The 144,179-nt window shown below is 37.0% G+C and overlaps 2 protein-coding genes across 2 annotated transcripts; one reads left to right on the forward strand and one right to left on the reverse strand.

Annotated features, from left to right (window-relative positions):
- Positions 1-35,928: 35,928 nt before the first annotated feature.
- Positions 35,929-61,080, forward strand: LOC131874215 (uncharacterized). The gene is made up of 3 exons (XM_059217482.1): positions 35,929-36,008; positions 47,526-47,785; positions 61,007-61,080. Exons 1-3 carry the CDS (start codon positions 35,929-35,931, stop codon positions 61,078-61,080), a joined length of 414 nt encoding a protein of 137 aa, XP_059073465.1.
- Positions 61,081-71,260: 10,180 nt separating this feature from the next.
- LOC131047889 (photosystem II reaction center Psb28 protein) lies at positions 71,261-116,800 on the reverse strand. The gene is made up of 2 exons (XM_057981702.2): positions 116,497-116,800; positions 71,261-72,170 (listed from the first exon to the last, which is right to left on the reverse strand). The coding sequence occupies exons 1-2, from the start codon at positions 116,591-116,593 to the stop codon at positions 71,695-71,697; spliced, it is 573 nt and encodes a 190-aa protein (XP_057837685.1). The 5' UTR covers positions 116,594-116,800; the 3' UTR covers positions 71,261-71,694.
- Between the last annotated feature and the right edge of the window lie 27,379 nt (positions 116,801-144,179).

A 144,179-nucleotide genomic window follows, 5' to 3' on the forward strand; every position in this document is an offset into this window, starting at 1 on the left:
GTTTCTTTAGGCATGCTTCTCTCAATGTCTTACCATATATAGGGACATCCTTTATTGCTTGAAACAATGGAATTTTAACACAAATGTGCTTCAGTTGATCAAGAATATCAAAGCTTAGTTGTTGTTCAGTGGGAACTTCTTTGTCTTGCAACCTATGGGGAAATGGTGGTAATATTTGATTATGAGGTATTGTATCTTTCGGATCAGAGATTGGCTGCTCTTCCTGTAACTCAGTAATAACTAGATGAGAGAGATTAGTTAGAGTTGTCCCAAATCGGAGATGAATATCATCTAGTGATAAAGAATAGGATGGGTATTGATTAGCATCAGCTGAATAAGCTTGTTGTTGTTGCTGAGATTTGATATTTGGATTAGGCACCGGTTGAGTAGGCAACTACGTTGGCTTAGGCGGTGCAGCTGTAGCTGCAGGAGGAGGCATTAAATCAAGAGGTTGTGGTTGCTAAACACGAGGCTGATATCTAGCAGATTGGGCTGGCCATGATTGGTTCCCCCTCCATTGAGAGGTAGGTTGCCAATTCCCTTGAAACTAGTTCCCTTGACCTTGAGATGGATACCAATTCCCCTGTGGCTGCTGCCACTGTGGAGCTTGATTAATAAATTGTTGCCCTTGGCCTTGTGACCCATACCAATGTGGATAGTTACCAAAATTTTGAGAATATTGTGGTTGCCATTGGTTGTTTGGTGCATAAGAATTACCACTATAACCAGAAAAAGAAAGTGGATCGGGTGGCATACCTTGTCTTTGAAAATTTGGTCTTCTTTGAGCAACATAGAAGACTTGCTCATCCTCACCTTGAACTGGTTTGAAGTCAGGTACTTCCACATTTGCAACCATCAACTTCCTCATGCTTCTTCTTAGTTGCCAATGTATCCAACTAGGTAGCCATATTGTTTATAATGTCCTCTTTGAAATCTTTTGACAGATGACTAAGTTCCAATCTAGAAACTCCAGTTCCAGATGCGGATAATGGTGCCCCTAGCTTAAATCTCTTGTTCTTTTTAGATGTAGATCTGGAATACTTTTTGCAAGTTTGCCCTATTTCAGCCCAAGTAGATTGTGTAATGTCACCTCCTCCCATAAGATCTAAGGAATCAGTGCATTCATCACTGATACCCCTCAAAAATATCAATTTGAGGGAATCTTCATTCAGAGTACTATGCTTGGACTTCTTGACACTAAAGAAAAACCTTTCCAGATAATCCTCAAGAGTCTCATCTTCAGTTTGTGTCATTCTAAAGATATCATCCCCATGACGATCAGTGCCTCTACAATAGTCTTTGTATTTTGCAAGAAACGACCATTTCATCTCATCCCATGTATTGATTGTGGTACTACCCAAGCTCATAAACCATCTCAAAGATGACTCCTTCAAAGTGGCAGGAAATTTTTTGAGTCTATGGGCATCTGTAGTATAGTCAAAACTTCTACAGAGAACATCAAACTCAAACAGAAATGTATCCGGATCCTCTGTCACCAACCCATAGAATTTAGGAAGTGAAGATGTTGGAATGTTCTTGAGGTTAGCATTATCATGTTGATCAGAGATGGGAAACTCAAACGTTGGACCTAAAGGTGGTGGTGGATTATTCCCAACAGGAGGAGGATTCCCTTGCATTGGACTTGTGGGGGTTGTTACTATAGGAAATTCTTCTTCTTGTGGGCCAAAAAGGAACTAAGACTACCTTCTGGAAATTCAAATTCAGGGTGGTTCAAATTCTATGGGGCTTGATAAAGTTCAGCAAAAGGGTTTATATCTGGGAAATTATCTTCTGCATGATTAGGATGAGTGGGCAAAAATCTACCTTTGGAATCTCTTCTTTTGCTATGCATGCAGATTCATGAAATTTCAAACAATTAACTCGAAACTATAATAACCATAAAAGGTTCTCAGTTTGACACCATCCCCGGCAACGGTGCCAAAAATGTCCACCCCAACTATAATGATAATAATTACTCTAATTGAAATCTCAATCAGAAGTTTGGACATTCATATGGTAGAGTTTACTATTTTCATGGTTGGTGTTCATTTAGTTATCAATCCAGGAACATAAAACTTGAAATGGGTCTGCAATATATATGCACTAAGCTCCTTAAATGGTTATTCTGTATTGTTGCAGTAACTAACATTACGCAGAAAGGAAAGGCAAGAATGGAAATCATAAAAGGCTACATGAAAGCTTTATAAAACAATGCTGGAGTGATCTAATGTAAATAACAGAAATCACACTGTTCTGTCTTGGTTGTAGGAATAGTCAGTGGATCTATTTCCAGTGGTTGCAGGAACAATCCAGTCATGAACTTCTACTGCAACTAGATAAAAACAAACTTCAATGAACATAAACACAGGATCACTCACCAAGTGGGCCCCCTTAGATGAGTGATATCAAACTTCCAGCAAAATACTTTTAACAGATCATAACAACATATCTTTGCTTTATTTCATTTTGAAATCGATTACATGTTCTAAAAGAAAACTCTCGAATGCTTTCAAAAATTCTTTGCTCAATTCCTTTCTATCTTGTCTAACATCTAAGAAAAAGGAAGATCTTATTATAAAGAAAAGATAAACTACAATGGACAACTCAAATCACGCCCAGAAGAAGAGGTAGATGAATGTCAGATGAAGGAGATAACTAGAGCTTGGCTGCAGGAACAGTCAGTGGATCTAAACCGAACCATAATCTTTCCGCGCCATAGTGATATTTTTCAAATTCAATATGCACTAGAGTTAAACTCCCATAGTGAAGTATGACTGCTCTGATTATGCCATACGTTGTGCTTGCTCAGATCCCCTTCAATTTGATCTCCAGTTATCTGTACGTGATTCTTCAGTCTTTAGGCGCGAAAGGAAATCATCCACCGCAACGTCATTTATTATCTGCACTAAAACAAAAACAACATACAAGGACATGCATATGTATCTTACTCAATTAATACATTCATTAATTCACATATGACATTATCCTAAATAATCTGCATATCAACAGGGACAAATCACTTGGCTGCAGGAATAAATTGGTATGGCTAAAGGAACTAACCGGCAAAGTTCAAACATGATTTCATAAATTCAGGTTTAACACATGGATTACATATAGTCAATTCAAAATACTTTATTATCACAATGCAACCCAAAAGATGCCAATAAACTAAGAGTTTTGATTAAAAAACATGTCAAAGTATCAACTTATCAAGACTAACGGTTGTCAACCCGAATCAAACAAAGTGACCGATTGATATCCCCCATAGGCAACATCCCTTACTCATGCCGATAAAAGGAACTTGTCACATTGAACAGATTATTTAAAATTCAAAATTTATTGAGTGTTAGGTGTTGAAGGTAACATTAATGCTACATAGTCGGAGTTCTCTGAGAAGAATAATCATAGACATCTCAGCGAGGGATCGTGACAGAGCATTCAGGCAATAACAAGTAAGCAATTGAGGCCTTTTTATTGACTGTGAATTTCATTTTCGAATTGTGCTATCTCATTCATAAAATGGAGTCCTGCAACATCAAAGGGAAAAATAAGAAAAGGGGAAACTAGTAAAACTAAAGGAAAAAAGTAGAAGACACAAAAGGAGAAACCTCTGAAGCAACCAGAGGTAGTTGAATTGAAAGAAAAGGTCGAAGAGAGGAAGTCAAATCAAGACCTAATTGATGAATTACCTGGTTCAGGGGATAGGGATAGGAGAGTTGTTCAATTGAACCCTAGTATTAACAAATTTGAAGACAAGTATAACAACGTAGGAGATATATGGACTGATATCTGGGGGTTCAAATTGTTCCTCTTCCTTTACTGCAGAAGAACCAGGCATGAACCCATTTGCAATCCATGGAGGATGAATCTAGGAAAGATAGTTGTCCCAAATGTATTTGTAAATGTGGACTTGGTCAGGCTTTTGGCCGAACACTACAATTCAGACCTCAGGGACATTTGTGATCTGTAGGGAAAACCATTTGTGCTCTTGTCCAAAAAAGCAATTGAGGAGGTTTTTGATTTTTTGGACGTGTGTAACCATCAAATTGTTTATAAGGATTTGAAGAATGAATATTGGATATTGGACACCACCTACAAGGCCCGAAGACTGCCATTATAGAGACCAGGAGTGGATGGGAATATAGTACCATTGACAGATGATGACAGGCCACCATTCAGTGTGGACCTATTTGAAAATTATTTCAAATAAACATATTATACCGTGGAGCAGGTGTTAGGGATTTAAGTCCCTAAGCTCATGAAAATTGAGTCTATGGTGATAGTTGTTGATGTCCAGAGTCACAACCCTAGGAACTTTGACTATGCAACATTATTTTATAGATTGATTGACCTAGCCCTTACATCAGCAAAGTGTTGGTCCCAACTAGTGCTGAGAAGGGAGGGGTGAATCAACAATTTACCGGTTTTACTGAATTAAAACCTTTTTAATTAAGTCTGCACTAACTTAATATTCATCAATACAAACAGTTATTGTAGGAGAACATGCAATCATGAAAAGATACACAATAGCACCAAGATTTATATCATGGAATTCCAAATGGGAGAAAACTACGGTGTGAGTAGAAACTAACAAATTTGCACTCTTCTAGAGTACGCCCGATGAGAAGCCATCCCTATTAGGAGATTACAAAGACACTATTAGGTGCCACCCGGTTAAGGGATTTTATTTAAGGCCTCTTAGTGCCTTTTCCTTGTTAGATCTAGCCTTGTTAAAGGACTTAGGATCATCAATTAAGATGTCACCTGGTTAAGGGATTTTACAAAGGGACCTGTTAAAGTCCACCCGGTTAAGCGATTTTGAGTTGCAATGGTTAGAAAGAAACATTAAGTTGATCTGTTGGAATAGTTACCGATAGCTTGATTAGATCACAATGAAACTCATAATCTATCTGCATCGGCTGTGTCTTCTCTGCACTACACCGGTTCTCTGCTCATACCCTCAGCTTTGCACTCTGTCAGTCCTCTTCTCATACCCTCGGCTCTGCACTCGGTCGGTCTACTTCACACACACTATGCTCTGCTAAATCACTTAGCACTTCCTCACTCTTCACTCTGCACTTTGGATCGCCTCTCACAGGATTTACACTTTGCAAATTTTTCGATCAAAATATTTTGCATAAACTCAAAACACTTTATACTCCCTCTGTCGTCACCTTCAGGTGTTTCCTTAATCAATGCGATCACAAATCTCGGTAGATTTCAAATTCAAATCTTCCCACTCTTTCTTTGCACACCCTACAACAATTCCACCAATTACTCATCCAAATCTGTCATCGCATCCCCCCAAAATAGCGACTTTTGGGTTGAGTCAGTCTTTTAAATGCGAACCAGAAAATCCGCAAGAAATCATGGCTTGACTACATGATGACTGAGGTTGACTTCACTAACCTTTAGTTTGGTGTTATCACAAACTAACCAACTCACCTTTTTCCATCACAACTTTGTAACTGATCACCGCTCCTAGATTTAAGGTGACCACCTATCTTCCTTTTGCTTCACCGGCCTACTGGTATACCACTGCGCTCTTCACTACCGGTTCATCCCTTGCTACCGGTTTGCAGTGCTTCCATCAAGCCTATTTTCCTATTTTCCAATGAGGTTCCGATTTGCATATGACCTCAAGCCTTCTTGCCTAAGTCACCTTTTGTGACTACATCATCATCAGAATAGCCAACTTGAATATCTGACCTTAACACCGATCTTCTTGAATGACATACTGGTTAGCTTAGTCTATCTTCCCTTGAGCTGATTGAACCTTGATCATCTATCTTTGATGCTTCTTCCATGTTGTTTGCAAGCCATCACCTTTGCTACTGAGATACACCACTCCACCGGTCAGTGTTAGTCATCAATGACAAATCTCAGCTAATATATCGGTCCACTGGATTAATTGGTTTACTCAATATCAATCATACCAACAATCTCCCCCTTTGGCATTGATGGCAACACTTCATAATCTGTCTTATTAGTTGCTCCTGCATGTACTTTCTTCATTTCTTCATTTCTTTATTTATTTATGTACCGGTCATTACTTTTGCTCTGAGTAATGAGTATCTCCCCCTAACACTGGCAATACTTTGTTTTCATCAAACCACTCTAACCATTTCTAACAACCCTCTGCTTCAGCAATACTCAAACACTACAATAATTCAAACACTATAATAATCTCCCCCTTTGATAGCAATGCCAAAGATGTATTTCAATACACTGACAAGACTGCTCCCCCTAACCAGAGTAGTCCACACTTATCAATCTAGTCTTAGAGATTCTTCATATAGAAAGCATACCAGATTGATGTAGAGCCCTTCTTTTCTTACTTTAATGTAGGTAGGGGTAGCACCCCTAGCTTACCTCTGAGGTATTCAAAGGTGTCCTTCTGTAGTGGCTTGGTGAAGATATCAACCACCTATTCTTTTGTTGGTATATACTCCAACCTCACTTCCTTGTCTTGAACCTGTTCCCTGAGGTAGTGGTATTTGATAGCTATATGATTTGTCTTGGAATGCATCACCGAATTATTGGATATGTTGATAGCATTGGTGTTGTCACAGTGAATCACCATAGGTTCAGTCACCTTTCCTTGGATACCTTCCAATATCTACTTGATCCATACTACCTATGTACAGTTGATTGCAACAACCACATACTCTGCCTCAACTGTGGATTGAGAGATGCAATTTTGTTTCTTGCTTGTCCATGACACAATCCTATCTCCAAGAAAGAATGCACCTCCACTAGTGCTCTTTATGTCATCAATGTTCCCTACCCAATCTGCATCGGTGAAGACACTTAAGTTGAAATCTCCCTTATGTGGATACCAGAGACCATACTCATCAGTCCCCTTAAGGTATCTAAATATTCTCCTAACCACCACCATATGAGTCTCTTTTGGATTTGTAGAAAATCTAGCAACCAAGACAATTGCTTGTGATATATCCGGTTTCCTGTGTACTGCATACTGCAACTTACCGATCATGGATCGGTAAAGTGTCTCATTCACTTCATTAACCTCATCATTTTTGGAGAGCTTGCAACCTGTAACCATTGAAGTTCCAACAGGTTTGGAATCTTCCATTCCAAAAGTCTTCAATATCTCCCTTATGTACTTGGTCTGGCTAATGAATATACCATTCTTTAGCTAAGATACTTGCAAACCGATAAAGAATTTTATTTCACCAATCATGGACATTTCAAATTCTCACTTCATTTCATCTGCAAAACCTTCGCTCATCTCATCATCTCCCCCAAAGATGATGTCATCTACAAAAATCTCTGCAATCAGATGTTTTTCTTTTTTTCCGATTTTCAAATACAGGTTGTTGTTGTCACTGGTTCTTATGAAACCTATGCTCATCACATATGAGTGCAACCTCTCATACCAAGCTCTTGGTGCTTGTTTTAGTCCATACAGAGCCTTCTTTAGTTTACACACCATATATTTTCCATCTTCTGAAGATAACCCTTTCGGTTTCTCTATATACACTTCTTCTTCTAGAACACCATTCAAGAATGTCGATTTGACATCCATTTGGTAAACTTTCAACTTCTTGTAAGTAGCATAAGCAAGCATAATTCTGACCCCTTCCAATCTAGCCACCAATGCAAAGGTCTCTCCATAAACCAAACCTTCTTCGTATGCATACCTTTTTCAAGCTAACCTTGCTTTGTTTCTTACTACTTGACCGGTTTCATCCATTTTGTTTCTAAACACCCATTTGGTGCCTATCACATTTTTGTTCTTCGGTCTGGGCACAAGAGTCCAAGTTTCATTTTTCTCAATCTGCTCCAGTTACTTCTCCATGGCTTTGATCCAGTCTTCATCTTTTAGAGCATCCTTTGTTGTTTTGGGCTCAATTTTGGAGAGAAAAAAGGTATTATCTCTTGCTCTTCTTCTAGTCAAAACTCCATCATCTTTGTCACCAATGATATTGTCAACAAAGTGATTGTTTCTGACATACCTTGCTAGCACTGGTTCATTTCCTGGAGCTTCTTCTACCGATTGTATAGGTTCTACTTCACATGCTTCCTCATTTGCCGCTATAACAGGATTCTCTTCAGCAAGTTCGACCAATACAGTGTACTCGAATCCTTGATAATCCTCTAGTTCACTCTTGCTATCCTGTTCATTTTTCTTAGAGAACTCATCTACTCAGACATTGGCACTCTCCACAATCTTACCATCTTATCGGTCATTTTGTTCAAACACCGATATGCTTTATTCTTTGTGGAGTAACCTAAGAAGGTTCCTTCATCACTCTTGGGATCAAACTTTCCAGAGTACTCATCCCTCTTGATATAGCACCTACTTCCAAATACTTTGAAATAGCTCACATTGGGTGAGTATCCACACCCTAATTCATAGGGAGTTTTATTTGTCCCTTTCTTCACCTGTATTCAATTCAAGGTATACACAACAATGCTTACTGCTTCTCTCCAAAAGATATGTGGAATATCCTTTTGTATCATCAGAGTCCTTGCACAATCAATCAGAGTTTCGTTCCTTCTTTCAGCAACCCCATTCTGCTGAAGTGTTCTAGGTGCAGACATCTGTCTCATAATCCCTCGTTCTTCACAATAATTCATGAACTCTTGAGAGGTGAACTCTCCTCATTTATCTAATCTCAGACATTTCAAATTCTTACCGGTTCCTCTCTCTAATTGAGCCTTGAAGACCTTAAACATGTGAAAGGCTTCAATTTTTTCTTTCAAGAACACAACCCACATCATTCTTGAGAAATCATCTACAAACAATATGAAGTACCGGTCCCCATAGAAACTCTTAGTTCTCATAGGAACACACAAATTTGTATGCACTAAGTCTAGCACATTCTCAGATGAATAAGATTTGTTGTTGAAGCTAGATCCGGTCAACTTTCCTAGTTGACATTCTTTACACATAGCATTCTCTAGTTTCATAATGTCAGGCATACCTCTGACAGACTTAATTTTACTAACCTTTGCTATACTATCAAAATTTACATGACATAATCTTTTGTGCCACAACCAACTATATTCTACCTTTGCCACTAGGCAACTTCCTACAGTGGAGTCTAAGCAGAATAGATTTCCTCTAGTTTGTTTACTGATAGCAATCAGACTTCTTGATTGGTCATTGATTTTGCATATTCCTTCATTAAATTCTAACTGGTAACCCTTATTGTTAACTTGTGAAACACTTAATAGACTATATTTTAGCCCTTCTACCCAATAAACATCTTTACAATTTTTTTTATCATTTAGAGCTATAGATCCCTTACCTTTTACTACACAAGGAGCATCATTTTGAATCTCACTATTCCTCCATTACAGTCCTCCATGCTGAGGAATTTGTTTCTATCACCAGTCATGTGGTGAGTGCAACCATTGTCAATTACCCAGTCTCCACACCGATTTGAACTAGAGATCAGTGTCATATCACTTTCCTCTGTGTTATCTTCCTTTACTACTACAAATGAAATTCCATCTCCATCAGATCCTTTTAATTCTTCATTGGTAACTCCTTCTTCTGCAAGATAACACTCCTTCTTGATCTTGTCTTTGTAGCTTCTAAAATTATCCTTCCTATCATTATCAGGACATCTGGATGAAATATGACCTATTCTATTTTAAGAGAAACACTTCAAGGGAAGTTTACCTTTATACTTTCCTTTTCGTCTTTGCAGCCTTCTTGCTAATAGAGCTTCAATCTCATCTTGTTCTTGTTCTTCAGATAGCAAGTTGTCACATTCATGAGAATGATCGGTTCTTGTAGTAGAATTGTTTCCAGTTTCTTTTCTTCTCCTTGTTGGTGCAGGTATCATGGAAGCTTTGAAGGCAACATCAATCTTTGGTACACTATTATCATAGTTGCTCAGTTCAAAGACAGTCAACTTATCGATCAGTGAGTCAAGTGAAACACTAACTGTTCCCAAGGATCTGAGTTCCTAAATTGCAGAAACCCTTATGGCATATTGTGGTAGCAAGGTTCTCAAGATTTTTCTAACCACATCATCTTCTTCAACCTTTCCTCCAACACTTATGATGGAATTTACCACATCCTTTATTCTTTTGCTATATTGTTCTATATTTTCTCCTTCTTGCATCCTCATCTCATCAAATTTGCCTCTTAAGTTTTCCACCTTAGCCTTTTGTACATGAGGATCTCCTTCATAAACGGTCTTCAGCTTATTTCACATCTCATAGGTTGTTTTTTAGATCTTGAACCTCAACATACTCATTATCGAATAGAGTGCTAGCAATCATATCCATAGTTGTAATGTTGTCTTTCCTTTCTTTGATCTAATCTATAGTGAGAACCCCTATAGGTTCGTTGTACTCTATGCTTACATGATTCCAGTATTGATCTCCTAGGGGTTTTAGGTAGAGTTTTATTCTACCACACCATAATGTATAATTCTCCTTAGAGAACTTGGGGCCTTCCTTTCGCATCATCTTGGATCTTTCCTTAAGTTGTTAAGCTCTTCTGAATCTAAAGACCAGGGCTCTGATACCAATTGTTGGTCCCAATTGGTGCTGAGAGGGGAGGGGTGAATCAACACTTTACCGGTTTTACTGAATTAAAAACTTTTTAATCAAGTCTACACTAACTTAATATTGATTAATACAAATAGTTATTGTAGGAGAACATGCATTCATGAAAAGATAGACAATAACACCAAGATTTATCTCGTGGAAACCCAAATGGGAGAAAACCACGGTGTGAGTAGAAACTCACACATTTGCACTCTTTTGGAGTACGCTTGCTGAGGAGCCATCCCTATTAGGAGATTACAAAGACACTGTTAGATGCCACCCAGTTAAGGGATTTTATTTAAGGCCTATTAGTGCCTTTACCCTGTTAGAGGTAGCCTTGTTAAAGGACTTAGGATCATCAATTAAGATGTCACCTGGTTAAGGGATTTTACAAAGGGACCCGTTAAAGTCCACCTGGTTAAGGGATTTTGAGTTGCAATGGTTAGAAAGCAATAGGAAGTTGATCTACTGAAATAGCTATGGATAACTTGATCAGATCACAATGAAACTCATGCTCTGTGTGCATCGGTTGTGTCTGCTCTGCACTACATCGGTTCTTTGCTCATACCCTCGGCTTTGCACTCTACCGGTCCTCTGCTCATACCCTCGGCTCTGCACTCTGCTGGTCTACTTCACACACACTTTGTTATGCTAAATCACTTAGCATTTCCTCACTCTTCACTCTGTACTTTGGATCACCTCTCACAGGATTTGTACTTTGCAAATTTTTCAATCAAAATATTTTGCATGAACTCAAAACACTTTATACTCCCTCTCTCGTCACCTTCGGGTGTTTCCTTAATCAATGCAATCACAGATCTTGATAGATTTAAAATTTAAATCTTCTCACTCGTTCTTTGTGCACCCTGCAATAATTCCACCAACTACTCATCCAAATCTGTCACCGCATCCCCCCAAAATAGCAACTTTTGGGTCGAGTCAGTCTTTTAAATGTGAACCAGAAAATCCGCAAGAAATCATGGCTTAACTGCATGATGATTGAGGTTGACTTCACTAGCCTGTAGTTTAGCGTTATCACAAACTAACCAACTCACCTTTTGCCATCGCAACTTTGTAACTGATCATCGCTCCTAGATTTACGGTGACCACCTATCTTCCTTCTGCTTCATCGGCCTACTAGTATACCACTGCGCTCTTCACTACTAGTTCATTCTTTGCTAATGGTTTGCAGTACTTCCATCAAGCCTTTTTTCCTGTTTTCCAATGAGGTTCTGGTTTGCATAGAACCTCAAGCCTTCTTACCTAAGTCACCTTTTGTGACTACATCATCATCAGAATAACCAACTTGAAGATCTGACCTTAACACCGATCTTCTTGAATGATAGAGCAGTTAGCTTAGTCTACCTTCCCTTGAGCCAATTGAACCTTGATCATCTATCCCTGATGCTTCTTCCATGTTGTTTGCAATCCATCACCTTTTCTACTGAGATACACCACTCCACCGGTCAGTGTTAGTCATCAATGACAAATCTCAGCTAATATACCGGTTCACTGGATTAACCGGTTTACTCAATATCAGTGATGCCAACACAAAGAAGAACCCTTCTCAGATATGCCTAACTCATTACTCTGTTCTAATGCATATGGTCTTGTATTTTGGGTATGAAAGGGGTATGTGGCCAGAGGAGTTAAAAATACAATAGCTTGATCAAGAGGGCAAACCATTACCAGTTCAATTATGGACATCTATTTGGGACAACAGGTTCGCTAGGTCCAATTATGCTTATTTTGAAGAATATTTTGTAAAAAACATTTTCAAGATGTTCAACCACCCATGTGATCACTCCTTATCAAATGAGATCAAGAGGTTCTTGAGGCCAAAGGACTGTGGTGGCCCAAAGACCGTGAAGCACAATTGGGGCGATTATGCTACTATAATAAGGGTTTATGGTTTCGAGGATACACGATTTATATTGCCAAGAATTGTACCAGACATAATATCTTACTTGGAAATAGTGAGGCTATTAGACTATTTCGATGTCATGAACTTAAGGTGTTATGATAAACAGTCTTTCATGCCAACAACTTTACGCTTTAGTGATTTCATTGTGCTTGCCAAAGAAGGATACGATTAGATATTAGGCAGACTAACACATTATAACATGAACAAGGCTACACCAAGGAAGGATTTTGACCCAGAAGGATTCATTGATAATGCCAAGAGAGCGTAGAAGCTAAGTGGGTACACCCACAAACCTTGCTTGGAAGAAGATGTAATAAGAAACTTGGATGAGGAAAATGCCATTAGGGCTATTGAGAATTATAATATGGACGTGGAAGCTAGGATAAGAGAAATGCAAAGTGTGCAACTCCTTTCCTCCGCCAGTGAGGAGTCATCTAATGAGGAGGGTCCACCTCCATAGCCTAATATGATTTTAGTCTCTAGGATTGAATCATATCAACCAATGAATGGAGAATCAGAGGTTAAAAAAATAGTGGAGGAGGATTCTAGACTATTGGCTTGCGATCTTTTTATCTCTGATGACCAGTTCATCAAGTCACGGGAATTTAAATATTTTTTGTATAACTTGAAAGGAAAAGCAGTAAGAGAAACAGTTGATGATATCACTGACAACAATGAAGGACATCTTCCGGTGACTTTAAGGATGGACATAGAGCGAGAAATGGATACAATGACTCCTGAAAAAGGGAGAAAACTCTTGGAAGATGCAGGAGTCTTGATATTTCCGAGATGGGATTTGAAATCTACCCTGGTATTTGATAGTTTCTTGCATAATAGTGGTGCAAAGCATAAGCTGAGTCCTGCACGAGTGACTCAAATCTTTGTTGGATCAGGATATAATATAGATGAACATTCACTCCAAATTTGGGCATTATATCCACCACATAAGAAACCCATGGTTGTAGACACTGAGAAAACCTTTGGGCATGTAATGACTTTTACAGTGGGAGAAGCAGACCCTGTAGTCACTACAAATTTTGGCATCAACATAGCCACATTAAATAAAGCTCAAATCCAATTGGTCATGAAGGAAAAGGATGCTTATAGGCTCAGGAATGAAAGATTAGATAAATAAATTGAACTCTTAAAAGACATGATAAACACAACAAGGCGGACACCTATGCTTACACAAGGAGAAAGCTCTCAACCAAAAGACAAATATAGTAAGCTTAAAGAAGAGAACCAGCAATTGCAAAACCAATTGGCCAATAATCAGTTTGATATCATGTCAGTCTTCATTCAGAAAAGGTTTAAACCATGATGATATGGATGGATAAGTGTTGGACCACATGTTCAAAGAATAATCTTGCCATCTTAGAACATAAGAGGTTAGGAAATCAGTTGGAAGAGAAGTTGGATGAGGTCCAAAAGAGGAGTAACCCTGACCCAACTGTGATCAAGGAAATTGAACATTTGATTAAGGCCCACAACAAATATGTAGGACAGCTAATGGAGGAGTCAGGATACTTTGCTTTTAATGAAGGAAAAGGGATACCTCCTTTGATGACTCTGGATGGAGAACTGAAAGAACAAATCACATGGGTCCAGGAATGTCAAAAGTACCTGCGTGGTGCCATAAGAGCAGCCCAAAAGGGAAATCCAGATACAGTCAGCAATCATAGGGAAGAAATGTTCGCGCAGAGAGCATAGTTAGAGGGGTCATTGAAGACTGTGACACTTATCTGAGGCAAAGATATGCAGATCACTTGACCAAAGTACATATGTGCTTAACTGGATATTAAGGCATTTAGTTATCATGTAATTAATTTAATTTCAAAATACTTTTTGAAGGGGCCTGACCCCTCATCCTATTACAAATATGTGATGTAATCGTTCTGAAGAACAATCAATAGAAGACAATCTTGTTACTCTACAAATTTTATTTTTTCCAGTGTGATTTAAGTGTTTTCAATTCAAATGTGCAAGGGGAAATTTTTTATTCTAGATATCAGTTCTCTTGTGGTTATTACTTCAAGGAAGTAGTTGTTGTCTTAAATTTCCTTACAAAAAACTATTCATTGTTGTAGCGGTTAGAAAAATAAGAATTATTTGAGACTTTCTTATCCTTATAATTCATGTCTTGCTGGTATTTTCTAGTAAAATTTAAACTCAGTTAGACTAATTGTTCAGACAAGAAAATAGTGGAGTAGTATTGGAAGTTGGAATAGTTGACAGATCCATTCCAGCAATAGATTCAAAAATTGTCTCACAAGAGTTATACGTGAGATTTTAGGAATTAGTGACTCTTCAGCCCAAGAGGAGGAAGGCACTAATCAATCATTAAGTTATATTTAATCAATTCAAATATTTACATTTTCAGTTTTAGTTGAAGTGGGTAGGTGCGACGACGATGGATAGATAAGGTGCTTACTTTGTTGCTTATACTGGTAGTGCTCATGTATAAGCTACTACTGGAAGTATCCGGGTTTTCTTATGCCTAAACTACTTCTACCTATGGTGCCTATGGTGAGTGGATAACCCATAACCACCAATGGCAGAGGTAGCGTAGACATAGGCATATACCAGAGGACATAAGAAGGAAACAAAAATAGGAAGTAGGGATAAATAGAAGAAGCTAAATAATTTTATCTCAGAGAAGAGATATCATTTTGAGATAAACAATCAAAATCAAAATATAGTAGAGAGGCACAATCTGCTATTAAAAATATCATCTTGAAGAATTAGTTGGTGAAGAGGTATACCTGCCTAGGTCCTGCAGAACCTAAAGTGTAGGGAGTGAATAATCCTAAAGGAACACTCTATAAGTTGGCAAAATCAGTTGGAGGGTTTGAAGATAGGATTTGGTATAACCTTGTAACTTTCCAATTTGTTGATTTGGGAACCAATAGGATCCATGAAAATTAAAATAAATTATCGAAATGGACAAATATAATAATATATATCCTCTTAATCCCCAAAAAATTCACTTGAATCACTGAAAAAGCAACTGATTTTCACATTTTCCAAGAAAGAGCCCAAAAAAGATAAGATTGAGATCTGAGTGCCTAATAAAAATATTGCATAAAAAGACTTGAGATCTAAATAGGAGACATTAAGAGGTTTTTGACTTTCAGCAATGAGGGTTTCAAATTACCTCTGAATTTGTTGCAGAGGGCCTCGCTGACTTCAAATTCGTTGCAGCAAACTACAAATTCCTTGCCCACCTTTTCAAAAGTCTCCAAGTCCTATCCAAACAAGCTTTATCGCCCATGCAAGTGCTTCAATACCTGTCCATGAGAATAACAAATGTAACTAGTGATATTCAATGATGACACATTCAAGGCACATTCAAGTAACTAGTGGTATTCAATGATGACACACTCAAGGCACATTCAAGTAACTAGTGGTATTCAATGATGACACATTCAAGGCACATTAGTAACTAGTGATATTCAATGATGACACATTAAAGGCACTCTTTGATCAAAGAACAGTAGTAAGACTTGGGATAAGATAGTGTGTTATCTACAACAAACTATGATACGGTCAAATCCAAAAATTATGGACAATAATAAGCCAAAATAAATGACAGAGAACAATAATAAGCCAAGAATCTTAGCTTAATAAATGCAACAACCAATATATAGTAATAGATTCAATCTTTTAGTACCAAAGCACACTACAAGTTAATAACTCAAAAACTGCAGAAGCCAAACAATATAATGAAGAATATGTGTCCTTAATCAAAATGACACTATCATATGTTTCCAATATACTTTGATATGATAGTCAAATAATAGTTAATTTATACTATATATTTTAAATAAGAGTTATTTGATTATATAGAAAAGATAAATGGAAATTAGGTCCAATTGACATGAAGATAAACGATAGTCATTGCTAAAATCAGTTTAAAGTGTATTCATTTAGGGACCTTTCATAAAATATTCTCAACTTTCACATCATAAAAGATATTAAAATATTCATTGTTTATAATGATAAGAATTTGGTTGTTCTATACACCTTCCTTTACTATTTTAAAAATCTCATCAACCAAAATATTGTGCAGCAATAGTATAGAGTGCATTTCATCTATTTTATGCCCAAAGATTTCATCATACCATTTTCCTTTCAAAGGCACCCAAAATTTGATGTGTAGTTACTTCCAAAATCTCTAAAATAACCATACTTCTTGGTGATGGCATCAGTTCTAAGATTTTATAAGAAGGGTTTCTATATTTTAAATGTTTGTATTAAAATATCCATTACACCCCCAACATTTAATTATTGTGCTAGTATATAAGATATTAAGAAATATATGCTTATCAAACCTTGTTCCAAAAATCTTTATTTTTTGAAATCATGGAAATATTACATAATTTAAATGAAGGCAACCAAAAGAATGCAGAGAGATAAAAAAAACTCTATAGAGCAACTATTTTGCATACCTCAAATACAAAATCGTAGGGTGGAATAATAAAAAAAATGGCAAATCAAGGAAAGAATGAAAGATCCACACCAAATTCTTATACAATGCAGTCCAGTTAAAGGATTTTCATTCAACACAAAATAGTGAAGGGGTCGTTATGATAATTTGTTTGAAGGTTCATAAGTTAAAGCTAGTCACTACCATATAAAGAGTGAATAAATTGAAGAGCCCGATGAATTGCCAGCGTAGCATGAGGATGTATGATGTTAACAATAGCAAAATGATATTATGATGGTGGTGAAACTACAAAAAGCTTTGATCATATTTTTATTGAGCACGAAAGCAACCAACTTGAGCCCATGAATGATAGGCATCGTGTTGCAGAGTATCAACCCTTGTTGAACAAGGGTGTCACATTTTTTGAGGCTCAATCAGTGCAAGGAGCCATCCTCTTTGCTTTGTAAGCAGGTGAAGAAATATGAATGCACGAAGTTGGTAATGGTGGCTACAGTGATATATTTCAGTTGAAAATTTTTCATTCAGCACAAGATAGTGAAGGGGTTGTTATTGAGAGTAATATACGTGCAATTTTGATTTCATCTTTGTATAAAACATGACATGAGTTGAAAAGTTTGAAAATTAAATATGAAGTGGTTTCGATTCACCATTTTGTGTATAAGCAGAGAGGAGAGGTCGATGTCTTTGTTTATTTGCCTACAAAACAATGATGAAATGGGTCGTGGTTATTATTACAACCATAAGTTGAATACATGAGATCTTCCTTGACTCAAATGAATGATAGAGTGTACTGATTTCTTCAAAACCTGCTACTTTCTTCCCTAGCTATCTTTCCTCTCAGTTACATAATACTGCTTTTACTTGTAAAACTATTGATCTAGATTGGTTGAGTTCTTGTTTCCTGTTGGGACTCATTAAAATTGAGTCAAGTTTAGAGGCCCAATTCAAATTTTTGCTTTGCATTTCCAAATGAGTCAGTTTGAATGGCCTAGTTAGAGAGAGGGTGAAATGAAGCCAGTTGATTTTCAGGGGGTAAGGCTCGAGATTCATGTCCTACACCTTTCATTTGGCCTATGCAGTGATGTGCAACTTTCAGAATTCAGTTTGGATAAGCTTATGAGGTACCCATTTTGAGGGGGGAGCTGAAAGTGCATTTTAGGCACAAATGCAAATTTTATTGAGTAGCCTACTTTGAGCGATTACATCTTTTACCCTGTTGATCGTCATCAAGAATTTCAAAATGGATTCAATTCTATGCATAAATGTGAGTCAGCTTGCAAAATTTCAAGTCCTAACGAATCCATTTGCTTAGTTTTCATTGCCAAATCCGTTTGCAGTTTGCATGTTTTGACAAGTCCATGTTTCGATAGCTAGTCGGAGCCCTGTTTCGCACAATTGAAAAAGTTGCCTCAATAAGTGTAATGACATAATGTTTGTTTCGAGCTAATGTTGGTATGAATGATGAGCTACGTTTCAAATTTAAAGCCTCTGTCAATCTGTTTGATTGGTTTTCAAAAGGGTTCATTGAGCCATCATTTTTGGTCTTCTGCACTTTCAATGTTATATCAATTAATGTAGCCATTTTCATGAGCGCACCATTTGCATCCAATCAGGCTTTTGGTCGAACTGAGAATTCAAAGTTTTAATATGTACTTTAAGCTACTTGTGTTTCAAATTTGAGGGTCTACGGAGGTCATTTGGTATTTTTTAGAAAGGCATCATGTGTTGCCAGAACATTGACTTCATCAGGTCCGCAGTGTCAACAAAGCCAGTTGGCCATTTTCGTCGATTAATATCTCTTCGCTCGGGACTTGTCTTGGGAAACCGTTTGGTAGATTTCATTCTTGTATATCAGAGTACACACCTGTCAGATGGCGAGCTCCAGAAAGGTGTTTTGACTGGTTTGAAAAATACGTCTTCGCGATTAAATGCGAAAATGTGGCATAATCGCCTGAAGGCTGTAAAATTCAGTCTGATGATCCAAAAATGATGTCGATTGTTTCCAGAGGTGTGTTTGAGGTCCGTGAGTCACTTCAGAGGTCAGTTGTATGAAAACGATTTTTTTTTTAGTCGGACCCACTTTGGGGCCCGACCTGGCTCAACTGCAATTCGCCAATGGGATGTTGTTTGTGATGACAAGTTCTGGAAAAGAGCAGTATGTGTTAGGGTTTCAAGCAGATCCGAAGCAAATATGAACTAACAATTATATGCAGATTTAAATACAAAAGATAAAGAAATAAAATAGGACACAGATAACACAGAGATTTAACGTGGTTCACCCAGAATGGGTTACGTCCACCATACACAGCCGTCCAATCTTTCTTATTATCCAGCAAAAATAGTACATCAACCCTCACAATGCCTTAAGCATCCCAGCCACTTATAACAGCGTTTTTAGGGCAACAAACAAAGTCGGCCTTTTTAGGGTTTTATTACAGTACTTTGCTGATCAGTCGCCACATTTCAACAATCTCCCACTTGGAGACTGATCAGGCTCCACACCAAACAATCTCCCACTTGGAGACTGATACTACACGACACCACTGTACATGCAACATCCGCTGGATAAAACACTAGGACTTGACTGGTATAAATTCCACAATTATTAATCAAGAAGACCAATAGAAACTGATGAAGAAATCAGCTTCTCTTGTGGAACTGCCTTTGTGAACATATCGGCAGGATTCTCACTTGTGTGAATCTTCTCAAGCCGTAACTGACCCTCCTCCAAAATAGTCCGGATGAAGTGGTACCTGAGCTGAATGTGCTTTGTCCTTGAATGAAAAGCAGAGTTCTTCGCAAGATGAATGGCACTCTGGCTATCAGTATACAATGGGCTATCCTCTTGTGTCTAACCCAATTCCTTCAGAAAACATTGCAACCAAATCATCTCTTTGCTGGCTTCTGTAGTAGCAACATACTCAGCTTCAGTGGTTGAAAGTGCAACAACCTTTTGCAGCCTAGAAATCCAACTGACTGCAGTTCCCCCTATAGTAAAAACATACCCTGTAGTACTCCTCCGTGAATCAATATCACCTGCCAGATCAGAGTCAACAAATTCACTTAGAGCAGCATTAGATCCTTTGAAACATAATGCCTTCGTAGTAGTTCCTTTCAAATACCGAAGAATCCATTTCACAGCATTCCAATGTTCCATACCCGGATTACTCATAAACCTGCTCACAACTCCCACTGCATGTGCAATATCTGGCCTTGTGCATACCATTGCATACATCAGACTACCAACAGCTGATGAATACGGGATGTTAGACATTTTATTAACCTCTTCCTGTGCCTTTGGACACATCTCCTTAGTCAATTTGAAATGACTAGCCAAAGGTGTACTAACTGCTTTTGCATCCTGCATGTTAAATCTTTTCAACACCTTCTTTATATACTCACTTTGGGACAAATTCAAGGTTCTATTTTTCCTGTCCCGTGTAATCCTCATACCGAGAATTTGCTTAGCTGCACCCAAATCCTTCATAGCAAATGACCTGGCTAATTTTTGTTTAAGATCATTTATATGTTGCATGTTAGACCCAGCAACAAGCATGTCATCAACATAAAGCAACAGGATAATATAACTGCCATTATCAAATCTCTTAAAATATACACAATGATCAGAATGACATCTATGATAACCGTGTTCAGCCATGAAACTATCAAATTTTAAATACCATTGTCGGGGTGCTTGCTTTAGGCCATACAGACTTTTCTTCAACCTGCACACCAAGTTCTCCTTACCTTTGACCTCATATCCCTGTGGTTGCAACATGTAAATTTCCTCCTCCAAATCTCCATGGAGAAAAGCTGTTTTGACATCTAATTGTTCAAGATGTAAATCATCTGCAGCCACAAGACTAAGTACAGTTCTAATTGAAGTCATTTTTACAACTGGAGAAAATATTTCATCATAATCTATACCCTTTTTCTGTGCAAAACCTTTTACCACAAGTCTGGCCTTATATCTTTTCTGACCTCCTTCCTCCTCCTTCAGCCGATAAACCCATTTGTTAGGCAAGGCTCTTTTTTCTGCAGGTAAAGGGACTAAGTCCCAAGTCTTATTTTTCATCAAGGAGTCCATCTCCTCTTTCATGCCTAGTTGCCACTGTTGTTTGGCATCCCCCTGCATTGCTTCTTCATATTCTTCTGGTTCACCAGAATCTGTTAATAAAATAGAATACAAAGAAGGAGAAAATCTTTCAGGGGGTCTACTTGTCCTCGTAGAACGTCTAACACTTGCAGGAGTTTGTGGGACAATCTGTTGTTGCTGAGCATCAGGTACCTATGGCATTTCATTTTCAGGAATCTCATCCAACACCACATATTCTTGTTTGTCCTGTTCATGCTTCTTTTCCTGCATCTGTTCTTTATACATAACCTTCTCATTGAATATAACATCTCTACTTCTAATTATTTTCTTATTTTCAAAATCCCATAACCGATAGCCATATTCATCTATCCCATATCCAATGAAGGTACATTTCTGAGATTTAGCATCAAGCTTGGTTCTGTTTTCTTTATCAACATGGACAAAAGCTTCGCAACCAAAAGTTTTTAGAAAAGAATAATTTACCTTTTTACCAGTCCATGCCTCCTCTGGAATACCACCATCCAAAGGGGTTGAAGGTCCTCTATTTATCAAATAGACAGCAGTATGTACAGCATCTGCCCAAAAATGTAAGGGCAATCCAGCATGCAATCTCATGCTCCTCGCACGTTCCATGATGGTCCTATTCATTCTCTCTGACACACCATTTTCCTGTGGAGTTCCTGGAACTGTCTTCTGCTTTCGAATCCCATTTAAGGAACAGTAATCTTCAAATGCTTTGCTGCAATACTCACCTCCATTATCCGATCTGAGACACTTCAACTTTTTTCCTGTCTCATTCTCAACCAGAGCTTTCCATTTCTTAAAAGTTTCAAAAATATTTGATTTTTGTTTTAGGAAATATACCCATGTTTTTCTAGTTGAGTCATCAATAAAAATAACATAATAACAAGAGCCACCAAGAGATGATACCTGAGCCGGTCCCCATACATCTGAATGTACAAGCTCTAACTTCTCACTCTTCTTCTCTTTCCCAACCTTGAGAAATCTGACTCTTTTCTGTTTACCATAAACACAGTTTTCACAGAACTCTAAATCAATCTTCTTTAGTCCTGGCAATAGATTTTTGGAGTGAAGGATTTTCATCCCTTTCTCACTCATGTGCCCAAGCCTATGGTGCCACATTATCGAATCTGTTCTTGCAACATTTATTGTTGTTGTCCCTGCAGTAACTTTATCTGTAGCAGCTAAGGTAGAGTAAGTGTTACCAGTACACAGATATAATGTGCCTACCTTCGCACCTTTAGCTACTACTAACGATCCTTTAGTGACCTTCCACATACTGTCTGAGAAGGTAACTATGCAACCTTCACTACCTAGTTGCCCTGCAGAAATTAAATTTCTTCTTAAATTAGGAACATGTCTTACCTCCTGCAGAAACCAGTCATTACCATTCTGCAACTTGATCTTTATCTTTCCTTTTCCAACAATTTGACAGGGCTCATCATCACCCAAATATACCTGTCCAAAATCACCTTGAACATAATCTAGAAAATATTTTTTATGGGGTGTAGCATGAAATGAAGCCCCAGAATCTATTACCCAGGAATCATTAACATTATCCAAACATAAGATTAAAGCATCTTGTAGAGTATTACTTGCAATATTAGCTTCCTTACTGTCATTTTCATTTTTGTCTCCTTCTTTGTTTTTCCGAGACCAACAGTCTTTCTTTAGATGACCAGGCTTTCCGCAGTACCAGCAATCTTTCTTTCCTCTAGATTGAGAGCGTCCTTTCTTTGACTTCCCTCGTGACTTCTCATTCCCAGGGCCTTTTCCTCTTTCCTTTGATCTTCCTCTGTTCTCCACATTCAAAACACTACCCGATGATGTTGGAGTCTCACCTGTGCTTTTCCTTCGCATTTCCTCGCTTAGGATAACACCAACAATATCATCAAATACCAAAGTATTTTTACCAGAGACAGAGTTACTTACAGCCATAACCAAGCTATTCCAGCTTTCTGGCAAAGAACATAAAATCAAGAGAGCCCTAACCTCTTCTGCAAAGGTAATTTTTACCGAAGACAATTGACTGGTAATTGTATTAAATTCATTTAAGTGCTCCGCTACAGATCCTCCCTCACTCATTTTCAAATTAAACAAACGCTTCATAAGAAATACCTTATTCGAAGCCGAGGGTTTCTCATACAGCTTAGCCAATGTTGCCATCAAATCTACAGTCGTTTTTGCTTCTGTTATATTGAATGCTACAGACGCCGCAAGGCACAATCGAATGGATCCCAGTGCCTTTCTATCTAAAATGTCCCACTCTTCATCTGATATTGTGGTCGGTTTCTTTGCTTTTCCTTCCAATGGCCGCCACAAATCCTTTTGATACAGGTAATCCTCCATCTGCATTTTCCATAACTGATAATTCTGGCCGTTAAACTTTTCGACCTTGAATTTGGAATCCTCCATTGCTCCCACTCAAATCTGAAAGTCCTGCCAATTTACAGAAAACCTCGCTCTGATACCAATTGTTAGGGTTTCAAGCAGATCCGAAGCAAATATGAACTAACAATTATATGCAGATTTAAATACAAAAGATAAAGAAATAAAATAGGACACAGATAACACAGAGATTTAACGTGGTTCACCCAGAATGGGTTACGTCCACCATACACAGCCGTCCAATCTTTCTTATTATCCAGCAAAAATAGTACATCAACCCTCACAATGCCTTAAGCATCCCAGCCACTTATAACAGCGTTTTTAGGGCAACAAACAAAGTCGGCCTTTTTAGGGTTTTATTACAGTACTTTGCTGATCAGTCGCCACATTTCAACAGTATGAGGTTTCCAAAGAAGTGTAAAATTGACAACAGGTAATATCCAAAGATTGTGTTGCATATAAAGTAAGTGATGTAAAAGCAAATGATACAAATATTTCGCCACTTGTGCCACATACTTCTCACCATCCATATAAGAAAAACGGTACTGGACATCATAATCATGTGCAAGAGGAGAATGCATATTAGTTACATGTGCAGGATGTTGAAATTACTGATGCAGTCCATAGCAATGGAGGGATTGGAGGAAACAAGCTGAGTATTGTGATCCTTCTCCTTTGATCACGTGGTGGATGGCAAAGCAAGTGCAATGATGGTTGCAAATGCATTTTGGGAGGCATTAAAGTTGCAGCAAATGCAATTGGCTAGTATAAAGTCGTAACCCCCCTTGCTACCATGATAAAACAAGTAAACTGCAGTAGCCATCACCATTCGAGCTCTCCAGCTTGGTGTCTAGAGAAAGTGTTGGAATAGGTTCTTAGAAAACTGTGATGAATGCACATTGCTAGGTATAAAGTTCTGCGTGGTTTATGAAGAACAACAAAAACTATAGCAAATGCCAAGGTTTGAAATTGTTTCCTCCCTGTGAGTGGCGTTATGGTTTGTGAAGAGGCCATTGGAATTCCTCAGCAAATGCATGTGAGGCGATGAAGTTAGCAACAACAAAAGATAACTAGCAAAGGGTACATTCCTCACGTGGTTGCAGAGGTTTGGAAAACCATCAAGTAAATGCAAACTTGTTCCTCTTCCCTTGTGGTCACGTGGGGGATTTTCAGATTGTATAGAAGGCATTGGCAACATCAGCAAATAGATACCAATGAGGGTAGCGTAGCATGGTGTTATGTAAATGAAACTTTCAAGTTTATGTGATGTGGCAAGTGCCAGCATCCTATCCTCCTCCCTCTACGTGATTCTTCAGCTTTTTGAAATACCTCAAGCAAATGCAATGCACCAGGGCTTTAAATCCTTTGGAGTGTGGCGTGGGGAGGGCCAGCAATGGTTTTTTTCCCTTAGCAAATGGCAACGATGAAACATTTACCAAATGCATTTTGCTAGGCATAACAGCAGCTCCAACGTAACCCATCCTCCCTCTGCGTAGTGTGTGGAGCAAGCATGAGGCTCTTAGCAAAATGCCATGGACAAGGCTAAAAGCCAAAACCCCTCTGCGCAAGATGTAATCAGCTGTTGTGGAAGGAGGTTTAAAGGGGCGTGAGAGGCATAGAACATCTTTGAAGTTAATCAAATGCAAACATGTAAACAACAACGCATCCTCCCTTGCGTGGCTGATGAAAGAGGGGTTTTCAATTAAAATTTCAGCAATTGCAATCAGCAGGTGTAGTGCTTAATGCCACAACCTTGTAGTTCTCCTCCTTTGCGTGATTGTAGCATTGAAACCCCCAGGAAAATCGCCATTAAAACTCAAGAAAAGCTCCAAAATTTGTAGTCTCAAGCATGAAGCATTATCCCACATTGGCTGGGCGATGAGGTTCTTTGATATTTAAATGCAAATCTCCACCAATACATAATGTCAAAGCCTTTGGGCATTTTGACGGACGGTGTTGTTGGGCACCCAAGGCAGACCCCACATGCGTGGGTGCGGATCCCAAGGCAATCAAAGGAGGTGACTGAGCGGCGACCAAGTGGACCCCACACATGCACGCTTCTCGAGGCAAACAAGCGAATTTTGCAGAGAATGGTCGGCTTAACCAGTGAGCAGGTTCGAGATGATCCGACGAAGCGCGTTGATTCGCAGGCCGAAGATGCACGAACGTTAGAGGCCACGAAATGGTGAAATGGTTTGGCAAAAATGCAGCAGTGGTAAAGATCGAGCAAGTTTGGGTTGATCCGACGGTCTGTGCGATTTCGGAGCTTGAAGATGCTCACCCGTTAGAGGCCGCAAAATGGCGAAAGGCGAAATGCAAAATGGCGAAGTCCAGGTGGCGATGACATGGCAGGTACAGTCAGATGTCCAGCAGGTAGGTCTCGTCCCGGTGGCGATGATGTGGCGCAGAGATGGTGCCTAAGTGGCGATGACATGGCGCTAAGGTGGCGTACATGTGGCGATCAAATGGAAGGGACAAAGCGGATGACTGGCGGTGATGAGGTGTCATCCCAGGTGGCATCCAGTCAACCCCATCAGCCAATCAGGTCCCGCCACGTGGCAAAGCGTCAGGGCCAAAGGGAAGGCAAAAATTAAAATTAAAATCATGTTAATGATATAGTTTCAACTATAGAGAAAATTCAAAAATTTAAATGATTGTGCACATTGGAAGGATTAATTCGCCCAGGGCTATATTTTTGGCCAAAATATGAAGTATTGTATGTTTCCGGAAAGATCTCAGAGTGAGGAATCCAATTATGTAGTCAATTTTGACAAAGATCAAATATTTTGGGAGCAGTTTCAATGGGAATGAAATTCAGTTAGAGAGGAGACACTTGGCAATTTCAGTTGCAGATTTGATTTTCTTCCCTCTCCTTCTTATTCCCAATTCTTCTCATTTTGGAAGGGTTCCAAAAATTTGGAGAATGGCTCCATATTTTCATGGCTTCCAATTCTGAGTTTTCTTCAAGATTGTACAGGGCAAGGCTTTTCTTTCAGTAATAGAGTATCTTCTTGCTGTAGATGTTTTGTTGCAGGTCATGTATGTGTAAGGCATATACACAATTTATTGGATTGTCTCTAAGCATTCTCTATTTTCAATAAATCCAGTCTTCAAGGGAGTTTGGGTTTGTCCTCTCAAAGTGGGAGTGTAAGGGTTGTTTTCAGGTACTCTTCAAGGAAGAGTTTAAATTCTATGAGCAATCATTTTGGATTCAAGATAATGTCTAGATATGTATGATCCTCTGTCTGAAATTAGAATGTATTAATGACAGGCGTTAGTACAGGGATATCTTTCTTAGTAAATTGGATTTGCAATAGAGGTGTTCATTTTCAGTTTGATGTATGACTCTGTTGCCCTTAGATAAGGCACTGATCTTGCAAATAATTGGGGTTTTCTCAGAGACTTAAAATAAAAAATCAGAATATCCTTAGTTTATGTTATGTTTTGAAATGTTTCATCTATCTCATGCTCAAGCATAGTTGAGTTTTATGTGTAGATCTAGCCCATCTGCAATAAACTACTTGTTTTAGAGCCTTGGTGAGATATATCTGTTTATGTTGATGCTGTCATAGGTGTGTAATAGGTATAATTCTAAGCATCAAAGGTATACCCGCCTAGGTTTTGCAGAGCCTGAAGAGTAGAAGGATTCATATCCTTGTCATGTTGTCCAAGCCCTGAGGTTCTTCGTAGATTGAATTGGCTACTTCATAGATCAATTGCAGGTGTTCTTGGGTTATCACTTTTGGTGAACAACATTTCCTTTGTACGAACGAACATTCCAAAAGGAGCTACCTATGCTTATTAAGGCCCCAGTAGTTTGAGGTCAGAAGATACCAGGGGTTCTAACCACTTTGGGGTGAATATGGATATAGAGTTTAACATGAAGAGTATGGTAGGCTAAGGATCCTTCCAAGGTCAAGAGTTAGAGATGCTACAAGAGAGTGTGATGTTTGAATCAAACACAATGAAAAAAAGCATCAAAATGATAGTGATATGTTAGAAAAGGGTATTCTTGCAGTCAGGAGGCTTTGTCTCAATTTCCACAATCAAGTGACAAAGAGCTTTTAAAAATTCTTTCAATGATAATAACAGAACATAGTCTTTCGAACAGTCACAACTTTTAGAAGAGAACATGCCATATTCTCGCAATCAAGAGTCACTGCCAGAAGACATTAATGCTTGCATGAAATATTGTAGCAGCATTCAAGACAAACCATTGCAACCCTAGCATGGATAGGAATGAATGAATGAAGGTTTGTTAGAAAATCCATCAAAAGGGCAAAGATATTCAATCATGAGGCCTATCAAAGCATGCATTGCAGTAGATACTATGATTGAATAAAAAAAACACAATACATAAAATCCTAAAAAGGTTATAAAGCCACAAAAGATAGTTGTGAAGACAAAGATGCAGTCACTTGAAGGGTATAATAACCTTGCATAGTGACAGTGGTTAGTCTAAGGGCATAATAATGAAGATCAAAACCCTCAAGGCTAGACAAAGACAATCCAATCATGAAAGTATAGTGAAGAAGGACAAGTAAATGACCTAGAACAATAATAGAGAAGCACTATCAAAGTAAAATCCCTTTCAAAAAGTTATGACAGTCATGGGCAATGGGTGCAGACCTCAAAAGATGAGAGCAATTTTGGACACTTAAAAGCATATTTGACCTGAAAAAATATACTTTATAGATATGCCTATATATTAGCAGCAGTTTGCATCACAAAACTTTCATTTATGGAACATTTGGGAGTCTCTATTGGCATGAAATAATTTATATCCGACATTTGAGCTCTTGGAATCTAATCAATCATTTTTCATGCAAAATCAGTTGACTATATATGAATGCATCTCTATATTTATCAATAGGCACACTACCTTTACTGCGACTATTGCTTCAAAAGTAAAGAAGGCAAAACCAGGAGCAAATAGTACATTTAATGTTAGAGGCAAGATGAATACATACCCGCAGGCCTTGTAGCAACCGGAGACAAAGGTAGACACAAAATGAAAGCAGATATTCTCTAAATAAGCTACCGCCTGCAGATGAAAAACTTGGCACCATTCATTTGTCGCTTGATATGTTAAATGTTTTTTAAGACAAAAATCCAGTTGCCGCCATTCATTTGCCCTTAATTAGTAGCTCAATATGCTAAAATGCAAGTTTTTCTATCTTTATTTTTTATTAAGGCAATCAAAATACTTTTAATTTTTAATTTAAACTAATTAAATAATAATTTAAATGTTTAAGAAAATAATTATTTTGTCTTTAAAAATTGTCTTAAACCTCCTTTTTATGTAGTAGTGGTGAAATGTTTTTGATTTAGGAAAAACAAGTTTTTAAGGGACCAGAAACCCTATACAAGACAAGTTTTAAAAGGACCTGCAACCTGAACCGAAAGATAAACTTGAAAGTCCACTTAAAGAAACAGAACACAAAAGAGACCCGACACAGCCAATCAAAAGAAGGGGAACAACATAAGAAAGACCCCCGCCAAAAACCAGCGGGCTACAAAAAACCAGTAGCCCCAACCTGACAAGGAAGGATCAAGAATTTTTCCTACCCTTGTGGGATCGAAGGGTCATATCAAAAGAGGACTGGGACAATTTAATTTTTTTACTTTTAACAGTAATTCATTCCTCCTCAACCCTAGCAGTAGCCTTTTGCCAAGAGGATGGGTCTAGAATAGAGGACCTCCCATCATCAGGAGGAACAAAGCCAACATCCAAAGAGGTAGGGACAACAGAAATCAGAGAATCAGACAAAGATCCAGCAACAATCTGGGATGTAGGAGGGTCATCCATCGAGGAAGAAGATCCAATATTTTTCAAACGATCAGTCGAGATGCCACCGCAAGCATCCACACACTCCTGAGGTAAGGCAACACCAAAAACAGAGGCAGCAACCAGAGGCACAATACCATCAGCCTGAGGAACCTGTGCCACCACCTTGGAGAAGCTTTTCTTTTTAACAAAATATTGTTTAGAGGAGGCACCCTTCCACCAAGAAGCAGATCTATTTTTCTTTTTATCTGTTTCACATCGTGCAGCAACATGTCCAGTCTGGAAGAACTTTCGACATCTAAAGGGGATACCCTCAAAGTCAAGCGGTTGGACCCAAGATCCCAAGGAAGATTCAATCTCTAACTCAGCTGGAAGCCCTTTAGAAACATCAATGTTAAACAAAATTTGAGCATAAGTGGAATGATAAATTTGGAAAGAATCCTTATCAATCATTAGGAATTCGCCTAAAGCCTCCCCCACTTCCTCTAGCAGAGAGTCTGTCCATAGATGAAGGGGAAGATTAGGGAGCCTAACCCAAATAGGAATCTCATTAAATGAATCAGTAGATGGGTTAAAACTCGAGAACCAGAGTTCAACCATCAAAACAAATTTGTCCTCCCAGTTGAAAGGATTAATACCTAAGATTTTTGATCTATCCTCTGCAAATTCAAATTTAGCAATGAAAAAACCCTTGCCTGAAGGAAAAATGTTAACTAAACCTTTTAAGATCGGTTCCCAGCTTTGAGAAATCCAAGTGTGCAGCTGAGGAAGGCTTGGCCAAAAGCCTCGAAACCTGCAAATCAGACCATGAGATTCAAACATAGAGGAATTGTGGATGATCTCCATATCAGTATTAGCAGTCGCCCTGAAAGCCAAGGGTTTGCACATGGTAACAGCCACATGCCCCAAGCCATGGTCAACCCGATCAGTAGCAGAGGACGCTAGATGCACCATATCACCATCCAATGTATTAGCGAAAGAAACCCCCGCAGAGCCCCCATTCGCAACACCAAGTAGAGAAGCCTCACCAGGGGATCAGACAGGGGGCTGGACAACAGCACTAGCGGACGACCTTAGGGCATCAGCAATGGCAGATGGCCTTAGGGCAACAACAATGACAGACGCAGACGACATCGCAGCAGCACACATAATTCTTATTTAAATTTATGTTATTACTTTTATTCTTATTATATTTTTAATGGAAATAAAAATAAAATATAATATAATACATATGCTAATATAATTATTTATTATTTATAAATAAAATTAATATTTAAAATAATTAATAATTTACAAACAAAGATATTACAATCGATCATTTTTTTAAATATATATATTCTAAATAAAAAGTTATGTATAAATGTGCATAGAATATAAAGTACCTAGTTTGAAAGCAATGTTGTTTCATTTTCAATTAAAAGCTAAATAGGGGAAAGTACCTAGTAGTTGAGCGCGTTCCAATTCTTGTGATAGAAATTGTTGATTTAATGCCCCATACTTGCTGATTTGTATAACATGTTATCAAATGAGGGATACCTCATGACTAATAGTATAGAAGAGTAGTAGTCATTTATTTAGTCATTTTTATTTATGTGAGTAATCATTTAGTTGTGTTTCTTACCTAATGACCAAATTAGTCATTTATAGTTGTGTTTTCTTACCCTATGCCCAAATTAGTCATTTATTTAGTCATTTATACTTGTGTTGCAAAAAATGACTAAAATTTGACCATTTTCACTTATCGTGACTAAATTTTTTAGTCACCTGGTTATTTATTGGCCATATTTCTACTAGTGCTAGAAAGAGGTGGGTGTTGATAAATAGGTTTTTTAAAAATAAAAAATCTATTTTAGTGTGCAACTTGCATTGTAGGTGTATGCAGGAAAAGCGGGTCAATGAAACTTAAAATGCGAAAAGTAAAGCCCAAAGAGACTTGTCCACACACCCACAGGACTTCTTGGTGCAAGTTATGGAGTCATGAAGGATGACTCAAATTCCCAAGGTTGGTTCCATGGTTCTCTATCTCACAAGGTCCCTCAAACTAATACCTTTGCTCTCAGATCACTGAGCAAAGTGGTTTAGGGATGACAAATGCAAGAACGAGGGATGCTTTTGATTGATTTTAACATGAAAATGCATCCTATATATGCATGATTCTATAAATGCAATAAACTAGATTATAAGATGACAAGATTAGTAGTAATACTATCCTAACATGATATACTAGTTATATGATTTAAGCTAATGATAAAGGAAGTAGTCTAAAATGTTTATTAGATTAATTCCTATTGCAAAGAGAGACTAGATGTGCTAAAATTGAGCATAAGTGTGATTCCAAGAGCTTGCATATATCATTTAGGAGAAAAGAGAGCTTTATTTATAGAAAAAATAAGGCAATGGATGGCCAGGATTGAAAGAGTTGATCAAGGGTCAAGTTTAAAAGTTGATTAATCTATGTTCACAATTTTCACCAATGAAATGGTGACAATTGTCAACATAAGGTTAGTTGAGAGGAGATGTAAGAAGCATTAAATGCTTGAGAAGACCTCATGGTTACCTTAGGAGGTAAGAGTTAAGGTTAGGTTAAGGTTATCCATTGGATAAAGCTTTTACCCAAGGGGTAAACTCTTGTGCAAAGGATAAAGGAATAACTATGGTCAAAGCAATAAATGCTTGATGAGACCCTGGGGTTAGATGGAGGTTAAGTTAGTCAAAAAGTCTCTAGCCTTGCCACTAAGGGTTAGTTAACCATTAATGGTTTAAAGACTTTGGAGACAAACTTGTAAGAGTCCTTCCAAGTTTGGGGGGATTCAACAAGTTGGCTTGTTGAATGGATAAAGGCTTTAATGCCTTTTGGAGACTTTACTCCAAATTTGAGAAGTGACCTTCTCAAATTTAGGGAAAAGGGATAATACATGGGTTTAGAGTTAATTGATTAGGATTAGATGAATTCTAGAAGAAATTAGGAATAGGGTTTAGTATGCAAGTGGGAGATGTAGGATTTTGCAAGTGGATGAGGAAAATAGAATTTAATTAAAATAAAGTTAATTTATTTTAATTTGGTTGCAAATTGGGAAATTGAATAAATTAGATTTATTCAATTTGGGGTAAACTATTTAATTAAATATGAATTTAATTAAAAGTGGAGAGAAGGGATTTAATTGAATAAAATGATTTATCCCATTAAATGATAAAAAAGGGGTTCTAGTGAATTTAACTAAATAAATTCAATAATTTATTTAATAAAATAGAGGAATGTGGGTGATTTAATTAAATTGGATTTAATTAAATAGAGGAATGAACATAAAATATTCATTTAGAAATATAGTCATTTTTATATGTCTACATTTTGCCCCTCTTTGAAGTGACATGTGCACATGTTGATTCAAAGAAAATGATGTGTCATCGTGATATGATCATTTTTTATGTTGTTTTGAGATATGTCACGCCCCAGTTTTGATAATCGATGCCCTAGATTTGATAAAATGATGTTGATAATGCCCCCTCAGGAGATGAATCAAAAATTTTGAAAATTTGATTTGATTTGGATAATAGCATTTTAAATTTTGGTCTATGTTGAATGCGTTAATTTGATTCATCTCCCGATAATGATGTTGGATAGGTTGGTATGAGACACCACAAGCGATTTTCACGTTCCTCTACGGAACCCTAATTTCGATTTACCCTATAAAAGGGAAAAAGTAATTCCTTTTTGTCTCATTTGTGCTTGTTGACTTTGGAGATAGTGACATTTGGAGAGAAGTCAACATGTCGATTCCGTATTCTACTCATCGATTCAAGCGTGTGCGGAGGTATCGGAGGCCCGCTGCATATGGACCACCGGTAAGTCAAACTTTTTGACCCCTTTTTGATTTTTGATTTTGTCGTTTTTGGTAATTTTTTGAAATTTTTATGCGGATTTTTACGTTTTAGTGCGTCAGGTTGAAAGGGAAGCGCATATGAAAAATTTCGTAACGCATAGGGTTTGTCGAATAGGGTAGCGTCCGAAAATTTTAGGCTAGCGGATCGTTAGGTTAGGGTAGCGCGTCGGATTAGGTTAGCGCACTGGGTGCATAGCGTAGCGTATAGGGTAAAACGGGTAGCGCATAGAGTAAACCTAGCGCATAGGGCTTCTAGGGGGTCAAATGGGTAGGTCAAGATAGCACGTAGATGTGACCTAGCGCATAGGGATAAATGCGTAGCGCGTGGAGGGGATAGAATAGCGCATAGGGTTTTTTAGCGCGTAGGGCAGTTTAGAGGGCGTATTCAAAGAAAAGGGTAGCACATAGGGTTGATCGGATGGCGCGTAGAGAAAATAGGTTAGCGCATGAGAACCAGTTTAGCGCTTAGACAAGATGTTTTAGCACATATAGGAAAATTTTTGGTAAAGTGGGATTTGTGAATGAGAAAAGTTTGTAGGTTGATGTCAGGCTTGCTGGGATAAGTGTATTTTTGCTAGTCGTCGTGTCTGCTGTCATTGATGTGATAAGTGTGTCCAATATGAGTTCTGAGATAACTTGATTTGATTTGCGATGTTTCAAGTTGATATAGATTGGATGTGATTTTGATATGATGTGGAACTTGATTTAAATTTGTTCAAAGTTTTCAAGTTTTGGATATGAATGTGTTTGATATGAATTGTGGAGCTTGAGTTGTGTTACAAGTTGCATTGATTGTGGAACTTGAGTTGTGTTACAAGTTGATATGGAACTTGAGTTGTTTTACAAATTGATATGTTTGTGGAACTTGAGTTGTGTTACAAGTTGATATGATTTGAAACTTGAGTTGTATTACAAGTTGATATGATTTGATGGATTGATGTGATGTGAAACTTGATTTAGATTTGTTCAAAGTTTTCAAGTTTTTTAGATGATTTTGATTTTGATATCCATGTATTGATGAGGGAACTGATATTGGACTTGCGTTGTTTTTGACAAGAGCATCTTGGAGTAGTACAGTCGCGTGAGCGATTTCCGAGACCATGGTCATTGATACCACGATTGACATAGGGAGACAGAGACATTATTGATAAATGTGGTCTGACCTCTTTGTTAGAGATGTCTCGGTTTATCGTAAATCGGGGTTTATTGACAATATTGGCAGAGAGGTGGCATAGTGATATGAACACCTTTCATTTGGCGACAGGCGAGATTACAGTGACGCCTGAGGATTGTTACCAGATTCTGCAGATTCCTATAGTAGGTGCACTGCTACCCTATGAGCAGACTAAAAAGGGTGGAACTGAGGCTCTTCGCCGGATCTTTCGGGATGACACTATTTGCAGGTATGAGATCCCTTGACAGGAGTTTTTGGATTTGGATTATGCTCCTCTGCCATCAATTCTAGCAAGTTTTATAGGTGGATTCTTATGTCCCAACCGGAGGTCGAATGGATTGTCAGTGGGATGGGGATTGGTGTTGGAGGACATGGTGACGCAGGGTCGTTGATTTGTATGGGGGTCGGCTATGCTGGCCCATTTATACAGGGATTTGCATGAGGTAGTGTACTTGGGTTATGACAGTTTATTAGCTGGTTTGACATTGCTACAGGTATGCGCATGGGAGCATATCCCCGTGGCTAGGCCACTGGCAGATAGAGACAGGCCTGTTGGAGGCGCGTACGCGTATGGGTACAGAGGGAGAGTTGTCCAACGTAAGTTGGGCAAACTAGAGCATTGGAGGAGAGTGCTGGATGACATTGATACGGTCGTTTGGCGACCATATATAGGTTGCGAGGTATGGGCTGAGGATGGGATGGAGATGCCTCACGTTTTCAGTTCCAGGTATCTGATAGGGCGGACGCTCTTTGTGATAGAGAGGTTTTTGCATAGCCAAGTGTTGTTGCAGTATGGTCGACAACAGGGGATACCATAGGGAGCATGCTTATATGCTCGACGGAGACAGGATATCCCAAATTGGGGGCCTATGATTGACAGGACAACGACAGTAGAGGAGTTCTTTCACTTAGCTGGCCAGATTTAGGATTATGCCCCTGAGATCATGGATGCAGGGATGACTTACGAGTTTGCAGTACTCTTCGTAGCACATGCAGTGGCTAGGATATCTAATCCAGCTGAGATGATTCCCGAGTTTGATGACAATGAGGAGGGAGATGAGGGAGGCAGTGATGGAGGAGGAGGGGATGGCGGGGATGGTAGAGGAGGTGGTAGAGGTCGACAAGGAGTTAGAGGGAGATTGGATTTGAGGAGGAGAGGAGATAGGGGTGGAGATAGGGGAATACTGAGAGAGAGAGTTGTACGACGGGTGGTATTGGATAGAGGGAGAGGGGGTTTGGCAATCAGAGCGGGAGAGGAGGAGCAGGTTGGGGAGGTGATAGCGGCGGTGGGAGGGTATGAGGATGTGCGACGACCAGCCCAGAGGAGGAGGTCAGATGTGTTACCTCCACCAGCAAAAAGGACAGGTAGGGGGATAGGGGGTACCCCTTCAAAAGTACCCCTACAAATGGGGATTCCTACGCATGTGGAGGATGCACAGATTAGATCGATGCAGTCGTTAGTGCAGCATTTGCAGACACAGATGTTGGCGCATCAACGTCAGATTACACAGCTGACCACAGAGCGAGATACTGCTTTGGAGCGGTTGGGTCAAGCCGAGGCTTGAGTAGAGGTTTTGGAGAGAGTGGCAGTAGGTGGCCCGATGAGAGACACCTTGAGAGAGCTGGCTTTGAGAGCCAAGGAGGCAGAGTATTATAGGAGACATTACGAGGATGCGATGCCCAGGGAGCACCGAGTTTCACTCACTCAAGATCCAGTCGATCCCGAGAGACAGGGTCGAGGACAGCGAGCAGAGGCGTGACAGGGCTTCATAGTTAGGATCCACCAGATCCAGGTGCTGGGACATTTGCAGTGAGACCATCGCCTTCAGGAGATAGTCATACCTGAGAGACGTTGTCTCCATTGTTTTTTTTATCATTGTATTGTACTTGGCATAGACATGACATATTTTGTATATTGATCATTTGTCGAGATATATGTGACATCATTTTCTTTGATCTTTATGTGATGTGTTATGGATGATGTGTTCTATATACTTTTATTGATTCTATGATGATGCAATGCTTAGATAGATGTATGTGATGCGATATTTAATGAATATGATGTAATAATGCATGATGTTGTGAGATATATCTTGAAAATGAGATGTATGATATGATATGTTATGAGATGTATCTTGAAAATGAGATGTATGATATGATATGTTGTGAGATGTATCTTGAAAATGAGATGTATGATATGATATGTTGTGAGACGTATCTTGAAAATGAGATGTATGATATGATATGCAACTAATGTATCTTGAAAATGAGATGTATGATATAATATGCTGTGAGATGTATCTTGAAAATGCGATGTATGATACGATATGAAACTAATTGTAAAATGATATGCAATCTATTGTAAAATGATATGCAACTAATTGTTTTTGAGCATCCTCATTTTGCATTTGTCATCCCGGTATAGCCACATGTTATTTGCTTTCTATATATGTATCATCATTGAGCACTAATTTGTTTTGGATATGTTGAAAATTTATACAAGCATAATGGTATAATTGAACCATAATGACCCGAGAAAAATTTACATGATGTTTGATTTTGCAAGATAGCACAAGCGTCAAGGTATAATTGAACCAGGACGACCTGAGTGCAGATTGCGTATAAACAGACAAGATTAAACCATTTGTATGCATAAAGTGGAATCATGTCTTCAGTGATGTGAATCACGTCTCAAGACAAGTATTTACACAGTACAAATGATCACCTCACAGACAGAAAACTAAGAAAATATTGGAGTTTCCCGATGTTCTCTAGCTTTGAAGCATTGTGGAGAAAAATTCAAAAAATCCAATAATTCAAAAAGTTCAAGTGCAAAATAGTCAAAAATTTATGCAAGATGTAACATTTGATACTTTAGAAAATCATCCATCGTATTTTGTGAATCCTGTTAAGCGATCAATGTTTTACTTCATGATTGTGTAAGTTTTGGTTGCTAGATATGATGTTCTCAGTTTGCTTCTAGTTTTGACAGCTTGAACGTGCTGCAAGTTTTGACGAATATTGCCCCTAGATAAGTGTACCTCTCGATGTGGATATTTACAGTGATTACCAAGCCATGGTGAGATATGGTGAAGGAATATGCGGATAAACCAGGATAGTGGCTACGCTAAGTATGTCCTGAATGGATATTTGTGATAAAAATATTGGGCGATGGCCGATAGTGTTGTACTTTGGATATAATGATATGGATATAGATAGAGGAGTTGTCCTCTCGCGATAGCGCCTATTGCCAGGTTTTCACCAGTTGCTTTTATTGTACCCTTTTATTTGCTTTTTCTTGATTTTTTTTGTTTTTTTTAAATTGACTGTTTCGTGCATTAGACTTCTCAAGTGTAGTATTTCTTTAGATGGATGTTGTTAGTTGGTTCGTCTAGCACATCTCCTTCTGAAGTTGTTAGCTGATAAGCGCCTGATCCATAGGCTGATATAATGACATAGGAACCTAACTAGTTAGGTTCAAATTTCCCTTTCTTTTCCCGATCTTGCTGATTTCTAGGATTTTCCTTGAGTACTAGGTCACCAATTTTAAAAACTAGAGGAATGACCTTGTGGTTGTAGCTTTTGCACATGTGTTGCTAATATGCTTTGAGATGAGTGTAAGCACGCTAGCGTCTTTCATCTAATAGTTCAAGTTCTTGCAATCGGTTAACTTGGTACTCTTCATTTGGGATTAAGCCTTTCAGAGAGACTCTGAGAGATGGAATTTCTACCTCCAAGGGTAAAATAGCTTCCGATCCATATACCAATGAATATGGTGTAGCTCCTGTAGGTGTGCGGATGCTAGTTCTATATGCCCAAAGTGCTAGATTGAGTTGTACATGCCAATCTTTGCTTGCATCATTCACTATTTTCTTTAGGATTTTCAATATTGTCTTGTTGGATGCTTCTGCTTGACCATTCCCCTGTGGGTAGTACGGTGTAGAGAAACGATGTTGTATTTTGAATTTTTCACATAGTTCTCGTACATCTTGGTTTTTGAAAGGTCGTCCATTATCTGTGATGATGGAACTCGGAATACCATATCTGCATATCAGATAATTAAGGATAAAAGAGGCAATTTGTTTCCCAGTCACCGTGGTCATGGGGACTGCTTCTATCCACTCGGTAAAGTATTTTGTTGTAGTTATAATGAACCTGTGTCCATTTGAAGATAAAGGATGAATTTTGCCGACCAAGTCCAGTCCCCATTGACAAAAGGGTCAGGATGTCATGAATGGTTGCAGTTCCTGTGCTAGTGCATGTATAAGATTGCCATGGATCTGGCATTTAGGACACTTCTTTGCAAAGTGATAAGAGTCTTTTTCCATTGTCGGCCAATAATATCCCATTCTCAGAAGCTTTTTAGCAAGAGTAGTACCACTTGAATGTGTGCCACAGATACCTTCATGAAGCTCGTGTAAAGCGGAGTCGGATTCATTACGATTAAGGCAACGAAGAAGAGTACCATCTAGACCTCGATAGTACAAAGTATCAACAGTAAGGGTATAATGGGCAGCTTGCTGGATAAAGTTACGTTTTTGGTTTCGGGATAGGTCAATGGGTAGGATGTTGTTCTTAAGATAGTCGTATATCAATCCATATAAAGGAGAATCCGAACCGGTCAAGGCATAGATAACATGGGATTCAGAGTGGTCATAGGCTAGGGAGAACAATTGCTCTACCAAAAACTTGTAACGACTCTGTTGCTCTAAAATTTGCAGTAGTGAAGCGATAGTAGCCATTGCATCGGCTGCTTTGTTGTCCAACCTTGGTATTTGCTCGAAGGTGATGTGTACAAAATATTGCTTGAAGTCATCCACCATTTGCTTGTAAGGTATCAGCTTGTCGTCCTTTGTCTGATAGTCATTGTTGATTTGATTGACGACTAGTTGTGAGTCTCTGTAAACCTTTAACTCTGTGATTCTCCATTCTACGGCCATTTTGATGCCTATAACCAATGCCTCATATTCAGCCACATTATTTGTGCATGGAAACATAAGCCTATATGATCTTGGTATAGTGTGTCCTTCAGGAGTGATGAACAAAATGCCAGCACCCGAGCCATGTTGCATGTAGGATCCATCAAAATATAGGGTCCATTGTTTGGTAGAAATAGCAAGAACGTCCCTATCCAGAAATTCGATCTCCATAGTTTGTTTTCCAGGTAGTGGTGCTTCAGCCAGCTGATCTGCAATTGCTTGTCCTTTGATAGCTCTTCGTTATGTGTAGTGGATATCAAATTCACTGAGAATCATGACCCATTTAGCCAATCGGCCTGTAAGAGTTGCCTTGCTAAGTAGATATTTGAGAGGATCAATTTTTGCAACTAGCTTAATTGTGTGTGCTAGCATATAATTTCGGAACTTTTGAGAGGCGAATACTACTGTTAGACAAGCCTTCTCAATGAATGTATAGTTTAATTCATATCCGTTCAATGTCCTGCTGATGTAGTATATAGCTCTTTCCTTGCCTTGTTGATCTTCTTGTGCCAATAATGCCCCCAGTGATATATCTGTCATTGAAATGTATAGAATGAGTGGCTTTCCTGCTATTGGTGGGACTAGAACTAGTGGGTTCATTAGATACTGTTTGATTTGATAGAAAGATTCTGCACATTTGGTTTCCCATCTGAATGGTACATTTTTATGTAGCAAATGATTAAATGAGAGACTTTATCTGCTAGTTGGGCGATGAATCGTCTGATTAATTGGAGTCGTCCTTGTAGAGATCTGAGCTGACTGATATTATTTGGTGGTGGCATCTTCATAATGGCTTGTACCTTTGTTGGATCCACTTCAATACCCTTATCTGAAACTATGTACCCTAGTAACTTGCCTGATGTAACCCCGAAGACACACTTCTTAGGGTTGAGCCTGACTTGGAATTTCTCCAATCGATCAAAAATCTTTTTTAAGATGCTTAGGTGTTCTGCTCTGGTGAAGGATTTAGCTAGTAAATCTTCCACATAGTCTTCCATGAAAGTATGCATCATGTCATGAAAGATCGTCATCATTGCGGGTTGATAAGTAGCTCCTGCATTCTTTAAGCCAAAAGGCATAACATTCCAACAATACACTCCCCAAGGATAGGTAAACGTTGTTCTATCTTGATCTTCCGGGGCTATCTTGATTTGATTATAGCCTGAAAAACCATCCATTAGGGATAGCATTGCATGTCCTGCTATGAGGTCTACAATTATATCGATATTGGGCAAAGGAAAGTTGTCCTTTGGACGGGCTTTGTTGGCATTTCTAAAATCAGTGCATATTCTGATACTACCATCTGGTTTTGATATTGGCACGATGTTGGAAATCCATTTAGCATAGTCGATAGGTCAAATGAATCCGACATCTAGTAGTTTCTTTAGTTCAGCTTTGACCATGAGTGCCACATGTGGATTCATCTTTCGCAGTTTTTGCTTAACTGGCTTAGCTCCTGGAGTAATGGACAAGTTGTGCATGATTAATTGTGGATCAATCTCGGGCATATCTGCATATGACCAAGCAAAGTTGATTTTTTTTTCTTTAAATTTTTTTATAAATTCTAATCTTTCTTCCTCTGTCAGAGATTCTACCAGGTGTATATTTTTGGTTGCTTTTGTAGTACCAATGTTGATTGATTGAGTGGGCTAGATCAATATGGGTGATCGCTCATGATAATGCTCCGGAAGAGTGTCAAGTCTCCCATCTTTAGGTGCCTTAAAAAGGTTTTCACCTTCAGATGCGTCCTTTATTTTTACTTTTTTGTGATCCATAGCTGCCATTAACTGGTTTTCAACAATAGATTCTTTATTTGGTTCATTTTTGTGACAGAGAGACTTGGCACTCCCTGGATTGTAGACGTCGTTACTTTGTTTGTTGGTAGAGTTTGTTTCCGGGTTAATGGTACATAAGTAATAGATAATGGATTCATCATTTGGGAAAATTGGTATAGCATGTATTTCAGGTTTTTCCCAGTCTATGAGGTCAGGAAAGACAAGTGGTAAGGAGTCGTTTGGTGGATCAAGTTCTGCTGTTGTAAGTGTCAGGATGGAGGTATCTTCGTGATTGGTCTGGGTGTTAAAGAAGTTGAGGATTTCGTCGAGGTCTTCAATGGTATTATCTTCCATATAGACTTGTTCATAATAACGCTGCTCATTTTCCTTGGCGTCATAGATATTTTGTGGACCAAATTCAAGTGGTCTATATTCTGTGTTGCGTGCTTCTTGAGAAATGGGTGTATGACTGCTATTTTCAACAACATCTTCAGTAATATTAGAACAGCTGCCCCATTCATATTCATTGGAATCAGTCTCAAAGGTAGTATCCTAGATTTTATCAATGTTGTGGACTGGTATGTTATAGGGTGAGAACAGGGCTTTGATGATTGATACAAGTCTGATAGTTTTCTCTGATTCTGTGTCAGATCTTGCTTCTACCTTTTGTATTTGTTCATATACTGTCCCTCCTTGGGGAGGAATAATGTTATCAGGAGGTGATTTTGTTTTGTTGGATATTGGTTATGGAATATGATCTACTTCTCTAGATGTTGTCTTCTTTTGAATGATGGGCTCCTCTTGATGTTGCTTCCTTTCTTGATGTTCATGTTCCTTACAGATTGTCTCTGCTGACTCAAATAGTGCTTCTTATCAGGATTCTTCTTTGTACTTCTTTTTTGCTTTCCACTGAGGTTTTTGATATTTGCATGGTGTCCTTCTTGGTAGTAGAGTGAGTTCAAATCCCAATCATGTTTTGTCTCTACTGAACTGTGAATGAAGCTCTATTGGTTTTGTGACGCCTTCTTTACGCTTTCCGATAGGTTCTTTGCCATTATATCCCATTTGTTGCATGATTAAGTAGCCCTTTCCATATAGGTGTGTTGGTATAACTACTTCCATAGCATCTGCTATGTTATCTTCTTCTTCATCCTTGTATAACCAGCTAAGGATGTCCTTTTCCTCTAATTCATGTGCTAGAGTGCCGAGTTGGATGAATGTACCATCAAACTTGGTGATGGGCTGAGTTGCTTGATGTGTTGATGCGGTAGGTAATCCATGAGATCTAGGTGATGTTGGTAAGTTAGCTTGCTTGATGTGTTGATGAGGTAGGTAATCCATGAGATCTAGGTGATGTTGGTAAGTTAGCCAAACACATGGGTTCCAAAGAGTATTCCCCCATGCCTTGTTCTTTGATTTTCATTTTCTGCTTGAAATCTCTAGGTAATGATTTAGACTTTTCTTGTGGAATATTTGGTGCTGAGGAATTCTGTTTTTCTCTATTATGTGGAACCAAGCTGTCCTAGGCTGCCCCCATTGCATTACAATGTTGAAATGGATTGTGATCAGCTGATATAGAAACCTCCTGCCCATTATAGGGGAATTTGACACACTGGTGATACGTAGAAGGCACTGCTTGCATTTCATGTATCCAGGGTCGACCTAATAAGATATTGTATGTGAGGTCTATGTCTAAGACCCGACACATAGTATCTCTTTGTATTGGTCCGACCTGAATCGACAACACCACTGTTCCTTTAGAGGATCTTTCTTCATCATCATATGCCTTTATAGTAATCTTTTTGCGTGGATCAATAGACTCCTCCGAGAAGCCTAATGCACGAATAAGTTTTAAGGTACATATATTAAGTCCAGCTCCTCCATCTATTAATACTCGTTTTACTCGGTGTTTATAGACTATGACTTCAATATGGAGAGGAGTATTATGTGGATGACTCAATGAGATATTATCATGCTCAGAAAAAGTGAGATTATGAGGCCCTATCATACGAGCGACCATGGCTTGGAATTTGTCAACATCTAGATCTTGAGGTACATTTGTTTCTAATAGTGCTTGTTCCAATATGTCTTTGTGTTTTGGCGAAAGTTTCAGCAACTCCAGTATAGATATTTGAGCAGGAGTTTTGCGCAGTTGGCTGACTAGATCATATTGAACTTTGGGTACAATGTTTGTTGTTGACGTATGTCCCTTCAAGACATATTTTTGAGCTCTAGTTATTACGTTGACAAATTTATGATCATGTTGATCTCGGATTGTGATGACGTTTACTTGATTGTCTACAACAGATATATGATTGATGGTGTTATTGTAGATGTGATTGATACGAGCCCCACGTGTATCATTTGAGGTTGAAGCTCCATCTTTGTTGTAGTTTGGAAGAGGATTCTTAAAGGCTCCATGGTCACCATTTGTCTTGAGACCATCCACCGTTAAATCACCTCTATCAACCATGTCCTGGACAATGTTTTTCAGTCTCATGCAATCATTTGTTTGATGACCTTTGTTGCGATGAAAATAACAAAAGTGTGAGTCATTCCACCAAGGTGGTTTGATTTGTGGTTCATAGTTGCTGATTGCTGGTAAAGAGATAATTTTGTTTTCCAGGAGTTCTCTGAATGCTGACTCCAGTGATTGTCCCAATGGTGTGTAGACATGTTTTTGAAAATTGTTGGTGTTACCTCGTGAATTGTTATTAGGCCCTCGATTTGTGTGATTGTTTTGAGCATTGTTGGTGTTGTTGGTGTTGGATTGACCTTGATTGGTATTCGGTGCGTAAGTGTTAGTGTCTAGGTTAGCACCTTTGGGATTCTTTATAGCTTGAGGATTTCCTGATAATGAGAGCACGAGCTGCTTAGATTTTGGATCATGTGATTAATTGCCTCCTTCGATTCCATTGTTTTTGTTTCTAGTCCAGAATCTGGATTTGTCCAAGTTATTGTTGTTTTGGTTATTGTAATTTGATGAACTTGTTCCTTCTTTGAATAATTTTAGCGTTCCTTTCTTGACACATGCTTCTTCTACTTGATGTCATTTTCAATCAATTTAGCGAAAGATGGTATGTGTATACACATAAAAATGGTCTGAAGATAGTTAATTAAATACGCAGTTATTTGATTAATTCCCCTTCCCAATTAATTGAATTCACAAGCAATTTAATTAATTTCTTTATTCATCTACTAGTAAATAAATCTAAATGATTTATTTATATAGTTTATCTCACATTCCCCATTGATTAATTAATTCTCAATTAATTAATGTCTCCCCATACTAATCAATTCTTCTAATCCCTAATTAAGATTAACAAACTCAAGTTTGTTGAGATTAATTACCCATTTTCCAATTATTTGAATTTCTAAATTCAAATGAGCACATGGCTCCTAACTTTAACCACCTAACCTAACCATCCCCTAACCTAACCCATTCAATCTAATCTTGGGTCTAACTAACCCTATCCTATCTTGCACATTCTAACCTCCTCATCCTAACCTCTCATGGTGTGGATATTCTCTCATTGAGACACATGGCACTTTTGCCACATGTCTCCTCCCTTGGACACTTGCCCTCTCATGAGCAAGGCTCCTTGACACTTGTCACCATAGAGATGACAAGTGTCCCTTCCTCCAACCTCTTCTCCAACTTTCTCAATCTTGGCCCTTGATATCTTCAGATCAAATCTAGACCGTCGATTCCTGCCACCTCAGCTTTGGCCTTGGAATTCCTATAAATACCCCTCATTTTGGACCAATAGGCAGATCCCATCTCATATCAATTTATGCATTGTTACTATAGGCAGATCCGATCTCATTTCATCTTATGCATTGTTACTATAGGCACATCCCATCTCATATCAATTTAGGCATCATTACTATAGGCAATTTGCATTTCAATTATCTAGTAATTAGCTTTGGATTTATCATAGCATGTTCATCTAGGTTCTTAAATAATGCATTACATATCATCTCCATAGTCAATCATGATCAATTAGCTACTCAACTCTTGAGTTGTCACTTTGGAGGTCATTGCTCCGCTGAGAGCCCATCAATCCAAAACCTTCAAGGTCCTCAAGAATAGAGGAAAATGGGACATTTCAAGGAAGGCTTATGGTTTGCATCTTTGATTTAGTTCTCAATTAAGCTTTCAATTATGTTTTTATTGTCTCATTATATGTGTATGCCTCTTATACTAACCACATTTTTAGCATCACATTAATTGGCGCCCACCGTGGGGCCTAGCCCCTTTGATCTTTAACAAGTTTGTGTGCAGGAAATTTCATTGACAGGTTGATTAGCTCTTTCGAAGTGCAGATTAGCTCTTTTGGGCTCCCGAATCGCGTTCTTGGCATCTTTTGTGGTGTTCTGGCACCTCAAATGGCGTTTTTGGGAGATTCCTCAACTCTATTTTTATGCTTTTCTGTACTTTAGAGCTTTCAGTCTGTACTTTAGCATTTTTGGTATGTATGGTGGCATTTTTGGTACATTTGGCAACGTTTTCAGTCTGTTTGACAGCGCTTTTGGTTTGCAGAACAACGTTTCTGGTTTGCAGAACATCTTTTCTGGTGTGCAGAGCAGCATTCTTGGCACATATGATGGCGTTCTTGGTCAATTTGGTGGCGTTTTCAGTTTTTTATTAATTTTGCAAATATTGTATGTTGCATTCCTCATTTCTGCTTTTGGACTGTCATTTTCCCGAACCTAATTTGCAGATTGTTGGTTTTGCAGGTACTTATTTCACTATGAAAGACCGGAGTCATAAACTATTTCACCGCCAAAGAATGCAAGATAAACTACTAACTTTGTTTGCAGCCATGGGATTTTGCACTTATATTTGTTAAATTAGGCACATAGACTAATTACAATGGAAATGAACAAACATGTCTTACGTGTCTTGATGATAGGCGAGTATGCTCTCACCTTTCTTAGGTGATCAGAAAGCTAGACTCATCCTTTGCTTTCAATTGCATATCTTTAGAGGGCCTGTCATAGTGGGAAAAAGTAATCACCCTGTGAGAACAACCCAAGTGAGTACAGTTGGACCTGAGCATTCCAACTCACTATAATAAATAGGTCTCTGATGATTAAAGTCTCAGAGAATGGGATTATTTGAGTTTTCTCTTTGAGATCTCTCATATCGGGCATTTTGTAGGGCCTCATGGTCTCAATCACGTTTACGTGACTACAGCTTGTTTCGGTACCTTGTCGGGCTATAGACCTCAATCATGCTTGCGTGACTTCAAGGGGTAATTTCAAACGGAATTCCTGACTAAGAAGTTTAAAAATAGAAGCTACCTGATTCACCTCCGAAAGGGTGATAATCTTTGTGCAAGAGAGATAGTAACTCTCCCAAGACACTTGTCATATCGTGCCCCCATTAGCATTTGGAGTCGGATAATACGGCGTTGAGAATCCATTGCGTGATGCTCAGCGGTCGTATTTTAATTAGCTATTGAGTGTGTACCTAAGTCAACAAGCAAAGGTTTTCATTCTCAGCCAATCTCCTTAGGGTAGACTGATTGATGTGTTTTTAATTGTTCAAAACCTTTGGGACAAAAATACAATCTGATTTCTATGTTTCTAAGTCAAGTTAAGATCTCATCCATTGAAATACAATAAAAATTGCAAACTCAAACCTCAAATTGTCAAATTTACAAGTTTCACAGCAGATTAGCTCTTTCAGTCCAAATGGTCGCACATACGGTCCAAACAGTCGCACATACGGTCCAAACAGTCACACCTACAGATTAGCTCTTTTGGTTCAAACAGTCGCACATACGGTCCAAACGGTCGCACATACGGTTCAAACAGTCACACCTATGGTCCAAATAGTCACACTTATAGATTAGCTCTTTCGGTCCAAACGGTCGCACATACAGTCCAAACGGTCGCACATACGGTTCAAACAGTCGCACCTACGGTCTAAATAGTCGCACCTACAAATTAGCTCTTTTGGTTCAAACAGTCGCACATACGGTCCAAACGGTCGCACATACGGTCCAAACAGTTGCACATACGGTCCAAACGGTCGCACATACGGTCCAAACAGTTGCACATACGGTCCAAACGGTCGCACATACGGTCCAAACAGTCCCACCTACGGTCTAAACAGTCACACCTATAGTCCAAACAGTCGCACCTACGGTCCAAACAGTCGCATTTTCAGTCCAACCATCATCTCTCTTGGTGTGAATGTTAACGTTCTCATTTTTCCACATAAACTCTCCAAGGTTGAGCACAATTAGATTTTTTGGTCTAAACAACAGAGTTCTTAGTCTAAACAATAGCTCTCTTGGTCTAAAGGTCAGCTCCTTTGGTCTAATCAACAACTCTTATGAGTTGCATATCAAATTGTTCATATTGTAACATTAAATCTCCTAATTTGTACTTGTTAGGTCTTAATACCCATTGTCTAAGTCTGAAAATCACAAAGTTGGATCAAAATTGCAATCTCCTAAGTTCAAATACTCAATTTGTTAAACCTACATATCATTATTTGAACTTTAGAGTCACTGTATTGCAGAACAGAGTTCCTGGTCTGTATGTTAGCATTTCTGATAAGTATAGTAGCGTTTTTGGTAAGTCTGTCAGAGTTTCTGGTCCAAACAACAACGTTTCTGGTCCAAACATCAGCGTTTTTGGTCCAAACATTAGCGTTTCTAGTACAAACAGCAGCGTTTCTGGTCCAAACAACAACATTTCTGGTCCAAACAACAGCGTTTCTGGTTATTATAGCAGCATTTCTGGTTTATCTACCAGCGTTTCTGGTCAGTATAGTAGCGTTTCTGGTAAGTTTGTCAGCGTTTCTGGTCAGTATAGCAGAGTTCCTGGTCATTTTGTCAGCATTTCCAGTAAACTGCATCAAAATTAGAAAACAAAAACAAGCCATTTCTCAAATAGTCAAACATAGAGCGTAGGTCATATTGTTGGGTCATTCAATCAGGTTATCTTCACACAAGACTCAAGAACAAGACACACAAAGGTCTCAAGTATTCACCTCAAACAAGTTAAAGATCAAACACCTTAAAGTGCAACATCACATTGTCTTTGATAAACTGATCGTTCAAACATAGTTTCTCATCAGGATCTATCATCCTTCAATCACGAAACTACAACACTTGATTAGAATAACCTCGTTCTTTATCATAGGATATATCATTCCTATTTGAACTTGGTCATATCAAAAATTTACAAAATTTGTACTCCAAAACTAAGATCGAAAAACTTGCAAACAAGCAAATACTTGAAAAAAAAATCATTTCCTCAACAATTGATCACTTATTGCGGCACATTAAGCAAGATTTAATCACAAAAACATTCAAAACACAATGCCCATTTTAATTAAAGCGCAAAGACATAAGATCGCTGAAATATTGGAAATACCTGAAGATCATAAAAACATGGCATACCAAAGCAAAAGACAAGAACACATAACAAGCCAACATATTAGAGAAATCAAACAAGTTCAGAACCAAAATCCAACCATGTCAAAACTTAACAGGGATTCAAATACATATCAAAAGAAAGGTGGCTCTTTTATGCAACTATTAAAAGGATCCTTAAAAGATTTGGATGAGAAAGATCAAAATCACGCACCTATATCTAGCAATGGTTCATCCCCCCATAAGCAAATTGACTCTCCAAAGGCATCTATTCTGACACTTCTTAAAAAAGTGCAAAAACCTTCCATAGCATCCTTACCAAACAATACACCCAAATATGATGTTCCCTGAGGGATATCCATAATGGCCATCAAACCTATTTCAGAGGATCCTATTCAAAGCCCATCTACTTCATATCCAAGTATTGATTCCTTACAACATCCCCATAGCGCTTCCTTGCAAATTGAAGTCCCCATTCATAAAACGCTAGTTAAACGTGTCCTAATAGATGGGGAAGCTAACTTAAACATTTGCTCATTGAGTCTTTTCCGTGCTCTAGGTTATTCAGAAGATGCAGTTGATCCCCTGAAAAAGATCAAAATCAAAGCACATAATGAAGAAGAGAAAGGAGTTGTGGTATTACCCATCAAAGTGGGACCTTTGCAGAAAGATACATCATGCCAAGTTCTAGACATGGAATTACCATACAACATACTCTTGGGAAAACCAAGGATACATGATATGCAAGCTATTCCATCAGCATGCCATCAGTACCTAAAGTTTCCCTACAATGGGGAGGAAATTACTATCTCAGTAGACTCAAATCCATTGCAGTGTTGGAGCAATCTGAAATCGGCTCAAGAGATCATTGTTTCACATAACAGAGAGAAAGCATATTCAAGGACACAATTCAAGGAACAATCATTTGCATCAATTCTATCAAGCATGGAAAAACAAATACAGCTAAAAGATCAAGGGAACAAAGAATATTCATTATCATGGAACAACAAACAAGAGCAACTTGAAATTGAAAGGGAAGAAGCAGATGTAGATGTTGATGTAGTTCACACGTATGCAGAACAAATGTTACGAACTAGCCTACTTGAATCAGAATCACATATGGCTGACATGGACTTAACCGAGGACGATCAGGATTTTCTTGTACAAGGTCATTCTGATGAGAGTATCGTCCTAGACATGGAAATACCTACTGAAAGCTCTGACATCTCTATCATGACTCCCAATATCTCTGAAACATATCAACCTAAAGATCCTTTATCCTTACGCTATCCTGAACCTATGGACTGGGAAAATGAAGGACATACTGACATTGATACCTTACCTAATGACCATGCCATATCCTTATATCTTAATGAAATCAAACCTACAACAACTTTCACCAGGGATTCCGCTAACGTATCTTCAAGTCAAGTGGGTGTCAAATCTCCTAGTCGCAAAAATGAAAATAAAGAAAACAATATCAGTTATAATGCTGAAAACCATTTATTGGCAACATTAGACCATGAAAAAGTAAAAATAAAGGATGCATCTATCGGTGAAAACCTCCTCGAGGCGCTGAAAGATGGGAGATTTGACACCTTACCTGTATACTATCAAGAGAAGTCATCTATCCTAATAGAACCAGCAATTATCATTGACACAATCGATCTACATCCAGCAACAATCTCTTTATTAGAACCAACAAGGAAAAGATATTTAAAATCCTTCAAAAGATGGCAAATCAATTTTACCTGGTCATATGCAGACATTCCAGGGTTCAATCCAGATCTTATAATACATCACCCAAATATCAGTCCAGGAGCAAACATCAATAATGAAACACAGCATGGATCAAGAGCAAACATCACTAATGGAACACAACATGGATCAAGAGCAGACATCAATAGAGGAACACAGCATGGATCAAGAGCAGACATCAATAGAGGAACAAAACATAAATCAGGAGCAGGCATTCTATTTATCAAAATGGCTACAAAATGGAACATTAAACAACTTCAAGTCTTTGGAGACTCTCAGCTTGTCATTAATCAAATCAATGATGACTATCAAACAAAAGATGAAAAGTTGACACCTTACAAAAAGATGGTGGATGACTTCAAGAAATATTTTGTTGAAATCACTTTTGAACAAATTCCAAGAAATGATAACAAAGCAGAAGATGCCATAGCAACACTTGCTTCTTTATTACAAACACAGGAAAATCAAGAGCATTATGAATTCCTGGTTGAAGAGTTGTCATACCCTTCTCATAATTGTCTGGATTCCCAAACCATCTGCCAACTTATTGGACATGATTCGTCCCGCTATGGCCAAAATTACACATACCTGAAAGATAACACCTTACCTCTTGACCTATCAAAGAACCAAAAGAGAAACTCTATTCGCCAATCCTCCCATTATACTCTCATCATGGATACCCTATTTAAACGAGGTCTAGACGGTACTCTCTTAAGATGTCTCGAACAAGAAGAATCTGAGAAGGCCTTAAATGAAGTCCATAACGGCATTTGTGGCACTCATTCAAGTGGTCTTACCCTTTTGAGAAAACTCATACGCTTGGGCTATTATTGGCCAACTATGGAACGAAACTCTTTTCAGATAGCCAGAATATGCAAACAATGTCAGATCCATGGAAACTTGATCCATGCACCAACACAAGAACTTCATGCTTTAGCAACATCTTGGCCTTTCTGCCAATGGGGACTTGACCTAGTACTAAAGGAAAATCCACGAAATCAGTCAGATCGAGAAAATAAAGGAAAATTTGAACCCAACTGGGTTAGGTCCATTTGTGGTCACAGCAGTATTTGGGTCAGGGGCATATCAGCTATCAACACAAGATGGAGATCAGCTCGAGGAACCCATCAATAGCATGCACCTGAAGAAGTTCTATGTCTAAAAAATAAAAATAAAAATAAAAACAATGAAAAAGCAGAAAAATAAAAAAAATAGTGAAAAATCCAAAAAAAATCAAAAACAATGAAAAATCAAAAAAATCCTAAAAAGTGAAAAAGCAGAAAATCCAAAAAAAATCAAATATGAGAAAAAGTGCAATAAAAACATATGGTGAAAACCTGGCAAACAGGCGCTATCTGTCGGCTAGCTCTGTCATCTATTGGTTTGCGCTTTCTTCCGCTTGCATTCATTTTCATCAGCGTTGTTCATATTCATCATAAAGCCTTTTGTATATATGCAGGCATCCTAGGTGATTTCTCGTCATGGTTTGGATCATTGAATATATCATAATAAGGCTTGTTTCTAGGCTGGGGGCAAAATCCTGAACCTGGCCGGGGGCAAAAAGTTTAGATCATTTTGAGCTTAATCAAACAAATAGAACAACAGTCAGACAACACTTGTCAAGTGAAAAACTGAGATACATCTAGCATTACACATAAGACCACATTGTTAACCATTAACTATCACATATCAATCTAAACATGAGAAAACACATATCAATGGATGACATATCTTGACTCATGAATTTAACACTTTGGCAATAATGGTTCAACTATTTTATTTGGATTTTCGCTATCATGATTTCTGAGTAACTCCGGGATGTCTTTGACTAGAGGAACAAGGAAGGAACATGATATTTTTCTTGTCTACTGTCTGTAAATTAATCATTAAAATGTGCAAAGTTGTCTAAGGAAATGATCATCAGAATATCATCGAAGACATTTCGGACTTGCATATAGAAATGGTTAATACTACCTGTTTTACGCAAACAACACTCTGGTCATCTTGGTTCAATTATACCTCGATGCTTGTGCTAACTTGCAATATCAAAACCCAGGAAAGTAGTGCTCGGGTCATCATGGTTCAATTATACCATTGATATTTGCACCCACTTCCCACATTTTAAAGGCTCAATGATGAAACAAAGCAATGACTTCATGACCGGTCCGATCACTGCATTGCATTTCATTTTTTGCATTTGCATTTAGCTTGCATTTCATTCTTGAATGGGATCACAAAAGCTCATCTTATCCAAGGCCAAATCTATCACAAGAATCATCAATGTATCATCATAGGTGTATACACAATCAGAACGAGGGCTCTCATCTCTCCAAATATTGTCGACCCAACGCAAATCTTACGCTACCCCCTCAAATATGAACCAACATCAGCATCTAAATCTTCTTGCAACAGGATATCAACAAAATGTCAGTTCTTTATCTCATCTGATCCATTCTATCATGTCTTATATAGGATGAATCCTTCCTGGAACCAAACATTTTGATCAAGTCTTATACAGGATATATCGTTCTTGAAACCAAACGCTTTGATCATCTTTGTCTTATACATGAGGTGTCATTCTTGAAACCAGACTAAATCTTGATCTTATCAATCTAATCAATCTTATCAATTCAATCAAGCTTTATCAATCATCACATCAAGAACCACATCAATGTGATTAAAGAACTCGCACTTTCATCAACCACAGTTGCAGGAATCATCCATTAGTTTATCGGGAAATCAATTTCGCAAAGATCCAAAAACTCCAAAGGTCAATTATCTCAATTGATCTCCCGAGGGGGCATCATCGTACCGCATGTCTATCAATCAATGTCTGGGGCATCATATCGAAGTTTATCATCTTAAACATCAAATCCACATCATATCAGCATCATATCATCTCAAACATTGAATCCGCATCATATCGAGATTTATCATCTCCAACATCGAATCCGCATCATATCGAGATTTATCATCTCCAACATTGAATCCGCATCATATCGAGATTTATCATCTCCAAATCAAATTAGTATCACATCGAAACTAAATCCGCATCAAATCAATATCGAATCTACATCCTATCAAAATCAATATCAGCAACATCATCAATCAAGCTTTCTTTGAACCAACGCGTCGTCACGCATCGCTTCAAAGAGGGGCAAAATGTATACACCTAAAAATGGTCTGAAGATAGTTAATTAAATACGCAGTTATTTGATTAATTCCCCTTCCCAATTAATTGAATTCACAAGCAATTTAATTAATTTCTTTATTCATCTACTAGTAAATAAATCTAAATGATTTATTTATATAGTTCATCTCACATCCCCCATTGATTAATTAATTCTCAATTAATTAATGTCTCCCCATACTAATCAATTCTTCTAATCCCTAATTAAGATTAACAAACTCAAGTTTGTTGAGATTAATTACCCATTTTCCAATTATTTGAATTTCTAAATTCAAATGAGCACATGGCTCCTAACTTTAACCACCTAACCTAACCATCCCCTAACCTAACCCATTCAATCTAATCTTGGGTCTAACTAACCCTATCCTATCTTGCACATTCTAACCTCCTCATCCTAACCTCTCATGGTGTGGATATTCTCTCATTGAGACACATGGCACTTTTGCCACATGTCTCCTCCCTTGGACACTTGCCCTCTCATGAGCAAGGCTCCTTGACACTTGTCACCATAGAGATGACAAGTGTCCCTTCCTCCAACCTCTTCTCCAACTTCCTCAATCTTGGCCCTTGATATCTTCAGATCAAATCTAGACCGTCGATTCCTGCCACCTCAGCTTTGGCCTTGGAATTCCTACAAATACCCCTCATTTTGGAGCAATAGGCAGATCCCATCTCATATCAATTTATGCATTGTTACTATAGGCAGATCCGATCTCATTTCATCTTATGCATTGTTACTATAGGCACATCCCATCTCATATCAATTTAGGCATCATTACTATAGGCAATTTGCATTTCAATTATCTAGTAATTAGCTTTGGATTTATCATAGCATGTTCATCTAGGTTCTTAAATCATGCATTTCATATCATCTCCATAGTCAATCATGATCAATTAGCTACTCAACTCTTGAGTTGTCACTTTGGAGGTCATTGCTCCGCTGAGAGCCCATCAATCCAACACCTTCAAGGTCCTCAAGAATAGAGGAAAATGGGACATTTCAAGGAAGGCTTATGGTTTGCATCTTTGATTTAGTTTTCAATTAAGCTTTCAATTATGTTTTTATTGTCTCATTATATGTGTATGCCTCTTATACTAACCACATTTTTAGCATCACAGTATGCATTGGAGTTTGAGCCTGTAACTCATCTCACCATTTAAGTTGTCGATGAAAATTTTCATTTTCTCCTTTTCAGAGATATCTCGGGGATATCTTGAAACTATACGTCGCCAACGTTGAAGGAATACCATGAATGTTTCATTGTTTTTCTGTTTGGTGTTACAGACGTCTAGCATGGTTATAACATGTTGAATGTTATAGGAATATTGAGTTATGAATTTGTTGACTGGTTCATCAAATGATCGGACAGGAGGTGTGATTTTGGATAACCATTCCATTGTTTGTCCCCTCAAGTTTCTTGGGAATAACCTTATCAAATAGGTGTCATCATGAGAAAATTCAAGACTCACTGTGCAGAATTATTGAACATGATCACGGGGATCGCTTTTCCCATCGTACTTGTCAAATTTGGGAACGTCTGAGTTTCGAGGAAAAGGCACCATGTTCAATCTTCGGTCAAACGGATAAGGACAAATTTCATTTAATGAATACCGTACTGTTGTCCCTTGTTGCATGTCTTGCATTTGTTGAGTAAGCGCAATCAAAGGCTCATTATTTTGTCAAGGGAAGCATTCTTCTCTTGCATTAATTCTAGGTTGAAATGGTGTATGGAATGGTATGTTTTGCTCGAGGATGTTTTGCTCTGGGATGTTTTGCTCTAGAATATCTTGCTCAGGGTCACGTGCGTCTTCCTCTCTTTGTCGTTCTTGATATTCGTAATGTTGTGATCTTGTTCAAAAAATGTATGTATCAAAGTCCTCCGGAATTTTAACTCCTTTGCTTGTGAGCATGAGCAGGTATTTTTCTTTGTCATTTTCCCTGATCCTTTCCACAAGTTTTTGAAATGAAGCACTTTCTTGACATTCTTGAAGAAGTTCTTCAGAAATTTCGGTATCCTCTAGATGCGGACCTTCGAAAGGATTAGATAACCTTCGATTCATACTAGATTCAGTTTGTGCTTCGCTTTGTTTGTTTTGTTGAGAGCGAGTGACAATTGGCATTTTAGAAATATTCGAGGGTTAGTGGTGGTAACCTTGGGAAGTTATAGGTGATGCACTTGTCAGGAAAGAATGTTGGATTGATCTTTCCTCCATGATTTATGAGTTGACTGAACGCGGATTTTTGACAGAATGCTCTAGTCTTCAAAGGTTCCTTGTCAAATTCATTTGATTTGTTCTGAATATAGAGTCGTACATGATGAAGGAATGTTCGATGAGATTTGAAGAGTTGACGATTGATGTATAAAAATTTATTTCTTTTGGCAAATTTCGAAGAACTTGGTTGTTGTTTCTTCAACTTAGTATTACGATAAATATTCTTTCTTCTCAGAATATGAAGATTAGTCATGCACAAGCGATCAATGGTTTCCTTTGAGTTGTCTTGGATTCAATTTATCTTATTTTGGAAACTCAAGTTTTACTTTATCAAAGTGAAGGTTTAGATGCCCCCTCACGACAAAGTGTGTCAAATGATATGGATAAAGTCTCCCGATATAGAAACTTGATTTGACAACTTAGAGTTTTAAACAAGTGTGTTTTGGGATAAAATTCGTGAGATAAACAAGACTTATTTGCCACTTGTGATGATGTTTCCTGATTTTGATAGGATAGATATGTTTATCGTGCGACCAGTTTTAGATGTTTGGACAACTTTTGTTTGATAAGAAACTTGCTTTAGAAATAGCTTTTGATACTCTATTTTTGGTATTTTGATTTAACGAGGTTTAGGCTGATGAAAGGAAGTTTCTGAAAATGTTTTCAAATTTTCTAATTTGACCACTGTTTTGCCTCCTGTTTTTCTGGTTTTGACCATGCGCTGAGACAGAGACCCTATGCGCTACAAAATGTTCTTAAAGCGCTAAGAAAAAGACCACACGCACTATGCTGCCCCGTTCTATACGCTAACTGTTACTAATAGTTAATTTGTTTCAACTTTGGCTTCAAAAGATCATGCGCTAATATGAGTCGCTGACGCGCTACTGTTTATACTCTACGCACTAAAGGTTGACTTCCACGCGCTAAGTTGATGCTTCTACACGCTAAACTGTTTTCAGGACGCACTAGCTGCTTACTGTTGATTTTAAATTTCGGTGAAGTGCTACTGTTAAGACTTCACGCGCTAAGGATAAGGCTTGATGTGCTAAAGTATGATTGCCACGCGCTAAGATGTTGTTCTTACGCGCTAAACTGCCCTGACTTGATTGTTTTCTACAATTTTTGGAGTTTTGCCTTGAGTTTTTAATGCTGATAGATGATTTTCTGAAGTAACCAATGAAAGCATGACACCAAAGAGACAACCATTTTGTCTAAACTAAACAATAAGTGTATGTTCTGCGAGGATGTGTTCAAATCCCCAATGTTTCAACAGGTGTAGATACAACATGCATTTCAAACAAACTCTTTATTCAAAGGTCATAAGCAATATCATAGCCCACTAGTCTCGATACTCCGTCATTTTCTGAAGTAACCAATGAAAGCATGGCACCAAAGAGACAACCATTTTGTCTAATCTAAACAATAAGTGTATGTTCTGCGAGGATGTGTTCAAATCCTCAATGTTTCAACAGGTGTAGATACAACATGCATTTCAAACAAACTCTTTATTCAAAGGTCATAAGCAATATCATAGCCCACTAGTCTCGATACTCCGTCAGCTCAAACAGTCGTGTCACCCCCTAGAGGGCGCCCATTTTTTTGCCTTTTGCCAGAAATTAACTCAAAGTGAATTGCTTCACAATTGAGTAGTTATTTTGGGAGATATATGGTGAGTGATCTTGGGGGTGGATTCTTCCCCACCTTTGCACTATGATATTAAAAATGTCTGGTTACTGACTCGGCTCAAAGTTTCTATGCTAAGGTTCGTAATCAAGCTTCATGTTCGATCGTCAGTGATAAACTCCCTCAGGAGGCTTCCCAACCTTTGGAGCAAAGGCTTTACGTATCTCAAGGATACCGGGGGAAGGCTAATCACTGTGTGCAACCATTGAAAAAGACTTTCGTCACTTTCCACTTTTGATTATAGTGGGTTGGAACACTTGGCTTCAAAGTTGTTTCCCACTTAGGTTGTTCTCTTCACACCGACCAAAAATGGCTTTAAGAGTTTTTCAACCCCTCGGGAAGGCAGGCCTGCTAAAGGATTTAAATGTTGTATGACTGAAAGCGTAAGAGTAGTCTGGCTTTTTGATCACCCAGTTAAAGGGAGAGAATATACCTTCTACTTTCGAGACAAGGCAAACATGTTCTTTTTACCTTTCAAGTAAATGATTTTCTAAGATTTATATGGAGATGTTGCTCCAAGAAAACATGGTGTTCCTTTTATTTCCTTCAAAACAATGATTTTCTAATTTAAGAAAAGAACCGGGTCAACAAAGCAAAACTTCGATGTTTGGTCAACAAAAGAAATCGATCCAAATTGTGAACAAAAATTTAAAGTGTGGTTCTTTTTCCTTGCAAAAAATTAAAATTGACCCTTTTATGCACCAAAGGATGGTGAGGTTCTTTTTAGTCCTTGTTTGCAAAAATAAAAGATTGTTTTGTTCCTTTTAAAGCCCAAAGTGAAAATTTTCTCTCCTAGAAAAAGATTGTTTTTGTGGTTCTTTTTATAGCCCAAAATAAGGTGAGTTCAATTTTATCCAACAAGAATTAAAAAGACACTAAATTTTAACTAACTTAACTAACTTAGTAAAAATTTAAACTGCTTGTAATTCTACCAATAAAATTAAGTTCCACCTGCAAGAAATTGTTAAAATCCTGCAAAATATCAATCAAACAGTTAGAAAAAAAAATCTTGGATTTTGTGGACTTCTACAAGTCTAAATTTAAGTTCGGTTACAATTTTATTTTTGTTTTCCTTCTGTGATGCGCTACAGAACAGACTATACGCGCTACAAGATGACTGTGATGCGCTATCGGACAGACCCGATGCGTTAAGCTGTTTTCCAGATGCACTGCTCTGTTTTTCTTCCGCGCCGAGACCTATAGGAAAAAATTAGTGAGGATGATGCACTAAGCTAAGGACTTCACATGCTAGAGTATAAACCCCACGCGCTAAACAATGTACGGGATGCGCTAGAATGTTAACCAGATGCGCCAAGTAATGTTCCCCACGCGCTGATTCCTGTTTCCCGCGTACCTACAAAAGTGTTTATTTTTTAAAACCGATTTAATTGATGGGGTATAGCCCCACGGTGGGCGCCGGAAATGTATGCGGGAAAAGTGGGTCAATGAAACTTAAAATGCGAAAACTAAAGCCCAAAGAGACTTGTCCACACACCCACGAGACTTCTTCGTGCAAGTTATGGAGTCATGAAGGATGACTCAACTTCCCAAGGTTGGTTCCATGGTTCTCTATCTTACAAGTTCCCTCAAACCAATACCTTTGCTCTCGGATCACTGAGCAAAGTGGTTTAGAGATGACAAATGCAAGAACGAGGGATGCTTTTGATTGATTTTGACATGAGATTGCATCCTATCTATGCATGATTCTATAAATGCAATAAAATAGATTATAAGATGACAAGATTAGTAGTAATACTATCCTAACATGATATACTAATTATATGATTTAAGCTAATGATAAAGGAAGTAGTCTAAAATATTTATTAGATTAATTCCTATTGCAAAGAGAGACTAGATGTGCTAAAATTGAGCATACGTGTGATACTAAGAGCTTGCATATATCATTTAGGAGAAAAGAGAGCTCTATTTATAGCAAAAATAGGGCAATGGATGGCCAAGATTGAAAGAGTTGATCAAGGGTCAAGTTTGAAAGTTGATCAATCCATGTTCACAATTTTCACCAATGAAATGGTGACAATTGTCAACATAAGGTTGGTTGAGAGGAGATGTAAGAAGCATTAAATGCCTCAGAAGACCTCATGGTTACCTTAGGAGGTAAGAGTTAAGGTTAGGTTAAGGTTATCCATTGGATAAAGCTTTTACCCAAGGGGTAAACTCTTGTGCAAAGGATAAAGGAATAACTATGGTCAAAGCAATAAATGCTTGATGAGACCCTGGAGTTAGATGGAGGTTAAGTTAGTCAAAAAGTCTCTAACCATACCACTAAGGGTTAGTTAACCATTAATGGTTTTAAGACTTTGGGGACAAACAAGTTGGCTTGTTGATTCAACAAGTTGGCTTGTTGAATGGATAAAAGCTTTAATGCCTTTTGGAGACTTTACTCCAAATTTGAGAAGTGACCTTCTCAAATTTAAGGAAAAGGGATAATACATGGGTTTAGAGTTAATTGATTAGGATTAGATGAATTCTAGAAGAAAGTAGGAACAGGGTTTAGTATGCAAGTGGGAGATGTAGGATTTTGCAAGTGGATGAGGAAAATAGAATTTAATTAAAATAAAGTTAATTTATTTTAATTTGGTTGCAAATTGGGAAATTGAATAAATTAGATTTATTCAATTTGGGGTAAACTATTTAATTAAATGTGAATTTAATTAGAAGTGGAGAGAAAAGATTTAATTGAATAAAATGATTTATCCCATTAAATGATAAAAACGGGTTCTAGTGAATTTAACTAAATAAATTGAATAATTTACTTAATAAAATAGAGGAATGTGGGTGATTTATTTAAATAGAGGAATGAACATAAAGTATTCATTTAGGAATATGGTCATTTTTATATGTCTACAGTAGGAGAATGCAAGTGGATGAAATATTTTTAAATAAATATTGATTTATTTAAAAAGGGGATTTGATTTTTAAATAAATGTTAAATTTATTTAAATAGGAAGAAGGGGATGAATTAAATTTATTTATTTATGCTTAGGATTAGCGGGTGATTCGAGCTCATATGGTGGTGTGTCTTAGATTCTCTGAGGCATTGTGTTGGTAATAATGACTTCTATGGTGTTCGATTTTTTGCATTATCTTGCAGTCATTAGCTCATTATGTGTTGTGGTGTGGGCATTGTGGTTGTTCGACTAGGGTTTGGGTTATGAGTGGGGGTTGGTTGTGCTGGCTTCATCATTTCTTAGTCACTCGATGTCATGTTTGTTCATATTCTTTTGCGAGCTGCTCGTTTCATGATTGGGGGTGATGTGCGAGGGGGATGTGTATCTTCTTCATGATTATGCTTCATCACTGGTTGATTATCATCTGGTGAGCTCCTGCATTTTCTGTTCATTTTCTTGGCTTACTTTTCTTGTGAGCCGCCTTTTCATGATTTGGAGGGCTAATCATGTTTTCGATGTCTCTTCATTGTCTTAGCTTCTTCTATTTATATTTATGGATGCTCGTAGTTCTAGTATTCATTTTTTTCTTTTGCATTTGTTTTTACTAACACAAAATGCTCTGTTTTCTTTGGAGAGTAGTTAAAATTGGTGGTTGGTGGATGTTTTTGAGGAATTGGAAAATGCAGATAGATTGGTGTTTCAGATGGTTTCTCATCCTATTGCTATTTCTTTAGTTGTGGCTTTGGATTACCTTATGACTCGATCTTATTCTGCTTCCTCGGGGTCTTCAACATCCCTCTCTTCTTCTTATCTGGATTGTTATATGTTTGCTCACCACTTTTGTTCTGGCAGGTTCACTTATCATAGGTTCTTTTCTGGTTGTGAGTTTCATTCTAATCAGAGGATTGGAAACATGTGTTGCTTAGACAGGATGGTTTCAGTTTTGGTTGATCTGGGTTAAAGGCACTTGTTCTATTTTGATAAGTTATCTTTTGTATGCTGGTTAAGGCAGCTTCCTTTATATCTAATGTGGATGGCTATGTAACTGGGAGGGTTTTCTTGGGGAGCCTATGGGCTTTTGTAATGGTTAGATAGGCTTATGTTTTCTTGAGCAATACTGAAGGGTTTTCTTACTGGTTCTTTCCCTTCAGTGCTCTTTGAACCAGACACATGTAAAAAACAAAATTATTAATATAATTTCAGTGGCTCATCCACTTTTATCAACAAACAAACAAAAAAAACTGGACTATAGTTAGTAATTAAATAAATTGATTAAATTTATTTAACTTAGAATAGAAGAATAGGCTAAGGTGAATTAATTAAATGTTAATTTAATTAATAATAGAAGAATATTTAGTCATTAAATAAATATTTAATATTCATTTAATTAATAGACAAATTTATGTGTCTACACTTTGTATAGAAATTTCAAATTCAGAACAATGGGTTATGAAACTCACAAACAAGTGCAAGTTTCAAAACACACATGCTCCTAGAAAGCAATGGAAAGAAGAAAGTGATGACAAGATGGATATGTAGATGAAATATTAGAAGAGAAAAAGTTTTTGTTCTCAATTTTTTGTATTATCACACAAGATGTTTTGCAAATGTAATATGTAATAATAGCTATGCAATTAATGAACCATCTAATATAATACAAGTGCATATGCAAGAAAAATAAGAAGATATGCAAGCATAAGATATGTTGGGTTCACCAAAATGAAATGGTGGAAATGAGATTCCTAAATCAATGCAAGCTAGAAAATCCCAATTCCTTCATTACATTAGAACACAAATAGGCATAGCTTCCATTCTTAAGGATGAGCTAAGCATTGAGATTTTGTTCATTTGTTGCAAAAGATTGAGGATGTGAAGTGTGTGAAGTGTGTGTGTATGTGTGTGTGTGTGTGTGTAAGTAAGAACTATGCTAACAATAGCAAAATGACTAATTTTGACATAATGTAGTAGGTACAACATGAAATACAAAAATAGTAACAAAAAACTAAAATGTAGATACAAAGAACTTGGACCTAAAATTTGGAGTTGATTGTTGGAAACAAAAGCATTGGGCATTCATGTTCGAGGGCGATAGGTGCTCAGGAGACTATCGAAAATGGAATTAGGAAGCCCTGCACTCCTGTCTCCTAAAAACTAGGGCAAAATTGGCATGACAACAACATTAAGTGCCCTAGTATTGAGGATTTCATCCATTTGAAGTCTAAAAATGTCTTTTAGTGTCTTCTCTAGTTGTATGTAGCTTCTCGTTATCATATCCGGACTTGCGTAATGGTTGTGTCTTATATGGATTTGCCTAAGTCAAACCTTGTCTTAGTGTTCCCACTTCCACAATGGCAATGACAAGATAGAGTGTGTGCCCTCGCAAGGATAAAGGTTGAACAAATCATAAATGTTGAAAATGATAAAGTTACCTTAGGTATGAAACCCTCCTAGGAATCTCACATAAAGGCTTGATGTGATGTTCATGCAACATGGTAGTACATACTCATAACATAAAATATCATATCATACTTGATCATAAGCTTCTTGTAGCATATTTGAATGTCCAACTGAATTGTTTGATTGCTTGAATCATCAACTTGCTCTTTTGGAATTGTTCGATTGCCTTCTCTTTCTTAGCTTGCTTGAATTGCTAGGCTAGATTACATCAAATTTTGAAATGGGAAAGGGAGTTGTATCTATATACAACTTACACCTTTTAAAAACAACCATTCGAGATAAGCCAAGAAATGAAGTTCAAGATCACACAAATTGCAAAGCCAACTTTCATGTCCCAAAAGTTGAGCACATTTTGTTGGGATAGAGGCGTCAAGCACCCTAGTCCTAGAAAAATATGCTAACAAAAGGTCAAACAATAGAAAAATCAACCTAGTTTGTCAAAGTGGTCCTGAAATCAGGCACATACACACACAATTAGGCACATACACCAAAATGGGTGTTAAACCTACCGTGAAATTGTTAGGATAAAAAATTTACAACGCTAAAGCAGTTATAGGCTTAAATTTTTCCACGAATAAAATGATTTCACATGTAGACCTCAGTGCTACCAAGAAATTTGAAAGAATCTACAACCTGATTTCGGCCACATGTTGGCAAATTTATTTTGCCTAAAGGTAATTTTGCAGATATATAGATTCCCTGTAGGCCAAAATTGCTTCTAAAGATAAACTAGTTTTAATGGTATTACAAGAGAAGTGAGCAGTTTGTAATATGTAGGCAATTTTATATTAAGGACAATATATTAGCTAATTCCACGCATATTCAAGGATATGTGTAGGGTAAGTTTGCAGAAGGGAAACTATCCCCTAATGTTAAGGCAGATTTGAAGTGGATAATTGCACGCTCGATAATTGTTGTTGGAGGGTTTCTTGCATGCTAACCTGGAGGCAAATTGTGATATGGAGGACAACATATATAGTGTATCTCACAAATAATCTGATAGCTTTTGTATTGGATTAATAAAGAATATTAAGAACAGCCTTAATTTCTTGCTAGACTCATATGAATAATTATGAGCATGAGCAACCTCCATTGAGAGTACATATGGATAGTCTGCATACCAAACTTGACTTTTCCTGAAAACAGATTTATTGTGCACCAGAACAACCTTAGTAATACAAATAGATAGCAGGACAGCAATAAAGAGTATATACAAGTTGACCTAGTGCCTACGATCAAATTGTAGTTGTTTAAAATGACTCCAGTTTGACCTGATCTAGCCCATTCAACTATTATTTCAATGCTATATTTAGGTTCCTCTGAATAATTATATCCTTGCATGACAATTCCTTGAGCATGCAATTTGGAATTATATTACTGAAGGGGGATTCAACAATCTAGAGCTTCCAAGGTTGGAGTAAAACTGATCTATAATATGAAAGTACGTGTCACATTAACATTCTAACATGATTCCTCCATAGTTCATTTCGGAGGTAAAAAAACAAAATGATTTTACTGGGAGAAAGTGGCAATAACAATAATCGTATGAGCTGTAACGATCTTAACATAGTTTAACAAATCATCTTCTTCTTATAGAACTCTCATGAATTCTAGTACATTTAATATGGATGCTTTCTCCAAAATATTAAAAATTAAACAGCAATTATAGTTGTTATTTGCAGGAAAAGACGTTCTCCTTCCATCCTTTTGTCAACATAAGCAACTCACTTTACTAATTAGTAGGTGGTGCAACTCTCCAAAAAATAGTATGCTAGTATAATTTTAGCATTTTAGAACATGATTGAATTATACATTACACACTACAACCAGGACATTAAAGTGATTTGATTTTTGACTGGTTGTTGGATAAGTGTTGTATAATTTTCATGTTTAATAGTTGGGATGGTGCTAACTGCTAACAGCTGGAAAGTTGCTTGGGAATGTGTGAATTTTTTTTGGAAAAAAACTGAGTGCTATTGTTAATTATAGTCTCAGTCGTAACACTCAGGAAAATAAATATGTCGCCTTATTTTATCAACGCACAGAAACTAAGTCTGTTATTTGCGATTTAATTGTGATTAAATTTAGTTAGTATTAACTAACAAATTTGCTATGCTATGTATCGTTGAGTTTATGTAAGGAAGTAATCGCCGGTGTAGAAGGATCGTGGCTCCACACAGGGGTCACGACCCTATGTGGAACCACGTGGTTCCACATAGGATCGTGACCCCCTGTGGAGGCACGATCCAATGGAAACAAAAGATATATATGCGCTACCCTCTCTGTTTATAAGATATTCGATAGAAGAAAATAATACAGTGATTGGTAGAAAATATAATCGTTTATTTTCATCTGCAGAGGCAAATCGATAAGACTAATAAAATCGGTTTTACATTCCTTATATCCAACGCTAAAACTTCTAAACTAGTTCTCTCATAATTCTGATTGCTCAGAAATTAATAACAGTCTATTTAAATTTACATGGTATCAGAGCCTAACTACTTAAAGATCCGAATAGACTGAAAGCGAAGTTTACAAAATTGAAGAGTTCTAAAATGGCGAACACAATCAGATTCGAGGACAGACTCGAAGGAGCAGCAAATTTTTTGGCTTGGAAAGTCAGAATTATGATAGTGTTAAAAGAGAACAAAATAATCAAATTCATAAAAGAAGACAAGCCCGAACCTGTAGACGAACCTGAGAAAATTGTATGGAATGAAGGAAATGATAAAGCTGTAAAAATCGTGATAGATGCAGTAAGGGATCACATAATACCACTTATATTAAAATATGACAACGCATATAAAATGTTCAAAACCCTTGAAAGGACGTATGAAATAAACAATCCGAGCAAAACCCTAGCTCTAAAAAGACAGTTGAACCACATAAGTATAAATAAAGGTGAAACAATAAACTCATACTTCATGAGGATAGGTTCACTCAGAGATCAACTGCAAAAACTTGATTATCATGTCGAGAAGCAAGAACTATCAATGATTACCCTAGACGGATTACCTAAATCCTGGGAATCATTCAAACAAGGCATAAATGCAAGGGATAAATTCACAGAATTTGATCGACTAAGGGATGTCTGTCTCCTTGAAGAATCAAGGCAAATGAAAGGGGGAAATCACAAAACTAAAGATGAAGACCTCCACATTCTGAATACCGACTCCCGTAAGAAAGGCAAGAAGAAAAACTTCAAGAAGAGAAAATCCCATCATGGGAAAAGCTTTCATAAGAAAGACATGTCAAAAATCCAATGTCATAGATGTGATTAGTACGGACATATGTCATTTAACTGTCCTGACAAAGTAAAACAGTAGGCATCATTCGCCAAAGTAGAGAGGAACACAGAACTTGAATCTGAGAAGTTTGTATTATATTCAACACTATCAAGTCAAGCTTCAAACAAGTCTAACACTTGGGTGATAGATAGTGGATCGTCAAGACATGTCACCGGATTCAGAGAATTACTAGACTCAATGGAAAAGGGATCAAATGAAGAGATAACAATAGGGGATGACTCCGCACATCCTGTAAAGGGTGTCGGGACATGTACAATCAGACTAAAGTCTAGAATCTCAATCCAACTCACCGGGGTACTATTTGTACCAGGCATCAAAAGGAACTTAGTCTCTATCTCTGCACTTGAGGACGACGGATATAGAGTCTCATTCATAGAAGGAAAGGTAATGGCATGGCCAAAAACAGCCACCTTCAAAAGAGCACAAGTGATTGGTTACAGACAAGGGCACCTATATGAATTGTGTAATCAGCCAAATCAAACCTTACTTCATGAAGTCATAGATCAAGCAGAAATTTGGCATAGAAGACTAGGGCACTTACATTTTCGTGCTCTACCCTCTATGGAAAAATTAGTCACGGGACTACCTAAACTAAAGCCAATTCATTCAGATGTTTGTAAAGGATGTGCACTAGGGAAAAACACTAAAAGCTCTTTTCCTTGCAGTTCTAGAAAAACTAAAGGGGTACTAGAACTAGTTCACTCTAACTTATGTGGGCCTATGTCTGAACCATCACTAGGAAACGCATTATACTATGTAATCTTTGTAGACGATTTTTCTAGGAAAACTTGGATTTATTTCCTTAAAAGTAAAAAATCTGAAGATATTCTTAGGAAATTTAAAGAGTTCAAATCTATTACAGAAAATCACTCTGGTAAGAAAATCAAAACTCTTAGGACTGACAATGGTAGGGAATACACATCAGAAGTGTTTAAAGAGTTTTGTAAAGATGTTGGGATTTAGAGGGAGTTCATTGTACCTTACAATCCTCAACAAAACGAGGTTGCTGAAAGAAAAAATAGAACAATAGTAGAAGCAGCAAGAGCTATGTTGTTAGATCAAAACCTAGAAATTGCACTTTGGGGAGAAGCCACTAATACCACTGTATACATTCAAAACAGATGTCCTCACTCTCATATTGGTGACAAAACTCCTGAAGAAGTCTTTACTGGAATTAAACCTGATATTAGCCATCTCAAAATATTTGGATGTCCTGTTTATATTCATGTACCTAAGGAGAAAAGAACTAAATTAGAACCTACTGGACAGAAAGGGATTTTTGTAGGATATAGTGAAACATCTAAAGCCTACCGAATATTCATCCCTGGTCAAAGACAAATAGAATTAAGTAGAGATGTCATATTTGAGGAAGATATAGCTATTAACAAAACAAGGAGTTCCATCACACCTGAAATCCCAACTAATTCCATTAATTTGGAAGAAGATTCTCTTTCTGAAACTCAGAGGGAGCATCCTGAGGATAACACCTTGGAACTTGAGAACATTACAATAGAGAATCCTAGGAAGAGACCACTATGGGTCACTAAAACAGTACAGGAAGCAGAATCCTTTGCAGCACCTAGAGGAACAGTTAGAGAAAGCAAAAGACCTTCAAAGTTTTCTAGCTATGTTACTCTAATGACAGACCTCATAAATGTTGAACCTTCAAGTGCCAGAAAGGCTCTTAAACAAGAAGTATGGAAGGATGCCATGATAGAGGAATATCAATCTATCTTAAAGAATGATGTGTGGAAAATTGTGCCTAGACCTAAAGGAAAATCAGTTGTATCTTCTAAATGGTTCTTTAAAATTAAGCATGTTGTTGATGGCCGTATAGAAAAACATAAGGCAAGATTTGTTGCTCGAGGTTTCTCACAGAAGGAAGGAATTGACTATGAAGAAACATTTGCACCTATTGCACGATACACTTCTGTCAGAACAATCCTGGCTATAGCAGCATCTAAAGGATGGAAAGTTCATCAAATGGATGTAAAAACTGCATTTTTTAATGGAACAATTGAAGAAGAAATATATCTAGAGCAACCTGAGGGATTTGAGGTAAATAATGCTAAAACACATGTATGCAAGTTAGAGAAAGCACTGTATGGATTAAAACAAGCTCCCAGAGCATGGTACGAAAGAATTGACAGTTACTTATTAGAGATAGGTTTCTCTAAGAACATTGCTGATACAAATTTGTATTTCAAAATAATCAAAGGTGAAATGTTGATACTCATATTATATGTAGATGACTTATTAATTACAGGCGAAGATCATCTCATTGCAAAATGCAAACAAGAACTAGCTTTAGAGTTTGAGATGAAGGATTTAGGTCTACTCCATTATTTCCTTGGATTAGAAGTATGGCAAAAACCAAATGGTATTTATCTAAATCAAGGTAAATACACCATTGACATTCTGAAGAGATTTGGAATGATGAATTGTAAGCCAATGTCATCTCCTATGGAAACAAACCTACATAAACTAAAAGAAACTATAGCAGATTCCAAATTTGCAGATCCAACATTATACAGGCTAATTATTAGATCATTAATGTACCTAGTCAATACCAGACCTGATATATGTTATGCAGTAAATGCACTCAATCAACACATGGTTGAACCCAAAGAAATACATTTGGTTGCAGTAAAGCATATATTGAGATATCTACAAGGTACCTTGGACTATGGACTGCATTATGAACACATTGCATTGAACCTACATGGATACTCTGATTCAGACTGGGCCGGAAGCGTGATAGACAGGAAGAGCACTTCAAGATGCTGTTTCAGCTTAGGATTTGCCATGGTATCTTGGATCTGCAGAAAACAATCATTCGTAGCTCAGAGCTCCACAGAAGCTGAATATATAGCTGCATCCATGGCAGCTAAGGAAGTCGTATGGTTGAGGAAATTGATAGTAGGATTGTTTGGTGAAAGTCTGAAGCCTACTATTATTCATTGTGATAATCAGAGTTGCATTAAACTTTCAGTGAATCCAATTTTTCATGATAGATCCAAGCACATTGAGATCCCATATCACTATGTAAGAGACATGACAGAGAGAAAGGTAGTAAGACTGAAATATGTCAATACAGGAGATTAGACAGCTGACATTCTCACCAAACCCCTAGCAAGAGTGAAAATAGATCACTTTAGGAGGTATCTTGGTATGGTTAAACTGTAATTGATGTCTAAAATTTATGTAAACTTCTTGGTCATATATTTGAGTATATGAAGTATGTAACCTTTCCCTGTGTTCATTCCTAAAGGATGACGATTCTTTAGTTAATGAACACTTGTATTTTAAGATTGTAAGGTGACGATCTTATAAATGTTTGGAAGATCATATAAAGTGAAAATCAGACAATTTGAATATCAGTAATATGATAAGTTATAGTAGACATTATGTAAGCGGATTAATGTCAGTGCACATACTATAACAGGGATATCAAAGTGAGTATATCCTTAGTATCACAGGCTGATACTTAAAACTGGATATCAAAGTGAGTATACCCTGAGTATCACATGATGATACTTCACATCTAGGTGATGTAATTCTCATGAGATTAGTGGTGAGCTCAATTAAGTTTTAGGTCTATACTCCTAAGACTAAGTGGGAGTGTTAATTATAGTCTCCGTCGTAACAATTAGGAAAATAAATCTGTCTCCTTATTTTATCAACACACAGAAACTAAGTCTGTTATTTGCGATTTAATTGTGATTAAATTTAGTTAGTATTAACTAACAAATTTGCTATGCTATGTACCGTTGAGTTTATGTAAGAAAGTAATCGCCGGTGTAGAAGGATCGTGGCTCCACACAGGGGTCACGACCCTATGTGGAACCACGTCAACGCACAGAAACTAAGTTTGTTATTTGCGATTTAATTGTGATTAAATTTAGTTAGTATTAACTAACAAATTTCCTATGCTATGTATCGTTGAGTTTATGTAAGGAAGTAATCGCCGGTGTAGAAGGATCGTGGCTCCACACAGGGGTCACGACCCTATGTGGAACCACGTGGTTCCACATAGGATCGTGACCCCCTGTGGAGGCACGATCCAATGGAAACAAAAGATATATATGCGCTACCCTCTCTGTTTATAAGATATTCGATAGAAGAAAATAATACAGTGATTGGTAGAAAATATAATCGTTTGTTTTCATCTCCAAAGGCAAATCGATAAGACTAATAAAATCGGTTTTACATTCCTTATATCCAACGCTAAAACTTCTAAACTAGTTGTCTCAGAATTATGATTGCTCAGAAATTAATAACAGTCTATTTAAATTTACAGCTATTTTGGACTTTTTCTATTTTGATGCATTTTTTAAAGCACTCATGTTTATCTATTGCATGATCGTGTAAAACCGCTTTTGATGTGCCTATTTATATCTGCACATCTATGTATTGTCTTTGCTTTCTAATTCTATTAGTGTTTCAGATTATATATATATGCTACTTTATTATAGAAGTTTATCAGGCTTTGTTTTTTCTATAATGATAAGACTCAAACCTCAAACACTACAACATACAAAGTCAAGTCTCAAAGCATGTCTTCCACATCTATGTATTATCTTTGCTTTCTAATCCTATTATTGTTTCAGATTATATATATATGCTACTTCTATCATACAAGTTTATCAGGCTTTGTTTTCTCTATAATGATAAGACTCAAACCTCAAACACTGCAACATACAAAGTCATGTCTCAAAGCATGTCTTGGAGGGAATGCATCGGCTGTTGGCAAGATGTCCCTCATGACTATGGAGGCACACAAACTTACCAAGAAGCTTGCCCTTTTAATAGAGGATAAAATTCCAATATGATCATCTCTGAGCCTTGGAGAATGGAAGCCCCTATCATATGGGTGTTGGCACAATGGCAGTTCGGTTCATGGAAGGCCCACTAACTGTCAAGGGGCTCAGTGGTACAAGGGTAACCCTACATTGAATGATAAAAATAGTCCAATCTTTCTGATCCACATAGCTTTCTCAAACCAAAACACTCTTTCTCTGATCTGTCCATTGTTTAATAAAGAATTAGATAAGATAAATCATCCACTACTATTTTGTTTGCATTTAAGGTTTAAGACAGATAAATTCCAATTTTATCTTAAGCTTGCATAAGCTTTGATTTCACACATTTTGATTCAATAAATTGAAATTAAACATGACATCTTGAAAATCATGCTTCTTAACTCTTTACATTTCTGTTCAGTCTTCCTAGTCCCAGCAGCTCGTCTGCTATAAATTATTTAAGTAGGAACTCAAGACACTGCAAAATGGAATGGCCAATAAGGATATTGTTTCACAAAGGTGGAATCTATTCCAGATGATGGCAGAAAGGAGAAAAATATATGGACATTAAATTGCAATGGTCAAATTCTTAAACATTCATGCTTTTTCAGAGACACAATAGTTAAAATGCCCCTGATGAAGATGTGAGGAACACTTTTGCACCGAGGACACAGAATTGTAATTAGGACAAAAAATTTGCTCAGTAGCAATTATATGCAAATTATACCTCTGGATAGTCTGTACGAGCATCTGTAAAGAGGAACCAAGAATCAGAGTAGATGATTGTAGTCCTGAATGAAAAAAATCAAGCCGCCCCAATTAAAACACTTCTCTCAATTACAAGGCCTGATTATTGACATGTATGGAAATGACATTACTCTACAAATTTGATAAAAATAGTTCTACAGGTGCACATAGAAGAATGCTTGTTAATGGAATTTCAAAACCGGAAACTGTAAAATAGCATATGCTCTTATTTCTTGATGAACTGAAGACCATTCTCATTGGAGTAACGCTCCATAAATCGCATGAATCTGTCCCAATCTCGCGAATTCCTCATGATATATCTTGCTTCAATCCTTGCCGGCTTTCCATTAATAAACTTTGCGCTCACATCAACTGACTGAAGCACTCCTTCCTCATCAATCATATAAAGGCCTGTAATATCTCCAATTTCTCCAGATTGATCAAAAACAGATGGTTGATCAAATATAAATGTTGCCACACCATTTGAGCCATCTCTTGACTTGGTCAATTTGACGTCTGGAATTGTTTGTTCATCTGTTCCTCGAATGAACTGAATTGATGGCTTTGACATCATCATCAAAGGTTTCAATTTTCGAGAAACTCGTCTAGAAACCCACAAAAAAGGTTGTAATTGCAAACTTCGGCCACAATATGTAGAAGTCATGCTTGAACACAACGTGGAAACTGAAAATGATGTCAAACCTGCATAGAGCAGAGCATATTCCATAAAGAAATGACTGGAGCTCTGGTATCAATAATATATTTTTTGAGAAGAGACTCCTCATGGAAGGTAACAAAAATCATTATGAAATGTACTTGTTTATGAGTTTGATATTCAATCCTTATAGATAGTAATATCCTGGATTTTTCCAAAAGAAAGAAAACAATGTTCCTGCTGCTAAGCGGCAATTTGTTTAACTTGATTTCATTGAAATTTAAGTTCTTTGTTTACCTGGGCGGAATTGATGCCTTTACTTCACTATCTAACCTGAATGAGTTCATCTTCACATTCATGCTTTGGTTATTACCAAATATTAAAATCAAAGTTGTTTGTGAATCAGCGCAGTCATGAGTAGCATATGAATTACATTATATAGAAAGCTTTTAAACAGTTTCCATTATGTGTACACAGTATGGCAAATAGTTTTCTTGAATATGTTGATAACTTTGGAAAAAAGCGTTCCAAAATGGAGTGCTCTGTCCATCTGTTTCTATAAATCTGCAATATAAATACTCCTCCAAGCTCATACAATATAAATTGTAAAAAAGTTGAAATAATCTATATATTCCCTTCTTTATTTGTAAAGCAAATCATATCCTTTCAACAAGGTTAAAATAAATTTAAAGCTACGAAAAATGTTTCTCAAGATAAAACTTTCAAACCTGTAAGAGATGACGAGACATGGGGACTGCTACTGCCAGTCAGGCAAAAAAGGTATGTTGGACCTATCAAAGCATTTAAACTTGTTTGGAAGACTGTTTCTATGGGTGTCTAGTTTTAAATAAATGAAATGCATGAGTATCAGAAGACTTATGGTGAAGTGTAACGCAATTTTGAAGAGAAATTTGTGCAGGATGCAGGGATCAGAAAGGAGTAAAATGACTGAAATTGGAAGTTTTCTATGTCAGAGTATGAAGCCACCATACGAATTTTGAAACCACTGGGGAGATTTCATCATTGCATGAAACAGTAATTTCACCACATGTCCAAAAGCAGTTCGTAATGCCCAAAAATGCTTCAAATTTCTTTTCTTTCTGACTTTTGCTGACTTCTGAGATTCCTGAGAGGTCTGGCATGCATTTAGTCCATTGTAAAAGCCCAAGATGCAACATAGAAAGAATTAGAAGTGAATTTGAAGAGGATTAAACTGTTCCAAGTGAAAAATACCATATTAGGCAAAATCACAGTTGGAAGAGCATATCTACGAGGGTTGTGCGTGATCTTACGAACTGCGATTAATAGATTCAGGCTCGTTCTGTGCACATGATGCCTAAGATTTCTATTTGCCACTGAAGATAGTAGAGAAGATGGTGTTTTACCTTACTTCTGTTGGATTTTTCTCCCAGCAATTGGATACTCTGGAGTAAAGCTTTTTCTCTCTTTTTGTGATGGTTGTTGCTCCCATTTTTCCTTCCAAGTTCAGTATAGTTGATTGCCAAAGTATACAGGAATTAGTTGCCCTCATTTACATATTGTTGTGGCCTTTTCACACATCGCCCCATTGCTAACGGGGACCCCCTCTTTGCCAGCTTCCTGCGTTGTTAGGTTAGGGTTTTGGCTGCTTAGTGGGCAATTTTGCGTTTCTCGTGCCCGGGTCTCGGAGTTTTGATCATGCCTAGTGCCATCTAGGGTTTTTGAAGTTATAGGATCACGTTGCAAACGTTGATATTTTAATGATCCTAAGTTTTTTGTCTAAGTGTAGACCTATTGAGCATTAACGTGTAGTGATTTTAAAGTGCCAAGGTATTCACAGACCTTTTGGAGTTGTTTTCTCGCTCCTAAGGTATTATTTAAGTTGGTTTTGCACTTTATTCCAATTTTTTTTAGCGTTTCGCTCATATTTTTGGAAAATTAGCCTAAGTCCAGTCAAATTTAAAGTTTCTAAGTGATTTTGAGTGGTTAAAATGATAAAATCCTAAGGGAAATCCTTATTCCAAGGGTTAAAGGGTCAAATTCCATGCTAGAGGTGCTTTTCCCCTCACATTCCAGACTACCCAACCCATTCCCCCACTCAAAATCCACACTACACATGGGTTTCCCCTGAAATCCATACTGGCTGTAAATGTATTGTAATTTCCAATTTTATGGACAGGTTATATGCAAGATGGTGTATTTGAATTTTATATTATGTCAATGATACTAATATTGTAATCTTTCACTTTTACTGCAAGTAAGGAGAATGAACATTTATCGATTTCAATGACATCTCCTTTGATTGGAATGTTGTACAAGTAGTAGGATGGCCATGATCAAGTGGCACCTTGATCGGACATGTCTTTTAGACATGTCCGACCAAGATGTCACTTGGTCGTGACCCCTGCTAACCAATTCATAATTAATCGGTGCTTCAGACATACCCGATAATGAATCGGTATCTTAACAGCGTTTATATCATGCCCGCTAATGAATCGGTGTCATTAATGATAACAGCGTTTATACTATGCCCGATAATGAATCGGTATAATTGCTGATGATAATAGTGCTTAATGACAATAGTGTTTTAATCATATCTGATCGATATCATATGTTAATTGTTACAGATAAAACATACCCGATTATGAATTGGTATCAAAGCATATGGATTAATAACATAAACAATAACAAAAGTTGTTAGTATTGTATGCTATCGGGTTAATACCCCGATAGCATATTAATGCCGATATGAATCGACATTAATATGCTATCGAGTTAATAGCCCGATAGCATTATAGATTGACGCTTAACATAGTTAAGCAGGTCGTCAATCTAATCCAATATTAATATCATGATTGTGATCAAAACATAAAGCATGAAATGAGTAAACAGAACATAGGAGATTACTGAGTTAGAAGGGTCTTATCTTGCAGAGGCTACTAATGCTTTAACACTGGCTACTATTTTCCCCCACTGTTTATCCAAACTTGGGTCGATTTTCCCCTGGAAGTGCTAAAATTTGGCTAAGTGTCAAGATTTATCCAAACTGCCATCGATTTTCCACCAAAAGTGCAGACTGGAGTGCGGACTGGAGTGCGGGCAACATTAAGGATGATTCCATGCCTGGGTCAATTTTCCACCAGGGAGGTTTTTTTCCAAGTTAAGTGAGTTTGGAGTGTGGATTTTTCAATCCAGACTGCCATCGAATTTCCCCTGAGGGTGATTTTTTGCAAATAGAGTGGATTTTGTCTGGATTTTTGTCCAAGCTCATATCGATTTTCCCCTGGGAGGTTTTTGTGTGCATTTTGATGAAGTTATGCATGGATTTTGTCCAGACATGTATCGATTTTCCCTTATGGGGAATTTTTTGACGATTTTAATGATTTTTAAAGGGATTTTTCAATCCCAACCTATATCGATTTTCCCCTGGAGGCTTAATTTTGATTTAAATTGCAATATTTTAATAAATAAGCCCCATTTAATTGCTTTTAAATAATTATTAATGATTATTTAAAATTTAAAAGCAAAATTTAATAACTTGCAAATAATCATTTAATATTTGAACCTTCTAGAAGCAAGTTAGGTTTTCACCAAGCAAGTATTTATACAAGTGTTTTATCCCACATTGCTTGTGTGGTGAAAGTGAGAGGTGAAAGCAAGTATAAGCGAGGAGCCTTAGCATTATTTTATTATTATTTCTGCCAGGTGTCTCCATGAAAGCGATTTTTCTCCAAGTTGGGCAAATTTTTAGCAAGGTGTTTTTGTTAAGTGTGAGATTGAGGATTTATTTTCCTCCATTTTTTCCAGCTTGCTGATCTATTCCCCTTGGCTGCCATTAAAGACCAGTTTCAGAATTTCGATTTTGCTAAGTTTGGCGATTTTTTCAATCTTTAGCATTTTTTGGTGAAAATTGGCAATTTCATATTTGGAGACTTGGGCGATTTTTCCTCCACCATTTTGCTTGCTGTTTAGACCTTCATTGCTGCAGATCAAGGCTGCCATTGATATCATTTTTCAGAATTTCACATTGGCGCCATAGCTGAAAAAATTCGATTTTTGCTAAGGAAGGCAATTTTTTGTGTTTGGGGTATCCAATCCCAACTTGGGTGATTTTCTAGATTGCTGCCATCCTTGCCACTGCAGATCCAAGCTGCCATTGACAACATTTTCAAATTTTCAGTTTGGCGCCATAGTTGGGAACATTTCGATTTTGCTTTGGGAGTAATTTGGTGCCATATTTTGGTGATTTTCATGCATTCTTGGTGGCTGCCATCATTTCCAGCCTGCTGATTCGCTTCAGATCTGAGGTTTGCTTCAGATTTTGACCTCCATTAATGGCTACCATTAATTTTCAGACTTAAGTTTTTATTGCCCAGCCAATTCCAACTTAGGCTTTTTGCATTTGGAGGTGTTTTATGGAGTTTTCTGTGCATTTTTTAGACCATTTTATCGCTGTTGCAGGTCTGAAAACTCCATTGTTAGGCGGTTGTCCTCAGAAATTTTCATTTCCAACCACCTAACCATTTTTGACGATTTTGCTTGGGGCTGTTTCCTTAGCCATTTTTCATCATTTTCAATGATTTAAACCACTTTGCAAGGCGCTGGTTGTCTTCAGAATTGTTGACCTCCATTGTTGATTGCGGAAGGTGTCTTCAGATATTCATTGTGTGAAAACACAACCTTTCACACCTTTCCTTAGTCATCATCAATCTGGTATACTCCTTTGCATTTTAGCTTGCATATTTTCTAGGCATAAGGAGGTATTAAATGAATTTTATGGAAGGCTTCCATGCCTTAGTGTTGTCACACTTTGAACTTAATTGCTAAAATTTACCAAGTGTATGGATTATTTTCCTAACTCCATGCTCTAAATTAGCTAAAATCTTTAGAAAGTCGGGAATTTTATCAAGTATTATTTATTTTTCTAGTCTAACTTCGAGCTTTGTACAGGTGCGATGTCAAAGTCGGGATATAAGGAAAGGAAAGAACTATTGAAGACGCTGGAGACTGGATTTTATCCAGAGTTTAAGATTTCATCCAGATGGAAGGAGATCGCTGATACAAACATGCATTTCCTAGACTTCGACCAGATGCAGCATTGGACGTTTGGAGTCAAAGATCAGGTTCCTTCCCCAACATATGCGAATATTATGAAGAGTGGCATTTTCCATGCCGCTGGATTTCCACAGTCCATACAGTGCATTGAGCTTATCCTGAAATGTGCACGATGTTACGATCCGCTCACAAGAATGATCAAGAGTCCTAAGGGCGTTGTCATCGCCTACCTTGTTGAGGATGCTATTGCAGAGGTGTTCGGAATTCCACGCGGAATAGACATGAGGGATGTGACCAAGGAGGATTATGCAGAAAGATACACGAAGAAGATGGGTGTATGCAAAAATTTAATTAACAAAGAGTGGATGATTGAGCCCAGGTCTCATCATTCCAAGGCTCCCAAGACACTCATGTGCATAGATTTTAAGAAAGAATATAGTGATTTGATATTCCTACTCAACAGAGTGATGGGGATGCCGCAGGGAGCAATATTTGATGGATGGATGTTCTACTTCATCCAGGATTGTCTTAGAGGAATGCTAGTGAATTGGTCCAAGATTATAAGTGACAATCTAGATTTTCAGCTGAGGAATGTAGAGCGGTCCAAGTCATTCGCCACGACTTCTTACCTGGTGTACCTGCTTGCATGGTTTGTTTCATACAAAGGATTAATATGCAAAGGTGAAGTCGGGAATGGGCAAGGACAATTCAAGAGTTATGAATGCTACCCCCAGCTAAGCATGCATAAAATTGAAGACTATAAGAGAGTGAATGATGCATTCACTATGTACATCACAGGATGCTGCAAGGCGGAATCCACACAAGATTGTCCAAGGAGGCAACAGAGTTAATAGAAAAGTATGGATCGTGGTATATACAATTTCCCACTTTCACATACCTCAGGATTCATGGGTTTCAATCTGAACCCTACAGACTTCCTAGGCATCCAACCGACAGAATGATATTGATGGAAGTGGTGAGATAGCTTCTAGAGTTCGATGTTATCCAGAGAGAGAAGCACAGGACAGGAATGACATTCCCTATTTCAATTGGAAAGACGTCAGAGGTTTGCCAATCCGCCATAGCCGCCAGCACTGCGAGGGAGGAGCTTGCATTCTATCGATTTGCTACGTATAAGAAGAGAGAAAGATTCAATCCAGACAAGGTCGGAAGGATCAGAGGAGAGAAGTTCACTCATAAGGTTGACATAGAAGATTATTGGGCTAACCTGATGGACGAGCAAGCAGTGAAGAGAAGAATGTAGTCCAGAATGTCAGTGGATTTCATGAGGAAGTGTGGACTTTTCCTCATTCCTAATCAGGCATTAGATGATAGAGATCATACACATCCACAGTATGAGAGTGAAATGAAGAAGGCAATCCTATTGCCTAATTGGTCAAAGTCAGAAGAGATTGACTTGAATATATTGACGAGAGAGGTCTTGAATTTCTCCCGCCTATGGGTGGATATGCAGATGAATAAGTTAAGTTGACATGGGTGTTCCCTTCACTTATGATCAGACAACTGTCAGTGATGTCAGGATTCATGCAGACGAAGGGAGTCAAGCTCCCAAGAGAAGGAAGAACACGCCAGGAGAAGTCAAGGCCAGAGGGAAGAAGATTGAGGAGGTGAAGAAGAAACAAAAGACTATTATTCCTCCACTTATCATTCCTTCACCCCCTCCCAGTGTCTCATCAATCGAAGTGATTGAAGTAACAGAACAGAACAAGGAGACTCAGCAGTGTTCGAACACAGTGATACTACCAGAGAATATTCAAGAGTTCCATGCCACAGCGACATCTGCACCTCCTGATGAGAATAATGATCAGCCGGAATCCCCTACTGTTCTTTTGGAAGTTAGCTTGGGAAATGAGGTATATGATTGGATCAGGAATAATCCTGATGATAATGATGATGTTATTTCGGCATTGAAAGGACTTGATCGAGAAATATGTCTCGATGATGGTATGGAGATGGCCGCTATTCCTGAATGGCTGATGAGAAGTATGGAAAAAAGTAAATAAATGATAGAGGTGCAGCCTATTGATGATATTGATGATTACCTAGCTAGGAGTGCTAAGGGGAAGGAGCCCAAGAGAGAAGAGATTTTGTCGCACATAGCTAGAGATGAGACAGGAATGTGGATTGCGCAGATTGTTGTTCCTATTGTAGGCGTGACAACGGACATTGCTACTCCTATGGATTTCCAAATCACTTCAGTTGCCCTTGGTCGTACATCCAGAAAGCAAGAATTCCAGGAGATTGGTGAAAACCTCCAGGTAATCGATGCAAGGTTAGGCAGAGCGATTGCGGATAAAGAAAGGTACAGAGAAGAAAATATTAGACTCAGAGAGTATATTGCAGGGACAAGGCGTGAAAATCCCACCCTTATTTCCCCTATTGCAGTTGACCAGGGAATACATTCACACTGTGAGGTAGCGAGAGGTACGCACTCAAAGGTGGAGAAGTGGATTGAAAGCACAAGAAAGCAGGCAAATGATTTCCTTACTCAGTTTGTCCATGCATATGATAGGACAACAGGGCTTGTATTCAAAATCCAGTATTTGGAGGAAGTTTGGGAAGAATTCCAGTCTATTCAAGACAAGACTATTCCACGCCTCCAGGCATTGAAGAAGATTCCTAATTCCACCTTGGTCAACGAAACATTGTGCACAGTGGAGACAGATATGATTTCCATGGCTGGTATTGTTCACTAGCCGTGAAGAAATCAACTTATGAGAACACCCAGTCGAGTTGTATGGAGATGGAAGGATTAATTCAAGACATTCAGATGAAGATCCTTGCCTCGATTGAGGAATTATTGAGTGTTGATGTTAGTGATGCTAGTGGTTTACACTTAGCCGAATTAAGAGACAAAATCTTAGCCGAATTAAGAGACAAGATGAAATTTATGTATTTTTGCCAGTTGGACTCTTTGAAGAAGAGTCAGATAGATGACTTGGTCTCTTTGTTGATTCATGTTCATAGTTCGCAGAAGCTCATGCCAGAATGGGAGAACACTTTGAATGCTTGCTCGGATTCATTGGACGTGATTGATTTACAACAGGATACCTTGCCTAGCATTTCCATGGAGGAGTTAGATTCAGTATTGGCTAGATTCTTGGAGTATGCTAGGAGAAAGAGAGATGTAGGGAGGAATCTTCTAGAAGATTCCCTATTTGATGACTAGGTATCTTTTCATTGGGCCATATGTTGGTGGCGCCATTTTTGATGTAACCCTAATTAGGGCAATTCTAGGGTTTTGTTGGCATGATCTCGGTCGTTGATCTTAGATCAATCTGGGCCATCCATTTTGTAAGAGACTATATATGCCTCTTTGTCTCTCATTTGTAAGAGAGAGTTTTTGTAGAATTGTTGGTATATGCTACAACTATTTGAATCCTAATCATTGTTCAATTGTTGGTGATTTTGCTCTTCAAGTGTTGTATTTGCATTCATGGTTCTCAATTCCTCCAAGTTAGATTAGAATTTAGATTAGAATTTATTTTCATGTATGTTAGATTGAGTGGAAGATTTGTTGAATTTATTTGTGTGGAATCCTTAGTCCATACCACTAGCCTCTTGCCGCTAGTAAGTGCGCCTTGTGTGGTCAACTGGAATTTAAGTAAGCTTAACTTCAACTATTACGCGTTCGTTGACAAGCATCAACTTGGATGGTGTCTATGTTTGATGGTGATAGCCTGAAAATCTTTAAGTATACCTTAGACGATTGCACTAAGCTTGTGTCAATACCTGATTGTGAGACCTTGCCTGGTTTGATTCCACTAGATCCATTCATCATTTCCTACATTCCTAGGCTTAGAATAGATTTCCTGAACCCTATTCCTTTTGTCCTTTTTTTAGTAAGAAGTAAATCCAGAGCCATATTGATAATTCTTAAGTTGTCAGCACACCTATTCCGCATCATTCATGATAATCCAAACATTTGCGTAAGTCCCCAAGTGAAACACAACAATTCACATCAACCATTGAGTTACCCACTCGTCAAGACCTGACATGTAGAAACCTTGGAATCATTTTAGTTGATCTCATTCTTAGCATCTGAGGTGATTTTGTTCAAGAGAGGGTAAATTATCTTGGTAATTTATTCTGTAATGTTATGTGCCTAAAACACACATCAACACATATGCATGCTGATATTTCTTGTGTGATATAACCATCATAGTTCAATGATCAGATTGGTATAAGAGCAAGTTCTTTATTTTAGTGGAAATTGTTGTGAGTAATATTGTTGTGCACATATATATTTTAACATAATATATATTATTGTTAGAAGTAGGCAATATATACAATATCACCTACTTCTCACTTGATGAGCTAAAGGGGCTCTATAATGAATGGTTCATAAGGCACAACACTTGCTGAAGGTTTTGCAAATGGGGTTGCAAGTTGAGTGGGCTTAACCTTGGAGGAAACTCCATGGTTAAGCATGCTCGAGTTGGAGTAGTACTGGGATGGGTGACCTCCCGGGAAGGCCCAATGCTTCACCTCTGTGAGCATCACCTAGATGCAATGAGTGCTAAGTGAACCATTCATTCTCATGAGAGATGGGTTCTTGTGAACCACTACTCTGAATCATAGGTCAATGAATTTGACTCAAAAACTACATAGTTGAATCCTGATAGCAATATCATATATTATTGTTATTAGCATAAACTCATTGATTATTTTTATGCATCACCTACTTTATTTTTCTTTGAGCATTGATTTTTCTTTCTTCTTTTTTGTTTCTATCTTTTGTTCTCCTTTCTTGTCCCTTATTTTTGGTCCTCTTGTCACCTCCCCACCCCTGCTTCCATTGTAAGGAATATGTCTGCAATTCAAATCATTACTCTCCTCTTTCTGATGATGGACTGCCGAGTGTAATATGAAATGTCAATGCAAAAATGCACACTGTTGAATCCAAAATCACATTATACACCAAACTATTGGACTGTGGAAAACTCATGCCTGCTATTGTTGTGAATGATTTTACTGTTTACAGGTATATGCCCACAACAAGATCACATGGGAATGATTGTCACCATCGTAAACAGACATTAAATCCTGTAGTTATAATAGAGAATTAGGAAGCATGGCAAGAGATGCAAAAACCCTTGATGAAGAAACAAGGTTCCTTGAGGCTGAAGCTGATGTTGCAAGTACATTTCAGTCAATAGAGACCATAATAAGTATCATGGAGTTTCTCACAGAGAATTTGCTCTCGTTGAAAGACACTAGGAGCACAAAGAAAGCCCAACACTTCAATTTAAGGCTGGAGCAAAGATTGAAATTCTGCCATTTGATATAGATTTGAAGAAGCTTGACCATAGGTTGGCACAAATGGAGGTATACTTTAGAATGCATTCTCTTGATTTGGAAGTATCTTATATAATGCATTCTCTTGATTTGGAAGTATCTTATATTCAAATGTTTTAAGAAATCAAGCCCCTATTAGTTCTTGAGTCAACTTATTAAATTGATTAAGTAACAAATTTTGGCAATTTTTGGAACAAAGGGCAAAGTGCACAAGAGTACACTATTGAATTTCAAAGAAAGGCTATCCAAATAGGAAAGAATGTACAACATGAGGTGCTGATGAAATCATCGGAGACATTCATAGCCATCTTCAAAGACCCATATTGCTCCCCAAGCCAATAGACATTGATGAAGCATGTGCATATGCGTATCCTTGAAATATGTAGCCCTCCATTCTCTCCAAAGAAAAAAGCAGCCATGACCAAGACAAAGAAGGCAAGTTCTACAAGCACCAACATAAAGCCTGCAAAACATTGCAATCATTGTGATGCAAAAATTCATATGAATGAAACCTATTTAAAGCTAAATCTAGAGAAACATCGTGGACCACATTGGGAAATTTGTCTCAACCTTGCATCCCAATGTTTTATATTTAATTATTTATTATTTTGTCCTCACATGGGAAAGAGAGCATTCCACTTTGTCATGGCATTTTTGACCATTTATCAGATACTTTATAACATGTGTAAGAAGTTGTATAAGCATCTAATGTCATTATAGCAGTGTAAGATGTGGGGCTTACTTATGATGGATTTGATGATGCATATATGAACATGAATATAGGGAGTTACATGGTAGAGTCGACTTTTAACCAACTTTATGATGTATGTCATGATGTGTTATAAGGCAACTTTGAATGGAGATAAAGGAGCCAAATGGGGTGCCAAATTGGTGAACTGTGATGACAGATCAGGGCAGCATAAGAGAAAATTCTAATTTTAGCATGTTGACTCATCATGGGAGTTGTGTGTTGGAATTCCCCATGGGGATTTAGGCACCATTTTTGGGAGTACTATTCTCCTATAGTTCATGGTTTAACATTTGTGGTTTCCTGATTTGTGTCTTCTATATATTGGTTCTTCTGATGGAGATGTAATATTATGTGATTTTGCAGGGATTATGCAAACAGAAATTTTCCAAACTTGTGTTGGTTGATCTTGTGATAAGGCTTGAGCCTATTGATGTATTGTAACCAGAATCGTATTGATTCATTGGTTTGAGATTTTGCAGCTGGATTTTTTTCTGAATGGGTTTTCTCAAGATAAACATTGTGTCATTGTGGTATTGCTTTTGTGCGCATATTCTCTTTTGAAATTGCTAGATTGTATTTTGCATGCATTTCTCCCCTGATTGATTAGTGTAGGAAGTGTTTTTGCTATCTTCCTTTCATTTGGTATCAAAGCCTCATCAACTCTATTTCCTAGGTGGTAGGAAAATTATTTTTTGAATTAATCTTGGTTTGAGTGGGAGCGTTCACAAGGTTTTGTTTTTAGTGAAAATGACAAGTACATCATGGTTTGAGATGGAGCGGTTTAATGGCACAAAATTCGAGCTATGGAAGCTCAAGATAGAGAATCTATTGAAAAATAGAGATCTATGTTTAGCAGTCTCTAGAAGTAAACCTATAGGAATGAAGAAGGAAGACTAAGATGTGTTAGATTGTAAAGCCAAAAGCCTCATTTAATTTTGTTTGGCAGATTCAGTGCTCCTAAATGTTGTGGACCCATTACTAAATCCCATTGGGAAAAGTCAAGAAATTTGTGCTAGGCTAAATCCCTAGGTAAAAAGGTTTTTTCTACAAAAGAATTTTTATACTTTGAGGATGGGGACTCAGATGTTGAGGACTTGAATGTGTTTGACACCATTGTAAGCCAATTATAGTTTGTTGACATGAAGATAGAAGAAGATTGTTGCCCGGTCATGTTATGTTCTTTTCTAGACTCATGGGACAATTTGGTGATGGTCATTGGAAGTACTACTTCAAGTTTACAATGAAACTTGTAACTACTTTGTGGATGGATGATGAGGACTTGGTTGTTGAGCACTTAATTGCATTTAACCATTCTAAGCTAGTTACCATCTATTGGCAAGAAGATGGAAGAAGATCGTTGCATGGTCCTATTATGTTCTTTGCTAGACTCATGGAGCAATCTGGTGATGGTCATTGGAAGTCTTGATTCAAAGTTTGTGTTTGATGAGGTAGTGGCTTCTCTTCTCTAGGAAAAAAAGAGGCAAAAGGCTAGTGAATCTGCCAAGGAATAATTGGTGGTTCATGGATAGTTGAAGGAAAAAGACACAAAAAAGGACAAGAGCATATCTAAGTCTTGGGGAAGATCTAGGTCTCCTAGTAAATCCAAGGTAAGATGTTGGAGCCATGGTAAGAATGGAGATATCAAGAAGGATTGCAAGGAGAAGAAAAAAGAAAGACTGAGTTAGATGATGACCCAAACTCTAGACTTTAGGAAAATGCATTTGTTGCAATCCTTGCTACCCATTCATGTGAACATGCATATATGATTGACTCCAATGCCTCTTTCCAACAATGAGAAGTTTGATGGTGGAAAGGTCTACCTTGGTGACAACTCCTTTTTGAGTATTGTTGGGCGTGGCTGAATTGAGATCCGATTCTCTGATGGGAGGATCAATATTATTTTAGGAGTTCTACACTCTTTGATTTGGCACATAATTTTTTATTTGTAAGCAAGATGAACAATGAAAGTATGCAGGTAGTCTTCATTAGTGGTGAATATATGATGGTTCATGATGCTATGGTGTTGGCAAAGGGAGTTTGGATTAAATCTCTTTTTTTGCCTTGATGCTAGCATCTACATTCAATGTAATAATTCAATAGTGCCTACAAGTATGGATCCATATGATTATATGGACAAAGGTGCCCTCACTAGTTTTTTTTGCCCCAAAATTTAACTTCTTTGGTTTTTGCCAAACGACAATAGAATTGTAGGTTTTTGGACGTTGCATGCGATGGCATAGTTTGTTTCCCACCATGATGTACCGATTCTTTGTTGACCCTTGGTACTTGCCTCAAATTTTGTGCCCTTCAGAAAACAACTCAAAAAGTCAATTGCTCAGATTTTGATGAAACAATAGTTTAGCTATAGGTTCTGGGCTCTTTGAATAGAATGACATGTCTGTTTGAGACCAATGTACACTAGAAAATTTCTCAAGGTTGGATCCCTCAATATTTGAATAGAAACCTACAAATTTGGAGCTCTGATACCATGTTGGAGTTATTGATTGAACCTCACAATCCCAACAATCACTTGCAAGCAAAACATCCATAACAAATGATGATAAAGCAAGATAGATTTGCTCAACAACTTGAGAATTGTATTGATGAACAAAAGATTAATCGATTACAATGAAAGATGAATCCTTATAGAAAAGATAATGCAACCCTAGATCTAAACCCTAGAGAAAAATTAAATTAGCTAGTGCCAAGTGTCCACATCATATTCAATGAGACAACATGAGTTATTAATAGTCTAATCTAATAAAAGAAAACGGACTCCTAAGTTTAGCTTAAGTAAATAAAGTAATAAGGACCTAATTAGATAATTAATTAGGAGATATCCTAATTACTCTAACAAATAAGATATGGAAACAAAAATCTGCGTTTTTTTATCAATTACAAAAACCTCAAAGCTTTAGAAAATCATTCCAAAAACATGATAGAAAATTGAAATTAGAAAATCATGCTTAGAGCCTTTTTATAAGGCCTACAAGCTTATACTTTAACAAAATACATATTTATTTTGCCACTTGTGGGGTTGATTCATTGTAACTTACATATTCTGGATATTGACTACATAATTGAAAAGTAACTGACAACATGATTAATGTCTACATCAATGATGAGTAACTGATATAACCATTGGAAATTGATGGCTGCAGCAAGACATAATTGATTTCTGCGTATCTAATCTATATCTCCAAAATGTTTTATTCCTACATAACTAATCTATTTTTGCATTAGGCATTATTCATGCATATTATATTAGAGACACCAGTGCTTAACATTAGGGTGTTTTTTATAGCATCGTGATATGCACTATGTAATTGCAATTTGAAGAGACAATTTTCAGGAATCATTTTACACAACTCTTGAAAAACACATCAACATCTGAGTTCTACTTAACTCCCATCATTGTTTCAAAGTTCTCCACAAGAAAACAAGCCCTTCCTTGGGCACTTTTTATCTTGAAAGAGTGACAAAGCTGATGCTTTCTGCAAGCAATTCGCACAAGTCCTTTATTCACATTGCAATGTTGCTGGTATTTGCTACTTTAAAGTTACAATACCAATTGGTTCCTGCCTACCTTTTGCCTAACAGAGCAACAAAGAAGAAGTGTTTTTTTTTTAAACCAATCCCCACAACTTCTTTTCACATTGCAATATTGCTGGTGTGCACTACTTTAAAGTTATGATATCAATTGTTTCCTCTAGAAGGCAATGCTATAAAGAATGAAGTCTATAATAAGTAAATAATGAGATCGTAACTAGAAACATGTTATTTATAACTTAGGGATTGCACTTAGTTGTGCTAACTATTATATGTACTCTATGGCATGTTTTTAACTTTATATATCAGACATTATCAGCAATGAACATCTTTACCTTAGCAAAATGAAGTTGCAAGGAGGATGAACAAGTCATTAATGGAGAGGGCTAGGAGTATGCTCAATGGAGCTAGTTTGGAATTGAGATTTTAAGTAGAGATGGTTATTATCGCATATTACCCAATTAATAGGTTTCATACATCCACACTTCTGGATGAAACCCCTATGAAAGTTTGGACAAGCAAAAAACCCTCACTCTAGCATCTTCGGGTTTTTGGATGCTTGTGTGCTTAAAAAGTTGTCGAAGTTGGATTATAAGGCAATGAAGTGAATCTTCATCAACTACAACAATGGCGTGAAAGGGTACAAGCTTTGGGATCTTGTGACTAGGAAGGCATTGTATAGCCAAAATGTGAGAGATCATTCCTTCTCCTTTGGTTAAGAAACCAAATGAGAATGCAAATTCTACAATGTAGTTACAACCAAACATCGAGACAAATAAAACAAAGGTTTGGGATGGTCTAATAAAGAGGATGGTTAAAGATCTGAAAGAGTTCGAAGCAAGAAGAATCCCCAACTCAACTTTTGAGGAGGTTTACTCAACAAAGGAGGTGACTAAAGAGGTATAGCCCACTTTATTTTGGATGTATTTTTTTGCCATGATTACGAACAATGATTTAAAGGAAGCAAGGTATGTGAAAAACACTTCCTAAACTAATCTTAGAGGAGAGTATTGTATAAATTTTAGATCTTTACAATTACAGAAAGGATAACACAAATAAAGCATAAACAAAATTATACAACAACACAAGTGTATGCGGTGAAAACCCTTATGGAGAAAAACACCACACTCCAAAACACAAACCAATTGTATTATCAACCACAATACAAACTAGCATAAACCTTCCACCTATTATAAGCTCATCATAATCCACTCATCGACTTGGGCCTTCCTTTTTGGCTCCATTATTTCCATTCAAATATTCCTTATGATGTGTCATAAGTTGGTGAACAAGTGTAACCCCCTCTTACAACTCTTTTCTTTGTTCTAGATGTTTTTATATTTTCAATGGGGGAGGCCCAATTTTTGGAGGTCAAAACTTTTGATCAAAGAGGCTATCAAGGGCCTTTTTTTTAAATTGTAGAGCTCAAAGATATCTATGCATTAGCAATGCTAAACAACCTAAAAAAAATATTTTGGCCGAAAATGTACTCTATAGCCTGGGAATTGAGATTTTATTGTTCATAATCCAAAACCTAAATATGTACTTAACGTTAGGAGCAACGTTGAAACATCTTTCCTAACACTGTGACTAAGGCATTGGTTATGGACAACAGTGAATCTTGGAAGTTGGCCATAGATGATGAGATGGTTGCGTTAAAGAAAAACAACACTTGGGACTTGGTTTAGTTGTTGAAAGGGAGGAAGCTTGTTGGTTATAAATGGATCTTCAAGAAGAAATTTAGTTCAAATAACAATTACAAGGCAAGATTGGTTGTGAAAGGATATTCCCACATTAAGGGAATACACATTATGACACATCATAAGGAATATTTAAATGGAGATATGGAGTTAAAAAGGAAGGCCCAAATTGATGAGTGAATTATGACGAGCTTATAATAGGTGGAAGGTTTATGCTAGTTTGTATTGTGGCTGATAATAGAATTGGTTTGTGTTTTGGAGTGTGGCGTTTTTCTTCAAAAGGGTTTTCTCCACATACACTTGTGTTATTGTATAATTTTGTTTATGCTTTTTTTGTGCTATCCTTTCTGTAATTGTAAAGATCTAAAATTTATACAATATTCTCCTCTAAGATTAGTTTAGGAAGTGTTTTTCACATACCTTGCTTCCTTTAAATCATTGTTCATAATCATGGCAAAAAAATACATCCAAAATCAAGTGGGCTATACCTCTTTAGTTGCCTCCTTTATTGAGTAAACCTACTCAAAAGTTGAGTTGGGGATTCTTCCTGCTTTGAACTATCCTCCTTATTAGACCATCCCAAATCTTTGTTTCATTTGTCTCGATGTTTAGTAGTAACTACATTGTAGAATTTGCATTCTCATTTGGTTTCTTAACCGAAGAAGAAGGAATAATCTCTCACGTTTTGACTATACAATGCCTTCCTAGTCACAAGATACCATTATAGTCATTATATCCATTATAGAAGCAAAGTACATATCAGCTACTCATGCATTCAAAGAGGCAATTTGGCTGTAGAAGTTGTGTTCAAATGTGGGTCTAAGTCAAGGAGCAATTTTGATTGGATGTGACAATCAAAATGCCATATACTTGGCAAAGAACCTATCTTTTCACATATATTCGAAGCACATAAATGTTTAGTATTGTTTTGTTCATGACATGGTGGAGAATGGAAGGGTAATGCTAAAAAAGGTTGATAGTTTGGTGAATGTTGCAGATGCATTGATGAAGCCGATGAACATGGAGAAGTTTATGTGGAGTAGTGAGTCTATGGATCTCTCAGCCCTTAACAGCTAATCAATAGATTGTTGAAGATTAGATTTGGTCTTGCTAGATGTTCGACAAAAGGGAGAATGTTAGTATTGGTAAAGGTCTCATTTTTACATCCCAATGTTTCGTATTATATTATTTATTGATTTATTTATTATATTGTCTTCACCTAGGAAAGAGGATGTCCCATTTTGAGGTGGCATTTTTGGTTACATGTTAGGTATTTCCATTTTGTAATGTTTGTAAGAAGTTGTAAGAGCATTTAATGTCATTATGGTATTGCAAGATGTGCAAGTTACTTATAATAGATTCTAAATGCACGTAAGAGCATGATTATTCTAGAGAGTTAATTAGTAAGCTTGGTTTTTGACCAATTTTTATTATGCATGTGCAATGCATAATAAGACATTTTTGAATGGGGTTAATAGAGCACCCAAGTTGGGAAGTGATTATAAGGGATTATGACAATGTAAGAGAATCTTTCAATATTAGCATGTTGATTCATCATGAGAGTTGGCAATTGGAATTCCCCATAGGGATTTGGGTACCTTTTTCAAGAGTAGTATTCTACCATGGTTTGTAGTTTACCATTTGTGGATTCTTGATGTGTATCTTCCACATATTGGTGCCTATGATGGAGATGTAGTATAATGTATGGAAATTTCTCCATATTTGTGTTAGTTGTTCTTTTCTTAATACTTGAGATGGTTAATGTATTGTAACCAGAATGGTGCTGTGAATACATCAGCTCAAGATTTGGATGCTAAGTTTTTTCTTGAAAGGGTTTTCCTAGGATGAACGCTATGCAATTGTGGTCTTGCTTTTGTGTGTACATTTTCTTTTGAAACTGCTAGATCATATTTTGCATGTAATTATTTCCTCATTGATTAGTGTACAAGAGTTTTCACTAATAATGAAGGGAAAGAAAGGTAAAAGGGACTATGGCTATCATTGGTGGAACTAAAATTGATTCTAATTCACAGATTGATTCAAAAATTCCTAACACTACAAGGTTGGTTTTAATCTTATGGCACAAGAGGAAAAAAAGCAATCAAAATTGTTTAGAACTAAAATTCAATTCAAGGATATTTAAGTTGATGCATTTTTCAGTTCTTGTTCTCAAGCTAAATTCATTCCACAAGAATTGGCTGAAAATATTGATTGCATTAGAAACGTATCAACACTCCAAGACTTATGCTTTGAGTTGAATTGAAGAGGATGTCAGTTTGTCTATTACTAAGCAGTGTATATTGAAGTTTGTTGCTAACCAAAATTTTGTTGATGAAGTGGCTCTAGATGTTGTTCCTTTGGTTTCGCGAGTTGTGTTTGGCACCCCTACATGCATGGAAGTTGTTTAGTACCAAAGAGAAAACAAGTATAACTTGGTCAAGAGTGGATATATCTTCATGTTGAATGCTTACAAGGATAAGACGGAGAAGCCTCAAATCTTGAATCTTCAAGCAAGGAGGATGTTAAGCAGAAGCATTAGGATTGTTCCTCTTGAGTGGAGAAAAAAGAGCGTTGACATAGTTCCCCTAGCTAGTTCAAATGCTTTAACCCTTTAAACACCTTCAGACAATAGGAGATGAATGTTTTTAGGTTCTTGGTTGGAGTGGTGCAAGATCTAGTGGCAACCATGTAGTCCATTGTCCTATGGCTGTAAGTTTGTAACATTTGCAGACTTGTCTCAAATATAAGAATGCTGGATCGAGTGATACAAGATCCTCTATACCATATTTTATGACTCCATATTGGGATTTTCAATTTTGATGCCATGGATATCATAATCCATGAGTGTTGTACACTCAAAACACTTAAGAATATTTATATATTTAAAAATGTTGTTTCTTTCAACTAAAATCTGCTTTTGTATTCATTTGATCAATGCATATTTTTGTATGAGATCAAAGTAGCTTCTAATAATAAGTTTATTGTCTTCAAAGTTGATTTATTGAAGAACGCATTGTAAAACTGACTCAAAAATCAACTTGTTCGGTCCAAATATTTGTAACTATGATTTCTATATCTTAGTAGGGACAGCCTAGGCAGTCTCCATGGAATAAGTGTGTGTATATATATACGCACACATATATGTATATGTATATATACACACATACACACACACATATATATATGTATATGTACATATACACACATACATATATATGTATATGTACATACATACACATACATATATATGTATATGTACATACACACACACATATATACACAGATGTATATATATAATGTGTGTATATATATAGACACATACATATATACATATACACATACATACATACATGTATACGGTAATGGTTAGTATATTATTATCATATTGCAAATTATGTTTTTACTAAAAACTTTTGGATATTGCCCCCTTGAAGTGGCTTACTATTATGAAATATAGCCAAGTACTTTCTCTTATATTCTCAAGTATTTTCTATCATATTCTCTTGTGCAAGTGTTAATGTAGATTTTTTTTTTTTGTATTAGAAATCGAAAGACCAAAAATTGGAGAGTTTATACAAAAAAGATGGCGGGAGGCAGAGCCTCAACCACCAAACTCTGAAACTAGACTAAGCAAACAGCATAAACAGATATCAGCTATATATGTACAGACTATATAGTGCTCCTTCCATCCAGGCCACCTTTTTTCATTCCAGGATCTGGGAACACATTTCTACCTTGTTGAAGGGTGGAGGCCTGTTGTCCTGTAGCTCCTTAATCAGTTTTTTCACAGCCTTATCAAAGGAGACTTGGTTCTCAGCGAGTCTGGCCCATTCATAGCCGTCTTGCATCTCGTAAACAAACATAGTTGCTCTGCCGTCTATGAGGAATCGCAGCAGCTTGTTCCTCTCAACGTTCATCAGAAAGCAAACCTGCACAACAATTTTGTAATGTGAGTTTTTTAGAAAAACCAGTGAGTTCCCTTTCATTACCTTGAAACTTCTCCTCATTCCTTAGTTTCCAAATAAACCAAAGTATAAAGGTAGATAGAATTTGCCAAACTAGGTTAGCATCCTTCTTGAGCCCATGAATAAAACCAGTGATTATATCAAGAGTACAGACTTGTTCTGTGATAGAGATTCCAAACATTAACCAAATTTCTCTAGCAAAAGGGCAGTCAAGGAAAATGTGGCGCGCGGTCTCAGGCTTCTTGCAAACAGAGCATAGGTCGTATGCAGCAGTCTTATTCCTAATAGGTAATCTGTTCAGTATAAGTTGCCACCTAAAGCATTTGATCTTAGGGGGGATGGGGGATCTCCATAATTTCTCAAAGGTTTTCTGCCACGCGTGGAGGTTATGGTCAACATATCACAAAGCATTAATATGTTCGATCACCGAGGTGTCATTGTTGAGTAGGTTATAAATAGACTTGGCCTTGATCTTGGGGAGGGTGGAGCCATCTTTCCATAGGAAAGTAAGGTACATGTGAGCGTCTACTTGCGTGTTTCTAGGAAGATGGAGGGGAGTGCATGCATTTTTAATCATGTTGTAGGTCTTCTTATGCAAGGTAGGGAGATCATATTTATTGCTAAGAGTTTCCCAGTTGATAAGATTATCATGTTCTAGTATATCCATAAGATACTTGATACCTTTATTGTGCCAGTACTTAGCAGAGCATCCTTGGGTTAAGGCAAGGGGTTTAGAATTATGATATAGGTTCCACCATATTGACCTTTCACCATGGAGGGTAGTATCACAGTCAATGCTAGAGTTGTCAATAAGTCTACGCACATGCTCCCAGGCTTTCCAGATAGATTTAAACACCCAGGTACCTTGGACAGACACAGAGAAATTGCCTGCAATTAGATCACTAAGTGGGAGGTTTTTCCAAGTTTTGGCAATCTTGGGAACACCATTTTGTATGTTGTTTCTGATGAGAATCTTCCAAGGTTCTTGACCTTCCAGTGCGTGGAATATCCATTTGGCCGCAAGGGCTATTCCCTACAGTCTAAGATCCTTAAGGCCCAACCCACCAAGCTTTTTGTCTAAGTGGCACCAGGTCCATTTGACTGCGTGAGCTTTCCTCTTGCCCTATCTGACCAAAGGAAATGTCTGATAGCCTTTTGGATTTCAAAGACTTGATAGTTGTTGAACATCCAAAGAAAGGAATAGTAAATACTATAGGAGGAGAGGATTTTCTGGCAGACTTGAATCCTGTCGGCTAGGGATAGGACCCTATTGTCCCATTTACTTAGCTTTCTATCTATTTTTTCTTTGACCCAGCCCCACATATCTCTCAGAGAAGGGGATACCTAAGTACCTAACTATTTTGTTAGGTCCTCCCCATGCATATCCAAACTGTTGAAGCCAGTCCGGAGGCTCATCTTTCCACCCAAGTAGAATGGATTTGGAGCTGGAAATCCGGGCGCCAGATGCTCTACCAAAGGTGTCAAGCTTTTGATTGAGGGAATCGATATTATGCCTAGAGAGCTCCAGGAACAGTGAGGTATCATCGGCAAACTGAATGTTGATTAGTTCAGAGTTGTCCGGCATCTTGATGCCATGAACTCTAGGGGATAGGGTGTCATCTCTCAGGAGATAGTATAGGGCATCTGATGTAATGACAAACAGGCAGAGGCAAGGGAGCAACCCTGCCTAATTGATCTAGAGAGGGGAATAGGCTGGGAGAGAGACCCATTAACTTCGATCAGGGTAGACGCATCTTTGAGGAGGATCTGGACATAATCACAGAATTCGCTAGAGAAGCCAAAAGCTGAGCATCATGAGGATGAAACCCCATTCCACCCTGTCATAGGCTTTCTCAAAGTCGACAAGGAACATGGCTGAGTCCTAGTTCAAGGTTTTGGCCCATTCCATGGATTCCCAGCTGGTCACAAGATTCTCCAATATATACATGCCCTTAATGAACCCAGTCTGGGTAGAGCAGATGAATTTGGGGAGGATCTTCTCAAGGCGGGAGGCTAAGGCTTTGGCTAAGATTTTGTAGGAGACGTTGAGGAGGGTAATTGGCCTCCAGTTTTTTATGAGGGCTTTGTCCCCATCTTTTGGGATAAGTTTAACAATACCCATATTTATGAACTCCCCCAAGGTAACAGTGTCAAGTGCTTCATTACAGATACCATAGAGATCATTAGTGATCCAATCAATGTTGAATTTGTAGAATTCAGCAGGGAGACCGTCAGGGCCTGGGGCCTTATTATCCTTGAGCGCCTTAATGGCATCAGCAATTTCTTGCTTGGAGATCCTAGCTTTGAGGAGGAGGGCTTCATCCTCAGAGATTCTGTTTGGAATAATGGAACTACATTTAATTCGAGCATCTTTCGAGGCTTCATTATCCTCTGAGGTAAACAGGGTCTTGTAAAACACTTCGAAGGCAACTTTGATATCATTGATATTCAGGAGATCCTTATCTTCTACCGTTATTCTGTCTATTTTCTCTCTGGTCTATTTTTGTTTAAGAAGATTAAAGAAAATTTTGGAGCCTTTATCTCCATATTTAAGCCAGTGATTACGGGCTCTGATGAAGGCGCCTTTGATTTTGATTTGTTGATGTTTTCTGAGGATGTCCCTAGCTTCAGAGACCCATTTGGCCAAGGTAGGGGAGGAGGGTTGCATTTGTATTTCTTGTTCCAGAGAGTGTAGCTGATGCGTAAGGGTTTTCTCCTGGGATCTAAAGTCCTTGTCTTTCTTCTGGCCGATGGTTTGGAATAGCTTCTGCCAAGAGGAAATGTTCCTCTTCCATCTGAGAATATGGGATTGGGGAAGCTGAGGCTGCATGTTGAAGAGACTAACTATTTTGATGGCATTAAGGACTTCCTTGTCTTGTAGCAGGGAGGTGTTGAGCAAAAATTTCTTACTGCAAGAGTAGCTATTAGTGATGGAGTTTCTAGTGTTAATGATGGCTAGGATAGGAAAATGGTCAGAAAGGGTTACTGGTAAGACAGCCACCGTGTTCCCAAATTGATTGGGGGAGAAAGAAAAGAAATCATTATTAACATAAAACCTATCTAGTCTGAAATAGATTCGATTAGTGCCTTGCTGAAAGTTGCACCAAGTATACCATAGGTTATGGGTATCAGATTTGGTGCCTTCCAGGGGGTCAAATAGCTGGAGTTGTTGTTTAAACTTGTCCCAGTGAGGTTTTTCTAGACTTTTCCATTCAAAAGGAAGGCCCCCACCCTTGTCATCCTGGTGTTCAATCATGTTAAAGTCTCCGGCCATGACCTAGGGGACATTTGAGAGGGATGTCAGCCAAATCCAGAGGGACAATCTTTCCTTATAGTCATTGGGTGCATATATGGAGCATATGCCAAAGCAAGTTCCTCTAATATCTAATGTAGCCCAGGCCACTCTATTACATGGGGAAGTTCCCTTATCCCTGAGGTAGTGTTGTGACCATTTCACACATCGCCCCATTAAAATGGGGACCCCCTCTTTTTGCTTTTGTTTTGCCTGTTCTTCTCTTTGCTTTTAGGGTTTTGAGTGAGTGAGTGAGTTGTCTGGACTAGGGTTAAGCCTTAGGGATTTCTTTTGGATATTTTCAAGCCAAGTCCAGTCAAATTTTGAAGATTATTAAGCATCCTCCCGAAGATTGCAATTTTTGAAATAGGATGAGCCTGTCAGAAAGTCAGGTATGTCTCAGGTTAGGTCCAGTCAGGGTTTTTTGAGGGAAAATTCAAATTTTGTCTAAGGGTTAGCATTTTGAAGATGGAATTGTATATTTTTGCCTAGGTAAAGTTTTGATCAAATTTTGGAGGCAGGATGATGCCTGAAACAGAGAAATCGCTACTGTCCTTCACTGGAGGCTCAGGGCGAATTTTATTTTTAAGTGCAATTTCTTGTTTTTAGAAGGCTTGCTATCTGGTTCCCGGCCTTGAAGATGACCTAATTATGCCTTGTGAAATGATTAAAGACCTAAATTATGGATATTTTAGCTTAAAAGGGTAAAATCGCTCCTGTTCCTCTCCCAGGGACCAAGGCGAAAATGTTATTTGGTGCATATTGGTTTCTGACTTGTTTAAATTGTTTTGTGCAGGGTCGCCGGGGGAGATGATTGGACGTGAATTGAAGATTTTAAGGATTTTGAAGATTTGAAAATGATGAAATTTGAAGGATTAAGATAAATTCGCTCCTGTCCTCCACTGAAGGACCAAGGCGAAATGATTTATTTTGGTCATTTTTGGCCTTGGTTGATCAAATTGAAGCATTAAGGACACAATGAAGGATGAAATGAGCATAATGGAGCATCCAGACTCAGTTAAAAGCAATGAAAGGTTGGACCTTTTGCCTAGCAAGATAAATTCGCTCCTGTCCCTCACCAAGGGACCAGGGCGATTTTCTTTACACACACCTTTTGGGACCTTTCCTGGACTTGGGCTCTCGTTCATGGCTTGTAAAAGGATGATATCTTCTCCAGCGAAGGAATTTCGAGATGAAAATTGTAATGATTTGGCCTAGAGGGCAAAAGGCGCTCCTGTCCCTCACTGAAGGACCGGAGCTTGAATTCCAAATTTGCATTATCCTTGCAAGATTTAAGTGATTTTACGATTTGAAGAGGTCAAGGGGAGTGTGTTCTGTCCATTGAATATAACTTGAGTGGGCCACAATGAAGAAAATCAACCTAAGTAACAAAAGCACTCCTGTCCCTCAGCAAGGAACCAGAGCGATTTTCTAACAAGGCAAATATCTTGCAAAGTTAAGGCAAGTTTTGTGTTGGAGATGAATGAAAGAGGACGTAATCAGTCCATTGGAGATAATTTCGAAGACTAGCAAAGCACAAGTGAGCTTATAATTGCAAAATTGCTCCTGTCCCTCAGCAAGGGACCAGGGCGAAAAACACAGTTTCTAGCTTCCCCCTCCAAATTTGGACGAATCCAGGCCAAGGCACGAGATTGCAATGATATTTAAAGTGCTTCAAGATGGAATGGAGTTGCAAAGACCATAAAATTCAATGAAAATTGGCTAGAGCACTCCTGTCCCTCACCAAGGGACCAGAGCGAAATCTTCAAATATGCCTAATCGCCTAACATTTTGAAACGCTACTTTTGTTTCCAAGACTCAAGATGGAATGGGGAATCATGTTTTATGCCTTAGGAGTAACTGAAGGTCGATGTGGTCAAGAGATTGTCCAATAAACTAAAAGTGCTCCTGTCCTCCACTGAAGGACCAAGGCGATTTTCTATAAAATCAACAATTTTCCTCCAAAACCACGCCAAGACAAGGTGATACAAGATGGGGAATGCCTTTCGAAAGATAGTGAACAAGGAATCGCCTCCAAGAATCAACAGTCCTAGGCTCAAATACAAAAATCGCTCCTATCCTTCACTGGAGGACCAGGGCGAAAATCTTTGGAAAGCCCATTTTGTCTTGAGAAAGCGAGTTGAACATGCATAGAACGAACAATGAAGATCATTGCTTACCCCCAAACTTGAATTGGCAATTTAGAAGATAAAGATCGAGGACAAAAATGAAAGGCACTCCTGTCCCTCTCCCAGGGACCAAAGCGAGGTTATTAACATCCACCATTTTTCACCATGCCTGGGCACCAATATCCTCCAAACCACGTTAGATGTCAAGTTCGCTAAAACTTCAAAATATTTTGGAAATTTTTTTATTAAATTGGCATTTAATAAGGGTGCATTGGTATTTAATAATTAATTTAAGCCTTGGAAAATCGATTTTTATCAAGGCATTCGAAATTAATTATTATTAAATAAAAAATTAAAAGATAGAGCGCTTGAGTTATCATTTTAATATTTTTGTAAAGTCGGCCTCTTCTTTTATTAATTTTTGTTTATTTTGGGTTTTATTTTACCAAGTCGGCCTATGGGAAAAGGAAGTGGTGAGCGCCTATATAACATTGGTATTTTGAACCATTTTAATCAATTATTCAATCATTCATTCAAGTGCAATTTGGAGAAGCAATAAAAGGTGCGAAATCTGGTCTAAGTTGGAGCGAATTTTGTTGAAGGCTAGAGGTGGTGGAGTTGATAAAGGAAGCGCATTTTGAGGACTTCGATCTACCTTTTCCCTAGTGAATTTTCCTAATTTTGCATCATTTCTTAGAATTAATCCTCAAGTGGAGGTATGGCGAGATCTTCCTAGTCCAATGTTGAAATTTTGAATTTTGAATTTTGAATTTCAAATTGCGTAGTTAAATTTAGGAAATGATAATTCAAAGATTTATCATGAAGTTTCCTAAATTAAAAGCTTCAATCTTCCTTTCTACTCTATATGTTTAAATTGCAAAATATATTACTCATTATGAAATGTTGTGTAGGTGTCACAATGGCGACCCCAAAGGCGGGAGCATCCACTAGTCGTCTAGCTCTCATGAAGGAAGATCAGAGGAATGAAGAATTGGAAACCAAGATCGTGTCAAAGTGGAGCAACATTGGAGATACCAACTTGGGAAACTTCAGTGTGAAGAAGTTTCGAGAGGTCCCTTATATTGGAAAACCATCACCTGTCGCAAAGAGAATAATTGAAAGTGGCATCATCAAGGCGGCCAGTTTCCCTCCAGCAATCTTGTGCCATGAGCTGATGATCGAGTGTGCCCGCCATTATGACCCACAATCAAGATCAATCGTGTCCAAGGAAGGAAACACTTTGGCTTACCTTTCAGAAGAGGCTATCAGTGAAACTCTCCATCTTCCAGAACATAAAGATATGATTTACAAAAGCTTGGAAGGGGCTAGATCCATGTACGAAGATGATCCAGACACTTGCTTGAGCATCATCAATAAGAATTGGTTACTCAAAAGTCGTCCTCGCCTGAGCAAGATTCCCAACACACCACATAGGATCGACTTCCAGGAGGAGTACAGAGATTTGATAACCTTGCTCAATCGAGTTACAGGTGCTCCTCAAGCCTTCTATTTTGAGAAGTGGATGTTCTACTTCATCCAAGTGACAATTCAAGGAAAAGGAACAATTCATTGGGCTAGAATTATTAGCCATTGCTTGGACGTGCAGTTGAGAAGACTAAAGGCTACCAAGTCCTTCCACATGAGTTCATACATCATATATGCCTTGATTAGGAGTTTCGAATATGCAGGACTACCTCACAGAGGAGTGATCGGAAGAGGGCCCGGGGAAGTCAGAGTTTGTGAATCTTATGTTCATTTGCATCACCCACCAGGAAGTGACTACAAGTTAGTCAATGATACCTTTACGATGAATATCACCAGGATATTGCAGGGCGGGATTCACAATCGGCTATCTCAGGATGCACAAGAGCTTGTAAAGAGGTATGGTGCTTGGTTCATCCAATTCCAAAAGTTTACATATATTAGAGTTCATGGGTGTCCTTCACCTCCCTATATGTTGCCAAGATATCCGACAGACAGAATAGTGCTACTTGAGGTGACTAGGCAATTGGCAGCTTATGCGAAGGCATTCAGACACAGGCATGGAAATGGAATTCCTGTGCCTATCATATTAGGGAATTCACTTGAGGTATGTCCTAATGCTCTAGCCTTGGATGATGCGGAAAAGGAGTTAGCCTTGTATTCATTTTCATTCTTTACTTTGAGGGAGAATTTTGATCCTTATGGGTATACAGAGGAGACAGTTGGTAGAAAGTACAAGCACGAATTTCAGATAGAGGACTTTTGGATGAATCTCTCAGATGATTCAGAAGTGAAAAGAAAGATGCATTCCAGGTTACCTTTAGATTTCATCAGGAGATGCAAAGTCTACAGAGTGGCCGATCAAGCTCAGGACAGTGGCAGACATCTCCAATCATCTTACGACCGAGAAAACAAAGCAATGAAGATAGATTGGAACGAGCCTGAGGTTTTGGATCTAGATGCTTTGATGGCTCCAGTTTTGTCATATACTCGCAAATGGGTAGATATACAACATCAAAAGTTGAGAGATCAGAGCGTACCAATAACTTTTACTTTGGAGGAAAAGCCGGGAGAAGGAGGAGCAAGCGTAAGTGAAGGCAATCCTCATCCTAGAAGTGCAGATGAAGGCAATCCTCATCCCAGAAGCGCAAGTGAAGGCAATCCTCATCCTAGAGGCGCGAAGAGGAAAGAAAGCCCTGAGAAAAGGGAGCCCTCCAAGAAGAAACAAGAGGCCAATCGAGATCGCTCATCCGGTACATCTTCTCGACATGAAAAAAGGACAAGTCAGAATGTAGGACAAGAGAAGAGGGTACCTGAAGTTGAGGAATCTATGGAATCAATAGTACAGAATGATACACACGAAGAAGGGCAAGCATCTCAGCGTTCATCAAGTCAATCTCCTCAAGTTAATGAGCTACAAGAAGACAAGAATAATGATGAAGTGACATCTCCTCTCCGAGAAGAAGAATCATTGCCTAAAGAGATACAAGTTAGAGAGACAAGATCCGCCATTCCAGATTGGTTGAAAGAGAAACTTACAAGGGTGATCGTGATAGAAGATGAAGATAATGTAATTGACTTAGAGAGCCTTGTAGGAAATTCTCAAGGAGTGACAGAAAGGAGGAAGGCCACCAGGATAGTAAGATAGAATTAGAGATTGAGAGGAGAAATAGATATTAGAGTCAGATAGTTAGAAGTTATTTTGTAGCAAGATTGAGCATTGAAGAGAGAATTTCAAGCAATTGTTGTCTATTTTGGCTTTGAGATCAATAAAATATTGAAGTTATGGTGTTTTATTGCAATTCTTGTGGCTACTTTCATGGTTGCTTACTTTCTTGAATCATTCTTGGTTGAAGTAGTGTTTAAATTTGAAGGACTAAGTGTTGAGCTTGATCTTTGGTGAGATTCACGTTCCAAACCACTAGCTTCTTGCTGATTGTAAGGACGCCTTGTGTGGTCAATTGGATATATTTGGATTGCTTAAAACCTTCAATCATTATTGAACCATTGATATGTACCTTCATGGTAGTGTCTATGATTCTTGATGAATTGAAAAATCATTAGTCACCTTAGAAGATCGCATCAACTTCAGTAGAGTTGTTATTCCTTGGCAATACTGAAATTGGTAGAATCTTACCAAGTCTAGCCTACATTGAGTCATTCCTAGGATTAGATTAGAATTCATCTCTTGCAAACCCTACCTTTTGATCTTTTGAGAACTTGTTAGTTTTAGGAAATTTTGTTCCTGTAATACGGAAACGTAAGGCCCCTTGATGAAACAGCATTTACAACGACCACTAGTGCTTATCCACACGTAGAGACCCTACATCAAAGAACCTTGGAGTCATCCTAATTGATCATTTTTTTGCGACATCTTCAGCAATCAGAGGCTTTATTCAAGAGAGGATAAGGTACCCTTGGGTATTTTATTCTGTGTTTGATTGTGTACAAAATACATGTCAACAGGTAGCTTGCCCATTTAGGGGCTATAAGAAGGCCAACTCCTCCCTTTCCTCTCGGGTGGTTGGTGCAAATTTTGATTGCATCTCTCCAAATGAAATCGAGTGTGGTGTCGAGAGAGAATCCAACAGCTTTAAGTTCTTGTAGCATCAGAAAATCTAAATTATTATGGGAATCTAGAATCTTTTGATAACAAATTTCCTGTCAGGCGACTCAAGGCCTCTAATGTTCCATGATATGTACTTCATTAGAAAGAAGGGTTAAGCAGGGCTGGTAGGGAGATCATGCTGATCTCCAAGCTTTTTCTTGTTTTTGGAGCCCATGGGTCTGCCTTTCTTCTTATTCATGGAGGATCCTTTCATAAGGTCCTCATCATCTTCACTAATCTCAGATGGCTCAGTTTTAGTATCCGCATTTCCTCCTATGTTGGACCCAGACAACTGGGAGCCTGGAAAGCCAAGGAGCATCGTGCTAGACCTAATGTCATCTAGACCCTTATTGGCATAGATAACCTCTATCACATGATTATCCTCTAATTCATTGAGCTTGGAAGCTGTCGAGGGGTTGGTGGTGCTAACATCAGAGGTAAGCCCTGCAAATGAAGATGATACCGTTTGTTTGGGGGATCCAGATCTGAGTATCATTTTTTCAGTATTATCACTGATGATAGCATCATCAGCACCACGATTAGGATTTTCCAAATTTTTAACCATTTTCTTAACCAGAGAGTTAGTCGGGTTTTGCGAAGTAGATGGTAAGTCATTAATCTCGGGAGGGGGAAGATTGCTAGTGGCGGCCAATTGGTCGGTAATTGGGACATTAGAGCGGTTTAGGGTGTTTTGGTGGGTCAATTTCCGTCTTCGCTTTCTTGAGGTAACCACTTGAAAGCAGTCAGAAGGCAATTCTTCGAGACCTTTTGAGGGGTCGGAAATAGGGATGAGGGGTTTAGGGACCAGAGGTGCGAGATCAACATGTATTGGGTTTAATTCATTGGGCTTGGAACCGGGTGCGGAGGTATCTTCGTTAGCAGAGTGCAGGGGAGTCATGTTTAGGTTATTATTGGTTTTAGGGTTTTCCGAAGTATTGGGTGAATCATTCTTTTGTTTCCTGCGATTGATGATTGGACAATTTTTACGAATATGCCCTTCCTTTTTGCAAAGAAAACAGGCGTTCAATCCTCCAAGCATCTCAACAGGGCAGAGGAAGGTATCTCCATTAATATTTAGGTTTAAGCACGGAGGGATGTCAATTCCAGGCTTAATTGATACGAGCATTCTTGCATCTAGGTTGGGCACCAGATGAGTAGTTTCATCAACCCTAATTGTTTTGCCAAACGGTTCCATTAATTGGGGAAGAAATCGCCACAGAAAGGGAGGGACATCTTTAAGGATGACCCATCTAGGGGAGGAAAGTGCGAGAACTTCTTCATTAACCGCCTCTAGAGACCAGGCTAGGGCTCGAAAGGAGGTATTCCCGACCGTCCAATATTGGCGTTTGAGGGCTTCCAGTTGGGCTTCATGCATGTTAAAAAAAATAAGGTAAAGACCTCTCTAAATTTGCCTACAGAACGATATTTTAAGCCCTAGTTTCAGATTCCAAAGATTATTAAACCAGTCATCTAAGAATTTCCTAGGCGAACATTTTTGAATGTCAACACAAGCAAAGAAAATAGCAGTCTCACATAACCTAAGTTTTTCCGAAGCAATTTCATTCAACATCTCAATATTTGGTGAAATACAGAAGGAGTCTGAGGCAATGCGAGGGCACTTACCATCCTTACTGGGTCCTTCGCCTTCAAGAGCCTTAAGGAATTGCGCCGATGGGTGGACTCCATTCGCAGGCAGGGCGACGGTCTCCACAAAAGATTTTTTTAAGGCTGGGGTTGAGTGAGCGGCAGATTTAGGGCCATTAATGGCACCTTCATCTGACTCTGACTCCATCGAAAACCAAGGTTGGGTCGCACGGGGTGAGTAGATAGGCGGTGTAGTTAGGTTTAATTACAAGAGCAGAGCATTAAAACCACAGAGATTTTTAAAAAAACGCAAGTGGACGGGGTAGAGATCGCAAACCAAGTGGAGGAGGTTAACTCCTCCACGTTGACGCCTTGATTCTGCTTCCTCCTTTGATCGCCTTTAAGTCCGAAAATTCGCAGACCTCATCCATATATAATAATTCTTTGAAACCAAAAGTAATCTTTTTTTTTCGATTGTGGAAGACTAGAGTCACAACTTTGAATTCCATATTAGATGTCCCTTTGGGATTTGAACTATGATCTCCACAATGAAAACTCAATGCTTTAACCAATAGAACACAACCCCTTAGATGTTAAGCTAGATTAGATTTCTTAGTAGATAGAAATAGAGGTATCTTTTAATTTTATTGTCTCACAAATGATGCTCTCACTGACCTACGAATCTTGCAGGTTGCTGCAAGTATAAAGAGAAAATAGTATATGCACACAATAAGTTGATTCGCCAAGTATGATAATATTGCTGAGTGTTGAGAATGGATCGATCTTCAAAGGCGTGCACTAATGGATTTTTGTACAACCTTTCACTGATCTATCATGGATTATATATATATGGGTGAGGAGACATATCGATGGATAGACATGTCTCCACACATGTGGAGACATGTCTCTCCACCGATATGTCCATTCATTAATTATCGCAAACATCATACCGATTCATAATCGATAGTTTATAATCCATTAACAAAACTGATTCTAATCGGTAGTTTACAATTCATTAACAAAACCGATTCACAATCGGTATGTTAGAATGATGAATCATTAATCGATACACATTCTCGATTATAGTCAAGATCAATGAAAGTAGTCAATACACAATATCGACTGGGTTTAGATCATGCACGATATTCAATGCATATCGATAAACACAACTTTATACCTGGAAGAACAATAGTAATGATGATCGATGCATGATCAGCCATTTGATCATTCAATCGAATTGATGCTTATTCATAACATGATTATTTATGTATGTATATTAATTTATGTAATAATAATAATAATAAACTCAATCATTATTATTATGTATATTGGTATACATATATATAACAAAATCATAAATCATTCTAATGATGTAATTATCATCCATGATTATATTTATCTGACCGAAGCTATCGTCATTAACACTCCCTCTTAGCTAGGGAGGATAAAATCTATCCAAGAGTATAACACAATAGATCCATTAATTGTGAAGGAAGAAAGATACCTTATCATGATATCAGGAGATATGGTATAACCAAGAATATCAAGTCACATGATATTCACCCTATCTCACAAATATCCATTTTTATGGTATGTGCACTTGGCATCACGTCTCATGATGCCTACCATAATGGATATCAGATCATGGCATATCCACAGATATTAAGACTCATAATATCCACCATGATGATCTCTTGTAGAGTTATTATGGTTTATTTAATGACATCAAGTCTCGTGATATCTACCATAATGTCTAAGAGATATTAACTATCATGATATGTCCACGGATATCAAGTCACATGATATCCATCATGATAGTAAAATTGATCATTGTAAAATCATCACTTCACAATATCAATCAGATACAAGTGTTCATTATTGAAAAGTCGTCACCTTTCAACAATGTCCACAGGGGCCCATGAAGTCATGGAGTCACACACATGACAATAAAAGCGTTTACACATTTAACATCTTTAAATATTAGTACAAATAAAATAATTAGAGACTCAATCTCAAATTTAATTTACATTTTCAACCATACCAAGTTTATCTCGAAAATGTTCAACCTTTATCTTGGAGAGTGGCTTGGTGAGGATGTTTGTTGTTTGATCACTTGTACTAATATACTTCAACTGGATCACATTCCTTTCTACCATGTTTCTAAAATAGTGATAAGGAATCTCAAAGTGTTTTGATCTATCATGAAACACTGGATTCACTGAAAGCTTGATGCAACTCTGGTTGTCACAATGGATGACAGTAGGATTCAAGGGATGACCAAGCAGCCCTACAAGCAATTTCCTAAGCCACACTGCTTCTCTTTCTCTAATGGAGACTGCAATGTACTCAGCTTCTGTAGAGCTCTGTGCAACTGAGGATTGTCTTCTACCGATCCATGAGATCATTGTTGATCCTAAACTGAAGCAACATCCTAATGTGCTCTTCCTGTCAACCACACTTCCAACCCAATCTGAGTCAATGTATCCATGTAGATCTAGGTCTACATGTTTGTATCTAAGACCATATCCAATTGAGCCTCGAAGGTATCTCAAAATGTGTTTTGCTGCAACAAGATGTATCTCCTTTGGTTCACACATAAACTGGCTAAGTGCATTCACTGCATAACAAATATCAGGTCTAGTGTTGACCAAATACATCAAGGATCCAATTATCGTCTGCAGAGAGTGGGATCTGCAAATTCCGAGTCTATTGCTGCTTCCTTCAATTTGTGCAAATTTGTTTCCATAGGTGTAGACATGGGTCTGCACTCCATCATTCCAAACCTCTTCAAAATGTCAATAGTATACTTTCCCTGATTCAGAGTGATGCCATCTGCCTGCTACCAAACTTCTAATCCAAGGAAGTAATGTAGGATACCCAAATCCTTCATATCAAATTTTGTAGCTAAGTCCTTTTTACACTGGGTAATTAGGTGATCTTCTCCTGTGATTAACAGGTCATCAACATATAAAATAAGAATTAACATATCACCATTAAAGTAGAGGTTTGGATCTGCATCATTCTTGGAAAACCCTAACCCCAAGAGGTAGTGATCAATCCTTTCATACCAGGCTCTAGGGGCCTGTTTGAGTCCATACAAAGCCTTCTTCAATCTGCAAACATGTGATTCAGCCTTATGTATATCAAATCCTTCAGGTTGCTCTAGATAGACTTCCTCCTCAATCGTACCATTCAGGGATGCAGTTTTCACATCCATTTGATGGATCTTCCATCCCTTTGATGCTGCAATAGCAATTACGGCTCTGACTGAAGTGTATTGGGCAACAGGGGCAAAAGTCTCTTCATAATCAATTCCCTCTTTTTCAGAGAAACCTCTGGCAACAAACCGGGCTTTGTGTTTTCCAATGCTACCATCTGTAGCATGTTTGATCTTGAAGAGCCATTCTGATGATACAACAGATTTTTCTTTAGGCCTTGGTGCGATGTCCCAAACATCATTTTTTATAATGGACTGATACTCTTCTGACATAGCATCTTTCCACACTTGATGATTGAGAGCTTCTTTAACACGAGATGGTTCTAAATTTATGATCTCACTCATCAAGGCAACATAAGTAGAGAATCTATGAGGTCTCTTGCTTTCCCTGAAGGTTCCCTTTGGTGTTGTATAATTCTTGGCTTCCAGAATCATCTTCCTAGCCCAAAGTGGTCTCTTTCGGTTTACATTACTGGGTTCATTTAAGGGTGCAATTTGACCTTCACTATCAATTTCTTCAGAAGTCTCCCTCTGAATCTCAGGAGCACGATCATCTTCCATATTGTTAGGAGGATCTTGATCTTCTATCTCAAGAGAGCTTTTCGATATCCTGAAAGCAATGTCTTCCTCAAAAATGACATCTCTACTAAGTTCAATTAATCTTTGACCAAGTATGTATATCCTATAGGCTTTAGATGTTTCACTATAGCCTACAAATACTCCTTTCTTGCTTGAGGGTTCTAACTTAGACCTCTTTTTTTTAGGTACATGTAAGTAGACAGGACAACCAAAGATTCTTAGATGACTTATATCAGGTTCGATGCCAGTGAATGCTTCTTCAGGTGTTTTGTTGTCTAGAAGTGAATGAGGACATCTATTTTGGATGTAGACAGCTGTCCTACAAGCTTCGGCCCAAAATGAAGTTTCTATGTTTTGATCATACATCATAGCTCTAGCAGCTTCTACTATAGTCCTATTCTTTCTTTCTGCCACCCCATTTTGTTGGGGATTATAATGTACAGTAAACTCCCTCCTAATCCCAGCATTTACACAAAACTCCTTAAAAATGTCTGAAGTATATTCCCCCCCATTGTCTGTCCTTAATGTTTTGATTTTCTTCCCTGATATATTTTCTACAAGAGCTTTGAATTCCTTGAACCTCATAAGGATTTCTTCAAACTCTTTACATTTAAGAAAATATATCCAAGTTTTCCTAGAGAAGTCATCTACAAATATTACATAGTACAAGAATCCTCCTATAGAGGTTACAGACATGGGTCCACATAAATCAGAATGAATTAGCTCTAATACATTTTTAGATTTTCTGTCACTATTGTGGAAAGTTCCTTTTGTATTCTTTCCTAGGGCACAACCCTTGCATGTTCATGATTTTGATTTAGCTTAGGCAAACCAATCACCATTTTCTCTATGGAGGGTAAAGCACAAAAAATGGAGATGCCCTAATCTTTTGTGCCAAATCTCATTTGAATTTGAAGTCTCATGAATTAGGGCTTGAGTGGGAGTAGTGCATAGTTTGTAAAGGCATCCATGTCTAACTCCTATAGCATGAGCCTTCTTGATTGTGGAGTTCTTTGTCCATGCTAGAACTTTGCCTTCCATAAAGGTTATCCTGTACCCTTTGTCTTCAAGTGCAGAAACGGAGACTAGATTTCTCTTTATCCCTGGTACAAATAATACTCTTGTGAGCTGAAGAGATATGCCTGATTTCAGATTTATGGTAAAGGTTCCAATCCCTTTGACTGGGTAGTTAGAATCGTCCCCAATGGTTACTTCCTCATCAGAATTCTCCACCATAGTATCTAGGTGTTCTCTGAATCTGGTGATATGACGCGAGGCTCCACTATCAATCACCCAGGTGTTGAGGCCGGTTGAGACTTGGCTTGATAAGGCTGAATAGAAGACAAACTTCTCGGGTTCATTCTCGACGCTACCTTTTTCAACTTCAACAATGGAGGCTTGTTGTTTTGGCCTATCTGGACACTTCATGGCATAATGTCCATACTTATCACATCTAAAACACTACACTTGGGATATATCCCTCCTCTTCTTGGAAGAGCCTTTTCTATTGGTGCCCTTGTCCTTCTTCCTCTTGAAGTTCCTCTTCTTCCCTTTCTTATGAGAGTGAGAGTTCAACACATGAATATCTTCATTGGTGGTATTTTGGTCAATCCCCCTAGTGATCAATCTGGATTCTTCTTGAATGCAATCCGCCTTCAACCAATCGAACTTGGGGAGCTTTGAACGTGCACTTATTCCTTGAATAAATGATTCCCATGATGTTGGGAGTCCATTTAGAGCCATCAACGTTAACTCCTTGTTGTCAATTAGATGACCAATTGTAGAAAGTTGGTCCCTTAATTCAGTCATCCTCATAAAATATGATGTGACAGTTTCTCCCTTATTCATCTTCACATGATGGAGTCGTCTTTTCAACGTGAGAGCTCTGCTGGTATTGTTTATTTCATACATGTCTTCAAGTGATTTGAACATGTGGTATGTTGTGTCATACTTTGAAATAACTGGAACTATATGGTCTCTAACTGCATCCACGATCACTTTCATAGCTTTTCCATTGTTCTTGTTCCATTGAATTTTCTCAACATCATCGTCTGGTTCAGGTATGTTTCCCTTTATAAATGAATCTAGTTCATTCTCCTTCAAGGTAAGCATGATCCTAAACTTCCATGATACAAAGTTAGACGCTCCTTCAAGACGATCTTCGAATCTGACTCCGCTTGCCATTATGAAGAAAGGAATGTGATTTTTCTTAAGAGCAAAATGATAGTCTAGATAATCTACTATCTGAAATCTAATCGGATCTTCCTTGACCTTGCTCTGATACCATGTTAATGTAGATTAGATTTCTTAGTAGATAGAAATAGAGGTATCTTTTAATTTTATTGTCTCACAAATGATGCTCTCATTGACCTACGAATCTTGCAGGTTGCTGCCAGTATAAAGAGAAAATAGTATATGCACACAGTAAGTTGATTTGCCAAGTATGATAATATTGTTGAGTGTTGAGAATGGATCGATCTTCAAAGGCGTGCACTAATGGATTGCTGTACAACCTTTCATCGATCTATCGTGGATTATATATATATGGGTGAGGAGACATATCGATGGATAGACATGTCTCCACACGTGTAGAGACATGTCTCTCCACTGATATGTCCATTCATTAATTATCGCAAACATCATACCGATTCATAATTGGTAGTTTATAATCCATTAACAAAACCGATTCTAATCGGCAGTTTATAATCCATTAACAAAACCGATTCTAATCGGTAGTTTACAATTCATTAACAAAACCGATTCACAATCGGTATGTTACAATGATGAATCATTAATCGATACACATTATCGATTATAGTAAATCGATACACATTATCCATTATAGTGAATCGATACACATTATCAATTATAGTCAAGATCAATGAAAGTAGTCGATACACAATATCGACTGGGTTTAGATCATGCACGATATTCAATGCAGATCGATAAACACAGATTTATACCTGGAAGAACAATAGTAATGATGATCGATGCATGATCAGCCATTTGATCATTCAATCGAATTGATGCTTATTCATAACATGATTATTTATGTATGTATATTAATATATGTAATAATAATAATAAACTCAATTATTATTATTATGTATATTGGTATACATATATATAACAAAATCATAAATCATTCTAATGATGTAATTATCATCCATGATTATATTTATCTGACCGAAGCTATCATCATTAACAGCAAGTAATTCCATTACACATTTACTCAAACTTAGTTTCACGATGTGATGAAGTTGCTCGGACATATTGATTGAAATGGTCAAGAAGACAAAATATTATTAAGAACTTACTATCATGATTGAGCAATCCGTCTTCAATAGAATTCATGATCTAAAAGGGATATGCAAATCTTGATTTTTATCAGCAATAGCCTTTTAAATTAGTTGTTTGATTTACTAGGCCCTCCATAAGAACCACAAAATGTTATTGGGTAGCTTGAGGAGGTTCATAATTTCAAAGGTTTAATTAATGGGATTCACCACTAGATTTACATATTTCAAGGGTTTAATGAAAGAATGTGACAAGATAATATTGGAGAGATTAAAAGGATTGGCGAGATTAAAAGGGAAATATGTCAAGTAGGAGAATATTCTAAGTTGATAGTTCCAAGTGGTTACAAACATTCTCTCACTCGTAAGAAAGTTAGAATGGGATAACCATCTCTTAATACTTAGGGACAAATCCTTAAAATTGTCATCCTACTTGTTGGGAAAGGTGTCTCAACCTTTCATCCCCAATGTTCGTATTTATTAATTGTTTGCAATTTTCATTTATTATTTTTGTCCCCACATTTGGAACACACAGTCTCACTTTGAGGTGGTGCTCTTTCCCATATGTTGGCCATCTTAATTGTGTGTAAGATAATTTAAGAGCATCTAAGTGTCATTATGACATTGTAAAATGGGAATTACTTACGTTGAATTCTTATGATATATAAGAATGTGATTAGAGACGGTAACATTAGAATTTGACCAGCATTATGATAGTCTTACAATGCATGTCATAGAGCATCTTTGAATGGAGGAAAATGACAAAACTAGGTGCCCACTTTAGGTGGTCAACTATGACAAAGTTATGACAAGGTGTAAAGAATATGCTAAAAATTACCTGAAGACCAAGACCAAGAATGGAGCATTGGAATTTGTGCAATTTTTTTGAGTGCCACTTTTAGGTTCATAAATTCAGTACATGGTTTTATATGCCTTTTGGTGGTTTCTACTTTTATCCTTCATCTTGTTGGTGCTTGGAGATAGAGTTTTGTGTGGGTTTTGTATGGTTGATTTGCAAGTACCATTATGTTGTTGGAATTACTCCAGATTTGCATATTACTGATCCTCTTATAGTGGCATAGCCTATGTATTATTTTGTAACCATTGTTAAGTAGTACAATTGATCTTGCTTTTGGAGTGTGGGATATTCTCTCAAAAGGACTTTCTCCACATCAACATTGTGTTATGGTATATTTTCTTGTGTACATTTTATTTTTTTGTAATTACAAAGATTAAATTTATTTTTACATACCTCTCCTCATTGATTAGTGTAGGAATTGATTTCCACACCTCTCCAGAGAAGAGGAAAGAATAACAAAGAAAGTAAGGGGGAGAGAGAGGTCATGACGGGGGATGATGATGGCTCCTGAGGCTAGAACGTAATGGATGACAAGAGAGACTTAGATTCAAGCCATTATTTCGATTAAGATTGGTAGGATGATTAATGATCTCAATAGCCTCCTCAAGTTTCCTTTAAGTTGTTGTCCTCCTTACAAAAGATTTGTGTGTCCACTAAACAAATATGATGCTCGGTGGTTGAGGAGTGTTCTACCAAGGCCGATTTGAGAACAAACTCAAGCTTGATATCGGCACCATGCTCTTTAATTCTAGTGATGAAAGATCAGCCCGATTCACCTATATAGGGGGTGCCACATGAGCAAACAACCTTGTAGACCTCTGATTCTAACAAGACATCCTTGGAGTCTTTAAGAGGGGGGACATGCTTCTTCAAGGCTGAAAAGGGTTTGAAAGCACAACGAAGACCTTTTTTGAGAAGGAATTTTGAGATCTTGTGGGAAATGCCTTCAACATAAGAAAGGGACACACCCAGGAGCTGTGGAGGTTGAGAGGGTGAGGGATTGGCACGGGAGAGGAAGTAGGATTTAGCTTGGTGGAAGGCTTTGGTGATTTGTTTGTTAAAGTATCTATTCCACCTAAAGACTTGACGGAGATAAGCAAGCTCATGGTTTAAGTTATCATTGTCACAGATTTGATGGGCTCTTAAGGCCAGGGTTTTGAGGATCCCAACTTTTTGGCTAGGGTGGTGATGCGAAGAGGAATGAAGATATAAATTGATATGGGTAGCTTTGTGGAACACCCAACGACCGAGGGAGACATTAGGTTTTTTAAGGATTAAGACATCAAGGAAAGATAATTGATTGTTGGATTCAAGCTCTTTGGTGAAGATGATACACAGAGATATGTTATTTAGGTGAGCGTGAAAGTATTCTAACTTGTCTAGACCATGAGGCCAACAAACGTTGGTGTCATCCATGTATCGCTTCCACCACTTTGGCTTGAGGGGAAAAGAATGCAAGGCCATTTCCTCAAAATGTTCCATATATAATTGGCTATAATAGGGGAGAGAGGGAATCCCATGGTCACACCAACAACTTGCTCATAGATGACACCTTGGAAAGAAAAGAATGTGGACCTCAAGCAAAGTTCCACCAAGGAGGTGATCTCCGCACTAACCTTGCGTTTGACTATCTCGATGGAATCGGGGATGGGAACCTTGAAAAGGGAGACCACGTCAAAGCTCACCAAAATGTCACGACTCTCTAATTTGGTCTCTTTGATAAATTGGATGAAATGGGTGGAATCTTTGATAAAAGAGTCAGAGTTACCCACAAGAGGAGAGATTAATTTGGCAAGGAAGGAGGCTAATTTTTAAGTGGGAGAACCAATGGTGTCAACAATGGGCCTCAAAGAAATGTTCGCTTTGTGAATTTTTGGGACCCCGTCGCTACAAGAGGTCACTTCCTTGGATGGATGAAATTTATAATGTTGGGATCCAACTCATTAGTTTGAATGTCAGTTCCCCAAGCTTTCTTTTCGTCTTTTCCACAAATGAATGAGCTATCTCGTTTTTCACTACAAGGCCAATGATAGAGATTTAAAACTCTTCTTAAGCAATTTTAGGGCTTATTAGCCGGAAAGTGAATCTTGATTAGCACCCGTTGATTGAAACTTCAAAGGAGTAAAGTAGATAAAAGCTAGCTTTCAAGTTCCAGTTTGCACAAATGCTGAAAAGACTGGGAAAAAGTCATGTGGAGCTGTTGATGCTCTGAATAATGAAGAGTAGGAATTTACTCCTAAAATTATTTTCAGAGTTTTAATCCAAGCTTTGATGAACACATGGAATTTCAGAATGCAAAGCAATCTAGACCAGCTGCATTTAAGAAGCAATTGATGGTCCTATTTTCCTTTTGGAATCTTTGTTGAGCTTTCTGTGCATATTCATGTTCTTTGCCCAAAAAAAATACTATTACCACTGATTCTCCAAATTTGAAAAGCTAAGATATGTTGTAGCATGTGGTCATTAGAGAAAGTTGCTTTGCCCACAAATCAGTCCAAATGGCTTGTGACATGCTGCAGCCTTACAAAAACCAACAAAAACATACTAGAGGGAAAAAGCTAATGGCCCTATGGTTACATTCATGCAATGTGGAAATTTGTATACATACTACACATGTAAATTGGACTCCATACACAACAACAAACAGAAATATGTCAAGTTGAAACATCATTTTTGGCCAAATACATTCATCAAAGAACCTACATCTTTCCTGTCACGTCAAGCTGAAATTAAGAATCTTGGTAAAGATTGATTATCTGGAAACTGATATCGAGCAAACAAAAAGTTTCAACCAAATGAAGAATATTAACAGAATTCTGAGAAAAAATCAACATGTCATTCAAACTTTTTGAGTAATTTGTGAATAAGGATGTAAATCTTTCCAGGGATATGAACCCAGTAATTAATGAAGAAAAAGAAGATAAAAAAAGTATACCTTATGAAAATGCAGTAGGAAGCTTAATGTATTTTAGTACGTCCACATTGCATGTGCAATATGAATGTGAGCAGGCTGATGAGTAATCTTGAAGTTGGGCTGCAGTCAAGCAGATTTCTAAATACTCAGATGGAACTGTAGATTTTGAAGGCACTTACAGTGGGGATGAGGATAACGTACAAAACTTAGCTAGGCACATTAATGCTGATTGGACTGGAGATGAAGACAGTAGGCTTACAATTAGATACGTCTTCAAATCATTCTGACACTAAACAGAGTAAATAGCTGCAACTCAGGATTGTCAAAAATCAGATTGGCTATATAAGAATCAGTTGATTGGCACGCGTTACGATAGTCTAACTGGCTTTAGCCAAAAAACCCTTTTAATTCAAGGCCAAAGCACAGACATACAAAACTACTATGTCAGAGTACTTGTTGAGGCCGGAAGTTTCTCCCTATTCTTTTATGACTCTTCGTGCAGCATTTGATAATTTGACATACACCACTATTATAGATATGAAAATGTATAAGCTATATCAAGAAATGGGTTATCATGTAGAAAAATAAAAATACTTGGAAATACATCTTGGGGTTGCCTCTATTAACTATCAATAACGTTGAAGAACCTGGGGCTGCCTCTGTTATGTACTATGTTTGCAGAATTATAATGTTGAAGCCCATCTTGGGATTGTCCCAATTATGTAATGTTGAAACTGAGACATACAAAACTATCGTCAGAGAAGTTGTTAAGGCTGGAAGTTTCTCTCTATTTGAAGTTTCTCTCTATTTTTTCCCCTAACTTTTGAACATCACTCGATAGCCCATCTTAGGGATATCTGCACTATGTATTATATTCACAAACTAATAGAGCTACTTCATTTTCCTAGCAGAGTTCTATCAATGCAACTAAAGCTTCTGAATTTGAATAAGAAGTTGTGATTCTTAGTTGCAGTTTGTAAGTTGTGTTGAAGAAATTAAAGTTCTGTGAAAACAACTATGTAGAATGTACTACAAAACTCACAGCTAGAACTTTAAAAAAATGAACATCAAATAGTACCATATATGAAATCAACAGACAGGCTTCAACAGCGAATCTTAGAATCTTAGTTAGTTTGGTCATTTAAAATTGCACTAGCTTCTCCAATATGACCCATCTATTAATATAATTTAGACCCACTTAAGCAAATCAAAATTTAAAATATACTGTTTAAACCTTGTTTAAACCTTACTTAGCATGAACACAAGAACAAAAATGTAAAATGCACCTACTACCCAAAAATGTTTGATGGATATGATATCCAAAAATGTTTTGGTTTTTTTTTTTTTTTAAACTGCAAGGACGTTTGAAAGCTAAGAAATGGCATTTATGTTAGTATACAGCAATGAGCATATATAGTACCAATTCTGCCCCACCAATAGCAAGGAGATAAAAGAATTTGTTATAGACAAGTTTCGCAAGTGTACTTGGGATAAAAACCTTGGGAGAAAGAAAAAATACTATATTGAAGAGTTTAACCACACTTGTAATTATCAGCAAAAGACGTATATAAGGACCAATATTCCATGGAGAGTCAAAATCTTTATTGCTCAATTAAGAACTAATTCTCACCAGCTTCCTAGTGAAACCAGTCGTTGGAAAAGACCTAAAGAAGATTGGGAGGAGAGAGTGTGCACTCTCTACTCAACGGCTAAAGTGGAAATGGAAAAACACTTCATTTTAGAATGTGAAGCTTTCAAGAACAGGAGGGACAGCTATATTAACATCTTGACAGCTAACTCTTGGGACAATCTTTTCAGTGAGGGAATTGTTGAGAAGCTGGGAACACTTATCATCATGCTGCATAAGAAGAGAGCTGAAATGCAGAAGGCAATTAGTGCTTAATCCAGTGCGATTGGAAGTTTTGTCCCATAAGCTATATTTAATCTCATGGACGTTAAAAAAATTTCTTCTTCTTCTATTTTCACAACCAATAATGAAAACCCAGTTTTAAAAAATAGTCACCCATATCTACCCAGTACACATCCACACTGCAACATAGCAATGGCAGTAAAGTAATGCTTTCGGAAAAATCACCTGATGAGCAGCGAGAAAAGAGTTGACGCCTGCTGGCCTGTGCAGCCACATTGTGCACACGGGCAACGCTGGAAAATGCATAGGAATGCGAAGCCATTTTTATTTGATTTTATAAAATTATCTACAGGGGACTATTGTTGTGCAGACATGGCAATAGATATGGAGATACAGCATTTGAGGAGAATTTTGATATATGGATAAAGGGAGACCACCAATTTAGGATAAAGCTCCAGGGCGTTTTGCTTTGTAAGTTGTCCACGACAGCGCTTAACAAGTACGAAGTGTTTTTGCCTGTCTAATCGTAATCAGTTCATTATTGTAAACGAAGCCATCTGTTTTAACGAAAGCTACTGTTAACCGGTCCGGTCGGTCAGAATTCAAACTATGTCCAAACTGCAAGAATTCGAATGCAAATATTTTCATTATCAATTTATTTTCTTCTGTATTTATAAGCCATATTCACTTCTTTCTTAACACATATTCATTCACACGTGAATATGTAAATAGAAGGAATTTTAATGATGTTCATGAGACTAAACATTCTAAGGGATTGAGGGATCCAAAAATAAGCACTATTTCAGATTTCTCTCTAAGTCAGCTCTTTTGTTATGACTCTTGACCAAGAAATTCGTAATTATGTGAAGCCTTGCATCCTCAACTAGCTCAATCAAAATGTCCACCTTCAAATTGTTTTCAAATTCCTTATAAATATCCTCATAATCCACGCTTTCTATGATGAAGTGTCATTCAGTTTCAATCGCTCCTTCACTACAAAACATGCAAGTTCTTTCTTCCCACTCTTCCTTGGGGTTATCCCTTTGCTTATTCCACATTTAAGATTATGAGACCCAATCCTCAACTAAGCTATTAAGATTTAAGCATTTCCTTTGATTTTAGCCTTCAAATAAGCATTTTTATCATGTGTCCACATGGGGTTGAATTTTTTGAAGTAGTGCCTTTTTTCCCAATCGTTTTGTTTTGTCCACATGACAGTCCTAAATTTATCCAACACTCATTTTTTTATCTCCTCATTAGAGTTAGGACAATCTTGGCAATTAATGTCCTACTTGTCCACCCACTTGTCATTTTTGCTTCCCCCAAGTCTTCCCCTATGTTTTAGCTCCTCCACTGCAACCATTTTGGGTCAGCAGTGTTCATCCATATGTAATATGTATACATTTTTTTATTTATTTATTGTGTGTGTGTGTGTGTGTGTGTGTGTGTGTGTGTGTGAGAGAGAGAGAGAGAGAGAGAGAAAGTGTTATATTCAATATAATCTACTAATTTTAGAAATAAACTGCTCATTAGAATCAGAGTTACTAATTTTTTTATCATAAATATAATGTTGAAAATGAAGCTAAAAACAAACCTACTTCTTTATGTTAAATAGGCCCTTACTTTTTCGTCCCCTCTGATAAATTGTTTACAATGTATTTATAGAATACTTATTCCTAATATACTCAATCAATCCACCAAAAATGTGGATCTAATATATCTTATTCTTGGGGAGGTGTTTATCCAAACTATTGGCAAACTATAATTGCTCCCTCTATAATCTCAATCACCTTTTACATCAATAATTTTCTATCATGAACTACTAATTCTTTCTAGCAATTTTTTTAAAATAGTTTCTAAATTTTGTTCCTCGTGATTTAAAATTTCTAAATCATTTTGAATTTTTTAATTTTTTAATTTTATTAAGAAAGAAGAGAGATAAACACTATTTTACCAAAACGTCATTTTTTACTTCTCTTCTTCTCCTTCACCTTTATTCTAGGAAATATTTTAATGCTTCCATGTGAATGAAGGAATTATTCTTCAGTTTACATATTTGATTATCATGTAGAACATGCAGTTCCCATGTAGTGGCACTGAAGTTTTGTAGTAACTAGAGTTAGCCTTGGTAGAAGAAGACAACAAGAAATCTAATAATTGTGAGATAACTCTGGAGTGTGCATGGAATAGATACTTAGCCCGCTAATTTAGGAATAAAGAATGCTCAATGAGCCTTGCAAGAATTTTGGAGTGTGTTGGTATTTTGGAGGAATCTATTGTAGCTTTTGAAGCTCTCTACTAACAATGTCTCTAGAGCTCTCTACTATTAGTATCTTAAGTCCTATACTTAACATGGATTCTCCAATAATTTGTTCACTTTCATTATAGCATCTTACATATAGTCATGGAGAAATCTTAGAAGAAGTTTGGATCACATTAAGTACTAAAACAAACCAAACATCTACTTCACATTCTAACTTGAGCAAGCTAAAGATCTTTCAAGCCTTACTTAAACTCATTTCAAAATGGATTTATTAAGAAGAAAGAGATGATTTTATTGATCTAAATATGAAACAACTTAATGGTCTCATCAATGTGTATGTTGTTGTTGCAAAGCATAACATTCAAATGAAACATTAGTGATATATGTGCCCCATTCAAATCTGTTGTTTTTAAAACTCTATTACATAGAATAGTTTTGTTTTTGTTTTTTTTGGTTAGATAACCAGTTTGCGTGTATTATTGAATGAGCAAGTACAAAGAGGAGAAAAATTGTTTCTAAGGCCTTGGTAGATAAAATATATCAAAATTTATGTCATTTTTCATGTCTTTGGCCTCCTTGATCCAATAGTGAGGCCCTTTTTGTTTTAGGGAGTGATTTATGTAGCTTACTCCATAAAATTATCATGGTGAACTCCCAAAAAAAAAGCTTTTTATTAAATTTTGTTCAAACCCTAATATACATCAATAACTACAAATTTGCAAACTCCAAACCCTAGATTTATAACTCTCACAAACTACACATTACAATAAAAATCTCATGTTTATTGCCACTCTTATAATAACTACACCTATGATAGCATAAAATATGTTGGACCCAAGTATTATATCTCCATAAATCCTAAAGTGCATGTCAAGACCTAAACCAAAATTTAAGAGGGGTTTTGGTTGCAATCTTTAATGAAACATCAATAATGATCAAATCCAATGTTGCACTTAGTCATTCATAATAGCCCAAACAACAAACAGGTTCTTTGTCAATATGAGAATAATTAAAACATATTTCAAGAGGAGAACATTACCATAAGGCATCTGAATTGGAAGAGTTCCAACTCTAGTAATTAGATAAGTGATGTTGTTTACTAGATCCACTTTACGAACAATTTGCACTTCTAATAGAAGGTTGAATAGGCTCCCGATATGAGATGTGATTTCAACACTCCATTATTTGCATTACTAGCCTAGTCTAGAAGTAGCACTAGAAGAAAAGGGTGATAGTATAAACTAAATTTTTGAAAATTAAAGTCAAGTTCATTTAACTCACCCAAAATGTGTCAAGTTTATATTTGTAAATCTAACCCTTATATTTTAAATTTTAAATTCAAACTTGAGTTGAAAACCACCTATTCCATTGCCACCTTAGACCAAATTGGTACACATTTCATGTCAATATTACTATATGCTTGTATTCAAATTTATTTAATTATATTCATGTTCAACATTCTAGAGTCATTTAATTTCATAGAGAATAGAGGGATCATTCATTGGCTAACACTTCAATTGGTGCACTAAAAGGAACAGATCAATTTTTCAAAATTATAATTTGAGACAATTTTATGTTTGCTCGCATCCTATTAATATTTAACATGACCATAAATGTAGTCTCTCCTATGGGTTGAACTAAGAGAATTTTCTCCCAACAATCCAGCAATCTCCTTAATGTATTTTAAATATCGTTAGCCTTTGAAAAATAGCAAGAGGCAATGATTTTGACAAATTAAAGATTAGAAGTGCACAACCAACAAGATCAAATTTAGGCATTAAAAATTTATCCCTGCCTATAAAGAGAATCTTAACTTGTGGATTTAATTCTAGAAAAATAACAATCTTACATAGGATTCTAGAATAATCACAATCTTGCATAGAATTCAAGATAATAAGCATTCCTTTGGTTAATGATATCAAATTTTCACAATCCATAATTTCATAATGTTGTGCTTTATGGATTAGATTGTGTGTGAAATTTTTGTATCAACATTTCATATCACACTCTATGATCCATTGTCAGGATAGATGGTTATCTATCTTCCTCTATAAAAATCATATACTTTAGTCCCATATCCAAATTATCAATCCACATCCATTATAGAGCAAGTATTGTTATCCATTGATAGGACTAAGGTGTCATCTACCTTGTAAATCCTTTTACATGGTTCCAACATCTTTGGAAAGTTTTCTACGGCACTTAGGATGTATTGGGAAAATATTTTGTAATATTTTTCTCACTGCCATTTGTAATACATTTATGAGGAGTGATGGGTTCCACTAGCAGCCATAAAGGTGGATTGTGAATACAATTATTTAATATTGTTTTCCCCACATGTGGACACCTAGACTGGGATAATCAATGATGTGGGATAGAGATTGAACACAATTAGTTAATTTCATATTTGCACATGTGTTTCATCCAAGCCTTGTATCTCATCTTTTGATTGATTTATTGCATAGAGATTGAATATCATAACCTTTGATATTAGAACTTGTATATTCCTCTACATTTGATAACAAATTTGAAGGTTAATTGGTTCTGGTACTCCTCTATTTTTATTTTATTTCTTATCCTAGCAAGCTTGTAGGAATTGGTTAGAAGGAATTAAAGGTTGTTGAAGGCTTATGGGGCTACAATGGATGTTTTGTGAGTTAAGTTTGTTTTGTGAATCTATGAGATTGGAAGCCATTGTTATTATTTATGTGATCTATGTTGGGAATCAGAAACTCATGATTGTGGATCTTAATGGAGTTGGTTATGATTTGATAACTTGGATCTCTTATTTCACAATTTTTGTGTATTATCTTATTTGGTGGTTTTTCTCCCTTACCTTGCAATCATGTGCAATGAGAAGGTGTTCATGTTAGATGGGAATTAACATCTTGGTCACATGGAGAAACATCAACTATTTGGACTACGAAATGGAGTTCTTATGTTGGGTTCATGGTTTTAGCCCGGAAATACTATAGACACCTACAATTGACCATTTACATTTGGTCAATCTATCCTTGTTATTCATCTATTTTGGGTATCTAATTAATTAAATAATTAATGGTTATTTAGTTAATCATCATTGTTCTTCTATTTTCTAGCCTACCCCAAAGTATTTAATTTAATAATTTACCTAGTTGACTATACCTCCTTAGCTCACTGAGCACCTATTTCTACCAGAATAAGCTAGAATAACATTAATTCACTCACTAATTGGTTATTCTAGCTTATTTTAGAAAACTTAATAATTTACTAATGCATTTAGAAAACTAATTTGTTGATTAATCAAGCCCCTAATTTTCTAAGGGGACATTGGGGCTCGTTAGGAGAAGAGGTTATGGAGGCCCTGTGTGTGGGATTGGGTGGGGGGCTAAAGTGCTTTCACCCATCCCTGGGTGTGTACAGGAGGGTCGGGAGAAAAAATTCCCTTGTTTATTTAATTTAACCTTTCTTCCTCCAAATGGATTTAAAATGAATCTTTAATTTATCCACTCATTCTCTCTCCAAATGTCTCATCCTCCTACATTCCTCTCTTGCCTCTTAATCACATTCCTAATCTCACATGATCCCCCCTTAAACATTTGTGCATTCCTTATCCCTTGCGAGGTCAACTTTTTTCATAAATAGTCTTCCAAATTTCCTAATAGCCTTAAAGTATTTATCTTTTTGGGAAGCTAACCCACATGGGTTCTCTTCCAAGTTGTCACATCAAGGAATTTTAAATTCCTTTATTCCTTTTCTCCCCTACACTTGCATTGTATGGATAAGAAATGCCTTTATGACAAGATATTGTCCATTCTCCAAGTGTATTCCTCCAACAACAACCTCTCTCACATCCTCTCTCGTTTAGCCACTTGGCAACCTTTCATGCCTTGTAAGGGCCAAATGGTCCTCCACCCTTTATCTACATCCTACAATCTCAACTCTGCATTTCATTTTCCCCTCATTCATACCATCACACATAGCCATTTTTCTCATAACACACATATCACATACATTTTTGAATCTAGGAGCATCATTATGCTACCAAAATTCTTGTGAGCACACATTGAATACAACATCACTAGAAAAATCTACACAACAAGAAGGTTGATATACTTCATTTTTGCTAGATTTCATGACTGTTTGATCCTCTTTTTTCCCTTATCTCGAGAGTTGTTTTCTTTTCTATTTTGAATTGATTTCATTTTCATTTCACTCCATCTGAATCCACATTTCACTACACAGTTACATGCAAGAAATAGAAGGTAAACCACTAACCTCTTTGTGACTTGTAGAATGTATATGTTTCATATTTTTTAAATTCCTGGACGACTTAGTTTTTCTATTGGGTTGAAGTTTTCTCTTGTTTTCAATGGTTGGTTTGTAGATTCGTGCTTATTTTGATGTTTAAATAAAATATTTGATGTGAATGTCTAAATGTTAAAGTTGATTTCAGATTTACGGAGATGATTTTATCGATTTTACATGTTAGCCAAAATCAATGTTATGTAGATTTTTTCATAAGACTACATATAGGGTGTTCTAGATGAAAATAGTTACAAGTTTGTATGTCTACTTAGAGGGTTCTATTTCATCTATGGTTACTCCTATATGGTTTTGTCTGGGAAATCGGGCCTAGCATTAATCTCATTGTTTGAGTCTTGAAAATCCACATGTTATGTTTTATAATCCTTATTGTGCATCATACTAATGTGGTGTTGAATTTTTCAGTTATTTGAGATTGGAGCACTGACTATGTATTTCTCATTTGAGATGTTGCATGTGTGGAACTTATACATTATTTGTTGAGGATTCGACTTGGTAGGCCTTGCATTTTGTCACCATTATTATATTGGTATGTTGATTGTAGCGAGAAAATAATTTTTTGGGGAGTACGTAGTATACTTGTTCATTTGAATCTTAGCAGTAGTTTATGGTGCATGAGAATCTCTATTCACTTTCATTGGATTTTTGGTAATAATGTTGGTCATGATGCCATGTACAACTTAGTTTCACTTTTAATGTGAGCTTTATGCAATTACAAAATGTGTTCTATCTTCTTTGTTTCAACATTTTTGTTCTAAGTTGTTGTTGTTGTTGTGTGTAGTGAGACATAGATAATATTTGATTAGAAGATAGATGGTCTTTTGTAGTGTTTGTTAGATTTGTGGATGTGCTCTTGGATTTTGTTTCATCTACAGTGAGAGTTCATTGAGATCTTCAATTTCATTTATAGCAAATGGTTGTCACAATGCATGGAGAGCTTGGATACATGGTTCAATGGGAGCTTTGGCAGTGATATGGATTCATTATTTGATAATAGATTATTATCTTCATATGTTTGGAAATGGTGACATCTTGGTTTTCCATGGAGGGCTTTTGTGTATTCGGTGAGGTGTCACTTTATGATATGTTATTTGGATCATATGATCTCCTAAGGGGAGACATTAGATCATGATGTCATGTTTTTGTTCCTGATTCGGTTCTTGGAACTTTAGCAATGGTCTTGTTTGTTCTCCTTGGTTTTGAGTATTAATCATTTGTTTGGAGGTTTGTGATTTTGTAAGGTTGCATCTAAAGTTGGTGTGGATTGATTAGTGGATGCTCATGGAAAATTGAGAGACTTGATTGAGGCTAAGAGGTTTATTTTTTATAGAGATTGTATATTGAGATGGTCACTCTTCGATGAATATTTTAGTTGAAAGATCAAGGATCCTACACCTGGTTATGGATGTGAATCATTATCAACATGAAGATTGTATTTTTATTTATTGTAAGCTTTATTGTTTGGTGTTGTGTGCTTGTGACAGTATTGTATCCCACTCTTGGTCTACTCGACAAGTTAATGATGTAAGAGGTATTCTCCTCCTAGTTATTAGATGTATTGTTTATTTTGTATCTTATTTTCTCATGTGGGATATTGTTGAATATAGCAGTTCCAAGGACTTGCTAGGAAGAAGATACAAGGTTTTGTGATTTTTTGTTGTTCTCTTTATTTTGGTCTTGAGCTATAGATCTAGTTTCGAGGACTTATTTAGAGAGGTAAATGAAATGGTTGTCACTTTTAGAATATTCCCTTTTTTGTGGGAATGATTGTTTTGTTTAATCTACCTTCAGTATGAGAGATTTACATCTATTTCTACCATGTTTCATTTAATTTTAATGTTAGATGTTGATATCCTTTCAGTTTGGGAATGGTGAAGGAGATCTTACATTACACAACTTGATGCATATTAGTTTGGAACAATAATATGGTTTATTTGTAGGTTCTCTCTTTCATCTTCTTCTTCTTCTTGGATCGTTGTATTCACATGGTTGATTGCAAAGAACTCGGGAGGGCTATGGAGACTAGTGGTGAGAGAGGTATTACACTATATTTGGTTGCAAGATTTGCAAATTATGGTTTGTTTATTTGATATTATGTAATAGAGTAATTAGCCACATCCTCTATGTGAATTATTGTAGATAGATTTGGTATGCTTTGATCTATTTTTATATTTGGCATTACTCGAGAGATGGAAGTTTTTCTATATGTGTCTAGTTATCCTTTTTGATATATTGATTTTTTGATAACTAATATGATGACAAGTTTGCATGTTTCATTGGATTTGGATCTACGAGTTACGTGGGTTATGGATTAGCAACCCATTTTCTTGTAGTGGGATGAATCGAATGTGGACTATCTATATCCACCCAAAAATTTCAATGTTAATGCATAATTTATTAGCTAGCCTTGCTTGTAGTTATTTATGCATCGGTGTGCCACATTGAGATAGGAAGATGAATATACAGAGACAATTGCAATTTAGAGTTGATATGTTGATGGCACAAAGTTTAATCTATAATGGTATACCTTGGTTTTAGATATGGCTAGCTTGGATGAATCATAATGTATTTTGGTTGCTATTCCAAGTGGTATGAGCAAGGTAGATACTCAAGGCCTTTTTTATCATTTGAATTTGATTCTTATGTTCATACAAATTTTGGTTTATGCTTTAGTAATATTTGATATGTTTCACCTTGGCATGTTCCCTTTTTCTTCCATAGGTTGCATATTGGAGGACATGAGGAGTCTTTTTCTTGATGGTGCTTATCATGGTTGTTTTTCTAGGTATCTTGTTGGATAATGAGATCATGGGAAGATTCAAATGGTAGTTGAATGTCTAACAAATATTTTTCCCTTATTTGTGTTTCATATGGGTGTATTTACAATGCATGATATCATGTGGGAGAATGTTAGGATTAAGGTGTCATCTACCTTGTAAATCCCATGACATGGTTACAACATCCTTAGAGAGTGCCATAAGGCACTTAGGGTGTATTAAGAAAAAAAATTGTAATATTTTTTCTCACTATTCTTTTTAATACATTTGAAGGGATGATGGGTTTTTTGTGAAAACTTATTTATTTATTTTTTCCTCACACGTTGTTACATTGAACATGATAAATATGTCACGGGAAGTGGCTAGATGAGTGACCTTTCGGCTTCTCCAAGTGGTCCCTCATAAGAGGTAACATGTCTCTCTTGGTATTCCATTATTTATTATATTTAATGTAATGTTTGTCTTCAATATTTGGGCGCCCAAGTTGGAGGGGAAGTATTGGAGCCAAAATCAATGTCCTTTTGGCATTATGTTGAGGTAATCCAAGGGTTGGGGACGTATGACAGGAAGATCCTTATTTGGATGCCTTTTTTGGTGGTTTTAGAGCTCTTTTCATTCTATACAAATAACTCTTTGGATGTAGAATAAACAAGAGGAACAACTTAAAGTAGAGTTACTCTATAGGAACAAGGAAAGAGGGAGGTGTATACCTAAAATATGGTTAAGGTCATTTAAGAATAAAAGAAGCATACCAATGAAACATTACATATGAAGGATAAAACAAGTTAAACCAATATCCTCTTAAAACCATTCCATTGTTCTCTATCTCATTGGATTCCTTAAGTCGTGATTGCTCTCAGATCATTGAGCAATTGACTCTTGGAATGACAACTCCAAGAATGAGTGATGTGTGATAAGATGATCTATATGCAAAGCAACCAAGATCTATGTGATGATTAAAAAAGCTTGCTAAGATGAGATGTTATGCTATGATAATGAAACCAACTATGCTATGATATGGATATTAAGCTATATTAACATGTTATACTAACATGAATATGCTATGATAATGATATGAAATGCTTCTAAATTTTAAAGATTATGATTAAACAAAGAGAGGCAAAGCTTAAGACTTGACGAAATAGACTATAATTTGGATGCATGAAACTTGGATGCTTGATAAGGAAATTAGGCTTATTTAAGGAATAAATGGGCAATTAGATGGTCAAGATTGAATAATCATAACTAGGATCAGGATTGCAAGATCCCCAATCCATGTTTACACTTTTCACCAATGAAATGGTGACAATTATCAACATGAGAAGGCTTGAGAGAAAAGAGAAGAGGCATTAAATGTCTATGAAGACATGGTGGTTACCCTAGGGGGTTTGGTTAGGGTTTAGTTAATGGATAAAGCTTTTATCCAAAGGATAAACTTCCAAGTGCAAGGGTTAAAGGATAACCATGGTCAAAGAAATGCATGCTTGAAGAGACCCATGAGTTAAAAGGATGGTTGGGTTAGAGAGACGGTCTCTAACCAAAGGTCAATGGTGAGTTAACCATTAATGGTTATGTAAGAGCCTTACAAGTTTTGGAAGACTTTGGAGGTTACCTTGTTGAGGAAATAAAGATTTTAATGCTTTATGAAGAATTTGCATATTTTTGAGAAGTGACTCCTTCTTAAGGAATGTACAAATGATTAGAAGGGTATTATGCTAAATTGGAAGAGGTTAGAATATTCTAGAAGAAAGGATTAGTGGCTAAGTGGATTTGTAGGAGAATGCAAGTAGGAGGGATTTTAGGATTTTAATTGGAATAAAATTTATTTATTTCAATTTATTGGTGCAACTTGCATTTGGATATATATTTAAATAAATATTGATTTATTAAAATGTGAATGTGAATTTTGGATTTTATTTAAATAAATCTTAATTTATTTAAATGAGAAAAGGGGGGATAAAGTATTAAATGCTTGAAGACTTGAAAGAAGTCATTAAAGGCTTAAGAAGTCTCTAGAATGAAACCATTAAAGGTTTGAAGGCTTTGAGGGAAAAAATTAAAGGTTTGAAGGCTTTGAGGGAAAACATTAAAGGTTTGAGAAGTCTCTAAGATGAAACCATTAAAGGTTTGAAGACTTTAAAGGAAGCCATTAAAGGCTTGAAAACTTTAAAGAAAGCCATTAAAGGTTTGAGTTGATGGGTTTTGGGTTAACCTTTGGTTTAGGAATGTGCAAATCATTAAAGGGTGATTAGGCTAATAATAGGGGTTTAGACATGATTAGGAGGAAGGTTAACTTGCAACTTGCATTTTCTAGAAAGTGCAAGTGAGGGAGGGAATTACGTCGAAGGGGTCTCTTTATTTGAGGTGGACAACATCTATTGAACAATCAATGGTTGCAAATACTTCTTAGATCATGCAAGACGATTGAAATAGTGTAGTCTATTTGATTTTTTCCTCCGCCAGTCACTGTTCATGATCATAATTTTAAATATCTTTGTAAAGAAATACATGTTACGATCAGCGACAAACATCCACATAGATTAATTTGTGGGTCCCTACCTCGTGTCTGAAATATGTGGGAGAGTGTATCGTTCCAGCTATTATAAATAGCAAACTGCATTAATTTAACTGTACGTTTGACAAAGGAAATGTAACGTATTTAATAAATCCATGTTGTCATCAGTCTTTGCAATACCTATTACATAACCCTCCCATAATTTAGGTAGCCATGCCACAAAATGGAAGATTCCTCATAATATTTTAAATTTGCACTAGACATAACTTTAACAAGGAAAAAACAATAGCTCTCTTGTCAATGTAATATTTGATTTTAAAAGTGGAATTTTTTAATATTATAAAATATGATCTATAAAAGATTTAAAATATTATCTTAAGAAGCTTCTTATCTTACCAAAAAAATTCAAAGAATATTTTGTAATGTATTTATTATCTTTTTTATTTCAAATATTTTATTATATATTTAGTTTACATAAAATTTATACCATAATTATATATATATATAGTTAAAACATAATATATTATTTAAATTAATCTAAAAAAATATGACAATACAATTCGATTGTTCAACTGAATCATTCAAACTCTTTAGGAATCATACATTATAAAATCAAACTCGATTAGTCATAGATTTAGAATTTTTTGAGTTTATATGATAATTTTTTTAACTTTATCAATAAATAGACTAAAGGGTTCCCTCTAGAAATATGAGGCTTTCTTCATACATAGACTTGACACTCAAACATATTGATCAACATCACTTAGCTCTCTCACTAGTAAAATTTAATTGTTCAAGATACAAATATCAATAAGCATTTTTATATTTACTCTCTCTCTCTCGCACCCTCTCTCTCTCTCTGATACACACACACAATGGTCCTCTCTCCTTGTCTCTATCTCTTTTTTATATATCCATCTCTCTTTATACGTGTCCATCTATCTACTTCTCTCTATATATCACTTCATGTATATTTATCTTTATATCTCTCCATCCCCCCTCCCTTATTGTCTCCCTTTTTCTATCTCTATCTATCCCTCTCCCTCATCTCCCCCTCTCTTATTATCTCCCTTTTTCTATCTCTATTTCTTTGTCTCCCTCTTCCTCTCTGCTTTCATCTCTCTATATCTATATATTTCCTCTCTCTATCACTCACCCCCTTTATCTTTCCTAAGATATATATCTATCTATCTATCTCTCCTTTATATTCTTATCTCATCATATTTCTATCCATATCTTTCACTCTCTCCATATCATTCCCTCTCTCTCTCTCTCTCTCTCTCTCTCTCTCTCTCTCTCTCTCTCTCTCTCTCTCTCTCTCTCTCTCTCTCTCTCTCTCTCTCATATATGTGTGTGTGTGTGTGTGTGTGTGTCCATGTCCCTCTATATCTCTCTTTCTTTTTATCTCTCATGCTACCTCTCTCTATCTCTCTATCTATTCCTCTCCTACTTCCTATCACCCTTTATCTTTATCTCAACCATATCTTCATCCATTACCATGTATCTCACATGACTCCTCTCTATCCATCCATCTCTCTCCCTCTCTCTCTTCCCATACATCTATACCTATATCTATTTTCCTCTCTATCTCTATATCTCCATATTTCCTCTCTCTCTCTCTCTCTCTCTCTCTCTCTCTCTCTCTCTCTCTCTCTCTCTCTCTCTCTCTCTCTCTCTCTCTCTCTCTCTCTCTCTCTCTCTCTCTCTATTTTTATCTTTTTCATATCTCTTTCTCCATATCCTTCTCCTTCTCCATCTCCATGTCCATACTTATCTCTTCTATATCTCACCCTCTTTCCATCCCTATCTCTCCCCCTCTCCCTACTGTAAACATAACATGAGCCTAGTAATAATGGAGCTTGATCATCTTCTTGATTCAAAGGTTTTTTTTGAATCGTGCTTCGATCCGTGTAAGTGGATGCATAGTCTATTTAGATCTATCCACTCCATTAAGCCCTTTGTTGTGTAAAAAACATTTTCTAAATGACCTCGAAATTGACGTCATCTATTGCACAAATCTATGCAACTCATAAGTCAAAAAAAATTCTAATTGACCTTCCAAACCTCTTCGGCGTAACCATTGCGCACCAAGGTACAATTGCTAGTTTATTTAAATGCGATAGATGCGATTAGGGGATTTTAAATAGATATTAATTTATTTAAATGTGAGAGGGGTATTTAATTAAATAAATATGATTTTTTTTAATTAATGGTCTGAATTTGGTTAAGTGAATTAAATTAAATAAATTGAATAATTTATTTAATCAATAAGAGAAGAGGGATGGGATGAATTAATTAAATATCAATTTAATTAATAGTTGAAAAAGGGGAAAGGTTTAATTAAATGTGAATATAATTAATATTTGGATAAATAATAATTAAATAAATTTAACATTCATTTAATCAAGTGGATAGAAATAGTGTCTACATTTTGCCGCTCTTTGAAGTGATGTGTGGCGACAGGTTAATTCAAAGAAAAAATTGCTTGATGATGCTGATTGTTGGATAATGATGTGATGATGCCCCCTCGGGAGATGAATCAGATAGATTTATGAATTTTTAGGACTGATCTTCCAATAAAATTATTTGAGTATGTGATTGCTCGGATGTTTTTTCGCTTGATCAAATGATTGATAGAGTTTTATTGACCGGATAATCGATGAGTGTCGATGTAAACTCGAGATTTGATAATTGGATAGGTTTGATTGATTGTGTGACCTCATGATTGATGTGAGTCACTAATAGGGTGAGTTTGATTGACCTCATGATTGATGCGAGGCAATGATATAAACTCATGATTTCATAGGTTTGATTGATTTATTGATTGGATAGATTGGATTGATAGGATTGTTTGGATTGAGATCAAGTATGATTTCAAGAAGGACACATCATGTATAAGACAAAGATGATGAAAATGGTTGATTTCAAGAAAGATACATCCTATATAAGAGGAAGATAGATGATCACGTTTGGTTTCAGGCAAGATACATCCTATATAAGACAAAGATAGATGATATTTGGATGAATGATGAAGATATTAAAGTGAAGAATGATTTCATGATGATGTCAAATGATTATTTAGTTAATGAATGCAATGATGATGTGAAAAATTCACTTAAATGATATGAATGAATGCAAATGTAAATGCAAATGCTACTAGATTTTGAATTATATGGATGAATGCAATGATTGGAATGATGATTGTAACCATGCAAGCCTAATTATGCAATGTTGTCATTATGTTAGTCAATTGTTTGTGCCCCTTTTATCACCATTGAGCTTTTAAATTGTTGAAAGTTATTACAAAAATTGATGGTATAATTGAACCATGATGACCTGAGTACTTACACTGATTTTGATATTGCAACATGACACAAGCGTCGAGGTATAATTGAACCAAGATGACTTGAGTGTTGTTTGCTTAAAACAGGCAAGAGTTAACCTTTATCCCATACAAATCCAAAATGTCCTCGATGATGTGTTACTGATCACATCTTGTGACAAATTTGTATAGTATTAAGGTTTCACTCATAGGTAGTAGACAAACAAAAATATCAAACCCCTTCCTTGCTTCTCTAGTTTCAAGACATCCTTGAGTTGCTCAGGAGATATGATAACAAAAATCAAACTACCACAAATGAACATTCACACTTATTTATGTCACTTGTTAGATAAAAACATACTGCTAATGGATTTCAGCTTGATTTTGCTTTGGATTCTACCTATGAGTGTTTGGGAACTTGGTTTTAATGTCCATTATTGACTCTTGTTATCTTTGTTTGATTTGCATGTCTCACCGTTTGTGTGCCTATTTGTGTAAGCTCAAAGTGAATTTCCCATACCGAGTACAGGATTTTGCCCCCAATCTAGACACAACCTTTTATTATAGACATATACGATGATCACCAAGCCATGGTGAGATATTTTTACGACGCCCAAGGTATATGCAAGGCCTTTTTACAAATATGGATAATGCTAGGGAAAAACAGATATATGATATATGAACTAATAGATAAAAGGATCCGATCAATCACAAATAGCGCCTGTTGCTAGGTTTTCACTACTTGCTTTTAGTGTACTTTTTGATTTTTTTTCCTTCTTTGTATTTCCTTGCTTTTATTTTTTATTTTTATTTTTTTCATGTATTGGGTAACTCGAGTATGGAACCTCTTAAGATGGATGTTGTTGATAGGTTCATCAAACAAGTCCCCTTTTGATGTAGATAACTGATGTGCGCCAGATCCATATGCTTATATGACAATGAACAGACGTAGCCAGTTTGGTTCAAAATTTACCTTCTTTTTCCAATCCTATTGACTGCGGGGATTTTCTTTTAGTACTAAGTCACCAACCTAAAACATCCATGGCTTCACCTTGTGGTTGTAGATTTTGGACATTCTTTGCTGATATGCTTTTAGATGATCAAAAGCATGTTGACGACGTTCAATAGCAGTTCTAACTCTTTTAATTTGTTCATCCGATATTCCTCATCTGGGATGAGTCCTTTCAATGATACTCTAAGTGAAGGTATTTTGACCTCGATGGGTAAAATCTCTTATGAGTGAAGGTATGCCCATAAGGTAGGGTTTAATTGGATATGCCAATCATGACTAGCATCATTCATTGTTTTCTTTAGGATTTTCAAAATGGTTTTGTTTAAAGATTTTGCTTGGCCATTCCCTTGAGGGTAATAAGGTGTGGAGAAACTATTTTGGATATGGAATCTTTCACAAAGTTCCTGCACATCTTGATTCTTGAAGGGTCTACCATTATCAATAATAATAGAACTAGGAATATCGTATCGACAGATAATGTAGTTCAATATTAAGGAGGATATTTTCTTGTTGATAACAATGGTTAATGGAATAGCTTCGATCCATTTTGGGAAATACTCAATGGCTGTGATTATGAACTTGTATCCATTTCAGGAGGATTGATGGATCTTACCCATGAGGTCAAGTCCCCATTGATAGAACGATCATGATGTTGTGAATGGTTGCAACTCCTATGATGCTGCATGTATAAGATTTCCATGGATTGGCATTTCTGACACTTTTTAGCAAACTGATAGGATTATTTTTCCATGTTTGGCCAGTAATATCCCAGCCTCAAAATTTTCTTGGCTAGAGTAGGACCACTTGAATGTGTACCACAAATACCCTTGTGAACCTCTTGTAAGACCATTTCAGATTCATTACTTTCAAGGCACCTAAGGAGAGTACCATCAAGACCCCGTCAATAAAATGTGTATCGGCTAGTAGGGTATAACAGACAGTTTGGCAGATGAAATTTCATCTTTGATTTCGAGATAGATCAAGTGGAAGGGTATTGTCTTTCATGTAGGTATAGATCTTCCCTTAGGTTGGAGATTCAGAACCAACTAGATGGCATATAACTTGGGTATCGGGATTGTCATAGGCAGTGGAAAATAATTGTTCCACCGGGAATTCATAATGAGTTTGTTATTCTGGAATTTGTAGAAGAGAGGCGATAGTCACAATGGCATCTGCAACTTTGTTGTCAAGTCTTAGAATTTGCTCAAACTTGATCCCAACAAAATATTTCTTAAAGTCATCCATCACTCTTTTGTACAACATCAACTTGTCATCTTTTGTATGATAGTCATCATTTATCTTATTGATGACTAATTGAGAGTCTTTGTAAACTAATAACTTTGTGATGTTCCACTCTATTGCCACCTTGATGCCAGTGACTAGTACTTCATATTCTGCTATATTGTTTGTGCAAGGAAATATTAGCCTGTAGGGTCTTGGGATTGTGTGTCCCCGAGGAGTAACAAATAGGATTCCAACACCTGATCCATGTTGGGTGTAAGATCCATCAAAGTACATTACCCATGATTGTGTTGTAATTGTTAGAACATTTGTATCTGGAAATTCAATATGTAGTGGATGATCGACTAGAAATGGTGCTTCGACCAATTCATCTGCTATTGCTTGGCCCTTGATGGCTCTTCTATTTATGTAATGAATGTAAAACTCACTCAAAATCATTACCTATTTTGTGAGTTAGCCTGTTAGAGTGGCCTTGTTGAGTAGATATTTTAAGGGATCTATCCTTGCTATTAGCTTGATTGTGTGAGCTAACATATAATGTCACAACATTTGGGATGCAAACACTACAACTAGACAAGCTTTTTCGATGAATGTGTAGTTAAGTTCACAACCACTCAATGTCTCATTGATTTAGTAGATGGACCTCTCTTTGCCTATGGAGCAAAGATCCTAAAGATACTTTTATAGCTGATATATAGAGTAGAAGTGGTATTCTTACTATTGATGGCACCAATATGGGTGGATTCATAAGATACTGTTTTAACTAGTCGAATGATTCTTCACATATTTCCTCCCATCTGAAAGAAACATTTTTGTGTAGTGGATGGGTGAAAGGTAGGCATTTGTCAGCCAGTTGTGCAATGAATCTTCTAATGGATTGCAACCTTCCTTGTAGAGATCTTAGTTGACTGATATTTCTGGGAGGTGGCATATCCATGATTGCTTGGACCTTTGCCACATCGACCTCAATGCCTTTAGCTGATACTATGTATACCAGGAGCTTTCTTGATGTGACTCAGAATACACATTTCTTTGGATTCAAGCATACATTGAATTTCTCCAATCTTTGAAATATTTTATCTAAGATTGCCAAATGTCCTTCCTTAGTAAATGATTTAGCTACCAGGTCATCTACATAATCTTCCATGAATGTGTGCATCATGTCATGAAAAATTGTAGTCATTGCACGCTGATAAGTTGCTCCTACATTCTTTAATCCAAAAGGCATGGCGTTCCAACAATATGTACCCCATGGGAAGGTGAAAGTTGTTTTGTCTTCATCTTCTAGTGTTATCTTGATCTGATTGTATCCTGAAAAACTATCCATGAGAGATAACATGGCGTGTCCTGCTATTAAATCCACAATGGTGTCTATGCTAGGTAAAGGAAAATCATCCTTCAGACAAGCCTTGTTAAGATCTCTGAAATCTATGCATATTCTGATGCTTTTATCTAGTTTGTATACATGTACAATATTTCAAATCCACTCTGCATAGTTGATTGGTCTGATGAATCCCATATCTAGCAGTTTCTTTAGTTCTACTTTTACCAAAAGTGCAACATGTGGATTCATCTTTCTTAGCTTTTGCTTTACTGGCTTAGCTCTGGGAGCTATGGATAGGTGGTACATGATCAAATCTAGATCTATCCCTAGCATATCAACATATGGCCAAGTAAATTTGATTTGATTTTCTTTGAAGAACTGAGTGAAATGAGGTCATTCTTGTTCTGTCAATGATTCAACCAAGTGTATGGTCTTTGATGCCTCTTCAGTGTCGATGTTGATTGATTGAGTTTGTTCAATCAATATTGGTGATCTCTCATGATAATGTTCTGGAAGAGTGTCAAGTCTATCATTCGTGAGTGCCTCAGAGAGGTTTTCACCATTGGATACGTCCTTTCTTTTTACTTTTTTATGATCTAATATTGTCATTGAATGGTTTTCACCATTAGATCATTTTTCGCTTTATTCATTTTGTGACTAAGAGACTTGGCACTCCCTTGGTTGAGAGCTTTGTTATGAGATTCAATGGTGGAACATGTTTCTGGATTTACTGAACAAAGGTAATGGATAATGGCTTCATCATCTTGAAAGGTAGGGATACTAAGTGGTTCTGCTTGTTCCTAGTCAACGAGTTTAGGATGTATTAATGGTAAAGAATCGTTAGGTGGGTTAAGATCTAAAGCGGTGAGGGTCATGATAGATATATTATCAAGGTTTGTAATAGCAAAATCAAGGTCCATGATAATAATATCCTTAGTATTGTCTATCTCATTTGGAGTCTGATCGTCCTCACTAGAGCCATCGATAGGTTGAGATCCAAATTCTAACGGTCTAGATCCCAAGCTTTGTCCTTCATAAGATATCGGGGAATATGTATGAACCACATCTATATCAATGTCACAAGTTTCCTCATAATAAGAATCCCATTCCCACTCATTTGAGTCTGTTTCAAAGCTGGCTTGCAGTTTATGGATTTGTTCATAGAGATTTTGAGTAGCTTCCTCCTTTTTTATGGAAAGTTCTTCGTGTTTCTGTTCATATTCCTCTTGTTGTTTTTTACGGACTACTTCTTCTTCTTCTTGTTTGCATATTGATTCCTCATTTTGTTGTTGTCGAGCTGCTTCTTGTTCTTGTTGTTTGTGCATTATTTTTGTTTCTTGGCTGCAAATTGGAATGTTCTGACCAAAACCCAATCCTAATTTGTCTTTAGCACTTTGAGTAGGAAGGTGTTTGGGTTCCTGAATACCTTCTTTTATTTTGCCAATAGGACCATAACCATCATATCCCATGTTTTGCATGATTTTGAAACCTTTACCATATTGTTTTGTGGGTACTTTGATGTTAATAACGACTACTTTAGATTGATCCTCATCTTTGTAGAGTCAATTGAGTACATCCTTATCCTTTGTTTCATCAACTAGGGTTCCTACTTGTACAAATATTCTACCAAAGAGTTTGATGGGCTATGAAGATCTTTGTTTGGATGTTGATGGTTGTCCATGAGATTTTGGTGAAACTGGCAATTTTGATAGACATAAGGATGGCCCAAAAGAATATTCTCTCATGCCTTTATCTTTTAACTGAACCTTTTTCTCAAAATCTATTGATAAAGTTTTGAGTTGGGTTTCACTGCTTGATGACATAGAAGCAAGAGCTTCCTCGCTATGTGGTACAAGGACATTCTGAGTTGTCTTGAGATTTTTGTAGTACCGGAAGGAATTAGTATCCGCTGATATGGAAATTTCTTGTCCATTGTAGGGGAATTTCACACATTGGTGGTATGTGAATGGTATCGCCTGCATTTCATGGATCCAAGGCTGACCCAATAGTATGTTGCAGGTCAATTCTATGTCCAAGACTTGGCAAAGCGTATCCTTCTAAATTGGTCCCACTTTGATGGGTAAGACCACTAGTTCTTTTGAGGATCTCTCTTCATCATCATATGCTTCGATGGTTATCTTTCTTCTGGGATCAATAGCATCTTCGAAAAAACTAATGCACATATAAGCTTTAAAGTACAAATATTTAGACCAACTCCTCCATCTATTAGTACGCATTTGATTCAGTGTTTGTGGACTAGGACTCCATAATGGAGGGGAGTGTTATGTGGATGACTCGAGGAGACATCACCATTCTCATAAAATGGCAAAGTATGAGGCACAGTTAAATTTCCCACCATGGATTGGAATCGATCAATATCTAAATTGGTTGGTACCATAGTATCTACAAGATCCCTTTCTAGAATGTCCTTGTGTACTGGTGAGATTTTTAGAAGATCAAGTATTGATATTTGGGGTGGTGTCTTTTGTAATTGATCTACCAAGTTGTATTGATTTGAAGGAGGAGTTGTTTTGGATGTGCTTCCTTTTAAAACAAACCTGGATTGAGCTCATGTGGTTACATTGAGAGGTTCGTGTTCTTGTTTGTCCTTGATCTGGATGACATTTATCTAGTTGTCTGACGTGGAAATGTGATTGATAACATTATCATAGATATAATTCACTTTCTTTCCTTTGTCGTTTGATGGTTCTCCCTTTTGATAATTTGGGAGAGGATTTTTATATGCTTCATGATCATCATTTGTTTTATGTCCCTCTACCATTATATAGCCTTTGTCGAGTAGATCTTGCACTAAATTTTTCAATCTTTGGCAGTCATTAGTTCTATTACCTTTGCTTCAATGATACTCACAACGATGCACGTCATTCCACTGGGATGGTTTGACTTGTGGTTCAAAATATCGTATATTAGGCAATGTTATGAGTTTGTTTGCTAGGAGCTCTTTGAATGCTGACTCAAGTGATTGCCCCAAAGGTGTGAATTTTCTTCGATATGGTGCGGGGGCTGGTTTAGATTTTGTGTTATCAAGATGATTTGGTGGTCTATTTTTCAGATAAGTTCAACACCGGTTGTTTTGGTTTTATTGTATGTGCATTTACTGTACCATCATTAACAATGTTCTTGTTTTGTGTCCAGAATTTGGATTTGTCATTGTTATTGAAATTATTGTAATTGTTGGAAGAACCAGCTCCTTCTTTGTAGAGTTTCAATACTCCCTTTTTGAGTAAAGCCTCCTCAATTTTGAGACAATTCTCGACCATCTTTTGAAAAGTTGGTGGACATTGTAATTGGAGCTAATAACTCATGTCATTGTTTAAAGTATTAATAAAAATGTCCATATTTTCCATTTCTAGTACAGGATGAGGATACCTAGCAAACAATCTTCGCCACCTTTGCAAGAAGGTAAGAAAGGGTTCACCATTTTTTTGTTTTGTATTATGTAGGTCAAGCATGGTGACTTCATGCTAAATGTTGTATGAGTATTGAGACACAAATTTATCTACTAGCTCATTGAATGTTTTGATACCTGAGGAGAGTTTTGTGAACCATTCCATGCTTGGTCCACCTAAAATTCTTGGAAACAACCTCATTAAGTAAGTCTCGTTATACGCAAATTCTAGACTCATAGTGCAAAATTCCCTCACATGATCTTGTGGGTCAGTTTTTCCATTGTATTTATTGTACCTTGGAATTTCACATTTTGGTGGAAATGGTATCATGTTTATAGTTCGATCAAATGGATAGGAGCAAATGTCTTCTAAGGCATATCTCCTTGTCGTTCCCCTTTGCATGTCTTTCATTTGTTAGTGAAGAGATTGGACCTGTCCTGTTAAGGCGTTCAATGGATTGTTGTTATTGGTACTTGACTCAACTTCTATTTTTCTAGTATCGAAATCATCAGATAGTTTGGCACCATGACTATTCAACATTAGGAGATACTTGTCCTTATCATTTTCTACTAGTTTTTCCATAAATTTTTGGAACTTGGGGTTTTGTTGGGCCTATTGGATTAATTCCTCGCTTATGTCTTCTATTTTGACTTTTTGATACCTTGTGTAAAAGGTATTTTCTTCTCTCCCTCCCATGATGAACGAAGTTTCTATTTCCTTCGCCTTGAGTTTTTGAGCTCTAGTTAAAATGGGCATGCAAATGATTTGTTTGTGATTTTAATAAGTGATTTGTTGTTGAGGTAAGTATGACAAGTTGATTTTCCCACATTTATTGAGATGTTATGATAATGCGGGTCTTTGTTGAAAGGCCCGAGTTTTTAATAATTCTTCGTCAAACTCAGTTCCATGACCGCATAGATAATTTTGAAAGCGGTGTTGGAATGTGTGACGTTTTAGCAAGAGTTTGTGGTTTATGTAGAGAAATCTCCTCCTTTTGAGAATTGCCTTTTGACTAAGTCTTATTTTCCTTGGTCGATGAGGAATTCTCATACAAGTGAAGGTTTTAAACTTTGATCATTATTATGAGTGCTAATTGGATGAGATGATACTTAAGTCAAAATAGGAAAGATCCTAATGATAAGACTAAGGTAATATGATTTTTAGGTTTTTTTTGCGATGAAGGATGATGTATATTGACAAATGAAACTTAGCTAAATATTAGAACAATAATTGCACTCCTTTTTTATTGATCTAAGTTTAATTAAAAATTGACACTTGTGATAACCTGGTTTTCCTAAGCTGAAACTGATGCTTTTGATGCTTGAAAAGAACAACTCGGAAAAGGGTATCTGCAAATGTTTTTGTTTTTTTGAAAATGTTTATAATCTACTCTTTGTCTAAGGTAGTTTTTTGAGGATGCGCTAAAATAGATAGAGGACGTGCTAAAATATGAGTCAATGCACTATCTTGTTCCTTCTATGCGCCAAGTTTTCCTATGAATGCGCTAAAATTTCCCCAACATGCGCTAAGATGACTGTTTTAAACTGTTGATATTTTAAAAATCTGACTAGGATCTTACGTGTTATTATATGCACTATATCCGTTGATGTTTACTTCTAACGTGTTACCAAATGGGTTGCATGTGCTATACTGATGATCCAAAGTGCTAATATAAACTGTTTATGCACTAAATTGCCCCACTAAAATATGAGTCAATGCACTATCTCGTTCCTTCTATGTGCCAAGTTTTCCTATGAATGCGCTTAAATTTCCCGAGCATGCGCTAAGATGACTGTTTTAAACTGTTAATATTTTAAAAATCCGACTGGGATCTTACGTGCTATTATATGCATTGTATTCGCTGATGTTTACTTCTAACGTGTTACCAAATGGGTTGCATGTGCTATACTGATGATCCAAAGTGCTAATATAAACTGTTTATGCACTAAATTGCCCTGATGTTAAAATTTTTGATAAACTTGACTTGTTTATAAAAAAAATTGGATATTTGATAGATGATCTTTTTGAAAAATGATTAAAACATATCATCAAGTAAGAAGACAGTTTGTTTTGTCCAAGAAGTTGAGCTTAATTGGTTAAAACACTGGGTTCTCAATGTGGAGACCCAAGTTCAATTCCCAATAGGGACATCTGAAGTGGAATTCTAAGTTGTGACTCTTAGCCTTCCATAGGATGGGGAAGGTCTTGGGGTCAATCTAATCAAACATAATAATAATAATAATAATTCAAAGATATGTAATGGGGATGGGGCCCCCTACTATGTCCCCACTGGTTCATAGCTCCAGTCAAAAGCTATTTAGGCTTCGGCCAATTACCGATTAAAAAAAAAGAAAAATAGAAGACAATTTTTTTTTGCCTATAATCTAAACAATGAGTGTATGTTTGATAGGATCTTTTCAAATCCCCATTTGTTTTCACTGGTTTGAACAAAAAGACACATCAATCAATCTCTTTAATCTCAAGGGTCATCAATAATATCATTAGATCACATCTTGATACTCCTTCATCTCAAATAGCCTTGTCACACCCTAGGGTGTGCCCATTTTTTTGCCTTTTGTCAGAAGTTGAACCAAAGATAATTGCTTCTAAATCGGATTGTTTTCTTGGGAGATGTATGGTGAGTGTCTTGGGGGTGAATTCTTCCCTACCCCTGCACTATGATATTATAAATGTTTGGATAACTAACTTGGCGAGGATTATATTCCTAAATCTTTTTAGTAAGGCTTCCGTTCAGTCTTCAGTGATAAACTCCCTTGGGAGGCTTCCCAACCTTTAGAACAAAGGCTTTACATATCTCAATGATGCCGGGGGAAGGCCAATCAATGAGAAAAAACATTAGATGTGATTTTCATCAAAATCCACATTTGATTATAGTGGGTTGGAATACTTGGCGTTAGTCGTTCCCCTCTCACCGACCTTATGGGCTTCTCGAGAGGGCAGGCCTGCTAAAGGTTGTATCTTAATTGTAATAAAATAAAGAAAGTAAAAGAGTGAGTCCAACTTTTTGATCACCCAATGATGGGGAGAGCATATACTTATCACTTTCGAATAATGATAGACAAGTTTGTTCTTTTTATCCTAATATTGCAATGTGATTTAATTGCTACTTGGAGATGTTGCTCCAACAATCATGGCGTTCTTTTTATCCAAGATAGAAATGATGTATTGTTCCTTTTAAGCCAACAATCACAATGTTTGAACCTTGAAAATATTTTGGGGAAATAAAACTTGGTCAACAAAATAAAACTGTGAATCAAAACTTGCAATGATGAACCTTGAGAATTTTGGAAACTTTTGCAAGAAAAACAAGACTTGAAACTTGACAAAGATGGCTTGTTCTTTGTTACTTTGTAAATGAAATGTGGCTTGTCTTCTTTTATCCCTTTGTAACAAAAAGAAAATTTGTCTTGTTCTTTTTAAATTGCACCAAAGGACAATGTGAACTAAGTTACAAGAAAAAAAAGGTTTGTTTTGTTGTTCGTTTTAACCTTTTGCAAGAAATAAAATGAGATCCTCTTTAAAGCACCAAATAAGAGATAAAGTTCTTTTTATCCTTGCAAATACGAATTGTGAGTTCTTTTTACCCTTTGCAAGAAAATAAGTGAATAATTTTTACCCTTTGTAAGATATAAACTTTGAAAAATAAAGCAAAAACTTAATATAACTCCCTTGGACCTGCAACAAACATTAGCACCTGCAAAAACCCTTTGGAAAGTTAGTCAAGATTGTGGGCTCACAAGCCTAGAATTTCCTTTGTGTTTTAAAAATTTACTTTTTGTCTATAACTAATGCATTGGAAAACAGATCGCATGCACCAGAAGATAGAACAAATGTGCTACTTTCCAAAGCAGATGTGCTACTTTGGGGCAGTTATGCGCTATACTAATGATTCTATGGGCTAAGAGAAAGTAAGACATACTAGATTGGAAAGATCCTCTATGCGCTAGAAACAAGTGTAGATGTGCTACTCTGGCCTTCAGATGCATTGTAGTAGAGGGAAAATGCGCTGAAATATCTGTTGTATGCACTATACTTTTGCACCTATGTGTTGTTCTGATATTCTTTTTGAAAAGAGCCTTCAACCTATGTGCAAAACAATTAAAAATTAGGGGACTAGCCCCACGGTGGGTGCCAAAAATGTATACCTAAAAGATGGTTAAGGTCAGTTAAGAACAAAACAAGCATACCAATGAAACATTACGTATGAAAGATAAAACAAGTTAAACCAATATCCTCTCAAAACCGTTCCATTGTTCTCTATCTCATAGGATTCTTTAAGTCATGATTGCTCTCAGATCATTGAGCAATTGACTCTTGGAATGACAACTCCAAGAATGAGTGATGTGTGATAAGATGATCTATATGCAAAGCAACTAAGATCTTTATGATGATTAACAAAGCTTGCTAAGATGGGATGTTATGCTATGATAATGAAACTAACTATGCTATGATATGGATATTAAGCTATACTAACATGAATATGCTATGCTAATGATATGAAATGCTTCTAAATTTTAAAGATTATGATTAAACAAAGAGAGGCAAAGCTTAAAACTTGATGAAATAGACTATAGTCTGGATGCATGAAACTTGGATGCTTGATAATGAGGGAGTGAGGCCTATTTATAAAATAAATGGGCAATTGGATGGTCAAGATTGAATAATCTTAACAAGGGTCAGGATTGCAAGATCCCCAATCCATGTTTACAAATTTCACCAATGAAATGGTAACAACTATCAACATGAGAAGGCTTGAGAGGAAAGAGAAGAGGCATTAAATGCCTAAGAAGACATGGTGGTTACCCTAGGGGGTTTGGTTAGGATTGAGTTAGTGGGTAAAGCTTTTATCCAAAGGATAAACTCTCAAGTGCAAGGGTTAATGGATAACCATGGTCAAAGCAATGAATGCTTGAAAATACCCATGAGTAAAAATGATGGTTGAGTTAGAGAGATGGCCTCTAACCAAGAGACAATGGTGACTTAACCATTAATGGTTATGTAAGAGCCTTACAAGTTTTGGAAGACTTTGGAGGTTATCTTGTTGAGGAAATAAAGCTTCTAATGCTTTATGAAGACTTTGCATATTTTTTAGAAGTGACTCCTTCTTAAGAAATATGCAAATGATTAGAGGCATATTAGGCTAAGTTGGAAGAGGTTATAATATCCTAGAAGAAAGGATTAGTGGCTAAGTGGATTTGTAGGAGAATGCAATTGGGAGGGATTTTGGGATTTTAATTGGAATAAAATTTATTTATTTCAATTTATTGGTGCAACTTGCATTTGGATAGATATTTAAATAAATATTGATTTATTTAAATGTGAATGTGAATTTTGAATTTTATTTAAATAAATCTTAATTTATTTAAATGAGAAAAAAGGGGGATAAAGTATTAAATGCTTGAAGACTTGAAGGAAGTCATTAAAGGCTTAAGAAGTCTCTAGAATGAAACCATTAAAGGTTTGAAGACTTTGAGGGAAAACATTAAAGGTTTGAGAAGTCTCTAAGATGAAACCATTAAAGGTTTGAAGACTTTAAAGGAAGCCATTAAAGGTTGAAGACTTTAAAGAAAGCCATTAAAGGTTTGAGTTGATGGGTTTTGGGTTAACCTTTGGTTTAGGAATGTGCAAACCATTAAAGAGTGATTAGGCTAATAATAGGGGTTTAGACATGATTAGGAGGAAGGTTAACTTGCAATTTGCATTTTCTAGAAAGTGCA

The sequence above is a fragment of the Cryptomeria japonica genome, chromosome 3, assembly GCF_030272615.1.
Source record: "Cryptomeria japonica chromosome 3, Sugi_1.0, whole genome shotgun sequence".
NCBI classification, from domain to species: Eukaryota; Viridiplantae; Streptophyta; class Pinopsida; order Cupressales; family Cupressaceae; genus Cryptomeria; species Cryptomeria japonica.

What these genes read in the sequence shown, in the direction of transcription:
- LOC131874215 (XM_059217482.1), top strand. Translation starts at nt 35,929, where the DNA reads ATGCCCAGGGAGCACCGAGTTTCACTCACTCAAGATCCAGTCGATCCC. An exon ending in CGAGGACAGCGAGCAGAGGC is followed by an intron (nt 36,009 to 47,525) that starts GTGACAGGGCTT and finishes TTTGAACTTTAG; the next exon opens with AGTCACTGTATTGCAGAACA. An exon ending in TTTATCTACCAGCGTTTCTG is followed by an intron (nt 47,786 to 61,006) that starts GTCAGTATAGTA and finishes TTGTTCTGGCAG; the next exon opens with GTTCACTTATCATAGGTTCT.
- LOC131047889 (XM_057981702.2), bottom strand. Translation starts at nt 116,593, where the DNA reads ATGGCTTCGCATTCCTATGCATTTTCCAGCGTTGCCCGTGTGCACAAT. An exon ending in CTTTTCTCGCTGCTCATCAG is followed by an intron (nt 72,171 to 116,496) that starts GTGATTTTTCCG and finishes TGCTCTATGCAG; the next exon opens with GTTTGACATCATTTTCAGTT.